At 43.4% G+C, this 143,482-nt stretch overlaps 3 protein-coding genes across 4 annotated transcripts; all 3 read left to right on the top strand.

Annotated features, from left to right (window-relative positions):
• Window positions 1-51,532: 51,532 nt before the first annotated feature.
• SLC16A12 (solute carrier family 16 member 12) lies at window positions 51,533-78,000 on the top strand (the record flags this gene model as incomplete). The annotated part of the gene is made up of 6 exons (XM_081328333.1): window positions 51,533-51,642; window positions 54,762-54,865; window positions 56,086-56,229; window positions 57,728-58,319; window positions 60,345-60,604; window positions 77,296-78,000. 6 exons carry the CDS (start codon window positions 51,533-51,535, stop codon window positions 77,553-77,555), a joined length of 1,470 nt encoding a protein of 489 aa, XP_081184459.1. The 3' UTR covers window positions 77,556-78,000.
• Window positions 78,001-83,160: 5,160 nt separating this feature from the next.
• On the top strand, window positions 83,161-99,178 carry LOC308669225 (interferon-induced protein with tetratricopeptide repeats 5-like). 2 transcript variants are annotated; one of them, XM_081329822.1, is made up of 3 exons: window positions 83,161-83,501; window positions 88,501-88,630; window positions 93,413-99,178. In XM_081329822.1, the coding sequence occupies exons 2-3, from the start codon at window positions 88,626-88,628 to the stop codon at window positions 94,860-94,862; spliced, it is 1,455 nt and encodes a 484-aa protein (XP_081185948.1). In that variant the 5' UTR covers window positions 83,161-83,501; window positions 88,501-88,625; the 3' UTR covers window positions 94,863-99,178. The 2 variants fall into 2 exon arrangements, with proteins under 2 accessions (XP_081185948.1, XP_081185949.1); XM_081329823.1 differs by having other exon boundaries at window positions 88,322-88,630.
• Window positions 99,179-101,860: 2,682 nt separating this feature from the next.
• LOC308669309 (interferon-induced protein with tetratricopeptide repeats 5-like) lies at window positions 101,861-115,053 on the top strand (the record flags this gene model as incomplete). Its single annotated transcript, XM_081329945.1, has 4 exons — window positions 101,861-101,899; window positions 102,135-102,272; window positions 102,372-102,469; window positions 109,288-115,053. The coding sequence occupies 4 exons, from the start codon at window positions 101,861-101,863 to the stop codon at window positions 110,735-110,737; spliced, it is 1,725 nt and encodes a 574-aa protein (XP_081186071.1). The 3' UTR covers window positions 110,738-115,053.
• Window positions 115,054-143,482: the final 28,429 nt, after the last annotated feature.

The raw sequence follows: 143,482 nt of genomic DNA, 5'->3' as shown, positions 1-143,482 counted from the left end.
CTTTGTTTGAGATATAAGGAAAATATCCTAACAGCTTATTTATTTGCAAAATAAAACTTAGAAAATTATATAATATAATTATTTAACCTTTAGGATTTGCTAGAACAGGCACTGAAAAAAGTGCCCCCCAAGCCACAGCCAAGCAAGACACCTTCCTGCCCGCCCAGCGTCACTCTTCCTCCTGTCTGAGGTTTTCATTGTTGCGAGCATTTCTGTTGAGGATTGGCAGCAGGGATGGGGTGGGGGGGTGTTTGGTTTTTATTCCCCACCCCCTCTGCTGGGTGGTTGCAGCAGGTTTTGGTCACTTCACATGACCATGGGACACTGTGACCGTCATAAATATGAATCATTTGCCAAGCATCTGAATGTAAATCACAAGACCCTGGAGATGCTGCAACATTCCAGCTGATCGGCGCTTCTTCTGGGCTCAGCAGAAGCATCAGGATCAGCACCGAGCTCCAGCTGGAGCCTGGCGCTGATCCTGGAGCTTCCACTGAGCCCTGACAGCCCCAAAGAAGCGCCGATCAGCTGAAAAGCGGCACTGATCCTGGCGCTGACAGCCCTGCAGCTCCAGCCATCTCTCACTCAGGCTTGTGCAGTGCTGCTACCGGTTCAGCTCATTCCCCTCCCCCGCTACCACTTTTCTAGGATGGTCGCGTACCACCTGCCAGGTGCCAATGTACCACAGGTGGTACCCTTACCACTGGTTGAAAAGCCCTGTGCTAGAATGTTTTGGAGAAGGGGAGAGACTAAACAAAACTTTTTATGCAGGGAAGAAAATCTCAATATCCATTTTATAGAATGGTCTCTTAACTAACATTCCTTATTTTCCCCAGTAGATGGCAATGTTAAAATGGAGTTTAAGGTCCCCCAGCCAAAAATTTACAAAAGTGTTTCCTTAGTCAGAACCATGACACTATCAAAACATTGTCAAAAATAATAAACATCTGGAGCATCCCTTGAACACTATTGACATAGACAAAATCACCATTAATCAATTGCAAAAGGCAGCTTTACTCGGAACAGCTTATATCCTGTGACAATACCTTTAGCATCATCAAACGACAACATTACCTATCCCAGATTCTTGGGAAACTCAATAAGTGCATAAAGATGCCAAATCCAGTCTATACATGTGGACGACTGTGCAACCTACCATAATAATAAGTCACACTTGTTCTTTTGTAAATATGTATAATTTTTTTAAAAAATGAGAAAATATCCAAAACAGAGAAAAAATTATATTTTTTCCTATGAGCTGAAACCAAGTGGAGGAAAGGCAATTCAGTGTAAATCTGCACCCAGCACTAGCTGAAGCATAACAATCAAATTAGAAATACACCATTAGATGGATACAGTTGCTCAGTTTATAAGCTGTCTTTAGAAAGCCCATTAATCAGTGAGTCAATAATTTGCCGATCAGTTGTCACTGAATTTAAAAACAAAATCAAATGTTATAAAACTAATGTAATAACTTTGTGAAAGGAAGCTAGGGCGCAAAGCTCTAAAGTTAAGCAGTGGATTAAGGGACCTTGACTCCAAGTCTTGTTCTGAATTCAGGGCAATATGTTAATTCCTCTTCTAAAGATTTGTTTTTAATCCCCTTCCTCTTATTTGGAAGAAAACTATGTCCTTTGTGGTTGAGCCTGTACGAAGGCTGAAGTCTTCTGCAGTGGTGGGATTCAAATATGTGAACAACCGGTTCTCTGTGTGGATGCCACTTCCTGAAGTCCATTCTGGGCCTGGGCAACAAAAAATTAGCTACCGGTTCTGCCGAAGTGGTGAGGACCAGAAAGGAAGGAGAGGACTCCAAGAGGACAGATATAGCCATAAATCTCTCCAGCTCTTAAACTGATGGGCCTGAAATCTTCCAGGACCACAGCAATTGTAAGGATCCAACATAAAGCTTTATTTAAAAAAAAGAGATAGAAAAAACAGAGACATGTTAGAGATGGCACCGATATACCTCTCTTGGTAGGACATTCAGTGCTTGAGGCACTATTGTACAATTTAAGAAGATATTTAGTGCAGATGTTTTCAAGCAGAGCATACAAAAGAAAGGGAGGGGGGGGAAATATTCTAGAATTAGCGGCCAGAGAATGCCAGTTCACTTGGGGTTTCAGGTTTGTTTTGATGATGTTGCAAGTTTAGTAATCTTGATTGCCTTAAGGAAAAGTCAGGGAACTGAAAAAAAACATTTAACTGCTGGGAGCTCTCATTCCTTTGCTTCAGGAATGTGATCCCGAGGAACAGAATAAAGAGTCTGGCAAATCTGTATCAACCAGACTGGGAATTTCAGACTATACAGGCTATTAAGTTCAACTCCTGTTCAAAATACCTTCCAAGTGGCCAGAGTTTCATAAGCTAGGTAAATCTTGCAAGTCATGAAATTTTGGTTCCAATGCATTGAACTGTTTTAAAAAGTAAAAATATGCCGTAAATGATTTATTTTTAGCAGCTATTCTGTGAAACGGTGCCCATCTGGAAGGTTTGCTGGCCTCTGCCTTAACAAGTGGTTTTCCTGTTCAACATATGAAGAATGGCTGCAGGACTTGGGTTTGGCTAGTCTAAAGAAAAATAGAAACGGGGGAGACATGATAGCAGTGTTCCAGTATTTGAGGGGCTGCCACAAAGAAGAGAGCATCAAACTATTCTCCAAAGCACCAGAAAGCAGGACAAAAAACAATGGTTGGAAACTAATCAAAGAGAGAAGTAATCTGGAATTAATGGGAAACTTCCTAACAGTGAGGACAATTAACCAGTGGAACAGCTTGTCTCCAGAAATCATGGGTGCTCCATCACTGGAGGTTTTTAAGAAGAGACTAGACAGTCACTTGTCTGAAATAGTATAGGTTCTCCTGCTCGAGCAGGGGGCTGGACTAGAAGACCTCCAAGGTCCCTTCCAGCTGTATTCTATTCTATATTATATTTTCATATTTTGTTCCCTTTTAATGGTGGCGTATGGCTGGTCAAATTCAGAAATAATTTGCAGTTTGCGCTCATCTTCTAGATTTTCAAGGATAGTTTTACAATTTTTTTAGCGTATTTGTTTTAGAGATGTTTTTTAATTTAGTTTGTGCACTTTTATTCATAAAGTTTTGATTTTTATAATCAATTTCTCCTACCTGTGACATATTGCTAAGATATGTATACTGAATAAGAAACAATGGAAAGATAAAATATAAATGACAGATTAAAAGAGGTGGTCTAGAGCTGGTTTTCTTCTGGTTTGCAAAAGCTTTCCCTAACTGATTCTTATATACCACACATAAATGTGATGCATTGTTAGTTAGTATTACCATTAGTGATTAGATACTTCCAAATTATTTTAGATCTATAGATCTAATAAATAAAGTGATAAGTAAGTTTACAGTTTGGGCTTCCAGCCATAAAGCTACCCTTCCATTGCTTGTTTTCCTTTGCTCCTGATTATTTCATCTTTCTGGCATTTGCTTTGGCACATGTTAATCTAAATTAACAAGTATCTTCCCAAGTAAGATACAACATACTTACTTTAATTTAAAAGCAAAAGCTCCATATTGGTCATGTCATTCCACCTTTTACACAACCATCTTGAAAGTCTTACAAATAGAGAGCTAAAAGGATCAGATATTTATTTATTTATTTATTTATTTATTTATTTATTTATTTATTTATTTATTTATTTATTGAAATTTTTATACCGCCTTAGTCCCGAAGGACTCAGGGCGGTTTACAGGGCAGCATAAAATATAATATAAAAATAGTATAAATTAAAATAGATTAAATTACATAAGCCCAACAATTAAAACAATATTAAAAGCTAAAACCCCTTCAGTCCAGGCCTGATAGATCAAAAAAACCAGGTTTTCAGATCCCGGCAAAATGAACGCAGATCGGGGGCGGTCCGAAGTTCCACCGGTAAATCATTCCAAAGGGCAGGCGCGCCCACAGAGAATGCCCTCCCCCTGGGGATCACCCGCCGGCACTCCTTAACCGCCGGCACCCTGAGAAGGCCCTCCCTGTGGGAGCGCACAGGACGATGGGAAGTTGATGCCGGCAGCAGGTGCTCCCTTAGATAATCCGGACCCAAGCCATTTAGAGCTTTATAGGTCATTACCAGCACCTTGAATCTCACCCGGAGGGCAACCGGAAGCCAATGCAGCTCACACATATTCCATATGTGTGTGTATAATACAATAAATAAAAACGAAACAAAATAAAACAATAGAATAATCAAGTTTGGACATTAAACTCTTAAACTCCTTGTTTACCAAAAGGGCCTGATGATAGTTAATCAGAATAGAGCTGGAAGGGACCTTGGAGATCCTACCCTTTCAGAGCGATGGCTGTCCAGTCTGTTCTTAAAAACCTCCACTGATGGAGCACCCAAGATTTCTGGAGGCAAGCTTTTTCACTGCTTAACTCTCCTCACTGTTAGGAAGTTTCTCCTTAATTCCAGGTTGCTTCTGTCCTTGATTAGTTTCCATTGTTTCTTGTCTTGCCTTCTGGTGCTTTGGAAAATTAGTTGACCCCCTCCTCTTTGTGGCAGTCCCTCAAACACTGGAATACTGCTATCATGTCGTCCCCCCACCCCCAAGCCCTCCTTTTCTCTGGACTAGCCAAACCCTGTTCTTCATATGTTTTTTGTCTCCAGACCCTTAATCATCTTAGTTTTTCTTTGATTATGTGGGAAAGGGCTTTCTTGAGTATTGCTCACAAATTTATTTATTTATTTATTTATTTATTTATTTATTTATTTATTTATTTATTTATTTATTTGATTTATATACCGCCCTTCTCCCGAAGGACTCAGGGCGGTGTACAGGGCAATAAAAATAAGAATACAGGATACAAGATTTAAAGTTAAATGATTGTGCCCAATGTAGTAAGTTAGTTAAAAACAATGTTAAAACCCCAAACCCATCAGACCAGGCCGACTTGTTCAAATAGATAAGTTTTTAGATCACGCCGGAAGGAGCGAAGGTCGAGGGACATCCGTAGTTCAGCCGGTAAGCGGTTCCAAAGGACTGGTGGAACACTCCCTTTCTTAGGTTTATTTCTCTATTTGAAGTATTTCCACCTTGTTCTTCTGCCTAAAGGTTTCCAGATCTGTTCACAAATAATATAAAAAGGTGTATTCTCCAACTCTCAGGCTCAGAATCACAAAATAATATAAAAAAGTCATTCTCCAACTCTCAGGCTGAGTCTCACAGGAAGGAAAAGGGAGGGAATAGATGGACAAAGGAAACTTCTCATGGCCTTTGAATATAGCAAATATGGTAATGATTCTATTACATTACTGTTCTGCATCCTTTTTCTGTGACCAAAAGTCTTGCATAGATACAGGTCGTCCTCAACTTACAACCACAATTGGGACCAGAATACCTGGTGGTGGTGGTTAAATGAGTCTTGTCCAGTTTTGCCACTTTGTTTGCCAAGGTTATTAAGCGAATCAACGAAATCATTAAGTGAATTGTGTGGTGGTTAACCAAATGGGGCTTCTCCCATTGACTTTGCTTGTTGGAAGCCAGTTGGAAAGGTCACAAGTGGTGAGCATGTGATACCTGGACTCTGCAACCATTGGAAATACATGCCATTGCCAAGCTCCCAAATTGTGATCACGTGACTGTGGAGATGCTGCAATGGCCATAGGTGCGAGGACTGGCTGTCACTTTTTTCAGTGTCGTAACTTCGGTTACTAAATGAACTATAAGTCAAGGACCACCTGTAGAGGTAATGCTATTAGCAATAGCTTTGTGTATTATTTATTAGGATTTATTTAATTCCCACTTTTATTTTGTGTACAAAATGGTCTTTCTTTCTATTTTCCTCACAAGGACTACCGAGAGTAGGTGACTTACTGGAAAACTATGAAAAATTAGAATATATGTAAAGGAAGTATTCTAAATTAAACAGTTCTTCAAGCCTCCTGGTTGCTATGCCAACCAATCATTTCTCCCAAGTTTGGGTACTGCTGACTGAAATAAATTGTGGCTGGACTAACAATCAGTGAAACGATTTGCCTCCAAAAGTTGTGGGTGCTCCAACACTGGAGGTTTTTTAAGAGATCGGACAACCATTTGTCTGAAATGGTAGGGATTTCCTGCTTGAGCAGGGGATTGGACTAGAAGACTCCCAAAGTCCTTTCCAACTCTAATTCTGACTAGATGATCCCAAATGTTACTTCTGACCCTTACAGTCTATCTTTCTGTGGAAACAATCCAGAGAAAAGAAATATTTTTGGGAATATTAAAAAGGCAGAATATATTTTCCCAAAGGAATAATGGAGAAGATCTTTTAAAAAGGCAGAAACTTCTCCCGCCCACCCCCAGCCAGACAACTCAGCAGAAACCAGCTTTTAGAAATGCAGATGTAATAATCCATTCAGGAAGGTTGGAGCCCTCCAGCTAGAAGCTGAAGAGATTAGGAAGACAAAGACCCTTAAAATCTACATACCCCACCCAAACTCTAAGACAGGATTAACTCACCACCATCAGAATACCAGAAAAGCACACTCAGATTCAGGTCAAAGTACATGACATAGGAAATACAAAGCCTCAAACAGGAACAGGAAACAACCTCAAGAGCCCCAGAAGGTATAAAAACCCAATCCCTACTACATGTGTTCTCTTTTCTTCCAGAGCCATCTTTCTGTCTGGCTCTCTTCTTCAATAAACTACAACCTTCTTTCTAAAGCAGTCGCCATGTTGTTGATTCCTGGCTTGGACTGGACCCTGATGAAGACTTTTCCTTCAACGTTTTTGTGATTCCATGAAAGAGATACTTTAGCCTTTCAGTATTTGGCAGCCAATACTGAACATTTTTTAGACATCTCATGCTGCCTACTTTATATTTGTCAGGAAAATGAATTAATTGCCTAGATTTCATGTTGAAATTTACCTGAAGAAAGTTGGTGTAGCAAATCTGCTTAGAGATAACCCTGCCTGACTCAAAAAAGAAAGATTGCTGCTAGTGGGGAGGGAAACATCACAATTCCTACATTGTCCCTAACATACCAGCTTGAACTCAGAATCAGCAGGCAGCTGGATGGAACATCTGGTTAGCAATACAGACTTCTAATAAATGGATGGAACTTCTCTGCAAATCTAATTCAGAGGAACCCGGTGTGCAAAATAGGATAAACACTCCTATGCTAAGTTTTTGTCACATATGCCAAATAAGCATTTTCATTTAGAATGAAGTCCAGAATAAGTTACATTTTCCCAATATTGGGCTGGTATTAAAAAGTAAGATATTTGAGCTAGAAAACCTACTATCTCCAAAAGCATTTCATTTCTCAGAGTAGAATTGGAAAGAAAACACACATTAGCTTGTTTTCGTTGCTCTGTTCAGCACCATTCAGTGTTATTTCTTCTCACCAGTCTTGAGGATTTGAAGCTTTTTTATCCCTATTTAGTGTTTCCAAAGGATTTTCCAAAAATTTTATAAAACAATACTGAAAAAGAAACATTGGAGTAAAAGCAAAAGTTTATAAAAGAGATAAAAGAAAAAGTGGCCACAAAAAAGCAAGAAAAATATGTCTAAAGAAGCAACATCCAATCTTTTATGAAGCAATTAGAAACATTAGTTACCACTGCCATACTTCCCTAATGCATATATATAGTTCCTTTCTTCCCATAAACAAAACTTTTTAATCAATAAATTCCAAAATCAGCAGTTCATTTTTATCCATTTTTATCCATTTTCAGTAAAAAGTCCATACAAGTAGTCCTTGACATACCATAACTGAGCCTGCCCATTACGGTCATTATGTCATAACATCGTATTTTGTAAAATGGGCTGGTCACATGACCAGTGGAGTTTTAGAATGTTTTCTCCAGCAGTCCTTAAGCAAGCTTGGTGGTCCTTAAACAAACCAGTGATTCGCTATGGGTGTGCTTTTGCCGAAGACTGACTTTGACAAACAAAAGTAAATGGGAAAAGCTAGATTCACTTAATAACCATGTGATTCACTTAACAACTGCAGCAATTGCTTAAAACTGTGTCGAAAAATGACATAAAAAGGGGTGGGATTCAACAACCTTACTTAGAAACTCCAGGTCTACTTGTACTAAATTCCGCAGAATTCTGGGGTCAAGGTGATCTGGAAGCTGTACTCTTTGACTTGGTTGCAGTTTTAAATTGTGTGAGTCAAGAACATTAGTACAATTGCAATAAGATAAGAAGGTCCTCAGCAGAGTCAAAGGCCAATTCCCAAGAGGCTTGGTGAGGGCAGCAACCCCAGAGGCCCAGCCCAGCCTGATGGGGTAAATTGCATTTTAGTGAGGGGAGAACAACAAAGGACAGGCACAGCAGATAATATTAATCTGCTATTAGTCTAGAGATTTTGTTCCACAGATTTTGTGTAGTTGTGCTGTAGTTATTTAAACCCTAGAATTCAATTCCGCATAAATTTCAGTTCTTAATTTGGGCCACGGTTAGCCTAATTGTGGTGAGAATAAAGTGGCAGAGGCCACCATGAATACTGATTGCAATGTTATTTTATTAGGACAGTCAAATATTCCAAGCAGGAGCAGTCTATCTGAGTACAGGTAGTCCTCGACTTACAATTGAGCGCAAAATTTCTGTTGCTAAGCAAGACAATTGCTAAGTGAATTTTGCCACATTTTATGATTTTTTTGCCATAGTTGTTAAGTGAATCACTGCAATTGTTAACTCACTTTTTTCAGTGTTATTGTAATTTTGAACAGCCACTGTTGTAAGTTGAGGACTACCTGTATTAGTAGTAAGAACTTAGTGATCTTTCAGCTGCTCCTTTCACCCTCCAAACTATCTTCAGGAAAACAAAGCATCTACCTTGAGCAACTGAAATTATTTTATCTCCTGGGTCAACACACTGCATTCAAAAACGCTGAAGCAAAAATAAGTATGCTCAGAGGCACTGTCTTCCTGCTTTTTAACCTGCACAGCTTTGTACAGGAAGCCCTCGACTTACGACCACAACTGAGCCCAAAACGTACGTTGCTAAGTGAGATAGTCATTAAGTGAACTTTGCCCCACTTTGTGACCTTTCTTGTCACGCTGCGGTTGTTCAGTTAATAACATGGTTGTTAAGTGAATCTGGCTTCCTCCATTGACTTTGCTTGTCAGAAAGTCAATCACATGATCCCGGCACACTGCAACCCTGCTAAATGGGAATCACTTGCCAAGCATTCGAGTTTTGATCAGGCGACCCAGGCGACCGTAGGGATGCTGCAACATCCATCATAAGTGTGAAAAAAGGTCATAAGCCATTTTTTCCCCCAGCGGTTTTGTAACTTCCAAGTGGTCACTAAATGAACTGTTGTAAGTCAAGGACGGTCGTTCTACTATCAAACTTCCTTCTCAGCACAGCCGCGCAGCGATCAGCCCGACCTCCGGGAACATAAATGCCCGAGCGGTTAGCAACGGCGGCCCTCTGAAGGCGGCGCAAAAGCCTTTACGATTAGTTTTTTTTTTCTTTTTTTGGGGTGGTGGTGGTGGTGGTTCAGTCTGCAGTTATGAACTCAGAAGGGGACTACCAAATGACTCCACCGGAGCCTAGGGCTCCCCTCCCTGTTCGAAGCCTCTCGCTCCCTAAACCAGCGTTTCCCAACCTTAGGAACTTGAAGATGCGTGGACTTCAACTCCCAGAATTCCCCAGCCAGCATAGCTGGCTGGGGAATTCTGGGAGTTGAAGTCCACGCATCTTCAAGTTCCTAAGGTTGGGAAACGCTGCCCTAAACGCCCTTTTCGCAGTTAGGTTCCCCACCTACCCACCCCGGTCCGGATTCACTCAGGTTTCCCATCGCTGCTATTCTGGAAATCCCTGCCTCCGAATAAGCCTAGCGGACAGAAGGAGGGAGGGAGGGAAGGGAGGGGAGGGGAGGAAGGAAAGGGCCAGCCCTTCGCACTGTTGCTTTGATCCCGCGACCCCAGCTGCTTTGCAGGCGCCTCCAAGGTGGAGTCTTCCTGTGCCTGCCGTCTCCCCTCCCTTCCCAGCGCAGAGACGGCCGCGCGGCGCTGCCGAAGGCTCGGCGGAGCCGTTGCCACGCGGCTCCGGGTGCACCTCCGAGAGGTAGGGCGAAAATAACGCCGACGGGGCGCTTAGTGAAAGGCGCGGGAAGGGTTGCTAGCGGGGTTTCTTCCTCTTTAGGATCGGGCAGAAACGCAACAGGTGCAGCATCTCCCAACAGGTGGTCGTGGCGATGAGGGGACAGGCCATGCCAGGGGACGGGAGTGGATGGCCTCAGCACGCTGAAGTTCTTGGTAGCTTCCCCCCCCCCCCGCTTTGAAGGAGCCAGGCAAAATAATTTATGTTGAGAGAGTCGTGGGAATGTGTACAAGTGGGGTTTATTTAAGTTGTGAGGGAAGTAGAGGAATGAAAGTGGCCCGTTGTAGAGGAAGAAGTGAAAACTTTTCCTCTTGCTTGTATTCCACCCAGTTTTTGCAGAAGGGAATCCGGGACGATGATATGATAGTTTATGAGTAATTTATGAACTAGTTTGCTTATGAGGAGGTAGTTGTATTCTTAGTGGATGGAGAGAGTTGCTGGTGCGACAGAGTTAAGCTCTGTCTGTGTGAAATCTACAACCAAGGATTCTGATTAAAGTTACCAAATCTGATCTGCGACAATCCAGATGAAAACCAGAAGCCACCCTGCTGTAGTAGCCCTTCTCTAAATCTGGAACCAACAGGGGCTCTCCCTCGCTTTCTGAGACAATTGATAAAGAGACTCCATCCAGTGTTGCTGAATTATATCTCCCGGCTGCTGGTCACCTTGGTTGAGGGTTTGTAGTTGATCAGGTAGGAGATTACAGATTTCGACCCAGTTTATCTTCCTCTTTATCTTTCAAAAGGTCCACTGCCACTGGTATTGACCTAGTACAGGGGTGTCGAACTCAATTTCACTGAGGGCCACATCAGCATTGCGGTTGCCCTCAAGGGGTGGGTGGGTATGGCCAGGGTGGGCGTGGCCTACTGGGTGGGCGTGGCTAGAGTGCGTATGGCCTACTGGGTGGGCATGGCCAGCTCTACATCGTTCGCATCAAGGGTGCCTATAGGGGCCTGGGCAGGAGTGGGACAGATCTGAGGGTCTCTGGCAGAAGGAGGGTCTCTGGGCCAGGGCCAAGGCAGTGGGGGCCGTTCCCTCACTGTTTCCAGGAAGGCTTCGCGGGCCACATGAAACCACTTCGCGGGCCGGATCAGGCCCCCGGGTCTTGTGTTTGACATGTCTGACCTAGTACAACACCCTAGACTGTAAAATGGGTCTTCATGGTCTGGTTTGGCATGTTATGGGAACTGACATTATTTTAGCATATTCTAAAATGAATCCTGCCATCATAGTTAATTTGGGGGACATGGTAATTGTGTTTTGTTAGGCCAAGTATAGGGTGCTAAGTTACCTAATATGTGATTGCTATTAAATGTTAAGAAAAAAAGCTCTTAACACAATCTTCAGTGTCTGTATTTATAGGACTGCAGCAATAAGAGTAACTGTCATCACTTTTAACCAGCAATAAATCATTTAGAATTAAGAATGAATAAAGTCTGGAGGTGGCGTTTCCTTGCTTCCTCCTCAAATATACTTAGGATAACATGATATCTGAATCAGCTACAGTATGTGTCTCAAATATTACACTAGAGGTATGAATAATGTAAAAGGTATTTAAGTAACCAGATTTATCCCTACTGTTACAAAACACTCCTCTAAGGCATAATGGTGTGATTTGCTTGACTTACATAATCTATGACACTGATCACATTACGGTTTACCACTTTGTGTGAACTCAACCTGTGTGGGTTAATCTGGAGAATGAGCCTTGATTTTTTATTCTGCTTTACATATTCTGCTTTTATGCTTGATTCAACAGGAAAAGATAAAGCTTGAATTCTAAATTTATTTTGTTTGTATCTTGCCTTTATTAGTGCTACAAATAAGGCATCAAGCATATGCAACACACCCTTCCTCCTCTTGTTTCCCTCACAACAACCCGGTGAGTTGGGTTGAGAATGACTGAATAACCCAAAGACACGCAGCTGGCTTTCATGGCTAAGGCAGTACTAGAACTCACAATCTCCTACTTTCTAGCTGGGTGCCTTAGCCTCCAAAGTGAACTGGCTCAGTTTTAATGGGTGGCATGGAACTACAATAATAATTAGTAATGTATGGCACGTGGTTGCATGTTATTATTCTTAGCCTCCCCAAAGCCACAATCAGGCAAACTCTCAGCATATTTAAAAGACACCAGATTAAGGAAACCTTCTGTTCACATTAAGACATACTGGTAGTGCTGAAATGTACCTTCAAAAACAAAAAAACAAACCACACCTCATTAGTTGTTCGAGGTGATTAAAGAATGTTGTAAGGTAGATGTACTTTTTCCATTCATGGAGGAAAGATTGAACCTTGGAAATTGGAAGCAAGCAAAACTTCTGCTCAAAATCTCCTCAACTGATATATATGACCTACTCACTGGTAGGACTACTGGGAATTCATACTGAGGGATTCTGGGAGTTGAAGTCCACACTTCTTAAAATTGCTGAGGTTGAGAAACATTGGTAAAGACATAGCTGCTATATTTTCTTCGAAGGGAACCTTCAACAGTGTCACAGACTCTCGGTGCTTGGGACCTTTAAGCAATATCTTTAGGTTGTGAACTAATGATAGGAGTTACTGCCCTGAACTAGGGAATGTTCTGCAGTGCAAAAGGATGAATTGATTATGTGTCATCAAGTTAGTATCAACTCTTGGTGACCATGTAGATTTTCTCCAGGAGGACCTATGCCCAGACTGGTTCTACAAATTTTGAAACTGTTTACTAGACCTACTAATCTGCTTTAAGCAAATATGCATTCCTGGATCTCCTTCAAGTAAGGACTTAATAAGGTTTATTTCCCAGGAAACATCTGCCAGGTTGCCTTGCTTGAGTACAGATCAGCAGCCCTAGTTTTGGACTGATTTATTACAATTATAAGATTTATTTGTGTGTGTGTGTGTGTGATGAAGAATATCAGGCAGCTACCCTGTGTTGAGGATGCAATATGATAGAAGCCTTCTTTGTTTATAGTCAAGAATTTGTGCCTCACTCACACACCCTGCTGACCACCCTTTCCTTCCCCTTCAAGCATTCTTGCTGTCTGAGCAAACTTCAAAGAGAGAACCAGCAGGATGGACGGAAGGCAGGGCCACTTTTGTTTGAAGAAAAGCGTGGAGGAGGAGAAATGGTTTTCTGAATGTTGTTCCACACAGAGGAAAGTCAGAACTGGCCTGTAGGAGGATCATACGCAAGCGAAGGAGGATGGCACTTCAATTCCTGTCTGTAGTTTGGCCAAAAAAGGAACATTGGTAGGTACAATGTGCAGAGGTCTGCATGAAAAGCTGGGGAGTATCAGCCTTCTTCCTTAACTCATTTGTCAAAGTAAGAGGCTTCCTTTGCTATTGTTGAGGAGGCGTATTGGGTAGAAAACAGCTGAGCAGTCTGTTACATATTTTTTATGCAGAAAAGCTGCTGCAGTTAAGAGCATCCTGAAACTGGTGATGGAAAACCTTTTCTTTGCAGCTGTTCTAGTGCTGGAGGTTGTCCTCAAGATGGGCAAATTAATAACTGACCTTTCAGAGACTGTTGTGCTCTTCATACTATGTCCTCATCTTATCAGTATAATTTCACGAAAAAAGGGACAGAACGTACCTTCCTTTAAGTCAACTTGCCTACCCAACTGCATTTGTTTGGCTCACACACAAAAGAGACACCATTCAGGGATTTTGTGAAAGGCTTAGGGCTGACCTTTTCCTGCATTTTATATGCGTTTAATCAACACAACTGCAAGATTTGATTTTTTTTTCTGGGAAAGCAACAATTTCATGCATTAAACTAGGAGTTCTAGAACTGGATGGCAGAAATTGGGGCAGCAAAGAGATTTAGAAAAATTAACTCTTTGTTGCTATCTAGTGGTTCTCTGGGTTTTTACAAGCTAAATTTGTTAGCTGTACAATGAACTAGGAACAGGAAACATTTCTACAACTGGGGCTTTCGCTTTCCATATTTTAAATATGTAGGGCAGGGGTGTCAAACTGCCGGCCCACAGGCCGGATGTGTCATGACAAAACTGCACCCACCCCATTGCCGGCAATGGGGAAAAAGCTCTGATACGTCACATGATGTCGCGAGTTTGGCTTGTCTGATGTAGGGGATTCCAATAGCCACAGTGTGTGTGAATGTTATGTTCATAATGTATTGTCCATATATTACAGTTCGTGTTTTTTTTCTTTATACATGCTCTGGACAGCCTTTTGATAATGAGGGGTATCAAAAAGTTTTTATGACCGTAGAAAATGAGACTAAATTGTACTTGTTACATTTTTAAGGTGCTTAATTGCTCAGAAAGAAACACAAGTAAAATTATTCTAAAATTTTCATGAGAGCACTTGAGTGACTTTGCTGGCACAAAGATGTTTACTGTAATGATTTGATTGGGATAACAAGCAGGCCAGCATGGATCACTTTTTGGTACTAGTTCAGTACAATATTTCTTCCCTGCAGAGTCAGTGAAGGAACACTTCCTTTAATGTTGGCAAATTACTGAAACAATGGAATTAATGAAGCCTGGCAAGATTAAAGAGCTGCTCTAAAAGTCATTTGCCTTCATTATAAGTAAACCATTGATTATAAACTACACGTCCATTCTTTGAAATTTATTTTCTGAAGTCCCTGCTTTACAATATTTGCATCCATAATTATTTTACAATCAATTAATTTTGCAAAATTAATAACTGATGATTTACTGTTGTTATTTAGAGACTGCTGTGTTCTAAATGCTTAGCCATACCTCCATAAAGGGTGTGTATTTTAAAATATATAATGCACCCACACACCTATATATGATAAGAGAACAATATGAGGCTTTGAAAAACATTTTTTAATTGATTCTCTCCAACTCCCATATTTTGGGAATGCTTCTGGAAATCAACTCTGATTTTTTTCCATTTCCGGAATAAATGAAATATGACTATGCAGTTCTGAAAAGCATTGCTTTTGTAAGTCACAAATGGGCTGTGTTTATTCCCTCACTTGTTCCAAAATATGCTGTATGAAAATATGATGTAAGATCACCTACAATAAAAGGTGGTCATTTCTGTATAAGTGTACAGAAAAAGGATTTGCAAACACTTTCAGTATTGATGCTCCAAAAGTAGCCTGGCCAACATATCTTGTAATTCTTTCTCAGTTCCACAGCTTGATAAAAAAAAGAAGCTATATTCTTTTGGTGAGAATTCTCCTTGCATCAGCAAGCAATTCTGTCCTTTCAGGGATGGTTTTTTTCCCCTCTAAGGAGTGGTTGGGTCCCAGAATTTGTACAGAGGAATTTGGTACAGAATGGCTCAAGTTTGAAATATCTATCTAGGACTTTACAGAACTATAAATTGGGTTTCATGAGATATAGGGTAGTGACTGTCCTAAAGCTTGCTAATACATTTATTTGGACCTTTCCCACTTTTGGAAATATGATGTCTACTGTTAAAGTCAAAACTCTTATGCAATTGTCCAATTGGCAATTGCACAAAAACTAAAGAACTTTCTATTTGTACATGTCATAAATGGTGTGAATCATCTTTTTTTAAGTTAATGAATAGGAAACTCCTGTCCTTGCTGCTTATTTTTCTGGCCTCCTCTATACATGAAAGTGTATGGGAATGTTAAAGAGAAAGCAGGTTTCAACTGCAAGTATTTTTTTAATATTATGATTGCAATTTGTTGTAGTCATGAGGTAATGGAAAGGATCCAGGGAGTTATTTCTTTGTTTTATTAAACGAATAATGGAACAAAGCTAACTGCATTGACCTTAAATGACTTTGCCTCAATTTTTGTTTCACTGCTGAGTGTCTTCCAAACACCCTGCCTTGATTAGTTTCTGGAAACAGATTAGGAAGCAGCAAAGTTCGTTTATGTCCTGCTTCAACTTATGCACTATGGAAACTTTGTGTGTGTGTGTGTGTGTGTGTGTGTGTGTGTGTGTGTGTATTAAGTGATTCCTGTATTATGGTTCATTACAGTTTAGCATCCTTAGGCTTTGTTTGTGCCATCCACTTTACTGATGGTATGTCAATGAACTTTGAGGCAAGCTTTTATTTAATTATTATTTTTATCCTTGTTTGAATTTTCAGTGTAGTTTGTCCAAAAATTTAGCAAACTGTAACATGCCATTCTTGTTGTTGTTCTGATTTCCTACAAGGTTGTGCTAAAACTGTGCTAAAGTAACTCAATCTTCCTTAAGACTGATGTTGTCCAGCTGGAAATTTTTAGAGGTGTAGTCTAAACATATCTAGAAGGCTCCAGGCTAGGAGAAAACCAGGGGAATTTAGGGCTATGTTTAATAAAGTCTTCAAGGACAGAGGTTTCAGACCAAATGTTGAAATCTCATGAGAAGATAACACAAATGAATACAGTCGATGGGAAAGGTAAACATGAACTCAGTATTTGTTGTTGACTATTATGGTGTATATAAAATGAATTTTTCATCTTCATCTTCATGAAGAATTACCCATATCTTTTTTCATATGGGAAATGGGGCTGTAGTAATAAAGGCAAAGCTTATATGCGAATGTGAGGGGGTAGGGTTTCAATCTTCTGGTCCTAGAAATCCTCTTAAATTTGGTCCATCTCTCTGCCTGGGGGCACCACATTGGTAATTTATGGTTGCAACCATTCTGCTTGCTCTGGAAATGTCTTTATATGACACCATCCCCTTAACCCCAGCATGTGGGACAGATAGAGAGTCCATATCTTGCACACTTACTTGCCAGTAAACTGAGAATGATGATAATAAAAAGGATGTTTATTAACAAGGAGAATGAACTCTATCGTGCCAAGTTATGCTCCTTTGACAAAAAAGCTGTGATCGAAGAGCTGGAACAAAAGGACAAAGGGACAATTTAAAAATAAACTTTTTTTTTAAAAAAGAAAGGCAATAAAAAGATACATGTAAAACTTATTTTAAGCTTTTCTCCCTAAAAGGTGTAATACAAGTCAGTTACAAGGGAATAAAATAAAGCATTGAAGTGTAACTGAATGACAACCTATTAAAAGAAATCTCTTGTAAAACACTACGAAGGAGACATAGTCATAGACCTATATGGGTAAGATTTGCTGCCCAAAGCTCACAAGACCTTAGTTTAATATATGTTGTTTTGCATAGCAAAGGTACAAAAATGTCAGAGGCAGAAGGGCTGTCAGCTAGTGGACACACATTCAAATAAATGAAATGAAATTCTGAGAAAACATTCTAGCTGAACTTGCTTACTTGAATCTGATGTCCTGTCAGAGAATTGTGCAGCCGGTGTCCAAATGGAGTTGCAGTTTTATAGCATCATCATCATCATCATCATCATCCTATTGTCTATCCACTATAGGATGAAGGCCTCTTCCTGTTATAAATAAATATATTTACAGTAAATAAGAGAGGCAAACAGCATCGTCAGGTAAATTAACACAGCAGGAACATCATGAGGTAAATCACAGAGAGCACCCAGGGCACCCAGGGGAAAAAGGCGCGAAACAAGGAAACTCCCCCTTTACTCTCATGGCAACCAATCACAGCTCAGATTCCCTCATGGGATGGCTAGCTCTCTTCAACCAATTAGCTATAACTGTGTTTTTACTCATTGTCCAATCCTTCACTGCTCCAGCTATTAAATTTTAAACATCTTAACACATCCATTCTGACTTGCTTGTAACTTTTCTGGAATGTCCCTGCTTGCTCTTGAGGGTCGGACAACAGCCCCATGCATCCTCAGCATCTTCACAATATTTTTCCTGCCATATTCCTCCTCCTCTAAAGCTTGAATTTAAAAATGATGTGGTTCTTTTTTCTTTAGAAAGAGAAAGGTCGTAGGGAACTCTACGGTGCATAGACTAGAGCCTCAGATGGAAGGATCCTACTAGAAGCAGAGGAGTGAGACAGCAATATTGGCTCCATGTCTGGGAAATCACTATCATTCTTTTGATGGCTGAATGACATCCTAACTGGAGCTTATCAAATGAGATTGAAATGAAATGATTGGGATCATAGTTGTAATATAGTGGGGTGCTCCTAGTTCAGCCCCTCCATTCTTTTGGCATTGGTTTTTAATTTCCCCAAACTACCAGACAGCTTTCCTCAACCCATGATCATGTTCCATCATTTCTTTCAGGGGCCTGTTTTTACTTTTCTGCAAACATTTGAGCACCCCAAAGCTTTTTATCTTGTGTGTGGATCATACTTGTTGACTCCTAAACCTACAGCATATGTAGTTGTAGCTTGAGGCTGCATTCATAAAACACACACGAAACACATTCACATAATACAAAGTGATGCTTATTACCGTATATACTTGCGTATAAGCCGAATTTTTCAGCCCACTTTTTGGGCTGAAAAAATCCACTTCGGCTTATACTCCAGTCAACAAAAAAAAGAACTTACCGAGGACTTGCGCGCGGCCGAGCTACTTTGCCTGACGCTGCTGGGGTCGCCCGGGCGCCTCTGCTCGCCCTCAGCAGCACCTGGCCCGGAATCACATGCGAAACAAGCCCGGCAGAGGAGCCGGAGCGGCGAGCAGAGGCGCCCGGCCCAGATCCTGCAAGGCCCGGCCGAGACGCGCCCCCAGCAGCGGAGCTGCTCCGGCTCCTCTGCCGGGCTTGTTTTGCATGTGAGCTACTTTGCCTGATGCTGAGAAGACCCGCTTGGGCACTCGGGTTGGTGTCAGTCTCCGCAGGCCCTTCTCGTTTCCAGGAACGTCAAGCGCGCTTGGCTCTCCACCCCCACGGCAGGGCAGGGCAGGGCAGAGACTTGCTCGCCCTTCTGACGGCCCTGAAGAGAAACGAAGGGCTTGCAAACTCCCCGCGAGAAGCTGGGCGAAGCGCGCGGCTGGGCGAGTGTGTGCCTGCGCGCGTATTTACGAAAGAAACGCTCCGAGAGTTCTTCTTTCTCCGCCCCCTTGGGGGGAACTCTAGCGACTGCTGTAGCCGCGCTTCTCTTCTCGGCTCCGAAAATAGGGATTTCTACTCTCTCTCTCTCTCTCTCTCTCCCCTCCCCACCCCGCATTCTCCTGCCTCTTCAATTGCGACAATAAAAGGGCGAAGGGTGCGCTGGTTTCTTCCTCCTTCCTCCCCCCCTCCCCTCCCCTCCCCGATTGTCAGGTGAGGCAGCTGGAGGTCTGGCCGGGAGATTGTAGCCGTTTTGAAACGCCGCGTCTTGAAACGCCCGATCAGCTGATTTTCGGGTGGAAGAGCCGCGGCTTGAATCTGTTTGCATCTGCCTGAATTAGACCGAAACGGCCTGAATTTGACCAGAGTTGCTTTGTAATGGCTGGAGGAACTGCAGAGGAGGTCTTGCCGGGAGATTGTGGCCGTTTTGAAACGCCGCGGCTTGAAACGCCCGATCAGCTGATTTTCGGGGCGGAAAGAGCCACTGCTTGAATCTGCTTGTATTTGTTTGAACTTAACCAGAAACGGCTCGTAATGGCTGGAGGAACTGCGGAGGGAGTGAATGCTCCAGCCTGGAATATTTGGAAAGGCTGGGGGAACCGGATGAACTGCAGCTTAAGCGACTGTTGCCGGAGGAGCCATGGCTTGAAACGCCCCAGTTTTGGGGCAGCGTTTGCTTGTTCCCTCCCTCCCTCCCTCCCCTCTAAATCCTTCCTTCCTTCCTTCCTTCCTTCCTTCCTTCCTTCCTTCCTTCCTTCCTTCCTTCCTCCCTCCCTCCCTCCCCTTTCCCTCCTCTCTAAATCCTTCCTTCCTTCCTTCCTTCCTTCCTTCCTTCCTTCCTTCCTTCCTTCCTTCCTTCCTTCCTTCCCCAGCCCTAATCCGGAAAGTGGAAGGAAAGAAGAGTAAAGGCTGGGCGGAGGAGGAGGGGAAGTTTAAAAAGGGGGCGGCGTTCCCTTTAAAAAGCCGCCCGCCACGCCGCGCTCCCTCGCAGCACTCGCGGCGGCTGGCTTCTTGGCTCCCGGTCTCCCCCAGGCTTCCCGGCTGTGATTGGCGAGCGAGCCTCCCGAGCTCCGGCGGCCGTGACATCAGCAGAAGCGGATCAAGCAAAAGCGAAGGGGGAAGTCTCCCCTCGTCCCGGGAGACTCTCGCTTCCCCCCACCCCCCACCCCCCACCCCCCACCCTCCCTACATCCCGAGCCTTCCAGATCTTCGCCTGCCTACTCGCGAGCAGGCATGTTTTCCAGCCAATCCGGGCCTGGGAGCAGGGCGCCGGCGGCACGTCCACTTTCCCCGCACTCTCAGTTCAGACGGCGCCCTTTGAGCCTGGAGTGATGCGGACGTCGGAAAAGGGCGCCGGGCGAAAGCAGCGAAGCGGGATCGCCGCGTGCCCCCCACTCCTCCTCCTCCTCCTCCTCTTCTTCTTCTTCCTCCTCCTGGTCGGCTTGACACCCCCATTTCGGCTGCTTCGCAAACTGCTTCCTCCACCCCACCCCACCTCACCCCTCCCCGCAAAAGATGCCGGGGTCGACAGCGTTTTTTCTACCCGGAACAAGCAAACACGCAGGCAACCCTGCACTATTCAGCTCAGTGAAGTCACGCTTGAAACGGCTTGAAACGCCCGATCAGCTGATTTTTGGGGCGGAAAGCGTGCGGTGTTGTTGTGTTTTTTTTCCTCCCCCCGAAAGTGAACGGCAGCTTTCCGTACTAGTGTATTGGCATGTCAAGACACCAGCACAAAGACCAAGGTACAAGGAGCCCTCCATCAGTCATTATTGAAACATTTGATCAGCCCAACTTCTTCTTCTTCTTATTATTATTATTAAATCTGTTTTTTAACCAAGCGTGACTTCACTGAGCTGAATAGATGCCGGGGTCGACAGCGTTTTTTCTACCCGGAACAAGCAAACACGCAGGCAACCCTGCACTATTCAGCTCAGTGAAGTCACGCTTGGTTAAAAAACAGATTTAATAATAATAATAAGAAGAAGAAGTTGGGCTGATCAAATGTTTCAATAATGACTGAAGGAGGGCTCCTTGTACCTTGGTCTTTGTGCTGGTGTCTTGACATGCCAATACACTAGTACGGAAAGCTGCCGTTCACTTTCGGGGGGAGGAAAAAAAACACAACAACACCGCACGCTTTCCGCCCCGAAAATCAGCTGATCGGGCGTTTCAAGCCGTTTCAAGCGTGACTTCACTGAGCTGAATAGTGCAGGGTTGCCTGCGTGTTTGCTTGTTCCGGGTAGAAAAAACGCTGTCGACCCCGGCATCTTTTGCGGGGAGGGGTGAGGTGGGGTGGGGTGGGGTGGAGGAAGCAGTTTGCGAAGCAGCCGAAATGGGGGTGTCAAGCCGACCAGGAGGAGGAAGAAGAAGAAGAGGAGGAGGAGGAGGAGGAGTGGGGGGCACGCGGCGATCCCGCTTCGCTGCTTTCGCCCGGCGCCCTTTTCCGACGTCCGCATCACTCCAGGCTCAAAGGGCGCCGTCTGAACGGAGAGTGCGGGGAAAGTGGACGTGCCGCCGGCGCCCTGCTCCCAGGCCCGGATTGGCTGGAAAACATGCCTGCTCGCGAGTAGGCAGGCGAAGATCTGGAAGGCTCGGGATGTAGGGAGGGTGGGGGGTGGGGGGTGGGGGGAAGCGAGAGTCTCCCGGGACGAGGGGAGACTTCCCCCTTCGCTTTTGCTTGCTCCGCTTCTGCTGATGTCACGGCCGCCGGAGCTCGGGAGGCTCGCTCGCCAATCACAGCCGGGAAGCCTGGGGGAGACCGGGAGCCAAGAAGCCAGCCGCCGCGAGTGCTGCGAGGGAGCGCGGCGTGGCGGGCGGCTTTTTAAAGGGAACGCCGCCCCCTTTTTAAACTTCCCCTCCTCCTCCGCCCAGCCTTTACTCTTCTTTCCTTCCACTTTCCGGATTAGGGCTGGGGAAGGAAGGAAGGAAGGAAGGAAGGAAGGAAGGAAGGAAGGAAGGAAGGAAGGAAGGATTTAGAGAGGAGGGAAAGGGGAGGGAGGGAGGAAGGAAGGAAGGAAGGAAGGAAGGAAGGAAGGAAGGAAGGAAGGAAGGAAGGATTTAGAGGGGAGGGAGGGAGGGAGGGAGGGAACAAGCAAACGCTGCCCCAAAACTGGGGCATTTCAAGCCATGGCTCCTCCGGCAACAGTCGCTTAAGCTGCAGTTCATCCGGTTCCCCCAGCCTTTCCAAATATTCCAGGCTGGAGCATTCACTCCCTCCGCAGTTCCTCCAGCCATTACGAGCCGTTTCTGGTTAAGTTCAAACAAATACAAGCAGATTCAAGCAGTGGCTCTTTCCGCCCCGAAAATCAGCTGATCGGGCGTTTCAAGCCGCGGCGTTTCAAAACGGCCACAATCTCCCGGCAAGACCTCCTCTGCAGTTCCTCCAGCCATTACAAAGCAACTCTGGTCAAATTCAGGCCGTTTCGGTCTAATTCAGGCAGATGCAAACAGATTCAAGCCGCGGCTCTTCCACCCGAAAATCAGCTGATCGGGCGTTTCAAGACGCGGCGTTTCAAAACGGCTACAATCTCCCGGCCAGACCTCCAGCTGCCTCACCTGACAATCGGGGAGGGGAGGGGAGGGGGGGAGGAAGGAGGAAGAAACCAGCGCACCCTTCGCCCTTTTATTGTCGCAATCGAAGAGGCAGGAGAATGCGGGGTGGGGAGGGGAGAGAGAGAGAGAGAGAGAGAGTAGAAATCCCTATTTTCGGAGCCGAGAAGAGAAGCGCGGCTACAGCAGTCGCTAGAGTTCCCCCCAAGGGGGCGGAGAAAGAAGAACTCTCGGAGCGTTTCTTTCGTAAATACGCGCGCAGGCACACACTCGCCCAGCCGCGCGCTTCGCCCAGCTTCTCGCGGGGAGTTTGCAAGCCCTTCGTTTCTCTTCAGGGCCGTCAGAAGGGCGAGCAAGTCTCTGCCCTGCCCTGCCGTGGGGGTGGAGAGCCAAGCGCGCTTGACGTTCCTGGAAACGAGAAGGGCCTGCGGAGACTGACACCAACCCGAGTGCCCAAGCGGGTGTTCTCAGCATCAGGCAAAGTAGCTCACATGCAAAACAAGCCCGGCAGAGGAGCCGGAGCAGCTCCGCTGCTGGGGGCGCGTCTCGGCCGGGCCTTGCAGGATCTGGGCCGGGCGCCTCTGCTCGCCGCTCCGGCTCCTCTGCCGGGCTTGTTTCGCGTGCGAGCTACTTTGCCGGCCGCTGCTGAGGGAAGATCTCTGGAGAGGAGCATAAGGTGAGCTGCTGCATTTCCCAGCCTCGGCTTATACTCGAGTCACCAACTTTTTCCATTTTTGGGGGGTAAAATTAGGGGTCTCGGCTTATATTCGAGTCGGCTTATATTCAAGTATATACGGTAACTATAACTTATTTAAAACCCCCACAATAGCTGATTTGGGGTATGCATACCCCATGTCAACAAACTACACTATGCCTTAATCCCTGTATGGCTAAGTCAGGGGTAGGCAACCTCAGCTCTTTTATGACTCATGGACTTCAACTCCCAGAATTCCTGAGTCAGCTATGCTGGCTCAGGAATTCTGGGAGTTGGTCCATGAGTCATAAAAGAGCCGAGGTTGCCTACCCCTGGGCTAAGTAATGCATTCAAGAATCAATAAAATACTCCTGAACTTCAGAGTGTATCTCAAGGACCATCTCCTATTTTGATCTGCACATACTAACATAATTATCTCCCTATTGAAATCCAGTCTTGTCTTTCTCTGAGGGGTCCTTGATGCTCTCTGAGCTTGGTTGCTGTCTTGCAGATGTTTTATTACCAAATAAGGTAACATAAAAAGTGGTAGTTTTCTTTCTCTCGTGGGTTTCACCAGATCTGTTAATACCTAGCTGTTCAACCTGTTGCAAGTGAGGGCTGGAACCTGATAAGTGCATGACACTTCTTTTTAAGAAGAGACTGGCCAGCCATTTGTCTGAAATGGTATAGGGTTTCCTGCCTGAGTAGATGGGTTGGAGTAGATGACCTCCAAGTTCCCTTCCAACTTATTATTGTTATTACTTTATATTTTCAGTTTATTATTTTGATGTTTCCATTTGGTTTAAATCATGGGTGGATTTATTTTTTTGGTTTGGGGGTAATCCTGGTCTTGATTTTTAGCCATCCAAAATTTTGGAATATCTAAATACATATCCTTAACAAGGTTTCAGCCACAGCAAGAACTTATCTTGTTTACTACCATACTACAATTCTTTTTTTAAAGATTCTAAATTACTTATGGAAACTGACACATATGTCCTCTCTCCATAAGTTCTTCAAGCTGAGCAATAATGTGTCCTTCACATGTAAAACATAGTTGTTGTTGTTATTATTGTTATCCCATTTATATCCCACCCTTCTCCGAAGACTCAGGGCGGCTTACAATCTAAGAAGCACAAATCAATGTGCTTAGCAATAGCTTCATTCTATGTATATGCCTGCTTATTAGGGCTTCCCCCCCCCCCGCCCCCAGCGGCATTTTTACAAAGTCAGCTTATTGCCCCCAACAATCTGGGTCCTCATTTTACCTACCTCGGAAGGATGGAAGGCTGAGTCAACCTTGAGCCTGGTGGGACTCGAACCTGCACTAATTGCAGGCAGCTGGTGTTACTCAAGGAGGCATTAGCCCACTGCTCCACCAAGGCAATGTGATATTAAATATCACATTGATGTCATGTCACCCACCTTGAATGGGGCTGTAAAAATCCCATCAACAACCAGATGTCATGGAGTTAACATTATTTCCTGCCATTTAATGGCTTTCTGGTTTCTGCAGCCTAGATCTGATAGTCAACCACTGCACAATTTCTTGTGTGTTACCTTTGAGCCCATCAAGATAGCAGCATTAACTTAATTTTGGCTAATCTTGAGAGCTCAGCAGGGTTGTTTTTGCAATGATTACTTTGCATGGGAGACTGGAAATAATAGGAGTAGACATTAGATGGAAAGTCATCAAAACATCCTGAAAAAATCAGGGCCAATTGCTTCCATGCTGGTGCCAAGAAAATTACACAAACTGTTCATAAACACACCAAGAGACAAACTTTTTTCTATTTGTGGGAATATAGCTTTGAAGAGTAAAAGAACTGTATTGCAGTATCCTTTAAAATTCCACACAGGTCATGCTACTGCCTCTGAAGTCTGATGACAGTAGTGCTGGAAATTTATGAAACTATTGTGGTTTAGCAATTGTTCTGGTTAGAACATGGTTAGGATGCTGGGCTAATGATGTTCAAGACCCAGTTGCTACTGTGTGGTGGGGTAAGCTCTTGTCACTTGCTCCAGCTCCTGCCAACCTAACAGTTCAAAAGTGGGCAACCATGAGTAGATAAATGGGTACAATTTCAGTTGGCAGCTTAATGGGGACACAAAAGGAGCCCCAACTAGGTGTCCTCCAGACAACAGAGATTTCATTAGTTGATCCTTTCACCTTGGAAGTGCTTTGGTGCTTCTGATATGGAAGTACAGCAGTTGTTCTGAGATGGTGATAAAGCACCTCCCATGATGAACGTAGAACCTGACAGGCTTAATGTCTGCTTGTAAACATCAATTATTGATATGTGTAGGATATTTCTGATAACTTTGAAATAAGAATGCAAAGACAAATGTAATGTCTATTATAAGAAACACTTCAAAATACACAAAATGTCATAAGATAGGAAACAAATGTTTTTCAGAGCTTTCCACCTGGCTGCATATTAAGGAGAATGAAGCCTGGCTGTGACTGCATAGAATTCAGAGCTATAGCTTGTTTTAACTATTGTCTGTTGGGTTTGTCAGAACCAAATAAACCATTTCATTTCTTAGCATCATATGTGTACCCAGTCACTGTTCCTTCAACATAAAGCTAGCTTCCTTGTTTCTCCTCTTCCTCCTCCTCCTTGACATCTATCTTGATAGTGAGTTTAAAAGAACCTAAAGCTTTGATTTTCACCATTGGCAATGACAGTGAATTCCAAACATGGTTTTTGGAACTCTTGAAATTAGAAATAGTAACTTTCCAATATTTGCATTGCCCTCGTTTTCATCCAAATTTGATAGATGAATACCTTAAGAATTCATTATCATTGCAGGACAATTTGAGTGATCTGTCTCATCCTGTCTTTATGAAAAGAGCCATGGTCAAACGCTTGTTGCTCTCCATCATATCAGAAAAGGGCTGACATGTTTAGAAAACTTTTGAATAATTGCATTGAAGTGGGATTATTGCAGATAGTGACAATTATATAGCAGACAAGATTTTGGAGGCTTACTAACATTAATCTGTTTCATGTTAGATATCTTCTCCTCCTCCAAACTCCTAACTTATTTGTGTTTTAATATAACACAAATTACTTGAAAATTTAACATATATTGTGTTTTCTGAACATCATCTTTTTTATTTGCCACTTTTAGTGTTCAAATGTGAAGCAGTTAAACTGACTATTTAAAAATAAAATGCATAGTAATATTTTCCTGAGAACTGTATTATTAGCACATAAGCTGTGTGCATTCAGTAAGGCACTTTATCAATATTTCAACTTTACTTTTTTAGTGGCATGATGGGTGGATTAAATGGCAAATGACAATAGGTGCCGTCATGGAGAAAAAAATATGTGTTTGCTAAAAGTCTATACTGACTTGATGGCACATGTCAATTAATACAGTGATTCTCAACCTTTTCTATGGACCCCCTCTAAATACCTTTTGTGGCCATAGACCATGGCCACGGACCCCCAAGACTTAACTCAAGATTTAAATCATAATATTTCTTCAAGCCTTCACAGACCCCCTATGATGACATCACAGCCTCCCAGGGATCCACGGACCACAGATTAAGAATCATTGAATTAATAAAAATATACAGTTAAGTCTCTACTTAAAAACTGCAGTTACTGGTTCTAAATTATACTTGAACATAACAAAATTTTAATGATCTTTTTTTTTAAAAAAAGTATTAAGAAACAACATGACAGGCTGAAAAAGGAAATCCCAAATAATCATCCATAAAAATACACAATAAATACTATTGCACAGTAAAATAAATTTTCCACTGCAAAACAGGATTTCAAGTGGGCATCAGAAGCAAGGGTGAGGATGGCAATGAAATTACTTGGATAATAATAATAATAATAATAATAATAATAATAATAATAATAATAATAATAATAATAATAATAATAATAATAATAATAATAATAATAATAATATTTGTATACCGCCCTTCTCCCGAAGGACTCAGGGCGGTGAACGGGGCAAACATATAAAAGTACAGGAATACAAAAACTAAAAAAGAATTAAACAAGATGCCCAAGTTACAACAGTAGATTAAAATACATTTAAAATAGCAATAAAACCTAAACCCATCCCCCATCAGGCCAGGCCGGCTTGTTCGAACAAATAAGTCTTCAGATCGCATCGGAAGGAGCGAAGGTCGGGCGCCATCCGGAGCTCAACCGGATGTAGTTTAATTTTTCAAGATAACCTGAGATGGGAATATGAGAAGACAGTAAAGATATATGCAGCAAGGATTTGCATCCTACAGAGCATTCTGTATCCTTGAATGATATTTTGTAACCCTACAGTGTATGGTAAACTTATTTTTCTTGCAAAACTGTTTGTCTGTTCTGGGCAAGCTCTCCTGAGTTCAGTGGGACTAATTTCAAGGACAGTCTTCTTTGCCAGAGTGATGTTTTCCAGATGAAGGTCTCACTCTCAGCATCCCCAGATAGCCTGGCTGAAGATGGCTAGCATGTAAGATGTCGATTTTTTTTTTTTGCAAAACTGGTCACAAGTCACTTTTTTCAGTACTATGGTAGTTTCAGATGAATGAATGAATGGTTGTAAGTCAAAGACTTACAAATGTTTGATGCATTTGTAGTACATTTCAGAAGTCTCTTGACTTCTGAGCTTGAATATTTAGCTGTGATTTTAGAAGATAATGGGTTGGCTAATTTGAATACTAGTGGCATTTTATTTTGGTGTCTTTTTGATATTAAAAAGCAATATTATATTGAAGCAGACAATGAATTCGCCACAGATTAGCACTGGTAGTTATGAAAGCCTTGGAAAAAATATTCAGATGATGCGATGTGTCTCTACCTGTGGTGTTATTTCCTGTGACACTTTAGGGAAGAGAAAGTTGGACTTAAAAAAATGGTAGAAAGAGTATTGACAGCTTTAAACTCTGGGATTGTAGAAGACTCCTATGAATACTGAGGACAGTGAAACAAACAAACAAATGGACCATTGAATAGATCAACCCAGAGTTCTCACTCCAGGCCCAAAGGACCAGGTTCAAAGTATCATATTTCAGACACATTGTGCAAAGACTTAGCTCTATAACTCTATTGCTGGGAAAGCGGAAGGAAAGAGAAGAAGAGGATGACTAGCAGCAAGGTGGATAGATTCAGTTACGGTGCAACAACTGTACCATTGGAAGACTTGAAGGACCAAATTAGGGTCAGATTATCCTGGAGAAAATCTATGTGATTGTTAAGATTCAACAGCAGCTTTATGGCACATAATCAATCATATATCAATTGTACAAATCTCGTTTGACCTTTCCCCCCCTAATTTTGAAAAAAAAATGTTTACCTTTTTTGCCAAATAGGAAAAACAAAACTAATATATCCACTGCTACCATATTGTATAAAATATGTAAAATATTTATAAGCAACTAGTATACAACTATAGAAAGTAATATAGGCACAATGAGTGTGCTAATTGGTTTATTTACCTACCTACAGCTGTCAGGTTATTTAAGGAATTTGTAAGATTATTTAAATAATCTGTCAGGTTATTTAAGGGAAGGGTTTGACTTGTAACAGGAGAAAGCAAGACTAAAAATCTTGATTTTTTAAAATCAGGTATTTGTTTGGTCATTAGACCCACTCAAGGATTCTCACCACCATATTTCCTCATCACTGATCCAGCTTATCTGTCCAAATGAAGTTGCTGGCATAGACCTGCCTCTTTTAGTCCAATTTTCAATGAGAGGATTTCTTATAGGTGTGTCATTCATACACATGGCAATGTATGGTGTCTCCCTTGAATGATTCCCCAGATACCTCCTCAGATGTCAGCTCAGGGGAGGATGAACCAATTCCTGGCACATCAGGAATTGAGTTGATTGATGGCTCTGAATGACCGGCCAGAAGGGATTTGACTGAGGCTTCAGCTGGAGAAAGCTTGCAGTGGCAAATGACCAATGAAGAGGAGGAGGAACTGCCTTCTGCACCTGATCCAAGAACACGTAGGGCAGAGAAAAGTCAGGAGCAAAGAAGGTCAGCCTATCTTGATGAGCTGCACCAGAAGCTGGCTATTTATCACAGTAGCGGATTGCAGTGTCCCAGAGTCATGTGATCTCTTTTTGCGACCTTCTGACAAGCAAAGTCAACGGGCAAGACAGATTCACTTAGAAATCATGTTAATAACTACAGTGATTCACTTAACAACCATGGCAAGAAAGGTCATAAAATGGGGCAAAACTCACTTAACAAATGTCTCACTTAGCAACAGTAATGTTGGGCTCAATTGTCATAAATCAAGGACTACCTGTGTGAACAAAAAACCAGGAGGGCTGTGAGCTTTATACTGGCCTGGGACAATTTCTTCTGCTACCTTTCTTTGCTTCTCAGCATTGCAGATGGGTATGAAGCAGCTAGACATTAGTAATAAAAACAATTACAGTTCCCAGCACTCATAGGAAAAAGTTGTGCTGATGTATGTAATTGATGGCTTAATACTTTTTGAGCCTGTTTCAGGTTACATGGAAATCATGATGTACAATTAGCTCATGACTCAGATAAAAATGTGCCAGGAATCCTGAAGCAGTATAGCACACCCTTGTTTGCTTCTATTTCAAGTTTATTATTGTCAACTGTTGGCAGTTAAGTTGATATACCACCAAAAGAACACTGCTGACAATTCAGACTTGTAAGTGAAAACAGAAGGAAAACAAGGAGACTTCATCATTCTTTTGTTCTTCTCTGTTCTGCCTTCTAAAAAAGGAAGAAATGACTGAGAACAATTTTAGCACTTAATGTTGAACTCTGGTTTAATGCTGTTGGAATGAATCTGAATGAACTTTGGACTGGAAGTATTCAGTTCTCCTTCTTGCTCAGTCCTTCCCTTAATAAGGTTTGGGCTCGCAAACATCTTAAAATGACTAGGTCATACTTGAGTGACTTTATATAGCACATAGAAGTAAATCATGTATTCTGTTAAGTCAAGAAAATACACTAGGCCCGAATGCAATGTGTCCCAAATCTGATGAGAGCAACGGACCAATTTCAAATGATGACTGTTGTTCCTTTGCTTATTTTACAAAACCACAGTTGATATTGTTCTTAAGAGAAACCATGGTTCATTGAACAGGGTAGCAAAAGTCTTTTGTAGATACTCTGAAAGAAAAGAGAGGTTGGAGCATACAAGCATGTCTCCTGCACATGCTGTTAAACTAGAGTTTAGAGTTAGAGTTACATGTGAACTAGGCCAATGTATTGACCTTTGCCATTTTGTAGAAGATAAGAAAATATCTGTTGGGCAACCTGTGGTCCTTAAGATGTTGCTCAACTAAAACTTCTAGCTTCCTCACTATCAGCAGACAGGCTGTGATTGCTGGGAATTGTAGCCAAAAACAGCTGGAGGGTCACAATTTCATGCTTTTCTTTCCCCACATGCTTATTTTGCCTCTAGCATTAACATGATGGATCAATTGTTTACCCTGAGTGGAATCAATTAGACTCTGCCTCTCACTTGATTTCCAGTGATACCCTATATAGCACTGGAATTATTGAAATAATAAGGGAAATAGTTGATTAACAATAATAAACAGTCCACATTGGACTTCAGAGGTTATGATCTTTCCAAAAGGATTGGTAAAAAGAAAGTTAAAAAAGCAGGGTCAAGTTTTTTCAGAATCCTTGAAAATCACTCAAAGGTATAGCCTTAGAAACTCAGCTGGAATGTAGTGCCATGCAATTCATAGCGTGCTAGAATGGCTAGTCAGCAAAGTCAGATGCACAGAAGCAAGACCACTGTTTTCAAAAAATGGAAATCCTGATTTTAAAAAGGCCAATAAAAAGGAACAGGGCCACTGCTCATCCCTATCTTTGATTTTCAAACACTTTAAAAAGCAGACTAAATCATTAAAAAAGGAACCCAAACACTGATTTTTGATAATGATCTCTGGCGGGCCCGAGATAGAGGTTATTCCTCTGTCCTGGTCCTATTAGATCTCTCAGCGGCTTTTGATACCATCGACCATGGTATCTTACTGCGTCGTCTTGAGGGGCTGGGAGTGGGAGGCACCGTTCTGCGGTGGTTCTCCTCCTACCTCTCGGACCGTTCGCAGATGATGTTGGCAGGAGGGCAGAGGTCAAGCCCTAGGCCTCTGAATTGTGGAGTGCCTCAGGGTTCGGTGCTCTCGCCCCTCCTGTTCAACATCTATATGAAGCCGCTGGGACAGATCATCCGTAGCTTCGGGGTGAAATATCATCAATATGCTGATGATACCCAGCTATTCATCTCCACCCCGAACCAACCCAGTGATGCCCTCAATGTGATGTCCCGTTGTCTGGAAGCGGTACAGATTTGGATGGGAGAAAACAGGCTTCGACTCAGCCCGGCCTCGTTTAGTCCAAGAGGTTCCATCTCTCACTATAGGAGGAGAGATGTTACCTCCCATTGATAGAGCACGCAATCTGGGCATCCTCCTAGATTCACGACTCAGTTTTGAAGATCACATTGGAGCCGTGGCTAGGGGGGCATTTGCACAGATTCGTCTTATATACCAATTGCGCCCCTTTTTGGACCGAGATGCCCTACGTACAGTCACCCACGCACTCGTTACCTCCCGTATTGATTACTGTAATGCTCTCTACATGGGGCTGCCCTTGAAGACCACCCGGAGGCTTCAGCTGGTGCAGAATGCAGCTGCACGGGTTGTGATGGGAGCTCCCCGATACTCCCATATTACACCCCTCCTGCGTGAGCTGCATTGGCTACCAGTTGCCCTCCGGGTGAGATTTAAGGTGCTGGTACTTACCTTTAAAGCCCTACATGGCTTAGGTCCGGGATACTTGCAGGACCATCTGCTGCTGGGAACAAATTCCCATCGTCCAGTACGCTCACACAGAGAAGGCCTCCTCAGGGTACCGTCAGCTAGGCAATGTCGGCTGGCGACCCCCAGGGGGAGGGCCTTCTCTGTGGGAGCGCCAGCCCTATGGAATCAGCTCCCCCCTGAGCTTCGGATGGCCCAAAACCTCCAATCCTTTCGCCGCGGCCTCAAAACACACCTGTTCCACCAGGCTGACCTAGACTGACAGGCATTTTAATTAATTTACATTTAGTATTTTTAATTCATTTTTTAAATTCTCTAATTTTAATTTATTGCACTGATGTTCTCAATTTCATTTTTATCTTGATTTCTGTACTTATTATATGTTTTGTTGTTAGCCGCCCTGAGTCCTTCGGGAGATTAGGGCGGGTTATAAATCCCATCAATAAATAAATAAATAAATAATGTGCTAACCATTGACTGAAGTTATGCAAGAATACCCTAAAACAGGGGTGTCAAACTCAATTTCATTGAGGGCCGCATCAGCATTGCGGTTGCCCTCAGAGGGCCGGGTGGGTGTGGCCAGGGTGGGTGTGGCCTACTGGGTGGGCGTGGCTGGAGTGGGTGTGGCCTACTGGGTGGGCATGGCCAGCTCTACATCATTTGTGTCAAGGGTGCCTGTGGGGGCCTGGGCAGGAGTGGGACAGATCTGAGAGTCTCTGGCAGAAGGGGGTGGGATCAGGGTAAGTGCCAAGGCATGGTCCACTGGAAGAGCCTCACTGTTCCTTTCAGGCCATGCGGGGGGGGGGCTGGACAGTAGCATGGAGGTCAAACACCTAGCCCGGCCCTCAAGCACCCACGGCACTAAGCCCAGCCCCACTTCCCCAAGGGGGTACCCAGCTGCACTTACCTCCTCCTCAAGGCTGCTGCTGCTGTGCTTGCTCTCCTTAGCCAGGTTGCTCATGATGGGTATGATGGCAAAGTCAGAGGGAGGCAGGGAGGCCCACTCCCTCTCCATGTGTATCCAAAGCTTCCTTAGCAATAGGATGGGAGACCCCCCCAGGATAGGCCAAGAGCAGGGGGCAAGGGGATGGTGAAAGAGCAGCAGGGCAGGACTAAGGCAGTACTTCCCTCAGACCATCCCTTCCTTCCTTCCTTCCTTCCTTCCTTCCTTCCTTCCTTCCTTCCTTCCTTCCTTCCTTCCTTCCTTCCTTCCTTCCTTCCTTCGAGTGGTGGGAAAATATTTGAGATGAGGGAGGGAGAAAAACAGGCAAGAAACACAGCTGGGGAAGTGTCATCCTTCGTGAAGAATGAAGAAATGCACCATCGCCTGGAAGTGGCCAGCACAAGGCTCTTGCCTACTTCACATATCCGGCTTGGTGGACTCTGGGGGAGGGGATGCCATGAGCAGCATGAGTCAATGTTACCTGCGCAATGCTGCCCAGCCCCTAGCCTGCCTGAAGTAGCCAGGGCCATGTGCTGGCCACTTCCAGGCGATGGTGCATTTCTTCATTCCTCACAAAGGTGATACCTCCCCAGCGTGCACCCAGGGGCTGATGCGGCAGGGGCCAGTCCCTCACTGTTTCCAGACAGCCTTGTGGAGCTAAGACTGAATGCGTTTCAGCATAGATGGCCACCATGAAATTGTACATTGGCTCCCGGCTGGCCTGGCCTGGGGTCAAGGCAGTGGGAGCCGTTCCCTCACTGTTTCCAGGATGGTTTCGCGGGCCACATGAAACCACTTTGCGGGCTGGATCTCGCCCCCGGGCCTTGTGTTTGACATGTCTGCCCTAAAAGGTGCCCTACCCCCAAGAGAAAAAGGATTTGGAACAGCATGTACCCAAGAATATTAAGATGAATAACAAAACCTTCTTTAAAAATAAAAAAATAAAATGGTGAGACCTTTGATTTTTGTGCAACAAGAGCATTAATTAATCAAGAGCAATTTGTTTTAGACTCATCTGGGTTAAGGCACCAGGTGACGGTGAGTTCTAGTCCCTCCTTAGCCATAATAGCAAACTGGGGTGACTTTGGGCCAGTTGCTCTCTCTTAGCCCAACCACCTCATGGGGTTGTTTTTGTGGAAAAATAGGAGGAGGAAGTTGTATTGGATATGTTCACTGCCTTGTTATTTGTAAAAATAAAAGAGGGAATACAAATTAAATAAACTAAATTACTATACAGTTGTGTTAAAGGAGTGGGAAAATGTAAAGACATGTCATCAAGTGGTTCTTTCTTTCCTGCTGGATTGTAAGGCAGAGCTGGTCTTTTTGGGAGAACTGGTTGCACTGAGATTACATAGGGCCACCTGAAGATGGGTAAAATTTCATCACCCATTATTTTGGAAGAAAATCAAGGAATTGGCAGTAAATAGAGGCATACTAGGGACGCGGTGGCTCAGTGGGTTAGGACGCTGAGCTTGTTGATTGGAAGATCGGCAGTTTGGAGTGTCGAATCCCGAGTGCCGCGTAGCAGAGTGAGCGCCTGTTACTCGTCCCAGCTTCTGCCAACCTAGCAGTTCGAAAGCACGTAAAAATGCAAGTAGAAAAATAGGGACCACTACAGTGGGAAGGTAACAGCGTTCTGTGCGCCTTTGGCATCTAGTCATGCCGGCCACATGACCACGGAGACGTCCTCGGACAAGCGCTGGCTCTTCAGCTTTGAAATGGAGATGAGCACCGGCCCCTAGAGTTGGAAACGACTAGCATGCATGTGCAGGGGAACCTTTACCTTTTAGAGGCATACCAGAGATTAGCGATGGAGACAGATTTCATGTTGGGATAGTTTTTTTGTCAGACTGAGGATGGGTGGAAAGCACATCAACTTGCCTGCAGGGAAGGGATCAGTGTGACTGAAGTTTGAATGGCAATTCTCATGCATTCCACCTACAGAGAGATATATGATCTACCTCTGTGGAAACAGTCACTTGTAGATTTGCTCTACTCTACGTAACATCTGAGATCATTCAGTGCTAGAAATTGCAGTTGTGGAGTGTCCTCACGTGTTCTCAAGGGACAAAAGTCCTGGTCCTTTCAGAGAGTCAATGCCATCCTTCACATATCCCAAGTATTTTTTCTTGGTCCATGACCCTTGCTTTGTCCTGAAATTGGCACAAACCTTGATTTTTTTTAAAAAAGGGTGGCTTTAGAATGGTAATTGATTTAATTATATCATGTGCCACTCACGTACATGTTTTTGATTCAAAAGATTACACAGATTACATACCATAGAATGTGTAACTGTCACGACGTCCTCTGCCAGGAAACAAAAGCACTTCAAAAGGAACGGGTAACAAGGTTTATTTCTTCTCCAAAGCAAACCGCGGTAAAGTCAGCGTTGAGGCACCTAGCCTCAACGCTCTTTTATCATGTTACCACACCCTAACCCCACCCCTTCAAAGCAAACCGGCATCCGCCCGCCTCCCCATAAACACCCCACCCATCACCGTGCATAGCCACCACCCATCGTGTGCACTGCTGCAGCCCGTCAAAGCCCCTCCCAGGTGAGTTCTGTCCTTCGGCTCCCTCACGCGCCCCAGTCCGTGCTGGTGTTGCGGGCGTCAAACTCCCCCCGAGTCCAGTAACAGAGGGTGGCGAAATAGGCACAGCCACACCCCCCTCCACAGTCTGCTGGAGCGTGTCCAACGGTTCAGCCCATTGCTGCTCGGGCGCCATCCGCAGTCCAGCGTCGGCCAGCTGCTCGGCGGGAGTGCAGCGGCGCGCTCCGTGAAGTCCGGGCAAAGCCACGCCCCCTACATGGGCGTCCGGGGTCCGGGAAAGGTGCTGCCCGGGCGCGCCGATCAGCTGGGAAGCGGCTGGCCGCTCAGCGGGGCTGCGGCGGCATGCTGTGGCGGCAGACGAAGCCACGCCCGTCGATCGATTGCCCGGGGCACGACGATCCGGAGGGGGGGCGGAGATCAGCTGGACGCCGGCCAGCTGATCGGCGAAGCTGCGGCGCGCTCCGCAATGTTTGGATGAGGCCACGCCCATTGCGGCAGGTTCCGGGGCCCGACGGTGGCAATGTCGAGGCCCGAGCGGGCGGCGGACCGGCGGGGCTTGACAGTCGGCTCCCCCTACCACCTGCCCTCCTGCAAGAGAAGAACAGCAAGACAGTTCACCGTGAAGACAAGCCGCTGAGCCCCCAGTGCTACCCCCCGGTTTGGACGGATGTGTTCGGTGAAAGGCCGTGACCAGACGATCTGCCTGGACATCCCCTTTCCACACCCATGAAGCGTCTGCCAACGGGTATCCTTTCCATAACACGAGATACTGTATCTGGCCCCTCCGTACCCGAGAGTCCAGGATTGCCTGTATCTCGTACCGATCCCCGTGAACAGGCCCCGGAGTGATCCCACTCGTCCTCCCTGTTACCTCCTTAGCGGGCTTTAGTAGGCTACTATGGAAGACGGGGTGGATCTTCCCTAGGAATTTAGGCAATCGTAAACGGACAGTCACGGGGTTGATTACCTGAACTACCTGGAAAGGGCCAAGGAACCTAGGACCTAGCTTCTTGCTCGGTACCCGTAAGCGCAAATATTTGGTGGACAGATACACCCACTCCCCGACCTTAGGGGTGGCGAGAGGCTCCCTTTTCCTGTCTGCCTGCTCCTTCACCCGTGCCTGAGCTTTCACCATCGCCTCCTTAGCAGTTTTCCAGACGGCCCCCATGTGGTGCATCCACTCCTCAGGCCCGGTGGGTGTCGCCGACCCCTGCCCACACTCCGGAACAGGGACAAAATCATATCCCGCCACCACCCGGTATGGTGTCAAACCCGTGCTGCTATGCACGGCGTTATTGTGGGCGACTTCCGCAAACACCAGGAGGTCTGCCCAGTCCGTTTGCTGGAACGACACATAGCTCCTGAGGAACCTTTCCACCGTGGCGTTGGCCCTTTCAGCGGCCCCGTTAGTGCTTGGGTGGTACCCGGAGCTGAGGCCCTGGGAGGAGCCGATGTGCCGTAGAAACTCTCGCCAGAACTGTGCTGTAAACTGAACCCCGCGGTCCGAAATAATCTGTCGGGGAACCCCGTGCAGCCGATAGACGTGAGTCATAAACAGTCGTGCCAACCGTTTGGCGGACGGCAGCCCCTTGCAGGGGACGAAGTGCGCCTGTCTGGAGAAAAGGTCGATGACCGTCCAGATTACCGAGTATCCTCTGCTGTCCGGCAACCCGACAATGAAGTCCATGGCGATGTCTTGCCATGGTCGTACGGGGTCTGAAACCGTCTGTAGCAGACCCAACGGCTTCCCGACACGGGGTTTTGCTGTGGCGCATACGTGGCATCCCCGGACGTGGTGTTCCACGTCCGCCTTCATGCACGGCCACCAAAATTGACGGCGTGCTAAGTGTAACGTTTTCAGGAAGCCGAAGTGACCGGCCTGCTTGGCGTCGTGACAACGGCGCAAAATGGCGGGGCGTAGTGCCTGAGGCACATACAGCTTATCCCCGTGCCAGGCCAAGCCGTCGCGCATAGTCAGAAGTCCGGGATGCTCCTTCAGCCAGGCGTCTGTTGCTAAGGCCTCGCCCATGGCTCGGGACAAATCGTCCCCCACGCTGCAGACTGCCTGGGTCGCGCTCGGGGATGCACTAGGCGGGATGAGTTCTTGTATAACCGCTTCTCGTTTGGTGTCGTATTGCGGCAGCCGTGAGAGTGCGTCAGCAAGGAAGTTTCGCCCCCCCCGGTACGTACTTCAGGACGAAATTAAAGCGCCGAAAAAAGAGAGCCCATCTGACGTGCTTGGGCGCCAGTTTCCTCGGGGACTGCAGCACCTCCAAGTTCTTGTGGTCTGTCCAGACCTCGAAGGGATGGACAGCCCCCTCCAGAAGATGTCGCCATGTCTCCAAGGCCGCGCTCACGGCGAACGCCTCCTTCTCCCAAATCGCCCATGAGCGTTCCGCCGAAGACAGTTTTTTGGAAGAGTAGGCACAGGGTTGCAGCACGCCCTCCGTGTTCCGTTGCAACAGCACAGCCCCTACCGCGACATCACTGGCGTCGACTTGGACCACATACGGACGGTCGGGGTCGGGATGTACCAACACCGGCTCCTTAGCAAACAGGGCCTTCAACGTCTCGAACGCCCGTTGACACGTGGTGGTCCATGCCAGCTTCAACCCTGGACGTGGTTTCTCCCCGGAGTTCCGCGTCCGCAACAGGTCCGTCAGCGGCAGGGCTGTTGCTGCAAAACCTGGAATAAACTGGCGGTAAAAGTTCGCAAACCCCAGGAAACTCTGAAGCTGTCGCCGCGTCCGCGGCGCCTGCCATTGCAGGACGGCTTCCACTTTGCGAGGGTCCATTTCTATGCCGCTCGCCGACACGCGATACCCCAGATAATCCAGCCTCGTCTTGTGGAACTCGCACTTAGTGAGCTTCACATAGAGGCGGGCAGCCAGCAGCTTCCGAAGCACCTGGCGCACGAGGGCAACGTGCTCTTCCATAGTCTTAGTGTATATCAGAATGTCATCCAGGTACACTAACACCCCGCGGTACAGGTGCTTGTGAAGCACCTGGTTTATCATCTGCATAAAAACGGCTGGGGCCCCCTGGAGTCCGAACGGCATGACACGGAACTGGAAACTGCCCAGCGGACAGTTAAACGCCGTTTTCCACTCATCCCCAGCTCTGATCCGCACCCGGTAATACGCCTCCCGCAGGTCTAGCTTCGTGAAGACGCGTCCTGTCGACAGGTGTGCCAGAAGATCTTTCATGAGTGGCAGCGGATACAGGTGTTCAACGCAGACCGTGTTGACGCCTCGGAAGTCAACACACAAGCGAAGCGTGCCATCCTTCTTCTCCCGAAACAGTATCGGCGCTGCTATCTTGGATCGGGCAGGTTGGATGAACCCCCTCGCGAGGTTTTTGTCGACGTAACGACGTAGCTCCTGCATCTCGCGAGGTGTTAGCGCGTACATGCGCGGTTTCGGCAGTTTTACGCCCGGCTCCAGCTCAATGGCACAATCCGTTGTTCGGTGGGGTGGCAGAGCGTCGCACTCTTTTTCGTCGAAAACCTCTGCTAGGTCGGCGTACACCTGTGGGAAGCAGGCTTCCGCCACCCCCTCTGCCCCTTGGACCCGCTCACCACCAGGCCGCTCTGCAGGACCCACATATGCGTGTGGTGGTGGTTGTGGCCCTGTCCCCAACCGCAGGTGCCGGCAACCCTCCCCCCACCAGATCGTGGGACCCCACTTGTCGAGCCATGTCAGTCCCAGAATCACTGTCTCCGTCATTGATGGTACGACAAGGAAGCGCAAAGTCTCCCAGTGGGTCCCCATCTCCAATCGAATAGGACCCGTCACCCGAGTGACTGGAGCCCCCCCCAAAAGGGATACGTCCACTTGCTGGAAACGAAGAGGAGTTGGCAGGCGGCGTACCTCCAAACCCAGTCGAGCAACCACCACTTGGCTGATAAGGCACCGGGTGCTGCCTGTGTCGATCAGTGCTGGGCAAGCCTCCCTACGTCCCGAACGTGGGTTGACGAGTACGACCGGTACTGTGAAGGGCACCACTGGGTCACTCACCATAGGGTCCTCCTCCTCCTCCAGGCTCTCGTAGGGCTCTGGGTCGTTGGCCACGGGTGGTTCTGTGCCGATTGCTGCTGTGGTCATCAGGGATGCCAGCTGGTGAGCTGCTCTTGTTCGCTCCAGCGACTTCCGTGCGGTAGGGCCTTTTCCGGCGGGAGTTGCTGCGGCGGGACGAGGTGCCGGCAAGGGGCAAGCGGCCACTCAGTGCCCCGGCTGATCGCACCGGAAACACCTTATAGCCGATCTTGGAGGCGGCACGGGTGGGCTTGCCGTTGGGGCCACGGCCTTCCGACCCTCCTCCTTCGGCCTTTCGGGGGTCCTACGGGTCCCGACCACCCCCTCCGCCTTACCCCTGCATTCGCGCAGCCGGACGTCCAGTTCTACGGTGACCCGGTACCACTCCAGCAGTCGCTCGGGCACTCCACGCACCACGCACGCCCTCCGCAGCGCGCCGTCCAGCCCCGACTGGAAGTGGTGTACCAGCAAGCGTTCCAGCCAAGAGCGGAGCTTACGAGCCACCCGGCGGAATTCAGCGACATACTCCGCTGCGGGCCTGCCTTGTTGTCGCAGCCCCACCACCTCCGCCTCGGCTCTGTGAGTACGGGCCACGTCCTCGAACTGCGTCCGCAGTGACTCCAGGAACAACCCGACGTCAGCCAGTTCCCGGGCATGCTCACCGTACAGGTCAGCCGCCCATGCCGCGGCCTCTCCCTGCAAACTTGCTGTGATAGCCACCACCATGGCCCATTGGGAGGTATAGGCTGCACCGTACTGGTCCAGGTGGTGAATGGTGTGGCTTAGGAACATGGCAAGCCGGTCAGGGTGGCCGTCGTACGTAACCGGCAGTGGTGGAGGGCCCCAGAACACCCCCGGGCCCCAGGGGCCCCCCTGGGCCCTGGGCCCCCTTGTACCTGCTGCTTGGTGCCGCCCGCTTCATGGCCGGGCGGAAGCCCCGGCCGTTGTTGCCCACCTGATGGCCTCTGCCTGGTCTGGCACCCCGGGGCGTTGTCGTTCGGCCTGAACAGCTCCCATCTCCGTCAGCCGTGATGGCGGGCCCCGAAACCGTGGGCCTGCCAGGCGGAAACTGGGCTGGCCCGCCTGGCCGGGTGTCAGCCTCTGTAGTGACCACCGCCGCGACTCCTGAGCCGGTCCCGCAGGTGACCAAGGTGCAGTGTCCTGATAGCCAAACTCCCCAAAACGGTCCCGCAACACGTCCATCGTGTAGGCCCCTGGGGCCGTAGAGTAGCTCCACTCCTCGCCTTCCTCCTCCGTCAGCCGCCGTTCCCTCCAAGCCGGCACACCAGCCCGTGGACGGCCCTCACCACGGTCTTGGTCCCAATGCTCCAAGGAAGGGCTTTGCCACCCTCCCCCGCTTTGAGCCAGAGACCCTACCTCCCAACTGTCACCAGCTTCAGCCGAGGCTATAACCCCCTTGGTCTTCGGCCGCACTGCTGGCCCCTCCGGCTCGCCAGGATCAGGGGGAGTTGCAACTGCAGCCCCAACAGCCCCTTCCTCCTCGGCTGCCAGATCAAGCCCCGATGGATCCTCTGCCATGCCCAAAGCGTGAGTAACAGCAGTAGGTATCCTAGAACAACGCTGACTTACTGTCACGACGTCCTCTGCCACGAAACAAAAGCACTTCAAAAGGAACGGGTAACAAGGTTTATTTCTTCTCCAAAGCAAACCGCGGTGCCTCAACGCTAGGTGCCTCAACGCTCTTTTATCATGTTACCACACCCTAACCCCACCCCTTCAAAGCAAACCGGCATCTGCCCACCTCCCCATAAACACCCCACCCATCACCGTGCATAGCCACCACCCATCGTGTGCACTGCTGCAGCCCGTCAAAGCCCCTCCCAGGTGAGTTCTGTCCTTCGGCTCCCTCACGCGCCCCAGTCCGTGCTGGTGTTGCGGGCGTCAAACTCCCCCCGAGTCCAGTAACAGAGGGTGGCGAAATAGGCACAGCCACACCCCCCTCCACAGTCTGCTGGAGCGTGTCCAACGGTTCAGCCCATTGCTGCTCGGGCGCCATCCGCAGTCCAGCGTCGGCCAGCTGCTCGGCGGGAGTGCAGCGGCGCGCTCCGTGAAGTCCGGGCAAAGCCACGCCCCCTACATGGGCGTCCGGGGTCCGGGAAAGGTGCTGCCCGGGCGCGCCGATCAGCTGGGAAGCGGCTGGCCGCTCAGCGGGGCTGCGGCGGCATGCTGTGGCGGCAGACGAAGCCACGCCCGTCGATCGATTGCCCGGGGCACGACGATCCGGAGGGGGGGCGGAGATCAGCTGGACGCCGGCCAGCTGATTGGCGAAGCTGCGGCGCGCTCCGCAATGTTTGGATGAGGCCACGCCCATTGCGGCAGGTTCCGGGGCCCGACGGTGGCAATGTCGAGGCCCGAGCGGGCGGCGGACCGGCGGGGCTTGACAGTAACTAGCCAACAGGATCAAGTGACATGCATATCCTGAGAACAGACTGCATCCAATAATAAACTTTCCATCAGTTTAGCCTCCCTTACTAAGCAGATTTATGATGCTAATCTGACATAGTTTTTCACATATGAATACATGCAAACTGTTAAACACACTAAAGTGAGTATGTTTATAGTGGATTACTGTCATCTTGACTTGGCACTCTGCAAGCCGTGAAGTAAGGTGCCAACTGGGGCTGTCTGAACCTGCTGATCAGAATCTGTATTTCCAAGATGGGGAGAAGATGATTGACATTTAATTTATAGGCTAGATTACCATTCACCGCTTAATTTCAGCTAATACTTGTTCTGACAAGCTTTTTGTGGTGTAACGGGTCCCAGATAAAATTGATTCACGTTGATCAATAATTTTGCATAATTAGGCAATATGTATTTTGCCCTGTCATTGCCCCAACAAAACATGTTTTCAAAGATCCAGAGAATGTGATGCCTCAGGGATATACCATATTTTATTTTATTTGTCTTCTTTCTTCTTTCTCTTTTACCATGTGTTGATTTCCTTTGCTCCAAATTATTTGGAGTCTGATATGAAGCAATTGTATAATACATTGACTAACCATGATCGTAGAAAGTCTTGATTCAGACTGCACTAAGACCTAGTATGAGAAAAGGAATTGGTTTCAGCTTAGCCTCTTACAGTATATAAATCAGCTGTCAAATTATGGCTTAATAATGTATTCCATGATCCAACTATCATTTTTCAACAAAGCTTGCCTTAGTGTCATGTGTGAATCAAAACAAAACATCTAGGCTGCTAGGATGATCCTTGTTTCAAACCTTAAATGCATTTTGGAATAACCCTTGCTAATATGTATTTCTGTTTTCTGGACATATTTTTACATGGGTATGGATCTTTGATAAGTGGCTATTACATGTAAATGTGGAAATATAAGCTACCAAGTTAGTTTATAATCCATTTCCAAAGTCATCTTGATTGTGTGTGTCAGGATGGGAACCTTGACTGCATGATCAAATCTGCATTTGGTGTCCATTTATTTATAAATCCTCTTTAAAAAGAACAATCTTATATTCATTTCTTTACAGAAGTGTCTTTCCATCTCTTTGCTTTGCTCTGTGGATGAAGAACTATCTTGGCAGCCTCCAATTCTTTGAGGTAAACATGTTTGCTTTATTCCTTCTTTTACAAATGTTGTAACATGAAATACTGCATAGAAGCTTAGAAGCTGAGTATTAATGTATTACGGTTTATAGCAGATTCAACAAAATACATCACAATATACAGCTCAATCAATACTATATTTAAGGCTGGCTTTTTCAAGCCTGGGGTCCTCCAGCTTTCTGTGAGTGTAGTGCCTAGAAGTCCCAACAACATAAAGTCCCTTGAGGTCTGGGAGTTAAAGATTGAAGAAGAGTATTATTTGTAGTTTGAGAATATTAGGACACAATTAATTTTTATTTTTATAATCCAGTTACAGTATATTCTCATAAAAATGACCCCATCCCTATCAGGATTCTGGCTTTGAATGGAGTAATTAACCCATACCTCCCTCCCTCCCTCCCCTTTTCCAATCCAGATGAGGGCATCCCACAGTAGCAATTCGAAGAGGAATTGAAAACGGACTTTGCTTTCCTCTCCTTTGCAAATTTTAGGGAATGACAGCAAGGGAAAAAAAAGATTGAAGACTCTTGCCTTCCATATTTCTCACTTCTCAATCTGTTTTCTCATTCTTTGGAAGAGCCTTGGTGGAGCAGTGGGCTGATGCCTCCTTAAGTAACACCAGCTGCCTGCAATTAGTGCAGGTTCGCATCCCACCAGGCTCAAGGTTGACTCAGCCTTCCATCCTTCCGAGGTAGGTAAAATGAGGACCCAGATTGTTGGGGGCAATAAGCTGACTTTGTAATAATGCCGCTTGGGGTGTGTGTGAAAGCCCTAACAAGCAGGCATATACATAGAATGAAGGCTACTGCTAAGCTTGTAAGCCGCCCTGAGTCTTCGGAGAAGGGCGGGATATAAATGTAATAAAAATAAATAAAATAAAATAAATAAAATAAAAACAATTAAACCTAGTCCGAACTGGGTTTCCTTGTGTTTTTTTCAACCTCAGTAACTTTAAGATGCATGAACTTCAACTCCCAGAATTCCCCAGCCAGCAAAGTTGCAGAGGTTGAGAAACATTGTTTTTTTAAAAAAAACAAAAACACAAATGCAAATGCATGTTGGGTAATGAGTTGCTGATAAGCAGTTGGTGCTTTCCCGATATTTGGGATGACAGTTTTGACAATATGTTTCCATTACTCTTGTCAACTGGAGCTAAGAAAGGGAGATCAGATCAGATCAGATCAGATCAATGAAGGTTATAAGAAAATTTTGGCTTTCCTCCAGAGCTCCATCACTGGAGGTTTATAAGAAGAGTCTGAATGGCCATTTGTCTGGTATGATATAGGTCTCCTACTTGAGCAGGGGGTTGGACTAGTCACTAGACCTCCAAGGTTCCTTCCAACTATGTTATTCTGTTATTCTCTGCTGTAACTTGAGCTTTATGATGAGCAGCTTCTTGCATTCCATAAGAAATCTCTTAGAAGTGAGAGGACATTGAAAATACAATATTACATGGAATCTATTATTTGAAAGAAAATGTAAGTTAAGCATTCCATGGAACATGCCCATCTCCCCACCAGCCCAGAACTGCCTAAAATAGTTATTTGGATTTTGACCAAAAACTTTTGTGAAGACTCGTTAAAGTCATTCCTAGATTGGAGTTTTGCAGTGATCTCTTAATGTGGATGTTCTTTCTAAATCTGGGCTGCTAATTTCTGAAAGTTTGTGCTTACCTGTTTTTACATTCTGAAATGTATCTGTGAAAAATAATTTCTGGGTATGATAATTCTTATGGTCTAGAGTCCAGGAACAGACACAAATCATTGCACATGTGCCCTTTCATGTGCCTTCACATGTTATCATGCTTTCAGTTTCTCTGTCCCTATCCCATTCCTTGAGGTTCCTGGATCTCTAAAACATGGGAGGACAAAATACGGGCTCCACTTTTGCAAACCTCCAAAAGATCATGCTGACAAATACCCAAGTGATAAAATATAAACTTTTAAAATATAGCAGTAATTCAGTAGAAATGGTTGATCTGTGATTGTTTCATCTGTTCCATATCAAAGAACATTCTGCATTTCTGACCTTTAGGGAGCAGTTAAAAAAAATCACAGGTATCACCTAGAAAAAAAATGTTTCCCCTTTCTCTGAAGACAGCTATTCTTTTGTTTTGCAATTGCCTTGAGCTTATAGACAGATTAATCTTACTTTTGTTTGCACTGTTCATCTTGTTAATTGACAGCAAAGGGAAATATCTGACTTAAAGATGATCAAAGTATGTCTCCTTTCACTGGGTTTAATGCAATGAGACTTCCAAATGATCAGAGAACCCAGTAATTGCAGTGCATTAATATAAGGCTAATACATTCATGATGGCATTCTATGGAATGGCACCGATTTCTCCAGATGCATGAAAGCTAATACTAAATTCCTGATCTATATGGTTGAGTGCATTGTAAACACTGAACTCAAATGGGGACAAAATGCAGAAAGGATAGACAGCTTTCCCTTATGAGTCATAGCCATTCAGAAAACATTTAATGGGTGCCAAGGTAGACATGTGTGCACTAATAAGCTGACTAACTCAGAGTTAATAATAACAACAACAACAGTATTTGCAGTTATCGAAGATGAATATAGTTGATAAAAATTTCATTGCCACCAGCTCAGATTGAAATCTGGCATTAATGTCCTTTGTTCCTTTGTCTAAGTTCAGTAACAGAGTTTCCTGGAAAGTTGCATTGTTTTTCTTGCCGGATGCTGAACTATTTCTAATATTGGATTTGTGATGAATCCATCCTACATTTACCATTTTCCCAAACTAACTGCAGGAATCCAACTACATACTCTAAAACACAGGTGTCAAACTTGCCACATCACGTGACATGTCGCAACGTATCGTGACTCTTTTTGCATTGCCGGTAATGGGGAGGACACAGCTTTGGTATGAGGAAACCGGCCTGCGGGCCAGCAGTTTGACACCCCTGCTCTAAAATGTTATCTGACATTCTTCAACTTCCTTATCATGCTACTTTTATTTTGTTTTTAAAGAAGCATTTAACTAAAAATTAGTGAAAAACCACTACAGAAATGAGTGAGAAATCTATCAACAGGCCTAACTGTAGTTCTAGCAATGTCTTCTGATCTCACATATAGACTTTCAAAATTCCAGGTGTAACTATTAGTCAAAAGTATGAGGAATTGGAATTTGGAGTGAAAAGATGAAGAACAGAATGTTTCAAAAACTTTTAAGAAACCTGTTGATACTATATCTGTAAATCTAACATAAACTTTCAAGAAGATAAAGAGGGATAAATTATTATTAAAATTGAAGCACTGTAGTATTGGGGTATCTTCTTGACAATTTGATTAGGTATAAAGCTTATACTAACAATGCAATTGGGGTGAATGTTAATGCCCTTTACTTTTCTTTTCCAGACTGATAAAATGAATGTGTTGCTTTTACCATTTCAATCTACAGGAAAAAGTCTACACAGTCAAGTCACATAAAAGGAAGAGAGAATGATGGGAGAATGAAATATAGACAATGCAATAAATGTGGTTGTATGACTAAATAGTCATGCTCATTTGAGCAGACTTTCAAAAGTTTGTTCAGTTGGTTTTTATAAACAGGAAAGAATTATTAATTTAAAGTCACTATCTATCCAAGGGCCACAAATGACTTTTCAGAAGGTGGCTCTGAAAACTATTCATTCAAAAGACACTGATCTGGTTTTCTTGTTCAGTGGATTTTCTGGATAAAAAAATATATGCAGGAAGCAGTACAGGAGGAATTTACAAATGGAAATATGCAGGTAGTTCTTGACTTATGACCACAATTGAACACCAAACATGACCCTGGGGATGCTGCAACGGTTGTAAGTGTGAAAAAAAGGTCATAAGTCACCTTTTTCTGTGCCATTGTAACTTCAAATAGTCACTAAATGAACTGTTGTAAATTGAGAACTACCTGTATTCTGCAGTCCTATAAAATCCCAGAAATTAAGGTGATTTCCTGATAAAAAGTTGATTGGAAGTATTTTTTGTCAGCTATTTGAAATATGTCATTTTCATTCTGACATATTTTCAGGGATCCCAGTATCAGTATTGCCAAAAAAGTGGCTGCTTGATCTTTGCAGACATTCTTAGATGCTATCCAAGCATCTTAGTGAGGAATTTGATTATGCAAATGTGTAGCAAAGCTATATTAATAGCAAGCTAAAGAAGTTTAGGGCCACGGGTCTATAGAGTTTATAAGAAAATATGGTATTTGCTTGGGGCAACTTTTTCATATTATGGCTGAGGATATGGCATGCCCTACCTCCTTCCTGATTGTCCTTCAAATTTCTTGGAACCATAGATCTCAAATACTACCTAGGAATTCTAGACGTTGTAGTCCACAGTTCCCAATACCACCAAGTTGCAAACGTTTCTCAAAGTCCATGTAAAAATACCATGGCTCTGGTTAATCTATTGTACTTTGAATGAAACATGATTCACTGTAACTAGAAAAAAACAAATTATATAACCTGAAAACAGGCTGTCCTCAAGACTTGTCTTCTCCCTCAAGACAAGACGATGTTGTAGAAAGGTAAAATATATGGGCCTTCTATTGATAACCACCTGCTACTATTTAAAAAAAAAATATCTCGGCACCTAAGGCTAAACTAAGTTGGTTTGTTTGCTTGCTTTCCAGGGAGAACAAAATGTGTGTTGTGCAGATATCAACAGTAAATAGGCACGATTCGGTGCATTTCTGGCTAAAAAGGAATGTAGAAACTGTCTCTAGCAAAATTCCCCAAGAACTCTGTTCAGTACTGTGAAATCTCATTATTTCAGCCAGTGGTTAAGACACCAGGCTAGAGAGCGGGAGATCATGAGGTCAAGTCCCACCTCAGCCATGAAACCTGGCTGGGTAATTTTGGGCCAATTACGCTCACCTCACCTCACAGGATTCTTGGTGTGGGGAAAATAGGATAAGGAAGGTGTGTCAGATATGTTCACTACCTTGATTTTTTTTAAAAAAATAATAATAATGAAGGACTGATATTAATTAATTAAATTAATAAATATTTTCTCTATTTGAAACTGACTTTACCTAGAAATGGCCCAAACCCAGTAGTATCCAGGAAGGTAGATGGAGTCAGTTCAATTTTGACAGAAAATGTGACCATTTTGCCACCTTATGTTCATGGAGAGCTTTGAGGATCGCAAATGGTGATGGGTGAGGGACTAGGAAGCATTAGAGTAGATCTATGTTGTCCAGCAAATATCAAGCATTTTTCAAAACATTAGCACTAAGGGAATCCAAGGATCCGGTGAAATATTTACAGCTGATTTTTTTTAATGGGTAACTCGTATGTGCAAAGGTCATAATGCAAACTAATTATCAACATATAGCCTGGTTCCACAGGAAGCTCTTACAGCATGTTGGACAATTCTGTGTGCACTTGGTAGTTATGTTATAAGACCTTCTTAGATCAGTGCTAATTAGAGATGGTGACCTGCAGATTTCTCTTAAGTTACTTTTGATTGTTTACAGAGAAACCTGTCTCAGCCTAGATGGCATCAGATGACATTTGATAGGTCAACCTATGTTTCTTGTCAAAGTGAATACTGTGTGTGCAATAGCTAATTAGACTGCAGCTGGGCCATTTTAAGTTCCTCTACAAGAAAAACAAACACATACCAGAGAGTTTTTCATACTTGTTTGAAAACTTAATTTAACTGAGAAGACTGTGGGGAAGGGTTGGAAGCCATATAGCTTTCAACAGCATTGTGAGCTATTAAGATAGGTGGTCTGAAGGACTTTCTGCATTTGCTGGGTCCATGGGGGTGATTTAAAAAGCATGCACTCAAAGCCCTATCCCTTTTTTACATGAATTGTCTGGCTTGGCTGCCATCTTGATTTTTTCGGATTCCCCTCCCTCCTATTGTGGAGACCCCTGAGTTTCCAAAGGAAAATTCTGAAAGAATTGATGCCAGGCTTCAGGTCTGCCAAGGATGCTATTGTCTGCTTCAGACATTGTTTTTCTTCTTCTGAGATATATTTTAGTTACTTGTTAGCAGATCAGTTGAGGAGATTTTTAATCAGTTTATCATACCTTTTCCTGGAAAATTCTGGGGAATTCAATTTTGTTACTGTATGAGAATACTGTATATTCTAACCTAATGTCAGGACCCACCTCAATCCACATCTTAGGAAATAAGAACTCTTGGATGCAAGTTTAGTCCAAAAGGAAAATGTTTACTAGGATGGAATCGATTGTGGCAATACAAGACGGAATCTAACAAAGTTACATTTCAATCCTATATAAAGCATTCCCATTTCAGCCCCTCCCTCATCCATTTGGTCAGGCTCTCATCATTTGCTTAGGTGTCAGGCCCTTCCATGGGAAAGGGAACTCTCCTTGGTTTTATGGTTATTGCTTTCCTTTACAGTTGTAAATGAAGATGCAATCCAGATCTGTCTCTCCCCCTCCCTCCCCCAGTTCAAATGTTTCCTGTTATTATTATTATTATTATTAATTTAATTTGTATACCGCCCTTCTCCCGAAGGACTCAGGGCGGTGAACAGGGCAATACATAATAAAAACAAGATACAAAAATTAAAAATTATTAAAAGTAATTAAACAGCAATGCCCGTAATAAATTAGTACAGATTAAAAATTGAGACCAATTTAAAAACCCAACCCTATCCCATCAGGCCAGGCCAGCTTGTTCAAAAAGGTGGGTTTTAAGATCGCGCCGGAAGGAGCGGAGATCACCTTAAATCTATCCTCTCCCCCCCCCCTTCGGAGAGATGGCAGAATCCCCAGAATAAGCACATTGTTCTACCTATACATTTATGAAATGTGATATAAATGGATTCTGACACCTAATCTCCTTTCTCTAGAGGTAAGAAATCATGACATCCAGCAGATTACATCTATACAATATGCTAAACTGGAAAAGATCATTTTGTTTCCTTTGTAGGTCAATATCTCCATGGAATTACTGGGGTGGGGGATGATCTGGATATTAGAGCCTGACGATACCCAGATTTATTTGTCTATATTTTCTTCAGAAAATGGTCATGTTCCCCCAATGCCTTTCTGCAGGCAGGAATGGACTAGATGAGAGATAATAAATGGACATCAGATCCAAATAAGACAGAGGTGTCTCTTGTGAACAACCTCAAAGATGTGGCAGATCTGTCTGTACTGAATGGACTTGAAGGAGGAGGTATGCATTTTTTAAATCTTTGTGGATGCAGAACTCTCTGATTTTCTAAAAGCAATGGACAGGAACACCTTTGATAAGCTTTTCTGGTATCTCAACAACATTCCTTTCTGGAAGATAATAAGCATAAAGCTATGGTACATGTGATGGCAACTTCCAGGATAGACTACAGTAATGAGATTTACACGGGGCAACAGAATAACAGAATTGGAAGAGACCTTGGAGTTCTTCTAATCTGAAATCCCCTTCCCCCCACTCAAACATTTGTATCTTATCTGAAAACTTCAACTGATAACAAAAGTTTGGTTTCAGGAAGGATGCATATGATCCTTATCCTCAAAGCCCTGCATTGTTTGCCAACTGGCTGCCAAATACAACATATTGGCCATTATCTTAAAGTGCTCTACTGCTTAGGTTCAGGTTATTTAGTATTATCAATAGCACTTAGACTTGTACAGTATACCACTTCATAATGCTTTTCAGCCTCCTCTAAGTGGTTTACTTAGTCAGCATATTGCCTCCAACAATCTGGGTTCTCATTTTATCAAACTCAGAAGGATGGAAGGCAGAGTCAATTTTCAGCCGGTCAGGATCAAACTCCAGGCAGTGAACAGAGTCAGCTTGCAATACTGCATTCTAACCACTACGCCACCACAACTGTTTTAAGAAAAGACATGAACTTCCATGTTTCCTGAGAGTATTTGTGGACCTACAGTTATGATTTCCTGAAGCTCAACTGACAATGACCAGAAACCACCTTTTGCCATCCAAGTTCATCTGAAAAGCTGAGAAGCATAATATTTTCATTAGCTTTTAAAAAGGCAATTAGAACACATGCTTCATACAGGCTTTTAAACTGTTTTAACTCTTGATTTTATTTTATTTTTACTTGCATTTTTCACTGTCTTTAAAATTGTGGCTTTAAATTTGGTTTTTGGAAACACTGAGGTGCTTCAATAGTTGGTATTATGTCAATTCAGATCAATCAGTAAAATCAAATCAGACATTCTAGATCACTGGAAGGACTCTTGATTTATCTAGCTGCCAATAATGTGTAGAATTTGTATCTTGCAATCCTCAGAGCTGAAAATACACCTTAACATTTGATAAATGCTTTTTCAGAGAACAAAACAATGGCTGGCTGTAATATATATATATATTTCTTTTGTTCTCCTTGTTTCAGATGTTGAATAATCCTTGCAACAGGTAGTATTCCCTGTATATTCTGCCTTCAGTGGCAGTCATCTTTTTAAACTAATTACCTCAGTTTAAAAAGTGGTGGTAATTCCTCAACAAATTATGGCCATGGCAAAGAAACGTCCAAGTACCCCCCCTCCGGATGGTGGATGGGGATGGATGATTGTGGTTGGCTGCTTCCTTGTTACGATCTGCACTCGAGCTGTGACCAGGTAACCTTTGCGGTCATGAGACTTTGCTGTATTTTAATATTTTTTTCCTTTGCTCAAAGTAGCAAACAATGATTTCTAATGAACAGGATGAAAACAAGTAGAAGTGGACACCTTGTGGTTCTTGCGTTCATTTGGACATCCTTTGGCTGAATTTTCAAAACCCCTTTGCAAACTATTCATGGAGATTTTTGCCCTCTCTTACAGCCTGCAGTTGGAGTGGGAAGAAGGCCCCAGGTTAAAAACCAAGAGCCAGGGAGTTCTAGTCCTACCTTAGACATGAAAGTCATCTCAGTGACTTTGGGCCAATCACTCTCTGTCAGCCCAATTCACCTCCCAGTGTTGTTGTTATGGGGAAAATAGGAGGAGGAAAGAGTATTATGTGGATTTGCTGCCTTGAGTTATTTACAAAAATAATAAAAATGAATAAATGAATGAAATAAAAAAATAGGGTCACACATTGATTGCAATTTATCATTTCTGGGGAATCGACTAATCTTGAAAAGGATTCTCAGCCACAGATTGGATTAAGCCTGACTTTACTGGGGGCATTTCACCTTGAATTCCAAGAATCTCAGCAACAGGAACAGTTTCATCTTGAGGTCTGATTATCAAGAATAATTCTTATATGGTGAAAGCTCTGGGTATTCCCTCCTCAGCTTTTTTTAGCCCTCATTTTATGAAGCATAATTAACATTTGTCTCAAAAAGTATACAAGGTACTTATCAAAGCAAAAACAGAACAGTAAAAGAGGCTCACTTTTACTCCAACTAAATTCACTCCAACCAAAGTGCTTTTAAGGAGAGAGAAAGAGGCAAGGATTGAACAAAAACAACTTTGAACATTCATTCTGTCTTATCTTGTCCTTGGTATGAAAAATCTGAATATTCTCTGTCCTTGGCTATTAATTAGATATTCCTTGCCTTGCTGTGGCCATGATTTTTACATAGGTAAGTGAAGCCTGACGAGGATAAGTTAGATATGTTTCTCCTCCTTGTTCCTTCACAAGGACAGGTGGACATGTTGATAAGATACCCTGTTCCCTCTGTCCTTGGCCGAGATGAGCAGACATTATCAGCCCTTCCAAGTAGACCAGAGTAGGAGTCCAATGCCATTTAGATTTTTGTTGTAAATTACAGTAATGGAATCTTAGTAAGTCTGAATGGGCTTCCTCCGTCTTTCCCTTTATTTTTGTGTGAACTAGGGAAGATAGTCCTATGGTGTTTGCTCTCATTACTTCTTGTCCCTGCCTCAGACCTTTTTATTTGATCATTGCCTTGATAGTGGCTCTTCCTCCTGTTCTTCTAAGCCATCCTGTCCTTCCTTCTACTGACATGGCCCATGTAAGTGACTATTGTCAGTGATGTATATAAACCAGAAGTGCCTATAGAGGAGAACCTACAGTATCTGCAGATCTAACCTGGGTGGGGGGATACACTTGCTAGCTTGAAGATGGGGGTCCATCTGCCATTACTCTCAGGGTTTTCTGAGTAACAGGGAGCTCTTCGTCTCTCTTCTTTACACTATACTTTTTGTACAAGCTGTATTTTATTGCTTCTTAAATATATTTTTGTGACCTGTATTCTATTATTTTTCCTTGTTTCTCATACTGCCTTGGAATAAAGTTTAATTACCCATAAGGTAAAGGTAAAGGTTCCCCCGCACATGCGTGCTAGTCGTTTCCAACTCTAGGGGCCAGTGCTCATCTCCGTTTCAAAGCCAAAGAGCCAGTGCTTGTCCAAGGACATCTCCGTGGTCATGTGACCGGCATGACTAGACGCCAAAGGCGCACGGAACGCTGTTACCTTCTCACCGTAGTGGTCCCTATTTTTCTACTTGCATTTTTATGTGCTTTCGAACTGCTAGGTTGGCAGAAGCTGGGACAAGTAACAGGCACTCACTCTGCTACGCGGCACTCGGGATTTGACCCACCAAACTGCCAACCATCTGATCAACAAGCTCAATGTGCTAACCCACTGAGCCACTGCGTCCCTTTTAATTACCCATACTATTGTACTTATTGCTTCCAAATGCAAAAATACCTGTAGCTGAAAGACTACACAGTGCTCAGAATCAAGCAGTTATTACTATGACTGATGCATTTGCCATACAGTTACCAAGTATTTTTTCCTGTACTGGTAACAATATTTTTAGTGTCTGGTCAGTGTTCCACTTGAACACAATCACTACTGTGACATAATTATTTTCACATGACTACTGGGTAATGTTGTCAGGCTAAAAGTTATCATTATAGAGCTTACCACTCCAGTGTAGATTCTCCCATATTGGAAACACAATAATGATTACTGGTTTTTTTAAAAAAAACATATTCCCAATATATATCCATAACATGCGTAAGTTTAATTTGTCAAATGGCAGGACTGGCACTTCTGGAATATAGAAGATGAATTTCTTTGCCATTTGTATTCCTCATGTTGCCCCAGTCAACTTTTGAGTTTATCAGGCCTGTTCTGATCATGGCTCTCCAGTCATACCAGTTGACTCCCTTTATTTATTTTGTATAATTATAACATTGAACATGAGGCCTCAACCTCTGTCTTCCCTGCTAATGACAGAAATCTCCTAGCACTGCGTAATTTCATCATTATAGCCAGTCCTTGATTTACAAACATAATTAAGTCTGGCAATTTCAATTGTAAGTCCTGAGGGTCATAAAGTGGCTCATCATTTGAGCAATCTGATTTTACACCCTTTTTTGTAGTGGTCGTTAAGCAAATACGGTTGTAAACAAACCTGGCAGTCGTAAAGTGAACCCATTGCTCAAGTATGCTAGGCCATTTTTTGCTGAAAACCCAAAGTAAACACTGTTCTTAGATTTACATGTGGCTTGTTTCAATCTCTGTGAAAATAACTGCATTTAGGGAGACATTTGTGGCTGTTATTGTTTTGGTACGATGGTTGATATGGAAGCTGGATTTGCAGATATTGTAGACTGCAACATTTCTATGCTGAAGAGAGCGTCTCCACATCTTTAAAAGTGGATATCATTTTTAGAGATTTTGGCTTAGTTCTAGAATGAGTTCTTCAGTCAGTTTCTATCTAATCTTTCACTGTGATGGTATCGCATCCAAAGTTAGGTTTTCTATTTTTCCTTTCCTCAGATGTATCTCAATATTTTTTGTGGAGTTCCAGACTTACTTTGCACAAGATTATGCGCGGACAGCTTGGATCCATTCCATTGTAGATTGTGCTACTATGTTGTGTGGTAAGTATTTATATACAGGTAGTCCTCGACTCACAACTACAACTGAGCCCAAAATTTATGTTGCTAAGTGAGAAATTTGTTAAGTGAGTTTTGCCCCATTTTACAACTTTTCTTGCCACATTTGTTAAGTGAACCATTGCAGTTGTTAAGTTAGTAACACGGTTGCTAAGTGAATCTGGCTTCCCCATTGACATTGCTTGTCAGAAGGTCACAAAAGGCAATCCCATAACCCCTGGACACTGCAACTGTCATAAATGTGAACCAGTTGTCAAGCATCTGAATGAAAATCACATGACCATGGGGATGCAGCAATGGTCATAAGTGTGAAAAATGTTCTTAACTCACTTTTTTCAATGCTGTTGTAACTTTGAACAGTCATTAAATGAACTATTGTAAGTTAAGGACTACCTGTACAGTATTACAATGGCAAATGATGCAATCCTTCATCCAGCAATGCATGTTTCTGCTGTGTTCTGTATTAAGTATAAACTCCTTACGCTTAGTCCCAAATAACTAGAACCAAATGGACACAGCTCTTGATTTTATCTAATTCAGCTTTCCTGACACTTCAATTCCCAAAATTGTTAATTGGAAATTATGGGAATTGGAGCCCTAATGCAACTCTAAGATACCAGGTTAGAAAAGGCTAATACAAAGTGAATTATTGTGGAACTGAGAAAAACCTACAGGTAGTCCTTGACTTACACCCATTCATTTAGTGAACCTTCAAAGTTACAATGGCACTGAAAAAAGTGACTTATGACTGTTTTTCACATTTATGACTGTTACAGCATCCCCCGTGGTCATGTGAGCAAAATTCGGATGTTTGGCAACTGGTTGATATTTATGACAGTTGCAATGTGCTGGGGTCATGGGATCTCCTTTTGTGACCTTCTGACAACTTACCTGTTCCAGCAGTCCGGCCTGGCCTGATAGCTCTAATTGGGGTCCCAGTTTGTTTTTACTATTGTTTTTCACTATTGTTCAATCTGTATACCTACCTTACTCTGTACACCGCCCCGAGTCCCTCGGGAGAAGGGCGGTTTATAAAAACAAATAAATAAAATAAATAAATAAATAAATAAAGTCAATGGGGAAGCCAGATAAAGGGGGTAAAGGGGACAGTTAAAGTAAGTGAAGCTTTGGCCCGGCTTTCAGTGAAATATATATATTTTTCTGGTATGGAAGTATGTTCTTGCTGGATTTCTTTTCCTTTCAAGCTCCTCTTGGGAGTTTCGTCAGCAATCATGTCTCTAGCCAAGTGGGAATCATGCTGGGAGGACTTCTTGCATCTGCTGGATTTATCTTGAGTTCCTTTGCCACCACTCTGGAGCATCTTTACTTGTCCTTGGGCATTCTTACAGGTATCATTACTGGCACTGATAGGTTTGTTTGTGCACAGATTAATGGAAGCTGTTGTTCTATTCTCTGTAGTATACAATGCATGGGAGTGTAATCCCCTGGATTAATTTAGGAGACAATCACACTGCATTCAGCAGAATTTACACTTGAATTTATTTATTTAAGATTACAGCTTGAGTACATTATTTGAATTAGGCTACTGTAATTTCCCTGTTATAGTTTGGGAACTGAATAAGAGAATGTTTATATAAAGCCATCCAATGGGAGTTACCTTCAAGAAAATTATCTTATGTATTTAAAACCTTAAACTTATAAAATTAACTGTATTCGTATCGTGCTTTTATCATTTTTCCTAGGGATCAAAAAGTAATGGGACAGTAGTAATTTTATTCTTCAAAGAAAGCATTTTTGTTGTTTGATTACCAAAATAAAGATATTTGACTTGACATCCAAGAAAGAATTTTTAAAAAGAAGAGAGAAGAGATTCTATAGATACTCTGAACAAAACCAGCAAGGGAAAATAAAGAAAATTGGAATAGAACTAAAATTAGATCTGGAAAACAATACTCACATTTGAATAGTGATGAAATCTTAATTTTGGAATTTAAAATTTACATTTGCTGTTTCTCATCTGAGTATATGTGAAGGCTTAACATTTAATGGTTAATTGACTATATTTGCATGTCGAATTAGCATCTTTTGCTGACTGTGTTGTCCAGAGTCTCATTCCCAATGAACTGAGTCATTCTTTTTAAAAACAGAACAAAATAAAAACATCCCATTGTTCTCTTTTAGTTCTAAATGAGACATAGAAATGTTTATGGTAAAATTGCTGACTTATTAAAGCCTGCCCTTGTAGCTTAATGATGTGAGCTTACTGCTTAGACCCCTGCTATTTAATAACAATTTTGCAGAAATATTGCACTGAAATGCTGCCAAGAACCTGTTTATACAAGGAACAAAAATCCTGTGTTATGATGGATGTTTGATGTGTTGGGCCAACACTTCTCTATTAACCTTTGTTGGAAGCATTGTCTGTAAATGCATCTGTTCTTTTTATTGATGGCATTATAAAATATCTATAGAGGATTTCTTAATGAGATTTATTATGAGAAGTGAAATATCTATGGAACCCAGAGCTTTAGAAGTATTCATGATTGGTGTATTAGGTAAACAGAGTAATAGAAGATAGGTGGAATTGTAAGTTTTGACTGTGGTATATAAATGGGACTGTTAGCCTTAGATGCAATAAACCAAGAGGAAACGTATTGCCTCCATGTTGGTTCTTAAAGGTAATGTTGGCAAAAATACTAGCTCAAACTTCTATTTCAATTCAGTTATCATACAGATATTTGAAAAGGCAGATTAATACAAAACAGGAAGAATAATTTTTGAAAAAACAAACAGATTAATACAGTGTTTCATTACTCATTCCCTCTTGATTACTACAGTTAATTTATTTTCTGCTTGCTTTGTATGTGTGTGTTTTTCTCTTTCCAGGATTGGGGTTTGCTCTTTCATATTCTCCAGCCATAGCAATGGTGGGCAACTATTTTCATAAGAGAAAAGCCCTGGCATATGGAATCGCTATGTCAGGCTGCGGCATTGGGACCTTCATTCTCGCTCCTGTGGTCCAGCTTCTGATTGAGCACTTTTCCTGGCGCGGTGCCTTACTCATCCTGGGTGGTTTTGTTTTGAACCTCTGTGTCTGTGGTGCCTTAATGAGGCCAATTGAAGGAAAAGAGGACCACAAGAACATGCTGGAATTCTCTGAGCAAGAGTTTGAGCTGGAAGCGCAAAAGTCAGGCTTCAAACAGTGGTGTTTCTGTTCTCCTATGATCAAACTATGGTCTCACAAGTGTGTGTGCCATTGCTCACAGCAGGAATACAATTTTGTACTGATGCCAGACTTTGTGGTGCTTGCAGTGTCCATCTTATTCATGGCTTATGGCTGTAGTCCACTCTTCGTTTACCTAGTGCCTTACTCATTAAGTGTTGGAGTCAGCCACCAACAGGCGGCTTTTCTCATGTCTGTCCTTGGAGTCATTGACATCATTGGCAATATTACTTTTGGATGGCTCACGGATCAAAGGTAAATGTCAAAGGGCTGTGTGGGAGAAGGACATGGTGCAAGACAATAAGTACCTGCATGCTCTCCTTGCATGTCAGGCGCTGTTTGCAGAAAACACTTCTTTGTGATGCAGCCTTTGTATTATTCTCAGATCATTGGGAACCCAACCTATAGTCAACCTCAACTGCTCTCCTTCTAATGTGACATTTCCCACTGTCTCCTAAGGGTTTGAATGATCTATGAAGCATCTCTGCACAGTGACCTGTCACTCAGGCAACTTGAAAATTGATTAACACCTCATCCCGGTCACCCAGTTACCTTTACCTAAGCATGATTTGTGATGGCCTCCCTCACAAACTGTTGCAGTTAATTTCTTTTTGTCTTTCCTTGCTCCTATATTATTATTATTATTATTATTATTATTATTATTATTATTATTATTATTATTTATTATTATTTTCTTTGAAGGTTTGAACCTTACTTTTGATGGGTGTGGGCTTTATGTGTGCATATAGTCTACAGCCAGGCTGAAATGTGGAGCAAGAGAAGCTGCTTCCCTGCAGTTTTTCTGCAAATCAAATGTTCCCTTGGTCAAAGTAGGGAATCACACCTTCCTGAAGCAGTAATCTCATAAGGTCTCCACACTTTTTTTAAAAAAATCCCATTTATATCCCGCCGGTAGCCATAAGCCAATCAGCAGTTGGCACAGAATGCGTTCAGTAGGAAGAAGGAAGCCAACCTTTTGCAACGACTTTTCCTCGTTTAGTTGGCAAACTGGAGGCAGTGACCATCACTGATGTTACCTAGTTTGAGTAATGAAACCAGCGCAAGAGAACAACCAAGCTCAGAAAGCACGAAGGACCTCTCATTTCAATCTTGAGCTACAAACGTTCTCCTTCTTTGGTTGTATCCTCATTAGCCAAGTCTAGAACAGGACATTAGAGATAAGCCTGGTGGCTTCTCCATTTGTGGTTGTGGGATATCAGAACTCCCTCCCAAGGATGATCACAAGAATCTGGTTAGTGCTAGGACTGTTAAGAGCCTAGCCTTTACAGACCTGTAAATTATTTTTACTAGAACACTTTGGTTCTTTTAAACCTTTCTGTGAGCCTCTCTTGTAGCCTTTTGGAGCTGAAAAAAAAGCACACCAAACATTGTGTTTTAGCCTTCCCTAGCCTGGTGCCCTCCTGATAAGATACGAGATTAAATTTAATATTCTTAGTCAGCACTGAATTCTGAAAAGTGCTGATCCAATACTAATTGGGCAGGTTCTAGATTTGGGGATGCTATACTTAAACTACTACAATGAAACCCATTAAATGTATAAAGGAAAATGCAAGATCAAGCAGCAATTAGGGAGGAAAGTAGGCAGAACTGGGAAGGGATGGGTTTTTCCCATGAGTTTTTCTGGAAGAATGGCAGCATTTCCACAAGCTACCAGTCTGAAAAAAGTTTTCCAAATTATTTATCCCAGAAAGAGATAAAGTAAATGGATAATATTTAATTTCTAAAATTTAAAAAATAGACACTACAATTTAGTGCAGGGGTCTTCAAACTTGGCCCTTTTATGACTTGTGGACTTCAACTCCCAGAATTCCTCAGCCAGCCATGCTGGCTGACTTAATGAGTGGCATGGTGTTGAGAGTTCAATCCTAGGCAGCAACATATATTTCTCTATCAGGGCTCAAAGAGATAATATCTGCTGTGAACTCCGCATAGGTGTCAGGAAGGGTATCCAGCCAGTAAATGTTTAGTTCCATTCAGTTGCCCCCACTCCACCCCAATAAAAGGGATTACAGGGTTGTAAAAAGAAAAAAAAGACACTACAATTTAGTGTTAGCGTATAACCTAAAAAGGAGATGTTGCTTTTTATTTGGATGAAATGATAGCTAGCCTGGCAGGAGAAAAAAAATCTGTATAGGCCCAAAGCCCAAACATAGGAAAGAAGAATAAGAGGTGGAACAAGACCCTCAAGAACCCTCTTCCCCCTTGGAAAAACAGGATCACAACTAACTCTCCTCACTTTTCTTGACTATTACCTCTCAGGTGTTTGAAGAAGTACCGTTATGTTTGCTACCTCTTTGCTGTGGCAATGGATGGTCTCTGTTGCCTCTTCCTTCCAGTTCTCCAAAGCTTTCAACTCCTGCTGCCTTTCTCTTTCACCTTTGGCTATTTTGATGGAGCCTACATCACTCTACTTCCTGTGGTGACAGCAGATGTCGTGGAGACCACTTCCTTATCCTCCGCCCTTGGAATGATCTACTTCCTTCATGCAGTCCCTTACCTGGTCAGCCCACCTGTTGCAGGTCAGTATAGAGGAGTGAATCAGAATAATATGCAGATCTGTTTATATACAACTGTTGAATATGGTTTCATTCAGTTCTGTCAATTGTATCTTTCCTGGATTAAAAACATCAGTCTATCTCCATCAATGCATCTTCAGTCACCACTAGAGGTGTCTAAATCCATTTTAGCCATTTCATCTGCCAGTCATCACCTTCATATGCAAGCTTTCTCTTCCCAATAAACTCCTGGGTGTTTAAAGGCTTCTGTCTTTCCTAACTCAACATCTCCTATTCCGCCATCTCATGTGAGCACCCTGCTAAATGAGAATTTAAGCCACCTCCTGTTTCCTGATCTTTCTCATCAAAGGTTAGCACAAAGAGTTTGGGTATCTCTGTAAATGCATGAATATATAAAGAACCAGCAAAACACTATGGTATTCTTCTCAGGAGTGCAGTAAAATTTTAGGCAGCCATTGTTATGTCATCCAAAATGGAGAATTACTTACAAAAGATACCATCTCAGAAAATAAACTTATGCAGAATAATGTTCAGAGCAGTGAAAGCATGCAGTCACTGGAAGAATTTAAGCCTATAGCACAAAAGGATGTGGCACAGAAATCCAGAGTCTGTCCAAAAATTGGTGAAAAAAAGACCTCAGAATTCAGCCTTAGCAAATGTGCCCCTGCTGTATAAAATAAAAGTGAAAAAATGTTATAGAAATATGCTCTCTTTTATTATCCTGTTCGTTTGCTTGTTCAAATGAACAGTCTATTAGTTTTTCTAGGTTTAAGACCTGCCCCATAAGAAGGGTTTAATTATAGATAGCTACAGTTTAAGAATTCAAATGAATAAAAAAAGGAAGATGTATCTCCATAGTATCAATAGACTTTCTTCCTAAAGGCTACTAACAGCTAGGCCAAAGATAGCTGTAAGGATAAATGGATTACAATACAGATAATCCTCGACTTAACAACCACAATTGTGAGGCTTCTGGTTTGCCACGCAGCCGCTATGGATGGCTGGGAGACTTGCCTCTCTCTTCCCCGTCCAGTTTCGCATCGCTGGGGGCCCCTAAAAAGGGCTGAAAGTCACCCTGAAGAGGTGACCAGCAAGGAGGGGCGCTCGTTGGATCACAGAAGAGCCGCAACTCTCCTGTTAGACTTGGTGATCCCTCCAAACCAGCGGATGAAAGGACAAGCCATTATGGCTCATCCCTAGGCTGTGAACAGCCGATGTCACGTTTTCCACCAGGCAACTTTTAAAGCAGTGCAGAAGAGACTGGGTGAGATCTACCTCTTTTACACCCTAATTATTTTCTGTACCTCCTTAAGCTGCTAAGCATTCTCCCCCCTGTGGTGAGGGAAGGGGGACTTTAGTCCTCCCTCCAGAAAGAGTGGCGACTAAATACCCAGGGACATTTTAAATGTTGAAAAAGTAACTGAATCCCAATTGCAACTTTATTTCTCAAAGCTTGTGGACTGAAAGACTTTTTATTTTTTTATTTTTCATTGTCTACTTCTGTTGGAAATCTGGGTTTTTTCTTATAAAAAAGAAGAACTGAAAAGATTAAAATAACTTTGGGACTCAAAGGGAAACTTTAGAAGGGGCCTGGCTGACTGCCCAGGGAAATAGATAAGATACATAACCTTGAGGAGTTTGAAGCAACAGCTGTGAAAGGCTTTGAGTTCCCTACCTAGAAAAAAAACACCTTTTTCTCTCTTTTGGATTTTCTAAATGTAAAGCCTTTAGTCTAAAATACCAATATGGAAGAAGACCAGGAACAAAATTTCCTTATGGATGAAGATCAACAAATTCTCTATACGTTGAAAACACTAATTCAAACTCTTACCACAACCAATGAAATACTAAGAGGCTATGGGAAGGAACAAGAAGACAGCCCAGATATGAAAGCCCAAACTTTGACCACAACTAAAGAACCATCTATACAAAATACAATAGAAAAAATGAAACTTTTAAATACTATGACAGAAGAATCTATTATTCAACAAATATTGACATTTGAAAATCCAGAAAAGACATTGACAACTTGGAAAAAGGAAAAGGTTTCCTATACAATTCAGAAGGAACTAGAGGAGCTATAAAAAGAACAGTTGGATGAGAAGATACTCAATTCAGAACAACCACGTCAATATGGAATAATAAAGAGATGACTCACTAGATCTACAAATCCTCTCAAAAAAAATGGCAACCAGATGGTTTTGCCAATATCAATTAATATACATGACATTACAAGGAGATCGGTTCAATGACCCCAAAACCAGGACATGGAAGATGATTTGGCAAAGGAAAAAAGAATAAGATTCAAGAAGAATGGAGTTTCAACCATCTTATTGAAATCTAAAACAGAATGTACTTAAAAAGATAAGAGGTGCATGTTGAACACAAGACATTGTTATGAAGTGAGATAAAAAATTTTGTTCACTAAAATTTAGCAGTATAAATACTAATAGCTAATTTGAATATTGATTTGTGCATAAAGATCATGTAAAGGTGAATAATGTAGATAAGCTAAAAACTTATTGATGAAACTAATAAACAGGTCTATATGGAACGTTAAAAATGAAAATTATTAGTTTAACCAAGAGATAGCAGATACAAAGAAGAAGAGAGAGGAAGTATTAAATACTGAAAAAAAAGAAATTTTGGTTACTACTTAACCCCCACCCCCCGAAAACTAGCAAAAAGGAAGGATATCATCCTTAATTTGTTGACATAGAGGGTAGACAGGATGTGTATTTTGAACATTAGATTTTGTGAGGAATGGTGATAGATGAATTGGGAGTATATTAAAAATCTTGGGAATGATAAATATCAAACGTTAAATCTAAATGTTAGTGGAAATTAAAACTGAAAAATCTATTAGGTCATTGATTGTCTAAAACAGTGTTTTTCAACCTTTTTTGGGCAAAGGCACACTTGTTTCATGAAAAAAATCATGAGGCACTCCACCATTAGAAAATGTTAAAAAAATTAACTCTGTGCCTATATTGACTATAGGCCTAAGGTACAAAGATGCACCAGTTTCTTCCACATTCTGGAAACACAGACACAGAAAAATAATAATACAGTAAGTTTAAAAATCACAGACAGCAGCCCTTGGAATATAGCTAGCTGATCATTTTGTTAGATTTTACAAATTCCTTTGACTGGGATTCCAACCCTGCATGAGGTAAATGGTATGTCTTGTAATTATTGCAGTGGAGCAGATAACAGTCTGCTCTACTAAATTTTGATTCAAAGATTTGAGAAAACCTTAATTATGAATGAAATGAATTGTTATTCCAAAGCCCAGTCCCAGATCCCTCAGATCAGTATTTCCCAATATCAAATTATACTTCCAAATCTTGCAAGCAAGAGCAGGATCCCCAATTCTGCACTTCCTTCTGCATGAAAAATGTTAGAGAAGACCCCTTTTGGGTTTGGGTTTGTTTTTTTAAAAAAACAGCCGCCTTTTTCAACTGTGAAAGCAAATGCAGCCAGCATCTTAAACCAAAATCTAAACATGGAGGACCTTCATCTCTCATCCAGAGAGGAGGTCTCTTTCAAGAAGCAGAAACTCCAAAACCGATCTCGATTTTACATAGTTGGAACATTATTTTCCTTCCTTTCTTTAGCACTATCTCCCCTTCCACGACCTTCGAATATGGAGAAAAAAATCAAATCCCTAACTCTTAATGATAGACGAGGCAAGGAATCCCCACCCCAAATTTCCCCACCCCGGAGCGGAGAGGGTCTTGCTCCTTAAACTCATCATTTCCCCCTCCAGCATCTTAGATATCGGAAAAATCGGACGGCCATTCTCCCAAATAGACCGGGGGAGGGGGGGAAAGCAGGTCTCCGAGGCCGCTTCTTCCGGAATGTGTCCTTGAATGATGGCCGGGAAGCCCCTCGCGGGCATCAGGCATGGAGAAAGTGGACCCCGGGCCCGCCGGAACGGGAATGGAGGCAGTTGGATCCAGGCGACTACAGCGCCAGCCGTTTCTAAAGGGGCCTGAGGGTGCCTTACCTAACGAGGAGGCAAACCGAGCGGCCAGCTCCAAAGGGGCCTCCGCCGTCTCCCGCCACGGTTCGCTTTGCCGACGTCTCCTCTGCCCCTTCCCTCGCTCGGCCCCAACTCGGGGGGGGAAGGGGGGAGGAGCTTTTGACATTTTTTTTAAAATCTTTCCCACGGCACACCAGGCAACATCTCGCGGCACACTAGTGTGCCGCGGAACAGTGGTTGAAAAACACTGGTCTAAAAGATTGTATGTTAAAACAACTTGAATATGTGTAAACTAAAAACTGGATATATGTAAGAAAGTTATTTTCTACGTGATTGATAGGATAAAACTTGTCTTTAAATTTACAAATAGTATATATGAAGGGAAAAAGAGAGGAAATGTTTATGGTAGCAATCTGAAATCTTACTAATGATATCTGTATGTAATTGAATTACTACTACTCAGTCACCATGTTGCTTTTCAAATATGTGAATGTAATATTAGAAAATCAATAAAATTTGTAAAAACAAACAAATAACCACAATTGAACCCAAAATTTATGTTGCTAGCTGAGAAATTTGTTAAGTGAGTTTTGTCCCATGTTACAACTTTTTTTATCACATATGTGAACTGAATCATGGCAGTTGTTAAATTAGTAACACAGTTGTTAAGTGAATCTGGCTTCTCCATTGACTTTTCTTGTCAGAGGATTGCAAAAGGGGATCATGTAATCCAGGGACCCTGCAACTGTGATAAATGTGAGTCAGTTGTCAAGCATCCAAATGTAAATCACGTGACCACGGGGATGCTGGAATGGCCGTAAGTGTGAAAAATGGTCATAAGTCAGTTTTTTCAGTACTGTTGTAACTTTGAACGGTCACTAAATGAACTGTTGTAAGTCGAGGACTACCTGTATAGTCATCAAGTATAATGCCTGTTGAACATACAATATATAAAATCTGGTTAAATGTAAATAATAATAACAATGAAGGAGGCAGCTTTTGCCTGACAAGACCCAACACTAGAATGAAGCTATGTGGTGCCTTCTAGCAGTTGGTGGCAAATAATGCAACTTGTAAGAGAAAGAAACAGCCCAGCTCTTGGTGTGGATACACTTTGCTTATTCAAATAATCATATCAGGCAGAAACGGATACATTTTGTCTTTTACAAATGATTGCATTTCACTAAGTCCTGGCAAGGTTCAAAGTATATGTGTCTTTGGTGAGAACTAACTTATCAGAAAATCCTAAATTCTATGCACAGATAATAGAGGTGAATATATGCAAATCCAGTGCCAAAGTACTTGACAGAACTAATGGCTGTACATTAGTCTAATGGGCTCTATTTCCCAGAATATAATTCAAAGCAATGAAGTAATAGAAATCAAGAGATGCAGGATGCAGAAATGGCAAATAAAGCAGAAAAAGAAAAAGAATAACACAGTTGGAAGGGACCTTGAAGGGCTTCTAGTCCAACCCCCTATGCAAGTAGGAGACCCTATACCAGTGATGGAGCATCTACAACTTCTGAAGGCAAGCCATTCCACTAATTCAGGGGTGTCAAACTCAATTTCATTGAGGGCCACATCAGCATTGCGGTTGCCCTCAGGGGGCCGGGTGGGTAAGGCCTGGGTGGGCGTGGCCTACTGGGTGGGCGTGGCTAAAGTGCTTAAGGCCTAGTGGGTGGGCATGGCCAGCTCTACATCGTTCACATCAAGGGTGCCTATGGGGGCCTGGGCAGGAGTGGGACAGATCTGAGGGTCTCTGGCAGGAGAAGGGTCTCTGGGCTAGGGCCAAGGCAGTGGGGGCCGTTCCCTCACTGTTTCCAGGATGGCTTCGCGGGCCGCATGAAACCACTTCATGGGCCAGATCTGGCCCCTGGGCCTTGTGTTTGACATGTCTGCACTAATTAATTGTTCTCACTCTCTGGAAATTTCTCCTTAGTTCTAGATTGGTTCTATCCATTGCTTCTTGTCCTCATGAGGCATAGTCAATACAGCTATCTAGCTGCAAATCAGATTCCCACTCAAGGTGCAGAGGTACTGTTATACAAACTATGGCATGGAAGAAAGTCCAGCTTAGATTACAATACATGAGAATATTTGGTTCTAAGGTTTGCCCATGTGCCAAAAAAGAAGAGAACTACCGTATATACTTGAGTATAAGCCGAATTTTTCAGCCCACTTTTTGGGCTGAAAAAATCCATTTCGGCTTATACTCCAGTCAACAACAAAAAAAGAACTTACCGAGGACTTGCGCGCGGCCGAGCTACTTTGCCTGACGCTGCTGGGGTCGCCCGGGCGCCTCTGCTCGCCCTCAGCAGCACCTGGCCCGGAATCACATGCGAAACAAGCCCGGCAGAGGAGCCGGAGCGGCGAGCAGAGGCGCCCGGCCCAGATCCTGCAAGGCCCGGCCGAGACACGCCCCCAGCAGCGGAGCTGCTCCGGCTCCTCTGCCGGGCTTGTTTTGCATGTGAGCTACTTTGCCTGACGCTGAGAAGACCCGCTTGGGCACTCGGGTTGGTGTCAGTCTCCGCAGGCCCTTCTCATTTCCAGGAACGTCAAGCGCGCTTGGCTCCCCACCCCCACGGCAGGGCAGGGCAGGGCAGAGACTTGCTCGCCCTTCTGACGGCCCTGAAGAGAAACGAAGGGCTTGCAAACTCCCCGCGAGAAGCTGGGCGAAGCGCGCGGCTGGGCGAGTGTGTGCCTGCGCGCGTATTTACGAAAGAAACGCTCCGAGAGTTCTTCTTTCTCCGCCCCCTTGGGGGGAACTCTAGCGACTGCTGTAGCCGCGCTTCTCTTCTCGGCTCCGAAAATAGGGATTTCTACTCTCTCTCTCTCTCTCTCTCCCCTCCCCACCCCGCATTCTCCTGCCTCTTCGATTGCGAAAATAAAAGGGCGAAGGGTGCGCTGGTTTCTTCCTCCTTCCTCCCCCCCTCCCCTCCCCTCCCCGATTGTCAGGTGAGGCAGCTGGAGGTCTGGCCGGGAGATTGTAGCCGTTTTGAAACGCCGCATCTTGAAACGCCCGATCAGCTGATTTTCGGGTGGAAGAGCCGCGGCTTGAATCTGTTTGCATCTGCCTGAATTAGACCGAAACGGCCTGAATTTGACCAGAGTTGCTTTGTAATGGCTGGAGGAACTGCAGAGGAGGTCTTGCCGGGAGATTGTGGCCGTTTTGAAACGCCGCGGCTTGAAACGCCCGATCAGCTGATTTTCGGGGCGGAAAGAGCCACGGCTTGAATCTGCTTGTATTTGTTTGAACTTAACCAGAAACGGCTCGTAATGGCTGGAGGAACTGCGGAGGGAGTGAATGCTCCAGCCTGGAATATTTGGAAAGGCTGGGGGAACCGGATGAACTGCAGCTTAAGCGACTGTTGCCGGAGGAGCCATGGCTTGAAACGCCCCAGTTTTGGGGCAGCGTTTGCTTGTTCCGGGTAGAAAAAACGCCGGTGCTGCGCGGGCATTGTTGGAAGTGCTCCCCTGGTCCCTGTAGGGCTTGACACCCCCATTTCGGCTGCTTCGCAAACTGCTTCCTCCACCCCACCCCACCCCACCTCACCCCTCCCCGCAAAAGATGCCGGGGTCGACAGCGTTTTTTCTACCCGGAACAAGCAAACGCTGCCCCAAAACTGGGGCGTTTAGAAATCCCTATTTTCGGAGCCGAGAAGAGAAGCGCGGCTACAGCAGTCGCTAGAGTTCCCCCCAAGGGGGCGGAGAAAGAAGAACTCTCGGAGCGTTTCTTTCGTAAATACGCGCGCAGGCACACACTCGCCCAGCCGCGCGCTTCGCCCAGCTTCTCGCGGGGAGTTTGCAAGCCCTTCGTTTCTCTTCAGGGCCGTCAGAAGGGCGAGCAAGTCTCTGCCCTGCCCTGCCCTGCCGTGGGGGTGGGGAGCCAAGCGCGCTTGACGTTCCTGGAAATGAGAAGGGCCTGCGGAGACTGACACCAACCCGAGTGCCCAAGCGGGTCTTCTCAGCGTCAGGCAAAGTAGCTCACATGCAAAACAAGCCCGGCAGAGGAGCCGGAGCAGCTCCGCTGCTGGGGGCGTGTCTCGGCCGGGCCTTGCAGGATCTGGGCCGGGCGCCTCTGCTCGCCGCTCCGGCTCCTCTGCCGGGCTTGTTTCGCGTGCGAGCTACTTTGCCGGCCGCTGCTGAGGGAAGATCTCTGGAGAGGAGCATAAGGTGAGCTGCTGCATTTCCCAGCCTCGGCTTATACTCGAGTCACTAACTTTTCCCATTTTTGGGGGGTGAAATTAGGGGTCTCGGCTTATATTCGAGTCGGCTTATATTCAAGTATATACGGTAAACTGAATTGCAGATGTGAGGATAGAGTGCTGGTTGGATATTTGCTACATGCAAGAATTGTAGATATCACCACCCAAATTATTCAAATATACAGCATTGCTTATTTTGATGAGAGGGAAAACCAAAATAACCTTGAAGTGTCAGATCTTGTTCCACGTGTCCAAATGAGCAATGAAGGAATCAAGAGCATAAGCATCAAAGGAGCTTTTGATCTGTGCCTGGAGTTTGATGGCAGTCAGAGCCAGAAGGGGAAATTGAACTCTGCAGGCATTCAGAGAGATTCAACAAAGGGGATCAACCCATAAGGCTTTCCTATCTTGCCAAGAGAGAGCAAATGAAAGAGCCCTGCTGATAGGAAGACATGTCAGCTTCTGAATCCAAGAAATGAAGAAAAGCTTTAGAAGAGAAGATGAAAGCACTCCATAAGAACCACAGGTACACACATGCTCCTATGCATAGTCAAATTGACAAGGCAGGAAACTGCCACATCAATTGGAATCCAATGTGGAAAGAGGTAGCAGCCAAGAGCCTGGGGCAGTTATATAATACATGAAATGTGATTATTGTTCTGCACACGTAGATTTCAAACTACCAGCCAACAAGTGCTCCAGACTGTCCCTTGGACAGAGAAGGGGTGGTAAGTCCATAAGTGGACAGAGTTCTTATAGAGAAGTGTGTGCATGAGGTGGGGGGGGAATCAGCTGGACAGGTAGAAAGAAATCAGTTCTGCTTCAGTGAACAATGTTTGTATATGCAGAATAAGTGTGTAAGCCAATAGTGTTGTTGAAGACAATCAGGCTGTGTCCAACTTTCCCAGATGGAGAAGACTGCTTCTAAAAATAAAGCACATGTAGACAAAATATCACCATGTTTGAGATGCTCAAGAAAAGGGAGCTGGCTTCCGGTTCCGGTTTTTGGCACGGCCAGATGCGTGAGGGAATGCTCCCCATGTTGTCTGGATTTCTTCATCGGGGGACCTCTGTAAAGGGGTTGAAAGTCGCCCTGGAGGGATGACGAGCGGGGGAGAGGTCTCTCCAGTCGGTGGTAGAAGGGCGGCAACCCTCCTGTTGGCTTGGAGCAACTCTCCAAACCCACGAAGAAAGGATTGGCCACTCCCATGGCCCATCATTTCAGCCGTTTCTTGCTGAAGCCAAAATTACAACAAAGCACTTGAAAGCACTTGAGAACTGGGTGAGAATTGCCTTCTTCCTTTCCTAATTGTCTACTTTTTCCTGCCAAAAGCTCATTGAATTTGCTTCCCCAAGCGAGGAGAGAGGGAAGGGAACTTTTTCCCCACACCCTCCTTAAGGGTGGCCTTTGATCACGCTGGGAGAAAAAAGAAAACCTTGAACAGAATAATACTATTTAATTTGACTTACTTCCTTTCTATTTTTGGTGTCCCAAAACTCCTATCCTTACAGAAACTGGCTATTCTGTCTATTTGATTAAAAAAAGGGAGAAAAGAAAGAAAAGAACTACTTAAAAGTTACTTAAAAGTACTCAAAACTGATAAATTTACCCTGTCTGAAAAAGATTTTAAGTATGCTGGGGACATCTTGTGGCCTTTTTGGCAAATCAACCTGTTTATTTTGGAACTGCCCTTGACATTATCAGCTAAAGATAAAAACCTGAAACAGCTGGAAGTGAACTCAAGGTTTGTGGAGGTGAACATTTACTGAGGTTTTTGTTTAAAAATTAGCCTCCACTAAGGACTATTTACTACTACTTCAAAATGGTGACTGATAAGCCACAAACCTCGCTTGACTATAAGCTCATATTAGAAACAATCCATAAAGTTTCTGAGATGTTTATCTCCAGGGTGGAAAATTTAGGTGCCAACTCCAATTTACAAGCTGTAACCCAGACTTCAACTAAAGAATTTACAACTCAGAATATAACAAAACTGGAACAAATTACTACTGAGACAGAGGAACACAAGGTACAACAAGATATTGAAAAAAACTAATAAAAATAATTTGACTCTATCCAAAGAACCAACAACTCTAAAAGTACAAGGAACTATCACTATGGCAAATAACCTTAAGGACCAACAACAAACTATGGGAAAACTTAATACTCAACTTTTGACTCCATCAAAAGATCCTATAACTTTAGAAGTATACTATGTGCAAGATAGTGATGCTAACATAGAAGACGTGGAAGATCAACAAAGACAGTTTCCGAAAGCCTGGATAGCCAAGCACTAATTACAAAACTGGATAAGTTTTAAACAAAAAGCAGATGAACCCAGACGGAAGAGGAATCCAGACCGAACTGAAGATAAAGTTTTTAGAGCAAATACAGAGACTAGAACTAACAGGACAACAACATAATGATTACAAATGGTTTGGTTTTTGTGGATCACTGATGGCTAGATGGCCTCCTTTGATTCAAATAATATGTACTGGAGCGAAGGGAAACCTATCTGGCAATTTAAAGGCCTTGGTCTGGAAACCTGATTGGCAAAAAAAGAAAGCCAGAGTTAGATTTAAAAAGTGAGTTCTTAGAGAACCATTAAAGGCTATCCTTTTAGTAATCAGTGATCTATCAGGATCTAAAATAGAAAATGTTTAAGAGATAGAACTAGAATGTGTTTATGTATCTATTAGGCTTATTTTAGACATTATAATTTGTGCACTGACATAATGGAAATTTGGTTTATAGATCCCACGTTTGATGTTAAAAGACGTTTGATTATTCTATTTAAGAATTAAGAATTAGCTAAAATTTAAAACAGAATCTGGTTGTGTATGTATAAATAGTTGTAGATTGATAAACATAGGCTGTGGTCCTGTCAGTAATGTGTGATATATTAGGATGTGAAACAGACAATGTTTATTAGGTAGAACATAGCTACTCAGCCACTGTGTACATGTTAGATGCTATAGTTTTTGCTGTAATGAAATAAGGGAAATTTGGGTTATGAATATTATTTGGGATGTTAAAGGCTAAATTTGAATAATATAATTAAAATCAAAATAGGTAAACTTTAATAACAGGACATAGATATATCTCAATGAAATTGAATTGACAAATTTTTCAACTGACCATGGTATTTCTAGAAATTTATTAGTTTAAACTGGTTGTATGAAATGTTAGGGACGCGGTGGCTCAGTGGGTTAGGACGCTGAGCTTGTCGATCAGAAGGTCGGGAGTTTGGCGGGTCGAATCCCGAGTGCCGCGTAACAGAGTGAGCGCCTGTTACTCATCCCAGCTTCTGCCAACCTAGCAGTTTGAAAGCACGTAAAAATGCAAGTAGAAAAATAGGGACAACTACGGTGGGAAGGTAACAGCGTTCCGTGCGACTTTGGCATCTTGTCATGCAGGCCACATGACCATGGAGACGTCCTTGGACAAGCGCTGGCTCTTCGGCTTTGAAACGGAGATGAGCACCGGCCCCTAGAGTCGGAAATGACTAGCACGCATGTGCGGGGGAACCTTTACCTTTACCTTTACCTATGAAATGTTAAGGGAAATTGAGAAGGATGTTTTGATAATGTAACCTGAATTATGTACTGAAAACTCTGTTACTGAATCTCTGATTACCCAGTCACCATGTTGCTTTCTAAATATGTAGATTTAAAAAGAAAAAGGAAAGGGAGCTATTGCTCACTGAGCTATTGCCAGTCGGAAAACCTACTGGACTAACAACCTTTCACCAAAAACTTTTGAAATATGATGAGAGCTTTGCATGATGACCATGATCAGAACATCAGCCAATGAGAATCAGTGCTTAAAACAGGACATCAGTTCTGCCAGTGGTTTAGTATCTCACAATCTACTGCCCACAAGGAAGAATTTCTTCCAGACCTCTTCCTTATCTCTCTTTTTGATTCTTCTTCTCCAAGACTGCTGATCTCCAGCAAATAGATTACTTCTTTCAACAGGCACTATAATGTGTCTTTTTAAAGGGGAAAAGCTTGTCTACTTCAGTATCTCCATCTACCAGCTAGGTTGGATTTGGCTTAAAAGATGGTGGTGATGTGCTTTATTGGTTGTCAGTCAGTTTCTGAATGCAGTTCAAAGGGTTGATGTAATTAACCATTTGAGGCTCCCTCCAAACACAAACTCTTCACTTTGCTCCATTTTTCAGAGTTTGTTGTTTCAGGTTCCCACCCTGTGTGCATTGAACCAAAAAGAATCCAGGAGGATTCTAGTGTGAATCCCCAATTGGTCAATAGCAGCCTCTCAAGGTCAGATTGGCCACTGGCCTTTAGACATATGGTCAGCTATTTGGGTTATAGTTGGATGTGTTGGATCTTTAGAGATTTAGGCTGTTGGGCTGCCTGGTTTGGTGTCCAGATTGGTTCATTGTGTTATATGTGTATTTATTTCTGGTTTTCTAGCTAGTAAGATGGATAATAGTGATTGGCTGATTTTACTTTATTGCTCTTATTGTAAATCATTCTGATCTTGGGATGGGTGGGAGGAAAATTTAACACTGTTAAATAAAAAATAAATAAAAATTAATGTGTTTTTGGTATGGGCAAATGCTGTAGTGGTTAGAACAATCATGAAAAATAGATATCCAGTCAGAATTTAGATCTGAGTATGGGATGGAAAAGGGACGCGGTGGCTCAGTGGGTTAGGACACTGAGCTTGTCGATCAGAAGGTCGGCAGTTTGGTGGATCAAATCCCGAGTGCCACGTAACAGAGTGAGCGCCTGTTACTCGTCCCAGCTTCTGCCCACCTAGCAGTTCGAAAGCACGTAAAAATGCAAGTAGAAAAATAGGGACCACTCCGGTGGGAAGGTAACAGCGTTCCGTGCGCCTTTGGCGTCTAGTCATGCTGGCCACATGACCACGGAGACGTCCTCGGACAATCGCTGGCTCTTCGGCTTTGAAACGGAGATGAGCACCGGCCCCTAGAGTCGGAAACGACTAGCACGCATGTGCGGGGGAACCTTTACTTTACCTTTATGGGATGGAAACGCATTGGTCGTACCAATGGATGACCACTGACATGGGATGTCATGCATCCATCCTTGCCCTACTTGACCTCTCAGTGGCTTTCAGTACCATCAAACATGGTATCCTTTGGGGATCAGGGGTGGGGAGCACGTGTTGTGCTCGTTCACTTCCTTTCCTCAGGGTTGATTCAAGCCGGTGATGATTGGGGAGGAAAGATCCGCTCCTTCGCCCCTATTAAGTGGGGTGCCACAGGATTCAGCACTTTCTCCTCTCCTTTTTAAATATCTACATGAGGTCACTTGGTGAGTCTATATGGCCCTAACAAGTAAGGTATCATCAGTATGTTGTACATCTCTATCCCCTATGAATTAAGTAAAGTCATGAATGCTTTATCCCACATTTTCGGCGACTAAGAAGGAAATTTTCTTTCTATTTTCAACTCTGTAAAGTCTACTTGAAAGGCTACACCACAATTCCATCTTTGATTTTCGCCAACATACTGAGAGAACTCAGTTTTTTGGGCAAAATAATCAAATATATGTTTTTTCATAAACTCAACACCAGAGGGCAGAGTGTTCTCATCTCTTCTCCAGCAGCCTGGAAAATACTGTACAGAAAAGGAACAACACATTATTGCTCTTCTGTGAGCAGTACTTCAAGGAGTTTGATGAATCTGAAACATTATGAACAGTTGTATTACTTTCTACCATAGATTGGCTCTTTTTCATTCTTTCATTGCCAAAGTCATTTTCTGTTTTCTGAATCTATGAACTCCTTCAAATGAACAATAGAGCAGTTTGTCCTCTTTGTTAAAGCAGTCGAATCTTTTTCATGGTACAAACTGCTTCAAAGCTGCTTCAAAGCTGTTCCTGGTTGTCTCCACTTGTGTCTGTGTGTGCCACCACTTTGCTTCACTCCCCCCGCCAGCACTACAAAGCCACACAAGTCTGGAAGAAGATCCATCTCTGCTTCTGATGACAGTAGAAGAGAAGAGTTTTTGTATGTCTTCTTTCTTCATAATCTTTTTAATGTTCTGTCAAGGCTTGCTGTACTGAATGCTTTCTGTTCTTCCAAAAAGGAAATTAAGCTAAATGTTTGCACCAAAGCCCTGAAACTCTGCCAAGATAACCAGAAGTATGCATCACACTTAAATTATGTCGATTCAGCAGTTCCTTTCCTGCTGTTTATGTTATATCAGAGAGCATTGAGACGCAGGGGGCAGAATCAGCAGACTTTCAGGTACCAATCACCAGTTCTCAGAATAGCATACTCCTTGTGCATAGGGCATGATGAAGGATGCTGGGATTTGTAGTTCTAATGACACATCTATGAAAAGGGTCAGCAGAAGCTGTGGAGGAGGTAAGATAAAAACCAGAAAGATGGTGGACAGACATTGGATGAAATCTCTATTTGAAAGGTTACACTACAATCCCATGTCTGCTTAAGACCAGCAGATCTTCAAAAGGTCTGGCTCTACATTACAATGCTGAGTCCACCATTCTGCCCGCCCATACATGGACACCACTGAGAATGGCTGGGGTTTTTTCCACATATACGTATCATCACAGTGAGCAATTTGGTCCCAATTTCTAGAAAATTAGATTCAGGCATTATCTAAAATTAGAGCTTATAACTACTGGTGCAAAGTTAATGAAATGGAGACTGATAGACTCCCCAAATTATGCCTACTAGAGCAAATAAAACTGCAATCACAAATCTTCTGGATCACCAAACTAACAAATTTTGTAAGAAGCTGTGGCCTTCCTGTTTCTTGCGTAACAGGAGAACAATCTAAAAAAAGAGTTGCCCAAAGAATTAAGGATATAGAAGCACAAACTGATATAGCTATCCTTAGTAAGGTGGGTAACTTGAAATGGCTGAGTAAATACAAATGTACTTTTCAAGTGGACAGTTATTTGAAGTTACAACTCCCAAAACATCTTAGGGAGATATTTACGAGAGCGAGATTCGAACAGCTTGATACAATGGTCAGATATGGGAGATGTCATGCTATACCGTATAATGAGCGTCTCTGCATTTGCGGAGCGGCAGAGGTAGAGGACCTGGCTCACATCCTATTTGACTGTTGTTTGTATAAGAGGGTGAGAGACAGGTATCTTGGTCTATATACCAAACGAATGACCCATTGGGATCCCCATATCAAAATAACTTACCTTATGTCCGGCCAGAACTTGAAAATGACATTCAACGTAGCACAGTATTTAAACAAAATGATCCAGTTAAGATCTGCATATGTGGGACTGATTGAGGTAGATTGTAAGGGCGACTCCGAAATATAATGTTACCATATTTTATCTATATCTTAAATTTGTATTTTATTACTATTTTAACTTAAATTGTATTTTAATTCCATTTTAAATTGTATTTTATCAAATTCCATTTCGGATTGCTTTTATCTAGTTTTGGTGACGGTTTGTTGCTGGAACTTTGTACTTTGATATGGCCCAAGGGCTAATCAATAAAGTTGTTGTTGTTAGAAAATTAGAGGCTAATAAAAGTGTGCAGGAGAATAAGTAGCTACTGGGCCATCTTAGTTTCCAATCCTGGGGAGGTCCACTCCCCTCTAACATAATCTTCTGCCTTTGCAGCTGAACATTTATTCCCTCCTGGGCTCCAGGGAGATTTTGTCAGTTATGAATATGAAGAAAGCTGGACATGGAGGAATGGTGGAAAGGAGAAGTGAAATGTTTTGGTCCTGCAGGAAGATGTTTCAGTAATTCATTAAGGTCTTTATAAGACTGCTCAACTTGCAAAAATGGGGGGATAGCAATAAATGCAGAATATGATAAGTCCCACTGAAAGGAAAACAAAAGTCCCAGCAAGACAACATTCATTTTTGGGGAGTCCCACTATATGTCACATCTTGCAGGATATGCTCATCAATACTCTGGTCCTAACATCCCAAGGAACATCCATCTTCAGTGCCCTTCTAAACGGTATCAGGGTCCAGGCTATTGAATGGATGTGTCACTAGCCTTTGAATATGAATGTATATGTCATTTAATAGTTTAGGATACAGTTTTCTTGCAAGAATAATGGTAAGGAAACTTAGGTTTTCAAGACCTGCTGGCTGAGTTTATACACTTTGCTAAGTTTTAGAAAGAAAGACATTCTAGCCATTAACCATGTTGTGCAGTGATTAGAATGCAGCATTGCAGGCTAATTATGCCCACTGTCAGGAGTTTGATCGTAACCAGTTCAAGGCTGACTCAGCCTTTCATCCTTCTGTGGTCAGTGAAATGAGGACCCAGAGTGTTGGGACCAATATGCTGACTCTGTAAACAGCTTAGAGAGGGCTGTAAAGTACTGTAAAGCAGTATGTATTTCCTATTATTATTTGTACATCATGTTTTCTAGTGTAAACTGTAAGCATATTTCCATTGTATAAACCCAGCTAAGTGATTGCCAATGAACCCTGTTTCACAAAATAATGTGAAGTAATCCAAATATGTGAATTAATCTTCTGTGTTACCTACAGGTTGGCTTGTGGATACAACTGGCAACTATACTGCATCTTTCCTGCTTTGTGGTTTTTCTATGGTACTCAGTTCGACATTGTTGTGCTGCGCACGACTGGCCAAAATCACACCGACTTCCTCAGGACCAGTGGGCAGAGACACTCGGACCAAACAAGAAAGTTGGACAAATGGAACCATAGTTTATCTGGTAACTGGAGAACTGGATCAAAGAAGTGAAGAACTGTTGGCTGGGGAGCCAAACAGCCACAGCAAAAGATGACAGATGTGCTAACACTCCCCTTTTGCCTAAATTGCTAAGTCTGCTACACAGTTGATTTTTTTTCTCCAACAGAGGGAGGAATTACAAATTTTTCAATCCGAAATGTTCTGTCTTCCTAGCAGATTAAAAAGCCTGTAATAAACAAAGGCTCCAACGATCATGATGATTTTGTAAAATGTGATGGGATCCCAGTACTGTAGTGTGAGGCAAATGAACTCAATGTTAGAAACAACATGTATTCACAGAGAAAGAAAAAAAGGAAAGAAGGAAAGAAAAGACACTGAAACAAGACCACAGAAATGGTTCAAATGATGTTGGCACAACAAGATCTCTAATGTCATATTTTTAGATGGACTCCCTCTATCTCTAAAAATCTGTTGAAATGCCTCAGCATTGTTTGCAAGGAACTGTTTTGAAGATCCATGTTTGACAGTGTGGCTTGCCTCCTTTTTGTTGAAAAGAACAAGCCTTTTTTACCTGGATTTGGATCTGCAGATAAAAATGGAATTTGGAAGGCTGAAGCAACTCAGGTTTCCTTTGCAAAGCATCTGAAAATAATTCATACTAGTATGACAATATTGGAATGGAAGATCATTCAAGAAATTGGTATCCCTTTGGTGAATTTATGAATCTAATTTCCCCTGGGTCTGAGCAGCCCTGGAGTTCTGCTGCAATGATTTAATTCTGTTCATAATTCGATTTCCTGTCCGGAAGCCACAGAGTTGACTGTCTTTTATGTGGTTCTTACAAGCATGGATGCTGGTTTGTGTAATAATGTCCAAAACACAGCTATTACTGCTCTTGCTGGGGAAACATAAGTTAGTAATAAATTTGCACCACTTTTATTGGAAAGAAATGTCTGTAATATTAGCATATATTTTATATGGTGATTGGAATTGACTTTTATCTGAGAGTAGTTGTTTTAATTCTTGCTTTATATATAAAGATGTTTATAGTAGAATGTATATGTATGCATGTGCATATATTGTGTACGTACCCAGACATGCACAGCAGTTCCAAGTTTGATTGTGATGGGATAATTTGTTGGAAAATTAATTAGTACGAAACCTTCCTGTTTTTCCCCCCAAAAAGCTATCCAACATCAAAGGTTCCCAGCTGATTTTCCCCATCTGTCAAACTTATTGAAAATCAGAGAATGTTCATCATTATTCATGTTGGATGCCTTCACACATATCATTCCCAACAGGAATCAAGGAGTCTAAGCCTAAAACAAGAGCCTGCTTTTTATTGTCCAGAAGGGAATAACACATTAAAATTTGCTTAATGCAAACACTTTCCAGGTACTGTTAATCCAGGCATGTCAAACTCGCGATGTTACATGATGTCACATGATGTATCGGAGCTTTTTCCCCATTGCTGGCAATGGGGTGGGTGCGGTTTTGTTGTGATGTGTCCGGCCCGTGGGCCGGCAGTTTGACACCCCTGTGTTAATCTGATCCATAAGAGAATATAGAAGTTAGTATTGCAGGATCTCCGGAGCTGTTCTAGAGCTAGGGAGGCCTAAATTCGGCTTTGGAAATATTACAACAACAAAAATAGTGTAAAATCCTGATTTCTTTCTCTTCCATCTTGATGTTTTAACCAGCAACTTATTCAAGCCATTGTTGGCTGCTCCTCTACAGATGTTGCTAATGTTTGTTGTTGTTGTTAGCTGCGAAGTCATGTCCGACCCATTGCGACCCTATGGACAACATTCCTCCAGGCCTTCCTGTCCTCTACCATCTTCTGGAGTCCATTTAAGCTCATGCCTACTGCTTCAGTGACTCCATCCAGCCACCTCATTCTCTGTCGTCCCCTTCTTCTCTTGCCCTCAATCTTTCCCAGCATTAGGCTCTTCTCCAGTGAGTCCTTCCTTCTCATCAGGTGGCCAAAGTATTTGAGTTTTAGCTTCAGGATCTGGCCTTCTAAAGAGCAGTCAGGGTTGATCTCCTCTAGGACTGACCGGTTTGATCACCTTGCAGTCCAAGGGACTCACAGGAGTCTTCTCCAGCACCACAGTTCAAAGGCCTCAATTCTTTGGCGCTCAGCCTTTTTTATGGTCCAACTTTCACATCCATACATTGCAACTGGGAAGACCATAGCCTTGACTATACGCACTTTTGTTGACAGGGTGATATCTCTGCTTTTTAGTGTGCTGTCTAGATTTGCCATGGCTTTCCTCCCAAGGAGCAAGCGTCTTTTAATTTCTTGGCTACAGTCCCCATCTGCAATACGCACTTTTGTTGACAGGGTGATGTCTCTGCTTTTTAGTGTGCTGTCTAGATTTGTCATGGCTTTCCTCCCGAGGAGCAAGCGTCTTTTAATTTCTTGGCTACAGTCCCCATCTGCAGTGATCTTGGAGCCCAGGAAAATAAAATCTGTCACTACCTCCATTTCTTCCCCATCTATTTGCCAGGAATTGAGAGGGCCAGATGCCATGATCTTGGTTTTCTTAATGTTAAGTTTCAACCCAACTTTTGCACTCCCCTTCTTCACCCGCAACAAGAGGCTCTTTAGTTCTTCACTTTCTGCCATTAGAGTGGTATCATCTGCATATCTTAGGTTATTGATATTTCTTCCGGCAATCTTAATTCCAACTTTTGATTCATCTAGCCCTGCCTTTCTCATGATGTTCTCTGCATATAAGTTAAATAGGCAGGGTGACAGTAGACAGCCTTGCCAGACTCCTTTCCCAATTTTGAACCAATCAGTGGTTCCGTGTCCAGTTCTCAGTGTTGCTTCTTGGCCCACATATAGGTTTCTCAAGAGACAAATAAGATGGTCTGGTACGCCCATCTCTTTAAGGACTTGCCACAGTTTGTTATGATCCACACAATCAAAGGCTTTAGCATAGTCAATGAAGCAGAAGTAGATGTTTTTCTGGAACTCTCTAGCTTTCTCCATGATCCAGCGTATGTTGGCAATTTGATCTCTAGTTCCTCTGCCTCTTAAAAATCCTGCCTGTACTTCTGGTAGTTCTCTATCCACATACTGCTGAAGTCTAGCTTGTAGGATTTTAAGCATGACTTTACTAGCATGAGAAATGAGTGCAATGGTGCGATAGTTTGAACATTCTTTGGCACTGCCTTTGTTTGGAATTGGAATGTAAACTGATCTTTTCCAATCCTGTGGCCACTGTTGAGTTTTCCAAATTTGCTGGCAAATTGAGTGTAGCACTTTTACAGCATCGTCTTTTAAGATTTTGAATAGCTCAGCTGGAATACTGTCACCTCCACTAGCTTTGTTGTTGCTCAGCTTTTCTAAGGCCCACTTCACTTCACATTCTAGGATGTCTGGCTCGAGGTCAGTGGCCACCTCATTGTGATTATCAGGGATGTTAAGCTCATTCTTGTATAGTTCTTCTGTGTAATTTTGCCACCTCTTCTTAATCTCTTCTGCCTCTGTTAGGTCCCTGCCATTTTGGTCCTTTATCATGCCCATTTTTGCATGAAACGTTCCCTTCATCTCTCCAATTTTCTTGAAAAGATCTCTAGTCCTCCCTATTCTATTGTTTTCTTCTATTTCTTTGCACTGTTCATTTACAAAGGCATTCTTATCTCTTCTAGCTATTCTCTGGAATTCTGCATTCAATTGGGCGTATCTTTCTTTTTCTCCCTTGCCTTTCGCTTCCCTCCTTTCCTCAGCTATATGCAAAGCTTCCTCAGACAGCCATTTTGCTTTCTTGCATTTCTTTTTCTTTGGGATGGTTTTGGTTGCTACCTGTTGTACAGTGTCCATAGTTCTTCAGGCACTCTGTCTATCAGATCTAATTCCTTAAATCTATTTGTCACCTCTACTGTATATTCAACAGGGATATGATTTAATTCATACCTGAGTGGCCTAGTGCTTTTCCCTACTTTCTTCAGTTTAAGCCTAAACTTTGCAACGAGAAGCTCATGGTCTGAGCCACAGTCAGCTCCTGGTTTTGTTTTTACTGACTCTACAGAGCTTCTCCATCTTTGGCTGCAGAGCACATAGTCAATCTGATTTCTGTGTTGACTGTGTGGTGATGTCCATGTGTAAAGACGTCTCTTGGGTTGTTGGAAAAGAGTGTTTGCTATGACCATGTATTCTCTTGACAAAATTCTATCAGCCTTTGCCCTGCTTCATTTTGTACTCCAAGGCCAAACTTGCCTGTTATTCCGGTTATCTTTTGGCTTCCTACTTTAGCATTCCAATCCCCCATGATGATAAGAACATCATTTTTTGGTGTTAGTTCTATAAGGTGCTGTAGGGCTTCATAGAACCGGTCAATTTCATCCTCTTCAGCACTGGTGGTTGGGGCATAGACTTGGACTACTGTGATATTGAATGGTTTGCCTTGGATTCGAACTGAGATCATTCTGTCATTTTGAGGATTGTAACCTAGCAGTTCAAAAGCATGTAAAAATGCAAGTAGAAAAATAGGGACCACTACGGTGGGAAGGTAACAGCGTTCCATGCGCCTTTGGCGTCTCGTCATGCCGGCCACATGACCACGGAGACGTCCTCGGACAAGCGCTGGCTCTTCGGCTTTGAAACGGAGATGAGCACCGCCCCCTAGAGTCGGAAACGACTAGCACACATGTGTGGGGGAACCTTTACCTTTACCTTACCTTTATCCCAGTATTGCTTTTCCTACTCTTTTATTGACTATGAAGGCTACTCCATTTCTTCTGAGGGATTCTTGCCCACAGTAGTATACCTGATGGTCATCTGAATTAAATTCACCCATTCCTGTCCATTTTAGTTCGCTGATTCCTAAGATGTCGATGTTCAGTCTTGTCATCTCTTGTTTGACCACGTCCAGCTTTCCTTGATTCATGGATCTTACATTCCAGGTTCCTATGGAGAAAAAATCTTTACAGCATTGGACTTTCCTTTCACCACGACACATCCACAGCTGAGCGTCCTTTTGGCTTTGGCCCAGTCACTTCATTCTTTCTGGCGCTACTAGTACTAGCCCTCTGCTCTTCCCCAGTAGCATACTGGACGCCTTCTGACCTGAGGGGCTCATCTTCCAGCGTCATATCATTTTGCCTTTTGGTACTGTCCATAGGGTTTTCATGGCAAAGATACTGGAGTGGGTTGCCATTTCCTTCTCCAGTGGATCACGTTTTGTCAGAACTCTCTGCTATGACCTTTCCGTCTTGGGTGGCCCTGCACGGCATAGCTCATAGCTTCATTGAATTATGCAAGCCCCTTCGCCACGACAAGGCAGTAATCCATGAAGGGGTGCTAATGTTTATGTGTCTGTTAATGGCTAATTTGTCAGAGTGCCAGGCTTCTAGAAATTCCTTGGTGTTTTTGGACTTTCCTTGGTCTAGGATAGTCATATTTTCCCAATTGAAACTATGCTTAACTCTGTCTTTTATGTTGTGTAATTAATTGGGCTAAAAAAGGGGTGTGGCAAATGTTTCAGAAAGGACCCTCCTTAGTTTCTTGGACTATAATGCAAGGGATGTTAATGTAACCTTACATTAAAGATGGAGCTGCCACACCTGCTTACTTGGAAGAGGCTACAAAAATTCTCAGTTGTGTGTGATATATTACAGTCCTCCATGCGCTTAACACAGAAAAACAAGCATTGTCCATTCCTTCCCGTCAGTTTTACAGAATGTCTTAAACCTGGCAAGATGTATTCACTCATCCTTACTGTTCTTTACTCGGACAAGACAAAGCCTGTGATTCCCCTTAACAGCAATGCAACAGAACCAGAAGAAATGGAAACCGATTCCACTCCAGATTTTACCTTCAGCATGGCAAAGTTTAGTTTCACTTTCCCACAAGCTGCCGATTTCTTAAGTTTCCTTTTTTCTGACCAGGCTGTGTTGATTATTCATCCCTTTAAGAGGAAGAAAAAAACAACAAAAAAAAAAAAACCACCCCAAAGCAGTATTTTTTTTTAGGAAAAAGAAACCCAGTTGCTTTCCCTTCTACACATAATAAGAGACCTGCAATCATGAGGTAAGGAATTAATAACAATGTGGGGAGGGGGAGGAGGAGAAGGTTGCATTTCTGGCTTTGATTGTTCATCACAACAGATACAGAAAAGATACAGGATAACAGAGTTGGAAGGGACCTTGGAGGTCATCTAGTCCAGGGCTTTTCAACCTTTTCACAGATTGTACCACTTTTAGGATATGGCAGTCTTCAAGTACCAACAGTTGCCTAGCAAGGTATCAAAAATTTGATGACCAAAAAAAAGAAAGAAAGAAAAAAGTGATAAAATAATCCTTGACTTAGAGCAGTTCGCTTAGTGATTGTTCGAAGTTAACAACGGCATTGAAAAAAGTGACTTATGACCATTTTTCACACTTATAACTGTTGCAGCATCCCCAGGGTCATGTGATTTACATTCAGATGCTTGGCAACTGATTCATACTTATGATGGTCACAGTGTCCCAGGGTCATGTGATCACCTTTTGCAACTTTTCGACAAGCAAAGTCAATGGCCGGGGGGAGGGCATGGCCAGCTCAACGTTGCTCAGGTCATGGGAGCGCCTATGGGGTGGTGGTGCAGGTGGGGCTGTGGGGGGGATCCATGGGTCTCTGATGGAGGGGTGGGTGGGACTAGGGTAGGTGCCAGGGCTGCGCAGGAGACTCCTGGACACTGGTGTGGGCTTCCTGGAGCCCTGGACAGAGCAGGGCAAGCACCCAGCCCAGCCCTCGAGCTCCCAGAGCACCAGAACCTGCAGTCCAACCCTACTTTCCCGAGGGGATGTCTGGTTGTGCTTAACTCCTTGTCAAGGCTGCTGCTGCCACCAGTCACTTGCACGGGTCCATTAGGCCGCTGCCCAGAGATGCAGGCCCACACAGCACGAAGGAGATGCGGTTGGCTAGGAAGCACCACGTAAAGGTGGTAGAACACGCCCAGGGTCAGCAGGCAAGAGGCCAGCCTGAGTGGAGAAAGCCGGATCCCCATCAGTGTCATGTCCGCCCATGCCCAGCAGAGATGGGGAGGCATGCAATCCTAGCTGGGACTGGGGGGCCATGGCGCCAATGGGGATCCAGCTTTTCCCGCTTTGGGTGGCCTTTGGCTTGCTGAGTGTGGGCATGCTCTACCAACTCTACTTGAGCTTGGTAGATGGCTGCTTCGCCTTCTTTGTACTGGCCGGGGCTGCTGCTAATGGCGGTGGTGACCGAATGTGTGAGCTGCTGGCGGGGGCCCGATGCAGGGCCAAGATGTGTCAGGTGTGCAAAGGGAACAGGCACCATGTGTGGGCCAAGGGAAATAACTGGGGGGGGGCAAGGAGATGACCAGCAATGACCTGCTCTCCAATCACAAGCAAAAACAGATGGGATGGAGTAAGTGTGTCCAACAGTCTGCATCATGTGCCTCCCCATTCCCCTACTCTGCCTGCTGCTGGAGGGCTGGCCCAGTATTGGCAGCAGTCTGTGGAGCCCCAGAATGCACTGGTCAAGAGGCCAGCAGGCTGTGGTTGCTGATGGACACTATCACCCCCCGTGCATTCACTGGCCTGTGTGTGCGGGAGCCGATGGTGTCAGGCAGCAGTCACCCCAGCCCCTGCCTTGTCTTGCCCTGTGGCAGTGGCACCCATGCCCTGCCCCATGCCTCACCCCGCAGGACAAGCCTCCTACCCATCACCCCACCCTGGATCTCCCCCAACCCTGCCCAGCCCACATAGGCAGCCCCCCCATAAGCAACATCGAGGTGGCCATGCCCACTCGGGCCACCCCCACCCAGTCTACCATGACCACTGCAGCCACGCCCACCCAGTGGGACACACCCACAATGCTGATGCGGCCCTGGCACTTTGCAATAAATAAGTGGGTTTTGGGTTGCGGTTTGGGCACTCGGTCTCTAAAAGGTTTGCCATCACTGCCCTATACCATTTCTTACAAGTGGCTGTCCAATCTCTTTTTGAAAGCCTCCCAATGATGAAGCACCCACAACTTCTGAAGGCAAGCTGTTCCACTGGTTGTTTACATTGTCAAAAAATTTCTCCTTATTTCTATGTTGACTCTCCCTTTGATCAGTTTCTATCCATTTTTGTTGAGATTCATCTGGTTCTTGAGCCTATCATCTAGGGTGTTGGTTATTCCTGCCAGTTTAATATCATCTGCAAATTTTATAAGTTCCCTTTCTATTCCCTCATCTAAGTCATTTATGAAGATATGGGAGAGAACTGGGCCTAAGATGGAAACTTGTGATATCCCACTGCTTATTTCCCTCCATGTAGATATAGTACCATTAAGGACTACCTGTTGAGTACAGTTTGTCAGCCAGTTACAAATCCATCTGGTGACGATGATGTCTATCCCACATTTTTCTAGCTTACCAAGGTTGTGGTCTACTTTGTTGAATGCCTTGCTGAAGTTGAAGTATACAATGTCCACAGCATTTCGCTGGTCTACTAATTTAGTCACTTTGTCAAAGAATGAAATAAGATTGGTTTGGCATCATCTGCTTTTAACAAACCTGTGCTCGCTTCTAGTTATAATTTTATTTGTTCCTAGATGTTTGCAGATCTGTTTTTTGATTATCTTTTCCAGCACCTCCCCATGATGTTAGGCTGATTGGTCTGTAGTTTCAGCCTTACCTGAGGCTCCAGGCAGCTACTAGTGCTTTGGCCTTCCAACCTATTGCATCATCATTCTTTAAAATGCAACATCATCAATCCCAAAACTGTGGTGACCAAAACTGGATACAGTATTCCAATTGTTGTTTTTACCAAGGCCTTATAAAGCAATACTATCACCTCACATGATTTTGATTCTATCCCTCTGTAAATGCAGCCTAGAATTGCATTGGCTTTATTAGCGGCTGAAGTACACTGCTAGCTCATTTAACTGATTGTCCACTAGGACTCTAAGATCCCTCTCACAATTAGTACTGTTGAGCTAGGTTTCACCTAATCTGTACCTATACATTTGGTTTTTCTTGTCTAAGTTTAAAACCTTACTTACCTCTACAATGAATTTCATTTTGTTAGATAAGGCCCATGTCTGTTGAGATCCATCTGGATCTTGAGCCTATCTTCTGGGGTGTTGGTATTCCTGCCAGCTTGATGTTGTCTGCAGATTTCATGAGTTCCTCATCTATCCCTTCATCCAAATTGTTGATGAAGATGTTGAAGAGCACTGGGTTTAATACAGAACCTTGGGGATACCCCACTGCTTACTTCCCTCATGCAAATGTAGTTTCACTAAGGTTTATATATTGAGTGCAGTTTGTCATCCAGTTATAAGCCCATCTGGTGGTGATGCTGTCTATCCCACATTTTTATAGCATACCAAGATGTAGGTTGCGGTCTTCTTTGTTAAATGCCTTACTGAATTCCAAATATACTATGTTGACAAGCATTTTGCTGGTCCACTAATTGAGTCACTTTGTCAAAGAATGAGATGAGTTTGTTTTCCATGACCTGTTTTTTGACAAACCTATGTTGGCTTCTGGTTATAAATTTGCTTTCTTCTAAGTGTTGCTTGAACACTGGGCACTATCTAACAAAATGAAATTCAACTGTGAAAAAAGTAAGGTTCTACATTTAGGCAGGAAAAATCAAATGCACAGGTATAGTATAGGTGGTACCTTGCTCGATAGTAGTAACTGTGAGAGAGATCTCAGAGTCCTAGTGAACAATCACTTCAATATGAGCCAGCAGTGTGCTGCAGCTGCCAAAAAAGCCAGCACAGTGCTAGGCTGCATTAACAGAGGGATAGAATCAAGATCACATGAAGTACTAATACCACTTTACAATGCCTTGGTAAGGCCACACCTGGAATACTGCATCCAGTTTTGGTCACCACGATGTAAAAAAGATGTCGAGACTCTAGAAAGAGTACAGAGAAGAGCAACAAAGATGATTGGGGGACTGGAGGCTAAAACATACAGGGAACGGTTGCTGGAATTGGGTATGTGTAGTTTAATGAAGAGAAGGGTGAGGGGTGACATGATAGCAGTGTTCCAATATCTCAGGGGCCGCCACAAAGAAGAGGGAGCCAAGCTATTCTCCAAAGCACCTGAAAGCAGGACAAGAAGCAATGGATGGAAACTAGTCAAGGAGAGAAGCAACCTAGAACTAAGGAGAAACTTCCTGACAGTTAGAACAACTAACCAGTGGAACAACCTGCCTCCAGAAGTGGTGAATGCTCCAACACTGGAAGTTTTTAAGAAGAGACTGGACAGCCATTTGTCAGAAATGGTATAGGGTTTCCTGCCTTAGCAGGGGGTTGGACTAGATGACCTCCAAGGTCCCTTCCAACTACTTCTTCTTCTTCTTCTTCTTCTTCTTCTTCTTCTTCTTCTTCTTCTTCTTCTTCTTCTTCTTCTTATTATTATTATTATTATTATTATTATTATTACAGTATTAGTGTATCAATTAAGTGTTTTTAATTTTTCAAACTTATATAGCCACTTGAAACACGTGCTTTTTGGGTATCTTACAAGTATTGGATAAGGGCCAGAAAGACTGGCTTAAAATCTAACCTTAAGACATGGGACGTCATTTAAGAGTCACAATCTACCTCCCAGGGGCTGCTGGGGGGGGGGGGAATGTAGGAGAGAGAATTGCTTGGAAGAAAAACAGGATAGAAATGTAAAATTTCTGGAGCCGACCAAAAAAGGTTAGATTGTGCACCTCCAAAAAATCCCCCACCTTCGGTCATATTCCCAGGTGTGCGATGCAATGCAGTCCCCCGTGTATTTAACACAAAAAAACCGCAAGCAGCGTCTATTCCTTCCCGTCAGTTTTATGTAGCGTCGTGTGTTAATCTTAACAAGATTTATTCGTCAATCTTGACCGTTGTTTACCCCAAACAAGTAAAGGCCAGCCTGCCCTGCATGTGAACCACCTCATCAGCGATTAACAACGGAATCAGAAAAAAATGGGAATCGATTCCGCTCCAGACTTTACTTTCAGCAGGGCAAAGTTTAGTTTCGGTTCTCCCAAGATCACTGGATCTCCCGTTTCGTTTGTTTGTTTGTTTTTTTTCTGATCAGACGGGAGGCCGTGCGGAGCAACTGACCATCTTCTCTCTAGAATTTAAAGAAAGCCTTGATAGTCGTCCCTTAGGAAAGGAGATTCAATCGTTTTCACTCCCACGCCTGATAGTAACACTGCAATCATGAGGTAAGGAAACTGATAATAATAGAGGGACCTTGTTGTTGTTGTTGAGGGTTGTATGTTGCATTTCTATCTTTGATTGCTCATCCCCATTTGGTCTTGTGGCTTCAAGTCGAATGATTTCTTAACCTGAGCGGGTTTTTTCAATGTCAAAAGTTGTTCCATCGTGGGGAGGTTTCTGTGGCGCTTGGATTGCGGTTCCAAATGAGCGGCCTCTAAAAGATCAGGGTGGCTTACAAGCCGCTTTCTTTTCGTTTTTTATCTCTGCAAGGTATGCTGAGTTGGGAGAGAATGGACTCGTCCATCCTGTTAGGGCTTTTCTAATAAGGTACGGAACACAGACACAAGGTCTGTCATTGGTTTTTCCCACACCCAACTGTGGGAAGTCAGCCACCCCCACCACTAAAGAAATATTTTGGGGAATATTAAAAGGCAGAATATTATATTTCCCCAAAGGATCTTAAAGGCAGAAAACCCCTCCCCCCAAGTCTGCCCCAAACAGAAACCAGGTCCGCAGAAATCAGATGTGATAATCTTGTCAGAAAGATTGGAGCCTGGAAGTTTGGATTAAAAAAGACAAAGATCCCTACAACAATCCCTCACACCAAAAAAAATCTAAAACACAGGACATAGTCATCAGCCACAGCCCCAGGGAAGCAGGATATGACCCTTGGGACATAATAGGATTAACCCACCACCATCAGAATACCAGAATACCAGAAAGGCACACTCAAAGGCACACACACACAGGAACAACTCCAAACAAAAGTTCAAGAAGGTATAAAAACGCACCACTCCAGGCATGTCAAACTGCCGGCGGGCCATATGCATCACGCCAAAACTGCACCCATCCCATTGCTAGCACTTGGGAAAAAGTCCCAATATGTTGCATGATGTCATGTGATGTCATGAATCTGACATGCTTGCACCACTCCATACTACATGTCAGTTTTCCCAGTGCCAACTTTCTGTCTGGTTCAATAAACTGCAACCTTCTTTGTAAAGTAGTCTCCATTTTGTTTATTCCTGGCTTGGACTGGATCCTGACGAAGATTATTTTTCTACATAACTCTACAAAATTAAGCTCCTGTTTGTTCTGCCATCTCCCTACTCCTATGCGTTCACAACTCTTTCTATTACTTGATCTATAAATTTCTTGTCTATGTTTTAGTTGTATGTACCTATTCCTAAAGTTTGTAGCACTGTTTTCTTACCATAACTATTTCTTAGCCCTTTAAATAATTCCTTTTCCCTCAGTCTACAGCTCTTAGACCCAGTCTCAGTCCATTTGAAAACCCTTTTCACTCCTTTATGGACTTGAAAGTAGGCTTTTCTGCTCTCCCCCATCACTCACATTCTCTTTCTGGAGCTGGTTTCTAGAGACCTTTTTCTGTCTCTCTGCCTGCCTGTCTGCTGGTCTGTGTGTCTGTCTGTCTGTCTGTCTGTCTGTCTGTCTCTCTCTCTCTCTCTCTCTCTCTCTCCACCTATCCATCCACCCACCCATCCATATATCTATATCCAGCTATCCAGTCACCTGTCCGTCCATCCATCCATCCAGCTATCTAGTCATCTAACCATCTACCTATCATCCATTATCCAGCTATCATCCGTCTCTATCAGTCTCTCTCTGTCTATATGTATATCATCTCCATCCATCCATCCTCTCTCCCTCCCCCTCCTCTCTCTCTGAGGTTTGCCTGGGGGGGGGGGTTCCAGAAAGAAGAGAGCCTTCTCTGCTGTTGCCCTTGTCCTCTAGAACACTGCCCCACACCCTGTGAGATGGGCCCCTACTCTCCTGGCCTTCCAAAAAGGTGTAAAAACATGGCTCTGCAGCCTTGCTTGGGGTTCACATAGGAACATGCAATGGGATTGGCTAGTGCCCTGAAAATCATCTTCACTTAATTAACTTTATATATTGTTTTTATGGTTATATATTTCTTTTTTTATTATATATTTTATTTTTATTCTTTACATACATATGTTAATTTTCCAAACAACGTGTGAACTGAGTTTATAATTCATTAATACATATACAAATTTTACTCTTTGGTTCTTTTTTCCAACCATTTATAAAATAAGTTCCAGCTTTCATAATATTCTGTTTCTTCTTTGTCTTTTAGTCTCATAGTTAGTCTGTCCATCTCTGCGCATTCCAATATCTTCTTTATTAGCTCTTCTTCTGATGGTACTTGTTCATTTTTCCAGCATTGTGCATAGCTTATTCTTGCTGCGGTTATGATATGTAGAACCAAGTATGTATTTTGTTTATCAGTCTTTTCTGGTAATATACCTAATAAAAATAATTCGGGATTAAATGCTACATGTTCTCCTAGTATATTTTCTAGCCAAATATGTATTTTTCTCCAATAGGCTTTAACTTTATCACATATGTACCTATATTGTGTTTACATTTCCAACATTTGCCTGATACATTTTTAAACATTTTTGCTAATCTAGCTGGAGGTAAATGCCATCTATAAAACATTTTATACAGATTTTCTTTATATGCAGTTGACATGTCAATTTATAATTTCTCTCCCATAGTTTTTGCCATTCTTCCAACTCTATAGTATAACCAAAATTGTCCACCCATCTTGTCATTGTCCCTTTAATTTGTTCACTTTCCATCTCTAAAGTTAACAAAAAGTTATATAATTTTTTTCTCATCAGATGTTAATAATATCTTATCAAACACATTTTGTTCTTTATAAAATCCATACATTTTCATATCTTTTTCATATCTATTTTGTATTTGTAAACATACCCACCATGACATGTTGATACCCTGATATTTCAGTTCTTGCTTTGATTTCAATGTCCCATCAATATTTAAAATATCTTTATATGTCCACATTTTTTCAAAATCTAACAAGTTTACATGTGAAAAAGCTTCAATTGTTGATAACCACCCTGGAATTTTTACATATATTTTCATTTTTCATTTTCATTTTGGAGAGGAATGTATGGTGATTAAAGCCATTTAATATTTTAAAAGAAGGGAAAATAGTACAAACTTGGTTTCAGTATGGTCAGATACAAGCTAGATGGAAAGAAGATCAGAAAATTGGTATTATAACAACAGATGAAAATTTGGTAAAACAAATTAGAGATCAAAGTCAAGCGCACATAAGAAGGATGTATAATGCATTGATAAAATTAGAGTCAGAAACGGAACTTGTCAAAGATTGTATGATAAAATGGGCCCAGAATATTCAAGAGCCAATAACGATGGATGTTTGGGGAAAAATTTGGGCCAGAAATGTAAAATTTACTCAGGCTCAAAATTTAAGAGAGAATTTTTATAAAATGTTTTATAGGTGGCACTTAGATCCTAAAAAATTAGCATGTATGTATCCAAATTATCAGCCTAAATGTTGGAGGTGTGGTTGTGAGGATGCAACCTATTACCACATGTGGTGGACTTGTAAAAAAGTCAAAGCTTTTTGGATTAAAATTTGGTGGAATATGCAGAAGATATTTAAGAAAAAGATAAGGTTTACTCCACAGTTATTCTTATTGGGTATTATTACTGATTGTACTGTTGTAGAAACTAAGTTGATGTTGAATTTAATAACGGCAGCAAGACTTTTGGTTTCGCAATATTGGAAGGAGGAACTGCCTACTATAGAAGAGTGGACTTTAAAAGTTTCAAACTTGGCAGAAATGGCAAAAATTTCAACATACCTGAAAGAACAATCGCAACAGAGATATATTTTGGAATGGAGAAGATGGATTGAATATATTCAGAATAAATATGGGACTAAAAAATTTCATTTAGCATATGAATGAATATTAGAATTATCAGATGTATTATTATTTACCTATGTATAAGGGGAGTTAAAGTGCGATAGGATTTAAAGTGTATTCACAGTTGGTTAGCATATTTTAGTTTAAGCTTGTTGGAGGCAATACCCTGCTTTCAGCTCTGGGAAGTGGGGGGGGAGGGGGGAAGTGGGGGGAGGGGGAGGGATGGAGTATACTTAAAATGTACTGTAAAATTTTTCAATAAAAAAATAATTCTGTATTAATAAGTCAAATTAAAGTGTTCTTCTTTAATTCTAAACTATCTTTGAGTTTTCTCCCCTTTTTAAATAATTAGAAACAAAAGCATTTTCTGATGGGAAGGATTGTTGTAGTTAATCTATCTGGACCTTTAGTCCATTTGTGACTTTCCAAAATCAAAGTTGTAATAATCTTTTGCTGTTTATTTCCCAAATGTGCATTTTAAAAAAGTTTTTAAACTTGTATTTAAAAGTTGTTCCACTAAGGATTGAAGGAAACTTACCTGGTACTTTTAGATTTGTTGAACCAGAGGTTCCTACAAGCTAAAAAGCAGTTAACAAGCAATTCCCAAAAGTGTTTAGAAAAATAAGAATGCATATCTAATGTCTTTAAAGGTACAGACTGGGTTTGAAAAAGATGGCTTGTCTCCCAGTGCTCTAAATAGTTAGAGATTGCTGTTTTGCAGTCTCCTTATTAGACGAGCATCTGTCCAGAGCATTTTGTGAATAATCTCCAGTGCTCTCCTTTTCTCCTTTTCAGCTCTTTATTTCACTTCATTAAAAACACAGGCATACAGTATTCAGAATACTATTTCTTTGCTAAAAAATTTTTTTACTGCAACTACTACTAATTCCTACCTGTATTCAAGCAATATTTAAAAAGTACAAAAATGCATCGCTTAAGTTTTTTTTTTAAAAAAAAACCCTCCCCTTATCACTGATGATAGGACTATTTCTTATTGCCACAATGTAAATGTCTCTCATTCTCTTTCCTTTTGTCCTGCAGTCTCTTCTCCCAGGAAGATTTAAAGGAGATTCTCCAACAGTTTGAATGCCATTTTACATGGATGTTGCAGAAAGAGCATATTGATCCTGATGAATTGGAGGAAAGAATTGCTGAGCAGATCCGGTTCTTAATCAATAAATCCAAAGTTCTAAATTACAACCTTCTTGCCTATGTGAAATTCCTGAACGACAAGAAGGAAGAAGCACTGGAAAACTTACAGAAAGCTGAAGAGACTGTGCCCATAGAGTACCCTGGGGATGTTGAAAAGAGAAGCCTGGTTACATGGGGCAACTCTGCCTGGCTGCATTACCATATGGGCAATCTCACCGAATCCCAAGCCTATGTGAAGAAGGTAGAAAACGTCTGCAAGCAACTTGGAAGTGCGTCTCCTTATAAGATGGAGCTCCCACAGATCAACTGTGAAAAGGGTTGGGCGCTTCTAAAATTTGGAGGCAGGTATTATGAAAAGGCCAAGGAGAGCTTTGAAAAAGCACTGGAAGAAGAACCAGAAAACCCAGAATTTAACTCAGGCTATGCAATCACAGTATACCGCCTGGAAGATTATTATGCAAAAAAACATTCAGGAATAGGCTCTTCATTGGAACCTTTGAGGCTTGCAGTAAAACTGAATCCCAACGACGTATTTGTGACTCCTCTTCTTGCATTAAAGTTACAGGAAATAAACAGAGTGAAGGAAGGAGAAAAATACATTGAGGAAGTGCTTAGAAGATATCCTGATGTTCCTTATGTATTAAGGTATGCTGCCAAATTTTACAGAAAGAAAGGAGATGTAGATGCATCACTGCAACATTTGAAGAAAGCACTCAGCTTAACCCCAAACTCTGGGTTTTTGCACCATCAGATTGGGATTTGCTATAGGACACAGTACTTAGCTTTGAAAAAAAAAGGGTCAAAAAACGAATTGCAGTCTGTTCTAAAGCAGTTTGAACTGATTCAACTTTGCATTTTTCATTTCCGGAAAGTAGTGGAGTGTAAAACCAAGTTTGTCTATGCTTATATTGACCTTGCTAACATATATGCAGAACAAGGACAGCTGTGGGAAGCAGATCAAACCTTTCAGAAAGTGTTTGCCATCAGCAACCTAACTTCTGTGGAGAAGCAGCAACTCCATTTTAATTATGGGCGTTTTCAGGAACGTCACAGAAAATCAGAAATGAACGCTATGAAACAGTACCTGGCCGGACTGAAAATTGAAAACACTTCATTTGAACAAAAGAAGTGTGAAAGGAGCTTGAAGCAATTGTTAGATAAGGCAATTAAGAAAGGTACAAAATGTGCTGAGATATTCAAAAGCTTGGGATTCTTCTACCAACACCTTGGATTAAAAGAGAAAGCTATTGAAGCCTACGAAAAAGCCCTGGAAATGGATCCTACGAATGAAGAGTATCTGAGTGCAGTTATGAACTTGAAGCTTTCCTTGGAAAGCTAAATTTCTGTCATTTTTCAAAAGCACATGGTTTCCAAATATTTTTAGCTTTGCATTTCATACCACGTTAAAGACCCAAACAGTTAGCATTTACAGTTGCCTTGAAGTAGAGCACTTACATCTCTTCTATGTGTTTTCTTTGAAATAATTTTTTTGGCAAACAGCACCTCCCACACCTTCCCTTTTATTGTTCAGCCAAGGCATGGCTTTCCTAATGCCTGCTCCTTTGCCTTTGGAGGCGCCCCATTGCATTCCTCTGTCCTGCTCTCTTTTCTTGCCGGTGCTTTCGTGCATCCTGAATATTTCCCAGCTGTGCTTCATTACTATCAACTCCTAGCACAGCTGTGTCTGAGCCTGAGCGTGAGTAGAGGGGCCAGGCTCCTCATCAGACTGTAAGTCTTGGAGCTCCTCAGAGCCTTCCTCTGACTCTAATGTCACTTCAGGCCCTTCCTCCTCATATGAGTCCTCAGACTCAGCTGCTGGATCCACTTGCTGGCAAGGAATCACAACACCTTTCAAGGTCGGTAACATGACCCAGATTGTTGGGGGCAATATGCTGACTCTGTAAACCGCTTAGTCTGTGGTATTGCTATGGTATTGCTAGTGCTATTTCATCTGCTCCAAACCTGGCTTGCTCTGCGTCCGTTAGAAAGGGAAGGGGTCTTTGAATGAGTTAGCTTTGGGCATGGGAGATCACTTAAATCATCAAACTAAAACATCACATAGCCTCATCTGTAGGCATCCTCAGTCTTATTTTTATCCTGCAGTTCTATATTCTGATTGGTTCCCTGGACAAAGATGTTTCAGTACCAGGACAACTGCAGGAGGCCAAGTTGGACTTTCCTGTTGGGACAAAGTAATGGATTACGACACAAGCATAAATATGACTTTGCAACAAAAGCTAAAATTCCCAGAGGATCATTTTCTCTTGAATTACATACCCAGTACATGGAATTTGATAACTATTGATTCTCCATGCTCTTATTATGGCCACAAGACTGATACTGCAGCTTGGAATAGCCACATTCATGCAATGGATTGAAGAGCTGATTATACTTGCTACCTATAAGACTTGGTATGGACAAGTACAATATAATATGGGACTCATTTATGCTAAATATAGTAGGCATGATAGTTATATATGCATAATAGGCATATATGACTTGAATAATAATATACTTGCATTCTTTTAACCTCTTACAGTAATGTTTTTTTCTTTAACAATGTTAACTTATTGCTATCATAATTATCTCTTAAATAACAAGTTTGGTCTTACAGGTCTCTTATGGCCATTAAAATGAAAAATAGGTAAAGGTAAAGGTTCCCCCGCACATGTGTGCTAGTCGTTTCCAACTCTAGGGGCCAGTGCTCATCTCCGTTTCAAAGCCGAAGAGCCAGCGCTTGTCCAAGGACGTCTCCGTGGTCATGTGGCTGGCATGACTAGACGCCAAAGGCGCATGGAACGCTGTTACCTTATTCATTTATTTATTTATTTTTATTTATTTTATTAGACTTACATACCGCCCTTCTCCCGTAGGACCTTCCCACTGTAGTGGTCCCTATTTTTCTACTTGCATTTTTACGTGCTTTTGAACTGCTACGTTGGCAGAAGCTGGGACAAGTAACAGGCGCTCACTGTTACGCGGCACTCGGGATTCGACACTCCAAACTGCCGATCTTCTGATCGACAAGCTCAGCGTCCTAACCCACTGAGCCACCGCGTCCCTTTTAAAATGAAAAATACAACCACTTTTTTCTTTTATCCTGCACAGTAATCTATGAAACATCTAGTTCCGCTGAACAAAAGTAAAATATCCTGGCCTTTGAATTCTTCAAAGAGGCACCTGCAGAAAGTTGGAATTGCTGTAACTAAAAAGTATATAGTCTCAACAACAGCTTTAGGGAAACTCCTGTTTAATTGCTGGGTTGTTCATAAACGAAGATGCTATCACAAATAATTAAGGTAGTTGGCTTCAAGTTCAGTTCAAGTTCGGTTCCCAGTTACTTTATGAATACATCCATGTGGTTTTCTTTGCAACTGAGGAACTGATTTCCCATTGCCTGTCTTGGGATGCTATTTAACTTCTGAGTCTAGCCTATTGCTGAGTTCATAAGCAAAGACACCATCACCACTAATACAAGTATGTACATTTTTATGTATTAATAAATAAATGGGCGAAGACTGGCAGTTAATAGGTAGGCATAGCAAAGCATGAAGAGAACGGCAATTCAGTGTGTGTGTGTGCTTCATGTTACTAGAACAGAATATTCCTAAGGTGAATGACACTAAGTTAAGGCAGTTAAAAAGATGCGCACCTTATACCATGCATGATGCATATTCCATATTCATGGGACAGGTTTAGAATAGATGTTCTTGGCTCTGAATGGCATAATTTTGACTATGATGAACCAGTGTTCTAAATGGATACAACATTCCACTAACCTGGTCTTGAATGAAGGTAAAAAGAAGAGTCCAGAGACCAAACAGTGCATTCTAACTTTGGTGCTGCATTGCTTACCCCGCTGCTGTGAAGTTGCTTCAAAATGTACCTTAGAAGTTCTTGAAGGAAAGAGGTAATGAAACCTGGGCTCCTTTTGTGCAGCCATAATTGTGGGATCTCTCCCACAGGATTAGATACCAACATTGCTCCCCAAACTAGAATAACGACTATTTATTGCTTGGTTTCCTTATTTGTGGCCTGTCTTATTAAGAAATCATGGAGAAGGCCTTTATTTTTCTACCAAAGCCATTAGTTGCTGCAAGGCTGGTTTGCAGGAAAATGATCACAAGGAAGACATGTTCTGATAGATCTGGACAGGGTGTCAGAATCCATTTATATCACATTTCATAAATGTATAGGTAGAACAATGTGCTTATTCTGGGGATTCTGCCATCTCTCCGAAGGGGGGGGGAGAGGATAGACTTAAGGTGATCTTCTAACAACAGGGAACATTTGAACTGGGGGAGGGAGGGGGAGAGACAGATCTGGATTGCATCTTCATTTACAACAGAAAAAGGAAAGCAATAACCATAAAACCAAGGAGAGTTCCCTTTCCCACGGAAGGGCCTGACACCTAAGCAAATGATGAGAGCCTGACCAAATGAATGAGGGGAGGGGCTGAAATGGGAATGCTTTATATAGGATTGAAATGTAACTTTGTTAGATTCCGTCTTGTATTGCCACAATCGATTCCATCCTAGTAAACATTTTCCTTTTGGACTAAACTTGCATCCAAGAGTTCTTATTTCCTAAGATATGGATTGAGGTGGGTCCTGACACAGGGGCTCATTACTCACAAATGGCCAGATCTGTGGTCAGATCAATTGTGGTTTCTTAGCAAAGATTTACATAGTGGCCACTTGTTGACCAGGCTGTTGTAATTTCAGTTGGCAAGTTGCTGTTTCCCTTTCTTACAGGAAAGCTGTAGGGAGGATCCTTGGCGTGTGTATGACATTATACTTCAGGTATCATAAACAAGCTTGTACTCTCTTTTATGAAATTAGTGATTTGGATGTCTCTCCATCCTATGGGCGGTTAAGATTAATGACACAATGGCTCATTTTTCAATACAGCTACCAAACTGTGGTGCTACTTGTGTCTCTTTATTTCCTGATAACTTGAGGTGAAGGAACCAAAGTCTTTCTATGAGGGCTTTTCAACCTTTTCACCCATTGTACCACTTTTAGGATAAGGCAATGTCCAAGTACCACCAGTCGCCCAGCAAGGTGTCGAAAACTTGACCAAAAAAAAAAGAAAAAAATGATAAAGTACAGGTAGTCCTCAATTTACAACAATTCACTTAGTGACTGTTCAAAGTTACAACTGCACTGAAAAAAGGACATGACCATTTTTCACACTTATGACCATTGCAGCATCCCCAGGGTCATGTGATTTACATTCAGATGCTTGGCAACCCATTTATATTTATGATGGTCACTTTGTTCCAGGGTCATGTGATCGCCTTTTGCAACCTTCTGACAAGCAAAGTTAGTGGGGAAACCAGATTCACTTAACAACCATGTTACTAATTTAATTTCTCTCTCTCCCTCCCTCTTTCTCTCCCCTTCTCTCCCTCCCTCTCTTTCTCTCCCACTTTCTCTTTTTCTCTCCATTTCTCTCTTTCCCTCTCTCTATTTCTCCCTTTCTCTCTCCCTCTATTTCCCTCCCTTTCTTTCTCTCTCCCTCTTTCTCTCCCTCTATTTCTTTTTCTTTCTCCCTATCTCTTTCTCCTTTTCTCTCTCCCTTTCTCTCTCTCCCTTTCTCTCTCCCTCTTTCTCTCTCCCATTGTCCCTTCTTTCCTTCCTTCCTTTCTTCCTTCCCTCCCTCTTTGTCCTTTCCTCCTTCCCATTGTCCTTTCCTTCCTTCCTTCCTTCCAAATCCATTTTTACTAAGAACCTGACGCCCACTTAACTCTATGAAGCACCAGAGAAAAGTTGGGGAAGATCTATCAACAATACTTGGAGGTTGCTAGCTCATTTAATAAGCTTTATTCCAGCAATAGAAACACCTCGTATTCACTCAGAGTCGATCCCCACACCCATGGAGGCAGCCCTGCAGTCTGGCTTTCTCTTGCAGAAAGCAAGCTGAAACCGAGCGAGGGAGATTGCAGGAGCGTGAGATTGGCGTTTCTCAGCAATCTCTGGCAATCTCCCTCACTCAGTTTCAGCTTGCTTCCTCTTGCAGCAAGGCAAGCTGAAACCAAGCGAGGGAGCTTGCAGGAGCGTGAGATCGGCGTTTCTCAGCAATCTCTGGCAATCTCCCTCACTCGGTTTCAGCTTGCTTCTTCTTGCAGCAAGGCAAGCTGAAACCGAGTGAGGGAGATTGCAGGAGTGCGAGACCGGGGTGGGACAGCTTCCTTCTGCAGGAGGAGCCAGCAGGCCAGGTGGTGGCCGCAGCAGGCAGGGAGGGCTTCGGCTTCCTGGAGCTGGGAAGAAGGAAGCTGAGCTTGTCCCTGATCCTTGTGCACCGTGGCAGGGCAGCTCCGCCCAGGGCCAGCTGCTTCTTCCCGTGGCTCCCAGCGCACGCCTGGAGGATGCTGCCTCCCATATGCTTGCTCAGCCTTATCTATGCCAAGACAAGGACACCGCGGGGAGAAGTGGAGGGAGAGGAGGGGAAGAAAAGGGAGGAGAGGAGAGGCATGTATATGTGAAAATAGACAGTAAAGCCACTGTTCAGGGTGTCCTGAATACTCCTGGGGAAAGCTGGTGCAGAGGATCATGTATTAGGCCACTGTGAGTATATTGCTTATATTCACTCAGAGTTAGATGTTGGCTGGGCAGATCTGTTAGGATAGGCGTCCTCAACCTTGGCAACTTTAAGTCTTGCGGACTTCAACTCCCAGAATTCCTCAGCCAGCAAAACTGGCTGAGGAATTCTGGGAGTTGAAGTCCACAAGTCTTAAAGTTGCCAAGGTTGGAGACCCCTGTGTTAAGAGATGACAGAGGCATTCATGTGAGGTGGTTTGGCCTTGTCAATCCTGAGCAAGTTGATGCGGTTCTCTGTGGCATCTGTTTTGCCACCACTACACTGGATTTATAACTTCTTGTCAGGGAGGTATAAAGATTGGGAAAGGGCAGTGATGTGCCCTTGAGTAAAAGAGTGCTGCAATCCACCTTGAAGGAAAGTATCTTTTCCAACTGGGCGAAATAACTGGCAGCTTGTCTTCTCACTTTCAATGAAGCTTGTGAAAAAGATGACAGGCCTGCAGCCATGGAAGGGAATGGATGAAGTGGATATCTAGGTTCTTTTCAGACTGGTTTCAAGATTTCATGGGTTGCCTCATGGATACTCTGTAGGTGGCCAGCATACTTCCTAATCCTCCTGGATCTCTTGCCTTCCTTCAGTACCATCATTAATGGTATCCTGGACTTACCTGTGTCTCTTTGATCCTCAAAGCAGTTGCATATTCTTGTGCAGAATAAATCTTCAATTAGGAAGGGAGCTGGAGTTTTTAATATTGGAAATGCAGGTTAAATGCTGGCTGTGGGCAGAGCTGTGAAGGGGGCCAGGGGGCCAAAAGCACCAGCAGTCTGGCTCAGAAAGGGAGTGAAAGGGAAGAGGTGGGCTTATTTGGGAGGTTAGGGCTTATATTAGCCCCAACCCCAAATATCAAGCTAGGGTTTATGTCAACGCTGCTAAGGTTGGATGTTTTTGCTTTGACAACAGATGGAGATGCAATCATTTTCTTATGTTTTACTCTTAGAGTTAGTTAGATCACGGCTTTTTAACCAGTGGTACGCGTACCACTAGTGGTACGCGAGCACATGGCTGGTGGTACGCGAAGGACCGGTTGAGCAGCACTGTAAAAGAAAATTGTGAAAAAAAAGTAAAAAAACCCACATTTTTTACTAACCTGCTTTTAGCTGCATTCTGTTTCTCCATTCGCTTCTCAGCTTTCAGTGTTTGTGGGACAAAAAAAAAGTTCTATGAGACTTTCTAACTTCTCGCGAGATCTCGTGAGAAGTTAGAAAGTCTCAGGGAACTTTTTTTTCTTTTTTACCGATAGTCCCACAAACATGTGGGGAAAGCTGAGAAGGGAACGGAGAAACAGAATGCAGCTGAAAGCAGGTTAGTAAAAAAAAACGCTTGGGGGAGGTGAGGGGATCTGGGTGGGGACAGGGGCAGTCACCTTACCCTGCGTAGTGGCGGGAGGGTTAACAGGTGTGAGGGGCCCAGGAGGAGTTGTGTAAAGCAGGTGGAGGGGAGGCCAGATTGTGGGTGCTGCTTGGGGCAGAGGGCAATCGTATGGTAGAGGCGCTGCTTGGGGCTGGAGGGTGGTTGCACGGTAGAGGCGCTAATTGGGGTGGAGGGCGATCGCATGGTTGAGGCGCTGCTTGGGGCTGGAGGGCAATCGCACGCATGAACAGGACAGCCACACTTGGCAGAGGCGCTGCTTGAGGCCGGAGGGGAGGCCGGGCAGATTGCGGGCACTGGCGTGGAGGGCAAACACACGCAAGTGGGATAGATCCGCACGGCAGAGGCGCTGCTCGGGGCTGGAGCATGATTGCACGTGTGAGCGCCTTCCACGCCGGCACTGCCGTCAGTGCCTGCAATCTGCCTGGCCTCCCCTCCAGCCCTGAGCAGTGCCTCTGCTGTGTGTGGCTGTCCTGTTCACGAGGCCTTCTCTCGCCTGTTGGATATCAGCAGCCCAGATTTGGTAGCTCTACTTAAGACCTGCTGAGGTTATTTATTTTCACCGAGCGGGAGATGTGATCCAGTGCCTGCCGCTGTGGCTTGCTACTCTTCCCCATGTTTTTCAATTGATAACCCGTAGCTGCCCTTGAAAGTGGCTGGCTGGAATGGGGGATCTAAAAGCCTGATCGGCCGAGACATCTCCAAGCCGGGGACCTGGCTGTGCATTGCTCTCCCACCTAGTTGCGATGCTGGCGAAGGCTGCTGTGGTGGCGGGCAGGCGAGGGAGGCACGGCGTTGGTGCCCTCCTCTCCTCTCCTCCCTTTCCTTCCCCTCCTCTCCCTCCACTTCTCCCCGCGGTGTCCTTGTCTTGGCATAGATAAGGCTGAGCAAGCATGCGGGAGGCAGCATCCTCCAGGCGTGCGCTGGGAGCCACGGGAAGGAGCAGCTGGCCCTGGGCGGAGCTTCCCCGCCATGGTGCACAAGGATCAGGAACAAGCTCAGCTTCCTTCTTCCCAGCTCCAGGAAGCCAAAGCCCTCCCTGCCTGCTGCGGCCACCACCTGGCCTGCCGGCTCCTCCTGGGGAAGGAAGCTGTCCCACCCCGATCTCGCGCTCCTGAAATCTCCCTCACTCGGTTTCAGCTTGCTTTCTGCAAGAGGAAGCAAGCTGAAACCGAGTGAGGGAGATTGCCAGAGATTGCTGAGAAACGTCGATCTCACGCTCCTGCAATCTCCCTTGCTCGGTTTCAGCTTGCTTTCTGCAAGAGAAAGCAAGCTGAAACCGAGTGAGGGAGATTGCCAGAGATTGTTGAGAAACGTCGATCTCACGCTTCTGCAATCTCCCTTCTCACGCTTCTGCAATCTCTGCCTCCGCGTGTGCCGCGTGTGTGGATCGACTCTGAGTGAATACGAGGTGTTTCTATTGCTGGAATAAAGCTTATTAAATGAGCTAGCAACCTCCAAGTATTGTTGATAGATCTTCCCCAACTTTCCTCCAGTGCTTCATAAAGAGTTAAGTGGGCATCAGATTTCTTGGTAAAAATGGATTTGGAAGGAAGGAAGGAAGGAAATGACAATGGGAGGGAGGGAGGGAAGGAGGAAAGGACAAAGAGGAAGGAAGGAAGGAAAGAAGGAAGGAAGGGACAATGGGAGAGAGGGAGGGAGAGAAAGGGAGAGAAGGAGAAAGAAATAGGTAGAGAGAAAGAAAAAAATAGAGGGAGAGAAAGGGAGGGAAATAGAGGGAGAGAAAGAGGGAGAAATAGAGAGAGGGAAAGAGAAATAGAGGGAGAGAAAAAGAAAGGGAGAGAAAGAGGGATGGAGAGAGAAACGGAGAGAGAGAAGGAGAGAGAAAGAGGGAGGGAGAGAGAAAGGGGGAGGGAGAGAGAAATTAAATTAGTAACATGGTTGTTAAGTGAATCTGGTTTCCCCACTAACTTTGCTTGTCAGAAGGTTGCAAAAGGCAATCACATGACCCTGGAACAATGTGACCATCATAAATATGAATCGGTTGCCAAGAATCTGAATGTAAATCACATGACCCTGGGGATGCTGCAATGGTCATAAGTGTGAAAAATGGTCATAAGTCCTTTTTTTCAGTGCAGTTGTAACTGAACAGTCACTAAGCGAATTGTTGTAAATCGAGGACTACCTGTACTTTATCATTTTTTTCCTTTTTTTTTGGTCAAGTTTTTGACACCTTGCTGGGCGAATGGTGGTACTTGGACATTGCCTTATCCTAAAAGTGGTACAATGGGTGAAAATGTTGAAAAGCCCTGGTTAACTTAGCAAGACGATTGTTAAGCGAATCTGTCTTGCCCATTGACTTTGCTTGTACAGAAGGCTGCAAAAGCTGATCACATGACCCCGGGACAACTGCCATAAATATGAAGCATCCCAATTTTGATCGTGTGAACATGGGGACGCTGCAACAGTTGTAAGTGTGAAGAATGGATATAAGTCATTTTTTGGTGCTGTTGTACCTTTGAACAGTCACTAAACAAATGGTTGTAAGTTGAGAACTACCTGTATTATAAATCATATATGCTACCAAGAAGAATACACAGATTTAAATTTCTTACATCAGACTTGAGGATGATTTTTTGCGGTAACATCTGCAGGTTAGCATGTGTTTGTAAAAAACATTTGCATGAAGTTAGGTGTGGTGTTGCAAGCCAATCCCACCTTTTCTACATACATCAACCCTGTATGCACTTATAAAGAGTAGGGCTTCTTTCATGATGCCACACTTTCCAATCGTCAAATGCCGATTATTCTGAGCTATAAATGTTGTGGGATCAATGGGAACCACTGATATGACTTTCTTCCTCTTTCAGGGTCCCTTTGTAGCAGCTTTTACATCTTCTAATTTGGGTGATGTGTCTCCAAATCCAAAGGTCCACGACTGCATCAACACTGGAGAGCCATGTGAAAATCCAAACTAAGGCCTGGGGAAAGAGCCAGGTTTCAGTGCTCTTTTATACATAGCCATGTAGGGCCAGACATCTCTCTGGGATAGCAGATTCTACCACAGACAAGGTTTAATTCCTAAGTCCTATCAGGTGACATTGCTTTCTGAATGGGATCTGGATCATGCCAACTGCCAGATTTATTTATTTTTTATTTATTTAATTTAATTTTTATACCGCCCTTCTCCCGAAGGACTCAGGGCGGTGTACAGGGCAATACAATAAAATACAATATGACTTCCGGTGGCGGCGCGGCGCCGAAGACAGCCTTCCCCGGCTGCCCGCGGCTCAGCTGTTTGTTTTTTCGCCCGAAACAGCGCCGATCAGCTGTTCGGGCGAAATTGAAGCCCCCTCCTCGGGAGAAGAGGAGGGGGTGAGGCCCCTGGTAGGGGTAGAGTTCTCCGGGGCCGCCTGAGCTTGGAGCTTGGGCGGCTGAAGGATTGAACTCCCCCGAAGCCTGGGTTGCTCCCAGCTGGCCGGCGTCTCTGCTCTGAACTTCTTGGAGCAGAGCCAGGCGTCTGCGAACCATCCCTGCCTGAAGAAAGGACTATGATTTAAAGGAGCAGGCAGAGCGGTACAAGTGGCAAAGGTGAAGAGGATTATTTTACTATACTCTCTAGCTTGTTGGACTTTTTAAACTTTAAGTGAAAGTGCGTCATAATTGAGGATAAAAGATGGCGGCGAAACCTCCCCCTAAAACTCTTTGGAGCGGTGGATCCTCGCCGGTGCAACAGTCATCACTACAGGCGTTGCACCCTTCTGAAGCGCTGACATCGAAGGACTTACGAGATGCTCTGGATAAACTTTTGGAATCAATCAATCAATCAATGAGTGATAAATTTGCGCAGATGGAGGAGAAATTGGAGAAATTGGAGGAGAGAATGGAAGAGAGGATGGAACAGAAGTTCAGCGTGATGAAGGTAGACATTTTGTCTTCAGTGCATAAAGTGGCGGAATGTGTGGAAGAATTAGATGAAAAAATGGATGATTTGGCTCAAAGGAATGCTATATTAGAAGTAAAAGCACGGGAGAATGAAATTGCAAGAGACAAAGTGGAAAGGGAGGTAAGCCTAGCCCAATATTACCAGATGCAGTTTGCTGTCAGAATCAGAGGTTTAAAAGAGAACATTAAAGAAGATTTAAAGCAGCTGATTTCTGAGGCTCTTGAAGTGGTATTAAATCAGCCAGCATCTGAAATAAGAGCAGCTATGGATAAAGTGTTTCGGGTGAATTCATGGATTGCCAGACAGAGAAAGTTGCCTAGAGATGTGGTGGTTTATTTTGCAAAAAGAGAGATTAGAGATCAAGTTATACAAGCTGCCTATGATGCTAAAGTGGTGATTGCTGAACAAGAAGTCTTGGTTTTAAAAGAAATTCCTCCAAGGATTTTAAGGGGAAGGAAGGACTATACATTTCTCGTGCATGAGCTTAAGCAAAGAGATATAAGGTTCAGATGGGAGATTCCAGATGGGCTGATGGTGATGCATGAAGGTAAAAGGTATCGGCTGATTACTGTAAAGCAAGCGCGTGATTTCTACAATAATGTCTTAAAAGCAACCCCATTAACACTTCTGGAAGCTGGAAAGGGATCTGGAGAAGGAGAACATCAAGAGGATGAAACAGAGGAAAGTGGTGCTGGAGGAGATCAAGCTACAACTTCTTTGGATGATCCTAGAGAGCAAAGAGTAACGCGTGCTGCTTTAAAACGAGCAAAGAAAATAAAAGAACAAGATCAGCAAAAGTCTTCAGATTCTTCACAACGTACATATAGTCAAGCTGTGGGAGGAGCACGGCCTAAAGAAGTTAGTCCTATCAAAGCTGTGGTCCAAGAGCTTTTGGAGGATATGCATGGCAACTAAATTTCTAACCTGGAATGTTAATGGACTAAATTCACCGCAGAAGAGGAAGAAATTGGCTAGTGCCCTGAAAATCATCTTCACTTAATTAACTTTATATATTGTTTTTATGGTTATATATTTCTTTTTTTATTATATATTTTATTTTTATTCTTTACATACATATGTTAATTTTCCAAACAACGTGTGAACTGAGTTTATAATTCATTAATACATATACAAATTTTACTCTTTGGTTCTTTTTTCCAACCATTTATAAAATAAGTTCCAGCTTTCATAATATTCTGTTTCTTCTTTGTCTTTTAGTCTCATAGTTAGTCTGTCCATCTCTGCGCATTCCAATATCTTCTTTATTAGCTCTTCTTCTGATGGTACTTGTTCATTTTTCCAGCATTGTGCATAGCTTATTCTTGCTGCGGTTATGATATGTAGAACCAAGTATGTATTTTGTTTATCAGTCTTTTCTGGTAATATACCTAATAAAAATAATTCGGGATTAAATGCTACATGTTCTCCTAGTATATTTTCTAGCCAAATATGTATTTTTCTCCAATAGGCTTTAACTTTATCACATATGTACCTATATTGTGTTTACATTTCCAACATTTGCCTGATACATTTTTAAACATTTTTGCTAATCTAGCTGGAGGTAAATGCCATCTATAAAACATTTTATACAGATTTTCTTTATATGCAGTTGACATGTCAATTTATAATTTCTCTCCCATAGTTTTTGCCATTCTTCCAACTCTATAGTATAACCAAAATTGTCCACCCATCTTGTCATTGTCCCTTTAATTTGTTCACTTTCCATCTCTAAAGTTAACAAAAAGTTATATAATTTTTTTCTCATCAGATGTTAATAATATCTTATCAAACACATTTTGTTCTTTATAAAATCCATACATTTTCATATCTTTTTCATATCTATTTTGTATTTGTAAACATACCCACCATGACATGTTGATACCCTGATATTTCAGTTCTTGCTTTGATTTCAATGTCCCATCAATATTTAAAATATCTTTATATGTCCACATTTTTTCAAAATCTAACAAGTTTACATGTGAAAAAGCTTCAATTGTTGATAACCACCCTGGAATTTTTACATATATTTTCATTTTTCATTTTCATTTTGGAGAGGAATGTATGGTGATTAAAGCCATTTAATATTTTAAAAGAAGGGAAAATAGTACAAACTTGGTTTCAGTATGGTCAGATACAAGCTAGATGGAAAGAAGATCAGAAAATTGGTATTATAACAACAGATGAAAATTTGGTAAAACAAATTAGAGATCAAAGTCAAGCGCACATAAGAAGGATGTATAATGCATTGATAAAATTAGAGTCAGAAACGGAACTTGTCAAAGATTGTATGATAAAATGGGCCCAGAATATTCAAGAGCCAATAACGATGGATGTTTGGGGAAAAATTTGGGCCAGAAATGTAAAATTTACTCAGGCTCAAAATTTAAGAGAGAATTTTTATAAAATGTTTTATAGGTGGCACTTAGATCCTAAAAAATTAGCATGTATGTATCCAAATTATCAGCCTAAATGTTGGAGGTGTGGTTGTGAGGATGCAACCTATTACCACATGTGGTGGACTTGTAAAAAAGTCAAAGCTTTTTGGATTAAAATTTGGTGGAATATGCAGAAGATATTTAAGAAAAAGATAAGGTTTACTCCACAGTTATTCTTATTGGGTATTATTACTGATTGTACTGTTGTAGAAACTAAGTTGATGTTGAATTTAATAACGGCAGCAAGACTTTTGGTTTCGCAATATTGGAAGGAGGAACTGCCTACTATAGAAGAGTGGACTTTAAAAGTTTCAAACTTGGCAGAAATGGCAAAAATTTCAACATACCTGAAAGAACAATCGCAACAGAGATATATTTTGGAATGGAGAAGATGGATTGAATATATTCAGAATAAATATGGGACTAAAAAATTTCATTTAGCATATGAATGAATATTAGAATTATCAGATGTATTATTATTTACCTATGTATAAGGGGAGTTAAAGTGCGATAGGATTTAAAGTGTATTCACAGTTGGTTAGCATATTTTAGTTTAAGCTTGTTGGAGGCAATACCCTGCTTTCAGCTCTGGGAAGTGGGGGGGGAGGGGGGAAGTGGGGGGAGGGGGAGGGATGGAGTATACTTAAAATGTACTGTAAAATTTTTCAATAAAAAAATAATTCTGTATTAATAAGTCAAATTAAAGTGTTCTTCTTTAATTCTAAACTATCTTTGAGTTTTCTCCCCTTTTTAAATAATTAGAAACAAAAGCATTTTCTGATGGGAAGGATTGTTGTAGTTAATCTATCTGGACCTTTAGTCCATTTGTGACTTTCCAAAATCAAAGTTGTAATAATCTTTTGCTGTTTATTTCCCAAATGTGCATTTTAAAAAAGTTTTTAAACTTGTATTTAAAAGTTGTTCCACTAAGGATTGAAGGAAACTTACCTGGTACTTTTAGATTTGTTGAACCAGAGGTTCCTACAAGCTAAAAAGCAGTTAACAAGCAATTCCCAAAAGTGTTTAGAAAAATAAGAATGCATATCTAATGTCTTTAAAGGTACAGACTGGGTTTGAAAAAGATGGCTTGTCTCCCAGTGCTCTAAATAGTTAGAGATTGCTGTTTTGCAGTCTCCTTATTAGACGAGCATCTGTCCAGAGCATTTTGTGAATAATCTCCAGTGCTCTCCTTTTCTCCTTTTCAGCTCTTTATTTCACTTCATTAAAAACACAGGCATACAGTATTCAGAATACTATTTCTTTGCTAAAAAATTTTTTTACTGCAACTACTACTAATTCCTACCTGTATTCAAGCAATATTTAAAAAGTACAAAAATGCATCGCTTAAGTTTTTTTTTTAAAAAAAAACCCTCCCCTTATCACTGATGATAGGACTATTTCTTATTGCCACAATGTAAATGTCTCTCATTCTCTTTCCTTTTGTCCTGCAGTCTCTTCTCCCAGGAAGATTTAAAGGAGATTCTCCAACAGTTTGAATGCCATTTTACATGGATGTTGCAGAAAGAGCATATTGATCCTGATGAATTGGAGGAAAGAATTGCTGAGCAGATCCGGTTCTTAATCAATAAATCCAAAGTTCTAAATTACAACCTTCTTGCCTATGTGAAATTCCTGAACGACAAGAAGGAAGAAGCACTGGAAAACTTACAGAAAGCTGAAGAGACTGTGCCCATAGAGTACCCTGGGGATGTTGAAAAGAGAAGCCTGGTTACATGGGGCAACTCTGCCTGGCTGCATTACCATATGGGCAATCTCACCGAATCCCAAGCCTATGTGAAGAAGGTAGAAAACGTCTGCAAGCAACTTGGAAGTGCGTCTCCTTATAAGATGGAGCTCCCACAGATCAACTGTGAAAAGGGTTGGGCGCTTCTAAAATTTGGAGGCAGGTATTATGAAAAGGCCAAGGAGAGCTTTGAAAAAGCACTGGAAGAAGAACCAGAAAACCCAGAATTTAACTCAGGCTATGCAATCACAGTATACCGCCTGGAAGATTATTATGCAAAAAAACATTCAGGAATAGGCTCTTCATTGGAACCTTTGAGGCTTGCAGTAAAACTGAATCCCAACGACGTATTTGTGACTCCTCTTCTTGCATTAAAGTTACAGGAAATAAACAGAGTGAAGGAAGGAGAAAAATACATTGAGGAAGTGCTTAGAAGATATCCTGATGTTCCTTATGTATTAAGGTATGCTGCCAAATTTTACAGAAAGAAAGGAGATGTAGATGCATCACTGCAACATTTGAAGAAAGCACTCAGCTTAACCCCAAACTCTGGGTTTTTGCACCATCAGATTGGGATTTGCTATAGGACACAGTACTTAGCTTTGAAAAAAAAAGGGTCAAAAAACGAATTGCAGTCTGTTCTAAAGCAGTTTGAACTGATTCAACTTTGCATTTTTCATTTCCGGAAAGTAGTGGAGTGTAAAACCAAGTTTGTCTATGCTTATATTGACCTTGCTAACATATATGCAGAACAAGGACAGCTGTGGGAAGCAGATCAAACCTTTCAGAAAGTGTTTGCCATCAGCAACCTAACTTCTGTGGAGAAGCAGCAACTCCATTTTAATTATGGGCGTTTTCAGGAACGTCACAGAAAATCAGAAATGAACGCTATGAAACAGTACCTGGCCGGACTGAAAATTGAAAACACTTCATTTGAACAAAAGAAGTGTGAAAGGAGCTTGAAGCAATTGTTAGATAAGGCAATTAAGAAAGGTACAAAATGTGCTGAGATATTCAAAAGCTTGGGATTCTTCTACCAACACCTTGGATTAAAAGAGAAAGCTATTGAAGCCTACGAAAAAGCCCTGGAAATGGATCCTACGAATGAAGAGTATCTGAGTGCAGTTATGAACTTGAAGCTTTCCTTGGAAAGCTAAATTTCTGTCATTTTTCAAAAGCACATGGTTTCCAAATATTTTTAGCTTTGCATTTCATACCACGTTAAAGACCCAAACAGTTAGCATTTACAGTTGCCTTGAAGTAGAGCACTTACATCTCTTCTATGTGTTTTCTTTGAAATAATTTTTTTGGCAAACAGCACCTCCCACACCTTCCCTTTTATTGTTCAGCCAAGGCATGGCTTTCCTAATGCCTGCTCCTTTGCCTTTGGAGGCGCCCCATTGCATTCCTCTGTCCTGCTCTCTTTTCTTGCCGGTGCTTTCGTGCATCCTGAATATTTCCCAGCTGTGCTTCATTACTATCAACTCCTAGCACAGCTGTGTCTGAGCCTGAGCGTGAGTAGAGGGGCCAGGCTCCTCATCAGACTGTAAGTCTTGGAGCTCCTCAGAGCCTTCCTCTGACTCTAATGTCACTTCAGGCCCTTCCTCCTCATATGAGTCCTCAGACTCAGCTGCTGGATCCACTTGCTGGCAAGGAATCACAACACCTTTCAAGGTCGGTAACATGACCCAGATTGTTGGGGGCAATATGCTGACTCTGTAAACCGCTTAGTCTGTGGTATTGCTATGGTATTGCTAGTGCTATTTCATCTGCTCCAAACCTGGCTTGCTCTGCGTCCGTTAGAAAGGGAAGGGGTCTTTGAATGAGTTAGCTTTGGGCATGGGAGATCACTTAAATCATCAAACTAAAACATCACATAGCCTCATCTGTAGGCATCCTCAGTCTTATTTTTATCCTGCAGTTCTATATTCTGATTGGTTCCCTGGACAAAGATGTTTCAGTACCAGGACAACTGCAGGAGGCCAAGTTGGACTTTCCTGTTGGGACAAAGTAATGGATTACGACACAAGCATAAATATGACTTTGCAACAAAAGCTAAAATTCCCAGAGGATCATTTTCTCTTGAATTACATACCCAGTACATGGAATTTGATAACTATTGATTCTCCATGCTCTTATTATGGCCACAAGACTGATACTGCAGCTTGGAATAGCCACATTCATGCAATGGATTGAAGAGCTGATTATACTTGCTACCTATAAGACTTGGTATGGACAAGTACAATATAATATGGGACTCATTTATGCTAAATATAGTAGGCATGATAGTTATATATGCATAATAGGCATATATGACTTGAATAATAATATACTTGCATTCTTTTAACCTCTTACAGTAATGTTTTTTTCTTTAACAATGTTAACTTATTGCTATCATAATTATCTCTTAAATAACAAGTTTGGTCTTACAGGTCTCTTATGGCCATTAAAATGAAAAATAGGTAAAGGTAAAGGTTCCCCCGCACATGTGTGCTAGTCGTTTCCAACTCTAGGGGCCAGTGCTCATCTCCGTTTCAAAGCCGAAGAGCCAGCGCTTGTCCAAGGACGTCTCCGTGGTCATGTGGCTGGCATGACTAGACGCCAAAGGCGCATGGAACGCTGTTACCTTATTCATTTATTTATTTATTTTTATTTATTTTATTAGACTTACATACCGCCCTTCTCCCGTAGGACCTTCCCACTGTAGTGGTCCCTATTTTTCTACTTGCATTTTTACGTGCTTTTGAACTGCTACGTTGGCAGAAGCTGGGACAAGTAACAGGCGCTCACTGTTACGCGGCACTCGGGATTCGACACTCCAAACTGCCGATCTTCTGATCGACAAGCTCAGCGTCCTAACCCACTGAGCCACCGCGTCCCTTTTAAAATGAAAAATACAACCACTTTTTTCTTTTATCCTGCACAGTAATCTATGAAACATCTAGTTCCGCTGAACAAAAGTAAAATATCCTGGCCTTTGAATTCTTCAAAGAGGCACCTGCAGAAAGTTGGAATTGCTGTAACTAAAAAGTATATAGTCTCAACAACAGCTTTAGGGAAACTCCTGTTTAATTGCTGGGTTGTTCATAAACGAAGATGCTATCACAAATAATTAAGGTAGTTGGCTTCAAGTTCAGTTCAAGTTCGGTTCCCAGTTACTTTATGAATACATCCATGTGGTTTTCTTTGCAACTGAGGAACTGATTTCCCATTGCCTGTCTTGGGATGCTATTTAACTTCTGAGTCTAGCCTATTGCTGAGTTCATAAGCAAAGACACCATCACCACTAATACAAGTATGTACATTTTTATGTATTAATAAATAAATGGGCGAAGACTGGCAGTTAATAGGTAGGCATAGCAAAGCATGAAGAGAACGGCAATTCAGTGTGTGTGTGTGCTTCATGTTACTAGAACAGAATATTCCTAAGGTGAATGACACTAAGTTAAGGCAGTTAAAAAGATGCGCACCTTATACCATGCATGATGCATATTCCATATTCATGGGACAGGTTTAGAATAGATGTTCTTGGCTCTGAATGGCATAATTTTGACTATGATGAACCAGTGTTCTAAATGGATACAACATTCCACTAACCTGGTCTTGAATGAAGGTAAAAAGAAGAGTCCAGAGACCAAACAGTGCATTCTAACTTTGGTGCTGCATTGCTTACCCCGCTGCTGTGAAGTTGCTTCAAAATGTACCTTAGAAGTTCTTGAAGGAAAGAGGTAATGAAACCTGGGCTCCTTTTGTGCAGCCATAATTGTGGGATCTCTCCCACAGGATTAGATACCAACATTGCTCCCCAAACTAGAATAACGACTATTTATTGCTTGGTTTCCTTATTTGTGGCCTGTCTTATTAAGAAATCATGGAGAAGGCCTTTATTTTTCTACCAAAGCCATTAGTTGCTGCAAGGCTGGTTTGCAGGAAAATGATCACAAGGAAGACATGTTCTGATAGATCTGGACAGGGTGTCAGAATCCATTTATATCACATTTCATAAATGTATAGGTAGAACAATGTGCTTATTCTGGGGATTCTGCCATCTCTCCGAAGGGGGGGGGAGAGGATAGACTTAAGGTGATCTTCTAACAACAGGGAACATTTGAACTGGGGGAGGGAGGGGGAGAGACAGATCTGGATTGCATCTTCATTTACAACAGAAAAAGGAAAGCAATAACCATAAAACCAAGGAGAGTTCCCTTTCCCACGGAAGGGCCTGACACCTAAGCAAATGATGAGAGCCTGACCAAATGAATGAGGGGAGGGGCTGAAATGGGAATGCTTTATATAGGATTGAAATGTAACTTTGTTAGATTCCGTCTTGTATTGCCACAATCGATTCCATCCTAGTAAACATTTTCCTTTTGGACTAAACTTGCATCCAAGAGTTCTTATTTCCTAAGATATGGATTGAGGTGGGTCCTGACACAGGGGCTCATTACTCACAAATGGCCAGATCTGTGGTCAGATCAATTGTGGTTTCTTAGCAAAGATTTACATAGTGGCCACTTGTTGACCAGGCTGTTGTAATTTCAGTTGGCAAGTTGCTGTTTCCCTTTCTTACAGGAAAGCTGTAGGGAGGATCCTTGGCGTGTGTATGACATTATACTTCAGGTATCATAAACAAGCTTGTACTCTCTTTTATGAAATTAGTGATTTGGATGTCTCTCCATCCTATGGGCGGTTAAGATTAATGACACAATGGCTCATTTTTCAATACAGCTACCAAACTGTGGTGCTACTTGTGTCTCTTTATTTCCTGATAACTTGAGGTGAAGGAACCAAAGTCTTTCTATGAGGGCTTTTCAACCTTTTCACCCATTGTACCACTTTTAGGATAAGGCAATGTCCAAGTACCACCAGTCGCCCAGCAAGGTGTCGAAAACTTGACCAAAAAAAAAAGAAAAAAATGATAAAGTACAGGTAGTCCTCAATTTACAACAATTCACTTAGTGACTGTTCAAAGTTACAACTGCACTGAAAAAAGGACATGACCATTTTTCACACTTATGACCATTGCAGCATCCCCAGGGTCATGTGATTTACATTCAGATGCTTGGCAACCCATTTATATTTATGATGGTCACTTTGTTCCAGGGTCATGTGATCGCCTTTTGCAACCTTCTGACAAGCAAAGTTAGTGGGGAAACCAGATTCACTTAACAACCATGTTACTAATTTAATTTCTCTCTCTCCCTCCCTCTTTCTCTCCCCTTCTCTCCCTCCCTCTCTTTCTCTCCCACTTTCTCTTTTTCTCTCCATTTCTCTCTTTCCCTCTCTCTATTTCTCCCTTTCTCTCTCCCTCTATTTCCCTCCCTTTCTTTCTCTCTCCCTCTTTCTCTCCCTCTATTTCTTTTTCTTTCTCCCTATCTCTTTCTCCTTTTCTCTCTCCCTTTCTCTCTCTCCCTTTCTCTCTCCCTCTTTCTCTCTCCCATTGTCCCTTCTTTCCTTCCTTCCTTTCTTCCTTCCCTCCCTCTTTGTCCTTTCCTCCTTCCCATTGTCCTTTCCTTCCTTCCTTCCTTCCAAATCCATTTTTACTAAGAACCTGACGCCCACTTAACTCTATGAAGCACCAGAGAAAAGTTGGGGAAGATCTATCAACAATACTTGGAGGTTGCTAGCTCATTTAATAAGCTTTATTCCAGCAATAGAAACACCTCGTATTCACTCAGAGTCGATCCCCACACCCATGGAGGCAGCCCTGCAGTCTGGCTTTCTCTTGCAGAAAGCAAGCTGAAACCGAGCGAGGGAGATTGCAGGAGCGTGAGATTGGCGTTTCTCAGCAATCTCTGGCAATCTCCCTCACTCAGTTTCAGCTTGCTTCCTCTTGCAGCAAGGCAAGCTGAAACCAAGCGAGGGAGCTTGCAGGAGCGTGAGATCGGCGTTTCTCAGCAATCTCTGGCAATCTCCCTCACTCGGTTTCAGCTTGCTTCTTCTTGCAGCAAGGCAAGCTGAAACCGAGTGAGGGAGATTGCAGGAGTGCGAGACCGGGGTGGGACAGCTTCCTTCTGCAGGAGGAGCCAGCAGGCCAGGTGGTGGCCGCAGCAGGCAGGGAGGGCTTCGGCTTCCTGGAGCTGGGAAGAAGGAAGCTGAGCTTGTCCCTGATCCTTGTGCACCGTGGCAGGGCAGCTCCGCCCAGGGCCAGCTGCTTCTTCCCGTGGCTCCCAGCGCACGCCTGGAGGATGCTGCCTCCCATATGCTTGCTCAGCCTTATCTATGCCAAGACAAGGACACCGCGGGGAGAAGTGGAGGGAGAGGAGGGGAAGAAAAGGGAGGAGAGGAGAGGCATGTATATGTGAAAATAGACAGTAAAGCCACTGTTCAGGGTGTCCTGAATACTCCTGGGGAAAGCTGGTGCAGAGGATCATGTATTAGGCCACTGTGAGTATATTGCTTATATTCACTCAGAGTTAGATGTTGGCTGGGCAGATCTGTTAGGATAGGCGTCCTCAACCTTGGCAACTTTAAGTCTTGCGGACTTCAACTCCCAGAATTCCTCAGCCAGCAAAACTGGCTGAGGAATTCTGGGAGTTGAAGTCCACAAGTCTTAAAGTTGCCAAGGTTGGAGACCCCTGTGTTAAGAGATGACAGAGGCATTCATGTGAGGTGGTTTGGCCTTGTCAATCCTGAGCAAGTTGATGCGGTTCTCTGTGGCATCTGTTTTGCCACCACTACACTGGATTTATAACTTCTTGTCAGGGAGGTATAAAGATTGGGAAAGGGCAGTGATGTGCCCTTGAGTAAAAGAGTGCTGCAATCCACCTTGAAGGAAAGTATCTTTTCCAACTGGGCGAAATAACTGGCAGCTTGTCTTCTCACTTTCAATGAAGCTTGTGAAAAAGATGACAGGCCTGCAGCCATGGAAGGGAATGGATGAAGTGGATATCTAGGTTCTTTTCAGACTGGTTTCAAGATTTCATGGGTTGCCTCATGGATACTCTGTAGGTGGCCAGCATACTTCCTAATCCTCCTGGATCTCTTGCCTTCCTTCAGTACCATCATTAATGGTATCCTGGACTTACCTGTGTCTCTTTGATCCTCAAAGCAGTTGCATATTCTTGTGCAGAATAAATCTTCAATTAGGAAGGGAGCTGGAGTTTTTAATATTGGAAATGCAGGTTAAATGCTGGCTGTGGGCAGAGCTGTGAAGGGGGCCAGGGGGCCAAAAGCACCAGCAGTCTGGCTCAGAAAGGGAGTGAAAGGGAAGAGGTGGGCTTATTTGGGAGGTTAGGGCTTATATTAGCCCCAACCCCAAATATCAAGCTAGGGTTTATGTCAACGCTGCTAAGGTTGGATGTTTTTGCTTTGACAACAGATGGAGATGCAATCATTTTCTTATGTTTTACTCTTAGAGTTAGTTAGATCACGGCTTTTTAACCAGTGGTACGCGTACCACTAGTGGTACGCGAGCACATGGCTGGTGGTACGCGAAGGACCGGTTGAGCAGCACTGTAAAAGAAAATTGTGAAAAAAAAGTAAAAAAACCCACATTTTTTACTAACCTGCTTTTAGCTGCATTCTGTTTCTCCATTCGCTTCTCAGCTTTCAGTGTTTGTGGGACAAAAAAAAAGTTCTATGAGACTTTCTAACTTCTCGCGAGATCTCGTGAGAAGTTAGAAAGTCTCAGGGAACTTTTTTTTCTTTTTTACCGATAGTCCCACAAACATGTGGGGAAAGCTGAGAAGGGAACGGAGAAACAGAATGCAGCTGAAAGCAGGTTAGTAAAAAAAAACGCTTGGGGGAGGTGAGGGGATCTGGGTGGGGACAGGGGCAGTCACCTTACCCTGCGTAGTGGCGGGAGGGTTAACAGGTGTGAGGGGCCCAGGAGGAGTTGTGTAAAGCAGGTGGAGGGGAGGCCAGATTGTGGGTGCTGCTTGGGGCAGAGGGCAATCGTATGGTAGAGGCGCTGCTTGGGGCTGGAGGGTGGTTGCACGGTAGAGGCGCTAATTGGGGTGGAGGGCGATCGCATGGTTGAGGCGCTGCTTGGGGCTGGAGGGCAATCGCACGCATGAACAGGACAGCCACACTTGGCAGAGGCGCTGCTTGAGGCCGGAGGGGAGGCCGGGCAGATTGCGGGCACTGGCGTGGAGGGCAAACACACGCAAGTGGGATAGATCCGCACGGCAGAGGCGCTGCTCGGGGCTGGAGCATGATTGCACGTGTGAGCGCCTTCCACGCCGGCACTGCCGTCAGTGCCTGCAATCTGCCTGGCCTCCCCTCCAGCCCTGAGCAGTGCCTCTGCTGTGTGTGGCTGTCCTGTTCACGAGGCCTTCTCTCGCCTGTTGGATATCAGCAGCCCAGATTTGGTAGCTCTACTTAAGACCTGCTGAGGTTATTTATTTTCACCGAGCGGGAGATGTGATCCAGTGCCTGCCGCTGTGGCTTGCTACTCTTCCCCATGTTTTTCAATTGATAACCCGTAGCTGCCCTTGAAAGTGGCTGGCTGGAATGGGGGATCTAAAAGCCTGATCGGCCGAGACATCTCCAAGCCGGGGACCTGGCTGTGCATTGCTCTCCCACCTAGTTGCGATGCTGGCGAAGGCTGCTGTGGTGGCGGGCAGGCGAGGGAGGCACGGCGTTGGTGCCCTCCTCTCCTCTCCTCCCTTTCCTTCCCCTCCTCTCCCTCCACTTCTCCCCGCGGTGTCCTTGTCTTGGCATAGATAAGGCTGAGCAAGCATGCGGGAGGCAGCATCCTCCAGGCGTGCGCTGGGAGCCACGGGAAGGAGCAGCTGGCCCTGGGCGGAGCTTCCCCGCCATGGTGCACAAGGATCAGGAACAAGCTCAGCTTCCTTCTTCCCAGCTCCAGGAAGCCAAAGCCCTCCCTGCCTGCTGCGGCCACCACCTGGCCTGCCGGCTCCTCCTGGGGAAGGAAGCTGTCCCACCCCGATCTCGCGCTCCTGAAATCTCCCTCACTCGGTTTCAGCTTGCTTTCTGCAAGAGGAAGCAAGCTGAAACCGAGTGAGGGAGATTGCCAGAGATTGCTGAGAAACGTCGATCTCACGCTCCTGCAATCTCCCTTGCTCGGTTTCAGCTTGCTTTCTGCAAGAGAAAGCAAGCTGAAACCGAGTGAGGGAGATTGCCAGAGATTGTTGAGAAACGTCGATCTCACGCTTCTGCAATCTCCCTTCTCACGCTTCTGCAATCTCTGCCTCCGCGTGTGCCGCGTGTGTGGATCGACTCTGAGTGAATACGAGGTGTTTCTATTGCTGGAATAAAGCTTATTAAATGAGCTAGCAACCTCCAAGTATTGTTGATAGATCTTCCCCAACTTTCCTCCAGTGCTTCATAAAGAGTTAAGTGGGCATCAGATTTCTTGGTAAAAATGGATTTGGAAGGAAGGAAGGAAGGAAATGACAATGGGAGGGAGGGAGGGAAGGAGGAAAGGACAAAGAGGAAGGAAGGAAGGAAAGAAGGAAGGAAGGGACAATGGGAGAGAGGGAGGGAGAGAAAGGGAGAGAAGGAGAAAGAAATAGGTAGAGAGAAAGAAAAAAATAGAGGGAGAGAAAGGGAGGGAAATAGAGGGAGAGAAAGAGGGAGAAATAGAGAGAGGGAAAGAGAAATAGAGGGAGAGAAAAAGAAAGGGAGAGAAAGAGGGATGGAGAGAGAAACGGAGAGAGAGAAGGAGAGAGAAAGAGGGAGGGAGAGAGAAAGGGGGAGGGAGAGAGAAATTAAATTAGTAACATGGTTGTTAAGTGAATCTGGTTTCCCCACTAACTTTGCTTGTCAGAAGGTTGCAAAAGGCAATCACATGACCCTGGAACAATGTGACCATCATAAATATGAATCGGTTGCCAAGAATCTGAATGTAAATCACATGACCCTGGGGATGCTGCAATGGTCATAAGTGTGAAAAATGGTCATAAGTCCTTTTTTTCAGTGCAGTTGTAACTGAACAGTCACTAAGCGAATTGTTGTAAATCGAGGACTACCTGTACTTTATCATTTTTTTCCTTTTTTTTTGGTCAAGTTTTTGACACCTTGCTGGGCGAATGGTGGTACTTGGACATTGCCTTATCCTAAAAGTGGTACAATGGGTGAAAATGTTGAAAAGCCCTGGTTAACTTAGCAAGACGATTGTTAAGCGAATCTGTCTTGCCCATTGACTTTGCTTGTACAGAAGGCTGCAAAAGCTGATCACATGACCCCGGGACAACTGCCATAAATATGAAGCATCCCAATTTTGATCGTGTGAACATGGGGACGCTGCAACAGTTGTAAGTGTGAAGAATGGATATAAGTCATTTTTTGGTGCTGTTGTACCTTTGAACAGTCACTAAACAAATGGTTGTAAGTTGAGAACTACCTGTATTATAAATCATATATGCTACCAAGAAGAATACACAGATTTAAATTTCTTACATCAGACTTGAGGATGATTTTTTGCGGTAACATCTGCAGGTTAGCATGTGTTTGTAAAAAACATTTGCATGAAGTTAGGTGTGGTGTTGCAAGCCAATCCCACCTTTTCTACATACATCAACCCTGTATGCACTTATAAAGAGTAGGGCTTCTTTCATGATGCCACACTTTCCAATCGTCAAATGCCGATTATTCTGAGCTATAAATGTTGTGGGATCAATGGGAACCACTGATATGACTTTCTTCCTCTTTCAGGGTCCCTTTGTAGCAGCTTTTACATCTTCTAATTTGGGTGATGTGTCTCCAAATCCAAAGGTCCACGACTGCATCAACACTGGAGAGCCATGTGAAAATCCAAACTAAGGCCTGGGGAAAGAGCCAGGTTTCAGTGCTCTTTTATACATAGCCATGTAGGGCCAGACATCTCTCTGGGATAGCAGATTCTACCACAGACAAGGTTTAATTCCTAAGTCCTATCAGGTGACATTGCTTTCTGAATGGGATCTGGATCATGCCAACTGCCAGATTTATTTATTTTTTATTTATTTAATTTAATTTTTATACCGCCCTTCTCCCGAAGGACTCAGGGCGGTGTACAGGGCAATACAATAAAATACAATATGACTTCCGGTGGCGGCGCGGCGCCGAAGACAGCCTTCCCCGGCTGCCCGCGGCTCAGCTGTTTGTTTTTTCGCCCGAAACAGCGCCGATCAGCTGTTCGGGCGAAATTGAAGCCCCCTCCTCGGGAGAAGAGGAGGGGGTGAGGCCCCTGGTAGGGGTAGAGTTCTCCGGGGCCGCCTGAGCTTGGAGCTTGGGCGGCTGAAGGATTGAACTCCCCCGAAGCCTGGGTTGCTCCCAGCTGGCCGGCGTCTCTGCTCTGAACTTCTTGGAGCAGAGCCAGGCGTCTGCGAACCATCCCTGCCTGAAGAAAGGACTATGATTTAAAGGAGCAGGCAGAGCGGTACAAGTGGCAAAGGTGAAGAGGATTATTTTACTATACTCTCTAGCTTGTTGGACTTTTTAAACTTTAAGTGAAAGTGCGTCATAATTGAGGATAAAAGATGGCGGCGAAACCTCCCCCTAAAACTCTTTGGAGCGGTGGATCCTCGCCGGTGCAACAGTCATCACTACAGGCGTTGCACCCTTCTGAAGCGCTGACATCGAAGGACTTACGAGATGCTCTGGATAAACTTTTGGAATCAATCAATCAATCAATGAGTGATAAATTTGCGCAGATGGAGGAGAAATTGGAGAAATTGGAGGAGAGAATGGAAGAGAGGATGGAACAGAAGTTCAGCGTGATGAAGGTAGACATTTTGTCTTCAGTGCATAAAGTGGCGGAATGTGTGGAAGAATTAGATGAAAAAATGGATGATTTGGCTCAAAGGAATGCTATATTAGAAGTAAAAGCACGGGAGAATGAAATTGCAAGAGACAAAGTGGAAAGGGAGGTAAGCCTAGCCCAATATTACCAGATGCAGTTTGCTGTCAGAATCAGAGGTTTAAAAGAGAACATTAAAGAAGATTTAAAGCAGCTGATTTCTGAGGCTCTTGAAGTGGTATTAAATCAGCCAGCATCTGAAATAAGAGCAGCTATGGATAAAGTGTTTCGGGTGAATTCATGGATTGCCAGACAGAGAAAGTTGCCTAGAGATGTGGTGGTTTATTTTGCAAAAAGAGAGATTAGAGATCAAGTTATACAAGCTGCCTATGATGCTAAAGTGGTGATTGCTGAACAAGAAGTCTTGGTTTTAAAAGAAATTCCTCCAAGGATTTTAAGGGGAAGGAAGGACTATACATTTCTCGTGCATGAGCTTAAGCAAAGAGATATAAGGTTCAGATGGGAGATTCCAGATGGGCTGATGGTGATGCATGAAGGTAAAAGGTATCGGCTGATTACTGTAAAGCAAGCGCGTGATTTCTACAATAATGTCTTAAAAGCAACCCCATTAACACTTCTGGAAGCTGGAAAGGGATCTGGAGAAGGAGAACATCAAGAGGATGAAACAGAGGAAAGTGGTGCTGGAGGAGATCAAGCTACAACTTCTTTGGATGATCCTAGAGAGCAAAGAGTAACGCGTGCTGCTTTAAAACGAGCAAAGAAAATAAAAGAACAAGATCAGCAAAAGTCTTCAGATTCTTCACAACGTACATATAGTCAAGCTGTGGGAGGAGCACGGCCTAAAGAAGTTAGTCCTATCAAAGCTGTGGTCCAAGAGCTTTTGGAGGATATGCATGGCAACTAAATTTCTAACCTGGAATGTTAATGGACTAAATTCACCGCAGAAGAGGAAGAAAGTTTTTCAATATTTAAAACAATTTAAGATAGATGTTATATGTTTGCAAGAAACGCATATTAGAGTTTTGGATCAAAAGCATTTATTGAACTCGAGACTGGGTACGCAATTTGTTGCCTCTGCAGAGAATAAGAAAAATGGAGTGGTTGTTTATGTTAAAAGTGCCTTAACAGCAGACTTAATTGAAGCAGATAAGCATGGAAGATATGTTATGATTGAGCTGTTGTTAGAAGGTAAAAAGACGCTTCTAGTTGGATTATATGCACCTAACCAACAACAAGCTGATTTTTTTAGCTTACTCCACACAAAGCTTACCCAGTTGGATTATAAATCTTTTATTTTTATGGGAGACTGGAATGGTGTTTTGGATGTACAGTTGGACAAGGCTGGAGCTTTTAAGCGCATTCCAAGTCATGCTAGACTGCCTAAATCTTTTTTTGAAATGAAGGATGACCTGGAATTGCGAGATATTTGGCGTGAGAGACACTTGCAGGAGAAGGATTATACTTTTTATTCTGACAGACACCAATCTTTTTCGAGGATTGATTTTATTTTGTTGACTAATGATTTTTTTTTGAGAACTAAAAAGGTGAAGATTTGTGCAAGAACTATTTCTGACCACAGTCCAGTTTGGTTGGAGATTGATAAGGAGAAAAGAGACAGGCGCTCGTGGCGCGTAAATGAGAATTTGTTTAGAAATCAGAGAAATGTGGAAGAATGCAAACAGCGGATGAAGGATTTTTTTGAGATTAATATGAATAAGGGTACCTCTATGGACATGGTTTGGGATGCTAGCAAGGCCTATATGAGAGGGGTGTTGATATATATGAATAATAGATATAGACGTGCAGTGGAAACTAGAAGGAAAGAACTGGAGAATGTAATAAAGGAAAAAGAAAAGGCTTTGATTTTGAACCCAGAGGATGTGAAGATCAAGGAGGCTATTAGACTGCTAAGAGGACAATTTGATAAATTAATGGCAGATCAAGTGGCAACCAATCTGCGGTTTGCTAGGCACAATACTTTTTGCAACGCTAATAAACCAGGCAGATGGTTAGCTTATAGACTGAGGAAAAAACAAAGGGCTTCTAATATAGATAAGATTGAGTATAAAGGAAGGGTTGTGTTTCAACAGAATCTTATTAAGGATGCTTTTGTGGATTTTTATTCGAAATTATATACTAAAGAGGAAATTAATGTAAAAGATATTGATATATACTTGGAGAATGCTAGCATCCCGGTTCTTACGCAAGTACAAAAAGAGGGGATTAATCAACTGATTACAGAAGAAGAAATTCTTACAGCAATTAAGGAGTTGAAGGTGGATAAAGCGCCAGGCACGGATGGCTTGACTGCGGCCTATTATAAAAATTTACAATTTGAGATGATAAAGCCGTTAAAGGAACTGTTTCAGACAATTCAGAGGGGGGGAAAGGTGCCACCGTCTTGGAGAACAGCTTTTATCTCTCTGATTCCGAAGGAAGACCAGGATGCTACTCAAGTTAAAAACTACAGACCGATATCGCTTTTAAATACAGATTACAAGATATTTGCTAAGGTTTTGGCTAATAGACTGATGAGGGTTCTGCAACAGGTGATTCATGGGGATCAAACGGGGTTTATTAGTGGCAGGCAAATGAAAAATAATGTGAGACATATAGTTGATGTGTTAGAGTTTTTGGAAAGGCACAACCAGATCTCTGCAGTGCTAATTTTTTTAGATGCTGAAAAGGCCTTTGATCAATTGAATTGGCAATTTTTGTTGAAAGTTTTAGATAAAATGGATTTTGGGGAAAAATTTTTACAGCCGATTAGGGCATTATATCAAAAACAAACTGCCCGAATCATAGTTAACAATAGCCTGACAGTAGCATGTAATATTGAGAAGGGCACAAGGCAAGGGTGTCCGTTATCGCCCTTGTTATTTGTGTTAACATTAGAGATACTATTGGTTAAGATTCGGAACTCGGAAAAAATTAAAGGGATACAAGTTGGAGATCAGGACTATAGATTGAGAGCATTTGCAGATGATCTGGTTGTTACAGTGACCCAGCCAGAGAACTCTGTTGTGGACCTGATGGAGATAATAACACAATATGGGAAGGTTTCTGGATTTAAAGTAAATACACAGAAAACTAAAATTTTGGCTAGAAATATGACAGTTTCACAGAAGGCTCTCTTAGAAGGATTAACTGGATTTGAGATTGTTAAAAGGGTTAAATATCTGGGGGTGATTTTGTCGCCCTCTAATACAAAGCTATATAAAAATAATTATGAAAAACTATGGGGGAAAATTCAAAAGGAACTGGAGAGTTGGCAAAAATTGCAATTGTCTTTGCTGGGACGGATTGCAGCAGTGAAAATGAATGTCCTGCCCAAATTTTTATTTTTGTTTCAAATGATACCGATTCTTAAGAAAGATTCTAATCTGGAGGAATGGCAGCGAGGTATCAATAAATTTGTGTGGGCAGGGAAAAAGCCACGAGTTAAACTTAAGATTATGCAGGATACTCGTGAGAGAGGTGGCCTTAAATTGCCTAATCTTAAATTATATTATGAAGCTGCTGCATTAGTAGGAATAAGCGATTGGATTAATTTGACGCAATTGAGGTTATTAAATCTTGAGGGCCATGATTTGTTGTTTGGCTGGCATGCATATTTGTTGTATGATAAGAAGGTAGATACTGTGTTTAGGATGCATATTTTAAGACAGGCATTGCTGAGAGTTTGGAAGAAGTATAGACATAAGCTAAGGAGGGAGGGAGGTTGGGGGGAGGTAGGGGGGGAGCAGGGAGGGGGAAGGGGGGTTTCTTAAGGGAAAACTGTATTTTAAAACTTTTCAATAAAAAATAAAAAAAAATAAAATACAATATATAAAAATTAAAAGAAATATTAAATACAACAGCCCAATTCAATAGATTAATACAAAACGTTAAAATACCCCTAAACCCATCAGACCAGGCCGGTTTGTTCAAATAAATATGTTTTTAGGTCACGTCGGAAGGAGCGAAGGTCCGGAGCCATCCGGAGCTCCACCGGTAAACGGTTCCAAAGGTCTGGTGCGCCCACAGAGAATGCCTTTCCCCTGGGGGCCGCCAGTCGACACTCTTTGACCGACGGCACCCTAAGGAGGCCCTCTCTGTGGGAGCGCACTGGACGAAGGGAAGTTGATGCCGGCAGATTGCTCTGATCAGAGGAGAAACCATGGGAGACAGACAGTAGTGGGATTCAAATATGTGACCAATTGGTTCTCTGTGTGGATGCCGCTTCCGGACGTCCATTCTGGGCCTGGGCAACAAAAAATTAGCTACCGGTTCTGCCGAAGTGGTGCGAACCGGCTGAATCCCACCACTGGAGACTGTCCTTTAAATAATTAGGGCCTGCAACCTGAAGTGCTTTGTAAGTAATAACCAATATCTTGAAATTCTGGGAATTGAAGTCTACATGTCTTAAAATAGTCAAGATTGAGAAACACTATGTTAGATTAAGGAGATGATGATCCCAATGACTGGAAATAAGAATATAGATAAAAGGCAAGCAAGAGTAATTAACAATAAAAATGACACTATCTGGAAAACAGCTAAATTCACTTAAAAGTATATACAGATGAATACACAAATAGCTTCAGCCAGCTAAATAACCTACTGTAGCTAAATATTTCTGCACAGAAATATTTATATTTATATGTATATGCACTATACATATACAAAAAAGACAGAAAGGGACAACACCTTCAACTCCTTACTAGTCTTCCATGGTGTCAGGGTGTCCGTCAAACTACTTACCATGTATTTTAAGTACATTTTGCTCACTCTGTCTGGAATATATTTTTTCTAGTTTAGTCAATGTTACTTTTTGCTAGGTTTATTAAAACCTCAATAAAACTATAAGAAAAACACTATGCCCTGAACTAAAGAGCTCTAGTTCCAATCCCAATGTCAACCATAAATGTGATGGAACTGCAAGATGCTGCAATTCCAATTCTATCAATAATTTGCATCAATATCTAAGGCTGTTTAGATAACATCACAAGCTACGTGTATATAACTTAATGGTCTGGAAATTTGTTGTGATTCAGGGTCAGCCTGTGGGTTCGGCAGTTGGGTCGGACGACTCAGCGGAGGAGGAGGAGGGGGGTGTTGAAGAGCTTGCTGAGGGGGTTGGACAGCTTGATGAGAGCCCTCAGCCAGGCCCCTCTCACCTGGTCACGACGCAGACCCAGCTGTGTGAGCCTGACAGCGTGGATGAAGATGACCCACAGCTGGCCCTGTTCAAGGACGCCCGACGCAGGAGGCAGTCAATCAGGAGTAAACAGAGGAAGGCAATGGGGCTCCTCGGAAGGAGGCAGAGAGAAGCCACGCCCTGAACTGTATTTAAGGGGGAATGTGTGGGAGGGCTGGTTTGCTGAAGGCAACCGCTTGAAAAGCTCCTGTTTCTTGGTTTGTGTCTTGTTCTATTTGTTTTTGTAGCAATAAATTTGGCAGGCGCAATTCCAGCCTCTTGCCTTCTTTTTTTTTATTTAAAAAGTTTTACAATACATTTTGACTTTAATCCCCCCCTCCCCCACCCCCACCCAACCCTCCCTATCCCTTCCCCCCATTCCCTCCTCCCCCCCGACTTCCCAGAGCTAAATACAGAGTATAAAATCAAAAAACAAACATAAGCACCCCTATGTTATCAGCAATAAACTATTAATTCTATCTCCCTCTAGCTCATGTAAAATGAATACAAACAATATTAATATTACAAATAAAGTAAAAAAGAAAAAGAGAAAAACAGAAAAAGAGCTTTACTCAGAATAGATTTTCTTAATCCCAGTCCTTATTCATATTAATTTCAAAAGAAAGAAAGAAAAAAAAAACTTTCACCTACTATTTACATTCTCCAACCTTTCTCTAATTTCTAAACAAATTCTCAGTTACGCGCCAAAAGCGCCTATCTATTAACCTTAATAATCTCCAACCAAACTAAACCATAATCAAAAATAATTCTTGCATGTATCACGCCAAATGTCTCGCAGTTCCAAGTCATCCTTGAGTTCAAATAAAAAGAGTAAAAAAAAAAAGGTTTAAGCAGTCTGTAAGACAACTTGTTGTTAATTAGGAGCTTGCATACCCATTCTTAGTTCAACACATACTTTTAGTCCATAACCCTAATATACTTTTCTAACAAGCAAATAACGTCCATCTTAAATTGTGTTAAATATTAAAAAAAAACTTTCTTTCTCCTCTATGATAAATTTAATCCATTAAGATTCTAATTTAAAAATTTAATCAGCAATCTTAACGCCCCAAAGCTTTTGGAGCACGTCTGTCATGACCCCCAAAACTTCTTTGGACCGCGCCCCTCCCACATCTTCACTGTAAGTACACTTTGGAGATTCCATAACTATCTGCTGGTCTTGCTCTTGCTCTCGTCTCGCTCTTCTTAGGGCGGCACGCGTCATCCTCTGGCCTCCTGCAACATCCGATGAAACTGTATCTTGATCCCCTCCAACACCATTGTCCTCTATCTGTCTGTCTGCAACATCTTGAAGCTTTCCCTCGCCGTATCCCTTTACAGCTTCCAAAAATGATAGGGGGGTTGCTTTTAACACATTGCTATAAAAATCACGTGCCTGGGCCACAGTAACCAGACGATGTCTTTTACCTTCATGCGTCACCACCAGTCCAACTGGAATCTCCCATCTAAACTTAATATCACATTTCTTAAGTTCCTGTACTAAAAATGCAAAATCTTTCCTTCTCCTTAAAATCTTCGGAGGAATCTCTTTTAAAACCAAGACTTCTTGCTCAGCCACTACCAGTTTAGTATCATAAGCAGCTTGAATGACTTCATCTCTAATTACTCTCTTTGTAAAATAGACCACCACATCTCTGGGTAACTTCCTTTGTCTTGCAATCCATGAATTTACACGAAAAATTTTGTCCATATTTCCCTCAATTTCAGATGCTGGCTGGCCCAATACCCCTTCCAGAGCCTCAGAAATCAGCTGCTTTAAATCTTCTTTACAGTTCTCCTTTAAACCCCTGATTCTAATAGCATACTGCATCTGATGATACTGAGCAAGGCTCAATTCTCCGTCCATTTTATCCCTTATATTTTCATTTTCTAATACCTTTGCTTCTAATATAGAGTTCTTTTAACTGAGATCCTTCACTTTTACATCCAGCTGTTGCACACATTCAGCTACAGATTCAATCATAGACAACATGTCCACCCTCATTGCTCTAAACTTCTCTTCCATCTTCTTCTCCAATTTCTCCATTTTCTCCTCCATTTTCTCCTCCAACTTTTTCAACTTTTCATCCATCATGTCAGACATCAATTGTGAATGCTTTCCAAGAGCATCTTGTAAATCCTTAAGCGTCAATGCCGGAGGAGGTGCAGGAGGAAGCAAAGCTTGCAATGAGGTCTGTTGCACCAGGGAAGACCCCGCACTCCGAAGAGCTTTAGAAGTTTTAGCCGCCATCTTCCCCCACTTTCACTTATTGCGCACTTTCACTTTAAAGCTATAAAATCCATTGAGCTAGAGAGTAAAGATAAGAGTCCACATCACCTTGACCTCCTGTACCGCTCTGCCTGCATCTTGATAATCAAAAGTATTTCCTTTTGGCAGGGGTGGTTGCTAACGCCTGGCTCTGCTCCATAAATCCCAGAGCAGGGGCGCTGCGCAGCTCGGAGCAACCCAGGCTTCGGGGGGGCTCAATCCTTCAGCCGCCCAAACTCTCAGCTCAGGCGGCCCCGGAGAGCTCAACCCCTACCTGGGGCCTCACCCCCTCCTCTTCTCCCGAGGAGGGGGCTTCAAATCCATCTAAACAGCTGATCGACGCTGTTTACGATGGAAAAACACAGCTGCGGAGTGGACAGCCCGAAGGCGGCTGTCTTCGGCGCCGCATCACCACCGGAAGTCCCAGCCTCTTGCCTTCTTGTAAAAGGGGTTGTCCCTGCCTTTTCTGCAGGGCCAGTAGCAGGCTGGTACAGAACAAAATTCTTGCTTTGCAGCAAGAAGCATTCTTACATTTTCAGAATCCATTACAATAATCAGCAATGCTGACAGTCACTGAACAAAAGGAAGCCTATGGTATAATTTTGGGAGTTCTCAAAGCATGTCCTTCATTTTTTAAAAAAGGTAATACAATTCCAAATATTTCATTCGGTGTAGTATACATGTTTCTTTCAAGCATAGAATCTCTCTTGTTGAGATGACATCCAACCAATGGTAAATCTTCCTCTTCCTCCTTAACTGACGTTTACAGAATATTGAAGGACATTCTTTGGTGGGGCTATTTTCCCAAGAGTTTTACTGGGCCAATTGCAAACATCTACAGGGAAAAGCAAATGTAATTTTCTACTTTCTCATATTGAGTATTTAACCTAGTTTTGGTTATGGGTTAGAACTGGAACTTCAGAACTCAGTTCTTCTGGGGAAACTTAAGAGATATTATTTGCTCTTTAATAAAAATCCTTCTATTAATATTACCTTATAATGCTGAGCTAATTAAAGTACAATGTTAGTTATCCACAATTCTAGCTTCAGAGAAAAAAAAGATTTAATAACATTTAATAACCAAGCAAATTATTCATCAAATGCGAGAAGGACTGGTCCATCTTCAGTTTTTGCGCTGCTAGGTTACAGGGTGGGGCTGCAGGTTAAATATAAAACAATACAACATAATTTGCATCAGAGAGGTAGAAATAGCTTTGCAGATGCTTTCATAGTTGCATATTGCTAAGTGAGTTAAAGTGAACTGATTAATTGTGAGCTCTTTACCTCAGGAATCTTGTTTTGTTGAATAGGAACACAACCCAGATCTGTGGTGGTTACCACAGTATCCAAAGGTGTAGGCGGGTCAAAATCAGCAAGATGAAGCTTGGAATATCACTGTGCAAGCTCTACCCATTTTGTACATGCACCAATGTGCATGCACTAATGGTTTTTGCAACTGGCCCAAGGACAAGTCACAAGATGTTCCCAATAGAAAACTAAAAGGAGACAATTAGGCAAAAAAACATATTAAGTTGCTGTTTACTGGATTCATATCCTACCTGGTGCACTATTACAGGCAAACTCTGCCCAGAGCCTGGAGTTCGATTCTGATGGGGCTCAAGGTTGACTCTGCCTTCCATATTTCCAAGGTCAGTAAAATGAGAACCCAGATTTTAAACCCACCAAGAGTGTGCTATAAAGCACAATAGAGCGGTAAATAAGCGTAAATGCTATTGCTAAATACTATTGCTACTTTCTGTTTAGCTCCAGACAATGTACGCAGTATTGCCTTTCCCATTTTCGCCACACAGCAACTGCTCTGTGAGAAGGTTGGAGCAGGTTTCTTGAGTGGAAGGATTTGAGTTTTTGACTTCCCCTCATGTGTAAGGCTTGCAATGCTGGTTTACTATCTTGGAGAATGCTAGACTGCTCTAATGTGGAATGTTGTGCTGGCCTACAAATGTGTCATAAAAAGATCCACCAATACTATCTGATGGGAGGGTCAGACTGTTTCTACAGCTACTTATAATAACAGGTAAATCAGTCTTTAAAAGGAGAAACAAAGAGGCTGCTCAGGGTGAGCACCTGCCTGTGGGAAGATCCAGTAAGTGAGTAAGTTGCATTTATTTATTTTTAAGAAAACAAAATGGGGGTGTTGCTGAGAATTATCAACTGCTGGAAGAGAAGAAAACAGTGGCCACAAGGAATCTATCAGCTGAATATTAGGAATTAACATTTTACATAGTAAGTTTGGAGACAGAAGAGTCAGTTCTGTACTGGGAAAGGTGACAAAGTAAAGGGAGAACAATCAAGCTGTTGTAGAATTTTTTTTATGATTCACAGTAACACTTGCAAGATGTATTGCTTACACCACTCTGAAAATAAATGAAGTTGAAAGACGCTTTCTTTCACTGTCAGACCAAGTGAAAAAAAAATTGTTAATTGAAATCCAGGACTTTAACAAGTTAATGTCCTTCTGTCCCTCCATCGATAGATATAAGTCTGCCAAGATACGTAAATTGTTGGACTTGTTCTATAGCCTGGGCACAGACTGTTATAGGCATATTATCCTGAGCATTTCTGATTTATATAAACTTGGCCTTCTCCAAATTTATATTCCTTTCAAAAGCCAGTCTTTATCTCTGTTTATTGGATTGTTGTGAGGATATACATATGTCTTTGATGGCCAGAGTGGGGAATAGGGAATGGTCTTGAAGGATGCAAGGGATAGCCATCAGCAATGCAATGGTCGGTTTAAGGCTTGGTCAGTTTTAGGCAGAGGCTGGGAGCTAGCCAGAGCATTCTCGTCACAGAACTGAGGCAATCAACTTGGTAGTAATACTTTTTAGTACTAAAACAAAACAAAACTAGTCAGGCATAGGCTACCGTAAGAGAGAGTTTACAGGTATCTGAATGAGATGGCAGTAACCAGTTGACCTTCACAGCATCTGCCTTTTTCTCTTAGTCATGTGGCTTCCTTAGCTACAGTACTGCTTAGCAACCATTTCACTGAAACCAATTGCCATCACTAAACGAGGACTACTTATATAGCTCTTAACAATAAATGTTGTCCTCACCTATATGGCATTGGTTTCTAAGTCTGGTCTACCTTATAGGATGGACAATGGACTACATTTATGATGGAAAACTGAAAATTCTGTGGTTTAAAGCACGGGACCTCAACCTTGAGAACTTTAAGATTTGTGGACTTCAACTCCCAGAATTCTGGGAGTTGAAGTCCACAAGTCTTAAAGTTGCCAAGGTTGAGGACCCCTGCTTTAAAGTAATGGAGCATGAGCCACTTATGAACCAGCTGATAAATTAGGGCAGTTAGTTGGGTTAAAAAAATTTCCTGCATTCTTTGAGACAGAAGAAAAAAACATGGCAGTATAATTTCTGCTGGTCTCATCAACCTGTTTTGCCCCCATAAAGAGGCTAGTGAGTGGGAAGAATAAAATACATAGATACTTTCGAAACCACTTTATAAGAAATGCACTTCTTTTAGAATGGGAAAAAATAAAAGTGAAAATTTATATCAAGATACCTGGATGGCTTTCAACAATGGAAGCTTTACCCAAACTTACCCAAACTTAATTAATTACGACAAAGTTGTGACCTATAAAGATATCTTGGACAATGAAGGAACATTGAAAGACAGACAAGATTTACAAGAACAAGGTATTGATCTATCATAGTGGTCATATTTGCAAATCCAAACGAGATAAAAAATGTTAAAACAATGGGATTTTATAAAGAACAGATACAATTTGACCAGATACTGTTAAAAACAGATGAAAAGTTGATTAAGAAACTCTATAAATATCTGTTAAGCTTAAAGATGGAGGAAGAACAAGTAAAAGAAACAATGATAACATGGGCAAAGAACTTTGGATATAATATAGAATTAGAAAATTGGCAAAAGTTATGGGAAAGAAATGTTAAATTAACTAAAACAGTGGCATATAAAGAAAACTCATATAAAATGTTTTACAGATGGCATATGAAACCAGTGATATTAGGAAAAATATTTAAAAATACTTCAAACAAGTCTTCGAAAGAAGGGAATATTTTGGCTTTGAAACTTTGGAGAGAACCAAGCTTTGAAAGCTTCTCTCCCCGCTTATTGCAATAAATGAAACAAAAGGCCTTCACTGTGTCTTGGCTGGTTATTGGTCAGGTGAGCTTGCCTCTGGTCATGAAGGAAAGCAGCCAGGAGCACATAACAGCCTGATCTCCCAGCACAAGACTGACTGAAGCAGGGCAATACCACTCTCTTCTCTAGCTTTGGGTTCTTATTCATTACATAAACCAAAGACCCAAAGAGGCATTTTCTGTTAATTCAGTTTCCAATGCCTCCCCTTGCTTCTTTGAGTTGGCTCCAGCAACTCAAGCAGAGCTTGGAGGCTTTGATTGGTAAGAGGAAGATCAACAAGCAATAGCTTGCACAACCCTTTGGCGGTGGCAACACAATCCCCAGTGACAATAATTCAAGACCAAAAGTAACGGCAAGGGACAAAAAGGGAAACATAAAAGAGGGAGCAAAACAATCCAAAAAGTATTATTATTATTATTATTGCATGGATGCAGTCTAAGGAAATCAGGATATTAAGCAGTTAATTTTAAGCCATTTTATAATAAACAGCTATGAAAGCATCTGCAAAGCTAATTCTAGTTCTCTGATGTAAATTATGTTTTATTGAATTGCATTCAACTTGCAAACACACCACACAACTTAGCAGAACAAAGATGGGTCTGTCCTTCCCCACAACTCATAATCCTTTTCAACCAATAATTTGTGTGGTTATTAAAGCTTTTTTTTTCTTTAAAGTTAGAATTATGGGTAGCTAACATTGTACTTTGGAAGATGATATCTAATACTGTAATTTCCAGGCCTTTTTATTGCAATGCTTATCAGCACTGAGGTTGTTAAGTCTGCTGTATTTTCTTTTCTTTTGTTAACTCAGCACTATAAAAAGACATTAATAGAAGTATTTCTATTATGGGCCAAATAATACCCTTTAAGCTGGCTCCAAAATAGAACTGAATTCTAATTCTTTGTATGGGTGTACTCTAAATGGAACCAGGACTATTTCCTAATCATTGGGTACATTGTGAATAAGAATTCCACATTATTGTGTAGTGGGTCCGACGCAAGGAAGAGACGCCAGCCGGTGTGTGAGTTCAGCTCTTTATTGGAGGGGGGTAGCGAACTGGGGAATAAGGGTTACCTGGCCTCCTTAAATACCTAGCCGGGTAAGCGGACAGCCAATGGGGTTGGCCCTAGGTTTCCCGCCGAAACTGGGTTTCCCGCCAAAACCGTTCAGGCCAATGACCCCTGGTGGCTGTTGCTATGCAGGTGCCTGCATACATAACACCCCTCCCCCCTTAGAGAAGAACCACATAACAATGAACAACTTGCAACTAACTATAACTATATATACTGTGTGTCAATGATAAAAAAACAATGCAACTGTGTAAGGGTCATTTGCACACATAGTCCGACAGGTAGGCAGGTGTCCTGTGGGGCCGGGTGGACCGTCTGGGTGTGGCCTGGCCCTGGGCTTGGACGGCTGGTTCCTGGGGCCTCTGTGCTGGGTTGAACAGAACTGGGTTCAGGAGGCCCTCCTCCTCTGGCTCCTGCCCTGTGTTGTTTCCGGTTGGGCTGGCCTCTCCTGGGGTGTGGCTCTCCGGTTGGGCGTGTGTGGTGCACTCAGGGACTCTTCCTCTGAGCTGGTCGATGTGTCGCCTTATGTGTCTGCCCCCCTCCACCCCCACAATGTAGGAGAGGGGTCCAGTTATTTCAACCACTGTTCCTGGAACCCATGGGTGCCCTGCCCTGTAGTTCCTTGCCCAGACCAGGTCCCCCACGTTGAGAACTCTGTGTGCTGGTGATGATGATGATGAAGAGGGTGATGATGATGATGATGATGGTGGTGGTGACCTAACCGTCTCGGCTGCTACCCGGTCTGGGTGTAAACGGTCCAGCTTGGTGATGAGGCGCCGTCCCCATCACAGCTCTGCTGGGCTCTTCCCGGTAGCAACACATGGTGTAGTGTGCTGGGCGAGTAGGAATTTGGCCAGTCTGTGGTGCCAGTCCCCGCTAATGATGCGCTGGAGTGCGTCTTTGGTCATCCTTACCATCCATTCGGCTTGCCCGTTGGTCGATGGATGGAAAGGCGTGGAGGTGGCATGCCTAATCCAGTTCGCCTTCAAGAACGTCTGGAAATCAGTAGCGGTAAAATGAGGCCCATTGTCAGACACAATTACGTCGGGGAGGCCGTGTGTGGCAAAGAGAGCTCTGAGCACCTGGATTGTCCTCCCCGAGGTCATGTTGGGCACTGGGACTACCTCCAACCACTTGGAGTGGCTGTCCACCACTACTAAGAATAGCTGGCCCTGGAATGGCCCTGCATAGTCAATGTGGATGCGGGACCAGGGTGTGTGTGTGGCCTCCCACCTGTGCACGGGTGCGTGTGGCATTTCCGGTCTGGATCTCTGGCACGTGTAACAGGCCTTGACCCGTTCCTCAATGTCCTTGTCCAGCCCTGGCCACCAGAGGTAGCTTCTGGCCAGGGCCTTCATCCTAACCACCCCTGGATGTCCCTCGTGTAAGGAGTCCAATACCCTGCCCCGTACTGCGGTGGGAATGATGACTCTGCTTCCCCAGAGGAGGCAGCCCCTGTGTGTGGAGATCTCATTGCGCCTGGTCAAAATAGCTTTGTTTGCCAGAAGGGGGAACTCCTTGGCAGTATACAACCAAAAACTGTCCAAAGGTAGATCAGCAAATCTTAGCTTGAAACCACGATTTTGTCTCAGTTCAGTTAGTTCCTCCTGCTCCTGTAAAGTCATGTCCTTTCCACCAACTGATGCTGAGCTATAAGGGTCCCTAACCCAGTCAAGGCATTCAGTGGAGACTGAAGAGAAATAAAATGACAACTTCTCCTCGAGAATTTTTAAATGTTTAACTATTATCTCACACAGTGCAGCAGTGTGAACACCTTGCCATTGCTTGGTGAGTGTGAACATTTCAAGATTGCCACTTTCCACGTGTTGATGCCAGAGTTGCACCTTTGAACAGAATCCATTTATTTTATCTGTACTTGTAAGCAGGTTTTCATTTCGGCCTTGCATTCGTGTGTTCAGTTCAATTTGGATATTCCATCTCTCTCCATGGGGGGTGAACTATTACCCCCCGTAGATAGGGCTCGCAACTTGGGAGTCCTCCTAGATTCACGGCTTACTTTGGAAGATCATATAGTGGCTGTGACTAGGGGGGCTTTCGCCCAGGTTCGCCTGGTGCGCCAGTTGCGGCCCTATCTAGGCCGGGATGACTTATGCACGGTCACTCACGCGCTCGTGACCTCTCGTCTGGACTACTGCAACGCTCTCTACATGCGGCTGCCCTTGAGGACCACCCGGAGGCTACAGCTGGTACAGAATGCAGCCGCGAGAGTTGTCTTGGGAGTCTCCCGATACTCCCACGTTACACCTCTGCTCCGTGAGCTGCATTGGTTACCAGTTGTCTTCCGGGTGAGATTCAAGGTACTAGTAATGGTGTTTAAGGCCCTACATGGCAGGGGTCCGGAGTACCTCAGGGAACACCTGCTGCCGGCATCAACTTCCCTGCGCCCTGTGCGTTCCCACAGAGAGGGACTCCTCAGGGTGCCACCGATCAGAGAATGTCGATTGGTGGCCCCCAGGGGGAGATCCTTCTCTGTGGGCGCTCCGGAGCTATGGAATCAGTTACCGGTGGAGCTCCGGATGGCGCCCGATCTTCGCTCCTTTTGCCGCGATCTGAAAACATTTCTATTCGAACAAGCCGGTCTGGCCTGATGGGGGATTGCTGGGGGTTTTTTTATTGCTGTATTTTTGGGGTTTTTATAAACGTATTGTATTAATTGTTTTTAATGGGCAACTATTTAATCTTTTTTTAATATTTGTAACTTTGCATTTTATTCTTGCCCTGTTCACCGCCCTGAGTCCTTCGGGAAAAGGGCGGTATAGAAATATTAATAAACTAAACTAAACTAAACATCCCTCCTCTTTCCCCATTGGCTGAGGTACTATGAGGTTACATTCTTTCTGACCGCCTCCTACCTATTTCCTGCTACATACTAAATCATACATCACATGTACATTAATAATACAAAATATTAAAAATATTCAATTGTTTGTTTTGAGTTCTGTGCCCCTTAGAACAGAAGTGTCAAACTGCTGGCCCGCAGGCCAGTTTTATCATACCGAAGCCGCGGCCACTCCATTGCTGGCAGTGCAAAAAGAGTCACGATACATTGCATCATGTGACATAGCGAGTTGGACACCCGTGCCTTAGAACAATAGGTTCTTTCCTATTTTTCAGTTTAGTTAAGTTTTCCTGGCTAGCCCTTTCCTCTTACAGATTTTTTTGTCTTCTTTCTTACCCACTCTAAGACTCAGCTAATTTTTGCCTACATATTTATCTTATATCCTTCCTTTATGCTATCCTTTCCTGTTTCCCATCCATTATAGTTGCTTTGGTAAGCTTATTTCTCTACTCAGTAATTTTCCACTGCAGCAAATTCAATTTTAAATTTCTCTTTCAATGTTAAATTTTGAAGACCATTCACTTATTCCTACCACTGCTAACTGAAAAGAACAAAACTTTCTTGATATTTCACAACTTGTGAAAGGAGGTCAGCTGTTGAATGGCTGGTAGAGGAACAGTATTAAATGAAACACGAGAGTGAGTAATGCAATTATGTTACTGATCACACAAATTGAATTACCAAGGACTAAGAAGGCACACAGTTCACCGAAGCTTGGGAGAAGAAATAGCAATGCTGTATGTGAGAGACAGAATTCTCATCTTCCTTTAGCAGATTATATTGTATCTGGGTATATAGAAAAGATTGAGCTATTGGGATCATATACTTTGGACTTCAATTATCATCAGTCCCAAGTAGCATGTCTGATAACAAGTTATAGTGGAAATTATAGTTAAAAAAATATAAAGAACAATCTGAGCAGGGGTCTCCAATCGCAGGTCTGTGGATCAGCACCGGGTTGCAGCATACCAGCAACTGGACCATGCAAACAAAGCCTCATCCGCGGGATTTAGGCAGCATGCAAAATCAAGCCCACTTCAGTCTGCAAATAAACCTTTCTCCTGGTCCCTGGTGCCCAAAAGGTTTGGGGACACTGATCTAGAGGCCTCAGGGCACCTACCTAACCCTGTCTTATCACTTTATGACTCTAACACTGAATCCAGTGGTGGGATTCAAATATGTGAACAACTGGTTCTCTGTGTGGAAGTCACTTCTGGAAGTCCATTCTGGGCCTGGGCAACAAATAATTAGCTACCGGTTCTGCTGAAGTGGTGTGAACTGGCTGAATCCCACCGCTGACTGAATTCCTATTGTCGCTTAGGTTGGAAAAACAATATAATTTTTTTGGGAAGAACAGTAGGATTGGCGGCGGGGGGGCGGGTGTTTAAGGAAAAAGAAGGATGGATAAAGGGCTCAGAGCTGAAATGTTCTCAGTAATAAAAGGAGCTGTAGGTCTGAGGAGCCCTGGTGGTGCAGTGATTAGAATGCAGTATTGCAGGCTAATTCTGCACACAGTGTGGAGTTCGATTCTGACCAGCTCAAGGTTGACTCAACCTTCCATCCTTCTGAGGTCAGTAAAATGAAGACCCAGATTGGTGGGGTGGCGGAAATATGTTGACATTTATAAACTGCTCAAAGAGCACTGTAAAGTACTATGGAGTGGTATATAAGTCTAAGTTCTATTGCTATTACTATTAGCAAGAAGAAGGAGGCATGCAGTATAATAAACAGGAGGGAGGGAGGGAGGGAGGGAGGAAGGAAGGAACGCCCAAAAATCTAATTGTTTCTGTCTCCGTCTCTCTGTCTCTGTCTCTCTCTCAAACACATACACACAAACACAAAGATCTAGCTAAAATATAAACCAATTATAATGAAAGAAAAGAAGCTAAAGTTCACCAATGACCAGTTCCTGAGAGTTTCTGTTATTTTGGAACTAAAAATAAATAAAGCTATAAAGTGAATTGAACTAATACTCAAGGAAGCATGTGGGACTATTTTATTTTTTAAAAATGAAAGAAGGTGGAAAGATATGTCCTCTCCGCATAGGGCAGTGGTAGGCAACCTTGGATCTTTTATGACTCGTGGACTACAACTCCCAGAATTCCTGAGCCAGCTGGCTCAGGAATTCTGGAAGTTGAAGTCCACGAGTCATAAAAGAGCCAAGGTTGCCTACCCCTGGCATAGGGAATTAGGTTTATTCAGGTTTAGGTTTTATTCAATTTCTATACCGCCCTTCTCCCGAGGGACTCAGGGCGGTTAACAGGGCATATATAAATAAATAACAGTACAAAAATTAAAAAGAGATTAAACCAATGCCCAATTAAAATACAATGACAATAAAATAATAAAAAACCCGTTAAAAAGACCCTCCCCATCAGGCCAGACCAGCTAGTTCAAAGAAGTGGGTCTTCAGCCCGCGGCGGAAGGAGCGGAGGTCTGGTGCCATCCGGAGCTCAACCGGCAGTTGGTTCCATAGTGCCGGAGCACCCACAGAAAAGGCCCTCCCACTGGGGGCCACCAGTCAGCATTCCCTGACCGGAGGCACCCTGAGGAGGCCCTCTCTGTGGGCACGCACAGGGCAGAGGGGAGTTGACGCCGGCAGCAGGTGGTCCTCGAGGTATCCCGGACCCATGCCATGTAAGGACTTGAAGATCATAACCAAAACCTTGAACCTCACCCGGAAGACAACTGGTAACCAATGCAGCTCGCGGAGCAAAGGTGTAACATGGGAGTACCGGGAAACTCCCAATACAACTCTCGTGGCTGCATTCTGTACCAGTTGGAGCCTCCGAGTGGTCTTCAAGGGAAGCCCCATGTAGAGAGCATTGCAGTAGTCCAGGCGAGAGGTCACGAGCGTATGAGTGACCGTACACAGGGCATCCCAGTCCAGATAGGGCCGCAACTGGCGCACCAGGCGAACCTGGGCGAAAGCCCCCCTAGTCACGGCCACTATATGATCTTCCAGAGTGAGTCGTGAATCTAGGAGGACTCCCAAGTTGCGAGCCCTATCCAGAGATGGAATATTTTGAATGTCCCGGGATGCCGGAATGCACAGCCACTCAGTCTTGTCGGGGTTGAGTTGAAGTCTGTTCCTCCCCATCCAGGCCCGCACCGCCTCCAGGCAACGGGACATCACATCGAGGGCATCACTGGGGTGGTTTGGGGTCGAAATAAAAAGTTGGGTATCATCGGCATATTGATGATACCCAACTCCAAAACCACGAATGATCTCACCCAGCGGTTTCATGTAGATGTTGAACAGGAGAGGCGAGAGGACCGACCCCTGAGGAACTCCACAAGCGAGGGTCCTAGGGGTCGACCTCTGCCCTCCTGCCAACACCGACTGCGAACTTCCCAGGAGATAGGAGGAGAACCACTGAAGAACTGTGCCTCCCACTCCCAATCCCCTGAAACGCCGCAGCAGGATACCATGGTCGATGGTATCGAAAGCCGCTGAGAGGTCTAATAGGACAAGGACAGAGGAATATCCTCTGTCCCGAGCCCTCCAGAGATCATTCACCAGAGCGACCAATGCCGTCTCCGTGCTGTACCCGGGCCTGAAACCTGATTGGAACGGGTCTAGATAATCCGCTTCATCCAGGACCAGGGGAAGCTGATGCGCCACCACACTCTCAACAACCTTCGCAAGAAAGCGAAGGTTGGAGACTGGACGAAAGTTGTTCAAAACAGCTGGGTCCAGGGCAGGCTTCTTGAGGAGAGGTCTCACCACCGCCTCCTTCAAGACGGCGTGGAAATTACCCTCACTCAAGGAAGCAGATATAACTGCCTGGAACCAGCCTCGTGTCCTCTCCCGGGCTGCATAAACCAGCCAAGAAGGGCACGGGTCCAATAAACATGTGGTGGAGCTCAGCCTCCCCATAATCCTGTCCACTTCCTCAGGGGTTACAGAATCAAACTCCTCCCAAATAACATCGACAAGACCGCCCGTGTCCTGCTCGTCAGACTCTGCCCAGTTGGAGTCCAGAACGGTCCGAATCCGAGCAATTTTATCCAGCAGATGTTGTCCAAACTCCTCGGCACGACCCTGCAAGGGATCCTCCCTCACCTCCTGATTAAGGAGGGAGCGGGTCACCCGGGCGATTTTCTGCGGACGCGATGAGGGCAGAGAAGTAATTACACCTCGCCGTCCTCATCACTGCAAGATAAGACCTAATAAAGGTTCTTATTCGCAACCGGTCGGATTCGGATCGGCTGGACCTCCAACCGCTCTCTAGGCCCCGTTTCCAACGCTTCATCTCCCGGAGCTCCGAGGAGAACCATGGAGCTCGTTGGGATCTGCACCGGGTCAGGGGCCGCAAGGGTACAACTCGGTCGAGTGCCTCAGTGGCCGTCCTTTCCCAGGCTTCCACTAGAATTCTTCCTAAAATTCAGGAAAGCTGCTTTAAAGGATGGAAAATCCCTTTCCAAACTGTTAGGTAAAAGAAACAAGAAAAAAAAGAATGCGTGGAAGGCCTTATAAATAAGTCCCAGGGACTAAGGAGGGAAAGGCTGCATTTCACAAATGGAGAAAGCATAGTTTTAGAATTAAAATAGAAACATCTATTGTGCAATGCATACATAAGTTGGAAATATGTCTACTGTAAACATATATTCAGATCAAAAATATACATCTAACCCCAAGACTGTTTGGAGGTGATATTCCGTATGCTGTTGAATCATTTTTCTTACTTGGTTCAGCTATAATTAGAAAGATGTCATAAAACAACACAAAACACAATCTTGTATAAATTCTTTTAATGTATTCAGTTTACCTTTGAGTAAGTTTGTGCTCCTCCTACTGAACCTACCTGCAACTTTGTGTCCTTAGCAACTAGAAACCTGTTCACATCTATAATGGAAAAGAAATTTGCAATTTTTTTTGTAGTCTATGAATAGACTGAACCCTGCCCCCCTCTGGGTTGACCATGATGGGACGCTAAGGTAACTAATCGTCTAATTGCAGTTCACTCTTCTTCCAGTTATAAGCTGCAGTCAGGTCTCTTAATTAATTGGGTTTCTTCTTTTATGAGCCAGGTACATAAATGGCCCCTATGTGATACTTAGAAATGCCAACACATATGAAGATACTTGGTGTGGTGTGTGTCAGTTTCCATTTGCCTCTGACGTTTTCAAATTTCTAAGATCTCCCCCTTCCGTTCTTCCTCTTCCCCTTTTTCAACAGTTCACTCCATCAGTGGGGGTGACCTGATAGCAGTCTTCCAACATTTAAGGGGCAGCCACAAAGAAGAGGGGGTTAACCGATTCTCCAAAGCACCTGAATGCTGGCCAAAAAGCATTGAATGGAAACTTATGCAGGAGAGATCAATCCTTGAAATAAGGAGACATTTCCTGGTGGTTAGAACAATTAGTCAGTGGAACAGCTTGCCTTCGGAAGTTGTGGGGACTCCATCACTGGAGATTTTAAAGAAGAGATTGGACAGCCAGAACCATTTATCTGAAATGGTATAGCGCAGGGGTAGGCAACCTCGGCTCTGCTATGCTGACTCAGGAATTCTGGGAGTTGAAGTCCATGAGTCATAAAAGAGCCAAGGTTGCCTACCCCTGGTTTAGTGTTTCCTGCTTGAGCGGGGGGTTGGACTTGAAGACCTCCAAGGTCCCTTCCAACTCTATTATTCTGTTAATGAGTGAGTTTACCTATAGATCCCAAATGGGCCCTGTTATGTATGGGGATAAATAAAATACAAGCATCGGCTCACTGTTACCATCAGGTGGCGCTGTACCGTGACATGATTGGCTGATAAGCACCCTGCAGGAAAATCTAATAAAGGGATTGGCTACCTGTGTACCTAGCCAGGTATATAAGGGGGTACAGGTAGCCCCTATTGTTCAGTCTGGTACTTCCACTAATAAAGAGCTGTCATGCCGAATCCTTTGTCCAGCGTATTGCCATGCGGTTGAGAACCCACTAAGTTAAGTTTAAGTTTAAGTTTATTGAATTCTTATACCGCCCTTCTCCCGAAGGACTCAGGGCGGTGAACAGGGCATTTGAATAAAAATACAAAAATACAAAAGTTTAAAAAAAGAATTAAATTATTGCCCAAGTTAAAACAATCAAAATATACAAACATTAAAACCCTAACTCCCCATCAGGCCAGGCCAGCTTGTTCGAATAAATGGGTCTTTAGCCCGCGCCGGAAGGAGCGAAGATCCGGTGCCATCCGTAGCTCAACCGGCAGTTGATTCCACAAAGCCGGGGCGCCCACAGAGAAGGCCCTCCCCCTGGGGGCCACCAGCCGGCATTCTCTGACCGGAGGCACCCTGAGGAGGCCCTCTCTGTGGGAACGCACAGGGCGGAGGGGAGTCGACGCTGGCAGCAGGTGGTCCCCGAGGTATTCCGGACCCATGCCATGTAAGGACTTGAAAACCATCACCAAGACCTTGAACCTCACCCGGAAGACAACTGGTAACCAATGCAGCTCGCGGAGCAAAGGTGTAACATGGGAGTACCGGGAAACTCCCAAGACAACTCTCGCGGCCGCATTCTGTACCAGTTGGAGCCTCCGAGTGGTCTTCAAGGGAAGCCCCATGTAGAGAGCATTGCAATAGTCAAGATGAGAGGTCATGAGCGCATTAGTGACCGTACACAGGGCATCCCGGTCCAGATAGGGCCGCAACTGACACACCAGGCGAACCTGAGCGAAAGCC

This window comes from Vipera berus (assembly GCF_964194415.1).
Source record: "Vipera berus genome assembly, chromosome: 5".
In the NCBI taxonomy this organism is placed as follows: domain Eukaryota; kingdom Metazoa; phylum Chordata; class Lepidosauria; order Squamata; family Viperidae; genus Vipera; species Vipera berus.
This window is presented reverse-complemented; position numbering and strand designations above follow the sequence as displayed.